At 37.2% G+C, this 143,516-nt stretch overlaps 7 protein-coding genes across 14 annotated transcripts in view; all 7 read left to right on the top strand.

Moving 5' to 3' along the window:
* Positions 1-9,509, top strand: part of maml1 (mastermind-like transcriptional coactivator 1) — a 34,512-nt gene extending 25,003 nt beyond the window's left edge. The window contains 2 exon segments of the mRNA XM_088080739.1: positions 1,730-1,859; positions 3,948-9,509. Of these exon segments, the coding sequence (XP_087936865.1) occupies positions 1,730-1,859; positions 3,948-5,002 (1,185 nt within the window). The 3' untranslated portion in view covers positions 5,003-9,509.
* Positions 9,510-9,910: 401 nt separating this feature from the next.
* On the top strand, positions 9,911-15,492 carry ltc4s (leukotriene C4 synthase). Its single transcript, XM_088080740.1, has 5 exons — positions 9,911-10,981; positions 12,219-12,318; positions 13,485-13,555; positions 13,729-13,810; positions 14,579-15,492. The coding sequence occupies exons 1-5, from the start codon at positions 10,924-10,926 to the stop codon at positions 14,718-14,720; spliced, it is 453 nt and encodes a 150-aa protein (XP_087936866.1). The 5' UTR covers positions 9,911-10,923; the 3' UTR covers positions 14,721-15,492.
* A 669-nt stretch (positions 15,493-16,161) lies between these two features.
* LOC121964800 (dynein regulatory complex protein 1-like) lies at positions 16,162-23,002 on the top strand. 4 transcript variants are annotated; one of them, XM_088080737.1, is made up of 13 exons: positions 16,162-16,422; positions 17,162-17,224; positions 17,273-17,323; positions 17,461-17,573; positions 17,929-18,100; positions 18,194-18,331; positions 19,199-19,282; positions 19,366-19,491; positions 19,721-19,794; positions 20,543-20,662; positions 20,785-21,147; positions 21,303-21,403; positions 22,619-23,002. In XM_088080737.1, exons 2-13 carry the CDS (start codon positions 17,195-17,197, stop codon positions 22,627-22,629), a joined length of 1,383 nt encoding a protein of 460 aa, XP_087936863.1. In that variant the 5' UTR covers positions 16,162-16,422; positions 17,162-17,194; the 3' UTR covers positions 22,630-23,002. The 4 variants fall into 4 exon arrangements, with proteins under 4 accessions (XP_087936863.1, XP_087936864.1, XP_087936861.1 ...); XM_088080738.1 differs by having other exon boundaries at positions 17,162-17,248; positions 17,297-17,323; XM_088080735.1 differs by having other exon boundaries at positions 16,163-16,422; positions 17,162-17,323.
* Positions 23,003-25,855: 2,853 nt separating this feature from the next.
* Positions 25,856-39,513, top strand: stard15 (StAR-related lipid transfer (START) domain containing 15). The gene is made up of 6 exons (XM_088080734.1): positions 25,856-26,266; positions 35,434-35,581; positions 35,799-35,902; positions 37,656-37,773; positions 38,723-38,775; positions 38,885-39,513. Exons 1-6 carry the CDS (start codon positions 26,120-26,122, stop codon positions 39,098-39,100), a joined length of 786 nt encoding a protein of 261 aa, XP_087936860.1. The 5' UTR covers positions 25,856-26,119; the 3' UTR covers positions 39,101-39,513.
* A 4,766-nt stretch (positions 39,514-44,279) lies between these two features.
* arap3 (ArfGAP with RhoGAP domain, ankyrin repeat and PH domain 3) lies at positions 44,280-93,204 on the top strand. 3 transcript variants are annotated; one of them, XM_088080730.1, is made up of 36 exons: positions 44,280-44,477; positions 61,674-61,836; positions 64,004-64,963; positions 65,271-65,311; positions 65,579-65,661; positions 65,891-65,958; positions 66,615-66,854; positions 67,924-68,082; positions 68,750-68,819; positions 69,181-69,301; positions 70,499-70,683; positions 71,629-71,735; positions 72,514-72,713; positions 74,647-74,732; positions 75,200-75,382; positions 76,207-76,348; positions 77,640-77,744; positions 78,623-78,782; positions 78,878-78,980; positions 79,063-79,261; positions 79,822-79,885; positions 79,978-80,141; positions 80,736-80,948; positions 81,681-81,786; positions 81,878-82,025; positions 82,108-82,176; positions 82,329-82,403; positions 82,891-83,008; positions 83,347-83,475; positions 84,664-84,800; positions 84,886-84,968; positions 85,321-85,356; positions 86,087-86,150; positions 86,710-86,847; positions 87,675-87,713; positions 88,374-93,204. In XM_088080730.1, exons 2-36 carry the CDS (start codon positions 61,763-61,765, stop codon positions 88,848-88,850), a joined length of 5,346 nt encoding a protein of 1,781 aa, XP_087936856.1. In that variant the 5' UTR covers positions 44,280-44,477; positions 61,674-61,762; the 3' UTR covers positions 88,851-93,204. The 3 variants fall into 3 exon arrangements, with proteins under 3 accessions (XP_087936856.1, XP_087936855.1, XP_087936854.1); XM_088080729.1 differs by lacking the exon at positions 67,924-68,082 and having other exon boundaries at positions 44,281-44,477; XM_088080728.1 differs by lacking the exon at positions 67,924-68,082 and having other exon boundaries at positions 44,281-44,477; positions 65,576-65,661.
* Positions 93,205-93,768: 564 nt separating this feature from the next.
* LOC121947742 (protein NLRC3-like) lies at positions 93,769-99,254 on the top strand. Of its 2 annotated transcripts, XM_088080733.1 has the most exons (10): positions 93,769-93,943; positions 94,046-94,165; positions 94,525-94,638; positions 94,735-94,842; positions 94,966-95,073; positions 95,206-95,310; positions 95,918-95,981; positions 96,623-96,845; positions 97,163-98,966; positions 99,077-99,254. In XM_088080733.1, the coding sequence occupies exons 2-10, from the start codon at positions 94,080-94,082 to the stop codon at positions 99,252-99,254; spliced, it is 2,790 nt and encodes a 929-aa protein (XP_087936859.1). In that variant the 5' UTR covers positions 93,769-93,943; positions 94,046-94,079. The 2 variants fall into 2 exon arrangements, with proteins under 2 accessions (XP_087936859.1, XP_042348779.2); XM_042492845.2 differs by lacking the exon at positions 99,077-99,254 and having other exon boundaries at positions 97,163-98,970.
* On the top strand, positions 99,117-103,674 carry LOC148188816 (stonustoxin subunit beta-like). Of its 2 annotated transcripts, XM_088080731.1 has the most exons (4): positions 99,117-99,250; positions 101,003-101,176; positions 101,776-101,822; positions 101,915-103,674. In XM_088080731.1, the coding sequence occupies exon 4, from the start codon at positions 101,980-101,982 to the stop codon at positions 102,559-102,561; it is 582 nt and encodes a 193-aa protein (XP_087936857.1). In that variant the 5' UTR covers positions 99,117-99,250; positions 101,003-101,176; positions 101,776-101,822; positions 101,915-101,979; the 3' UTR covers positions 102,562-103,674. The 2 variants fall into 2 exon arrangements, with proteins under 2 accessions (XP_087936857.1, XP_087936858.1); XM_088080732.1 differs by lacking the exon at positions 99,117-99,250 and having other exon boundaries at positions 99,269-101,176.
* The last annotated feature ends 39,842 nt before the right edge of the window (positions 103,675-143,516 follow it).

Below are 143,516 nucleotides of genomic sequence, written 5' to 3'. Positions count from 1 at the left end.
CATAATGAAATTAATTGTTTAAATTCCATGGATAAGATAAGATCAAACTTTATAATCCAGAAGGAAATTATTGTGCTCGATTGCTCCAGAAATACAGAAGCAAATAAGAATGAAACAACAGAGCATCAAATAAGTAAAGATAAAATACAAAATGTCAAAGGAGTGAATGCAGAGAAACGCTGCCTAATAGATAACCCTCTCGTCAATGTAACATAACAGCGTGTCCTTAAAAAGTCATGGAGAAGTTTTGATCTTTTATCCCTGAAAATGTGTGTAAACCCTGTTTACTGCTCATTTGAGGAATGTTTGGTCATCTAACCATGAGTTAATAATGCAGCTGATGAAACAGTCTTTGATTTTTTTGTTGGTTTCCTGCAAGCTGAGCGTTAGCACTTGCATGCCTCTGAAAACCGTTTGCGTCAGACTTCAATTTTCTTTAATTTCCTTGTTTTTGATCAAGTGAGGTCAGATGTGGTGAAGAGGAAGACAGAATTTAAAATATTTTCTGCTAAAATAGTGAATCAGTTTGTGAATCTAATCGGTATTAAATGATTAGAGGTCATTACTTTCTGTTTCTTGTGGGATCTGTGGCTGCACAGCTCAGTGGTAATATGACCAATAATATGAGGCCTAAATTAGATTTCAAAACTGCACGATCGAAGTCTGACGCCATCGTTTTTAGCTTGTTTGTGTGTTTCTTGTTTATATCACCATATCAATGAAAGGCACTAAATTAATATAATCTAAAGGTTACGTATTGGAGACATTCGGTCAGTCTCTTGGCTTGACATCTTTCAAAAAATGCAAATATAAACGACATAAACAGGAGAAGTGGGATTCTGCTGTTCCACTCAAAAGAGCGGTATTGACACTTAGATTCATTTGTTTAATAGAAAAGTAAAATGTTGATGATGAATAACGTGGGTTAGGGATGCAGTCTGAGCCTGATTTTATTCACATATCACTGCTTTATGTTTAAACCTGATGATGAAGATAAACATTGTGCTACCTGTGAGCATATTTTAAACACCTGAGGGAGCTGTTTGATTTTAAAATCATCTCTCAGCTTCGAGCCTCCTGATGCAGCCGAAGAGCTCAGTGTTGGTTTATACTCACATCATTTGTCTCGTGCTGCTTTCAGATGCCTCGCACAAGTATTTAAAACCTTTGAGTAAATTGGTGCGATTTCCTTCAAAAACATGACAAAAAGGCATTCAGTAACTTGGTATTAAATGCTCTACAAATTGCCAAAATAAATAAATAAATAAATAAAAATTTAAAATTATTTTAAAAAGGCTATGGAAAAATGTCTGGGGAAAAAAAAGAAAAAAAAATGGAAAAAATATATTTTATCATATTACGTATTAAATATTTTGTTACAGATTTTTTTGCGTGTGTTTTTTTCCAAGTCTTGTTTGCTTTTTTTTTTTTTTAGTGTTTGCTTTTTGTTTCACTTTCTTCCTTTATGTTTATTTATTTATTTTTATATATATACTGATTTTCCCGATAAGTTTTTTGTGCCTTTTTGCTAATTTTGGGGTCATTTTGGCGTTAATTTCTCATTGTCTTGGCTCATTTGCCATGAATGCTACTTTTATGTATTAAAATGTAGTGATTTCTTCCAGCCCTCTCTTAAAAAATGCTTAAACTGTCCAGCTGTAGTGTTGAAGTATTGTCTTATAATTTGACCCTGAGTTTCTGATGAGTTGTCTTGTGTGTGTGTGTGCAGGAGAAGCAGCGGTAGCAGGACCAGCAGCTGCAGAGACACCTGACCCGACCTCCCCCACAGTACCAGGACCAGCCGGGACAGCCGGCCAATCAGAACCCTTTCCCACAGCCACCAGTCAACCAGTTTACAGGTAGGAACACCATGTCCAACATCGCACTCCAGCGCGCGAACATGTCCGACAGTGTGCTCCAGTGTACGGACATGTCCGACATGTCCGCTCCAACGAACAGACGTGTCAGACAGTCCCCAACCCCGACATATCCGACATCCCGCTCCAGCAAGCGGACATGTCAGACTGTCTCCAGAGCGAACATGTCCAACATCTCGCTCAGTTTGGACATGTCCCACAGTCCCCAGTGTGGACATATCCAACATCCCGCTCCAGCGCACGGACATGTCCAGCAGTACGCTACCGCATACGGACATGTCCGACATCTCGATCAGCGCGGACATGTCATATCTATACATTTCAGTAACAACTATAATAAATGAATAATTATAAAATAATATAATATAATAATAGAAATATTTAAATATAAAATATATAAATAAATATAAAGAATTCAGTAAACTGTAGCAGGTGGAGACCTGTGCGGACATTCGTCTGCTCTAAAGCAGGAAAACAGTTGTATTACAAATAAATAAAATCTGAAACAACAAATTGATTCTCTCCTAGAAATAAAACTAAACAGATACGATTGATTGTTTTACGTTCAGGTTTTAAAATTCTCACATTTTATTTATTTGTGTTTAAGCGAGTGAAACTATTTTCTTTGCTTCGCTCACAGAAGAAAAAAATGTGAGCGCAACCTTTTTTTTTTTTCTGGTTGCATTGTAGCTGGGTACATTTTTATTAACCCTTAGGGCCCACTTTAATGTTACACATGTATCACTGCCCACAAAACGCACTTTTCAAAATTGAGCTTTAAAGAAGTATTATTTATTATTTTCTTCTTTCATTGAGTCATTTTTTAAACCAACATCATTCTTAATCACAAATATCAAATATTCATTAATTTTCAGAATTTTAACCTTTTAAATGCCAGGTTTTTGTCATGATGCCACTATGTTTTTAGATGGACAAAAACAAAGTATTTTCATTATACTACAGACAAAGTATTTTTGACCTTAACAGTCTGAATGTAACTATTTAGTTTCCACAGTGTGTTTTAGACTTATTGTAGAAGCTGAGCTGGAAATTCACTGATTAAACAAAAATATACAATCTTGCAAAAAGTAATGCCATATGCACAGCCAAAATAATCAAAAAATGAAGAATGAAATGCACCAGTCCTTAAAGGTTAGAGGAGTGTGAAGCGACAGTCAGTCGGTCACAAAAAGTGCTGTTGTTCATTAAAATAAAGTTTATTTAAGCTCAGAATGAGCCTGTGCTGTTTATGTAGACTCAGTTTTATCAGGTCACATCGGTTTCATACACGCTGCTGGAGCAGGAGGTTGTTTTTGTGACGTTTAGGACAAACATTTCTCTGTCTGTGTTTGTAAATGATGCTCGCCGCTGATTTGAATGGAAAATAACGGCAGCTGTACAGTTTGGACAAACTGTTCAGTCTGTTTGTGCTCGAACGTCCCGACGCTGCAGCATTAAGCCTTAAAGTGCCGTTTGTGTTTAATGATGATGTGGTGGTAAAATAATTGTTTACAGCTCTGACTGCTGCTGGATAATTAATAACTTTATGGCTTTTGTTTGAAAGCTGTGTTTACAAAGCTCTTAATGTGGCACTGAGAAATTTGATTTCCGTTCATGTTTCTTTTCAGAGCTTAAACGATTTATTGAATTGTTGATCAACAGAAAATTCATCCACAGCTGTTTTGATGTTTCATTCATTCATTCATTCATTTATTCATTATTTTCTTTCTTTTTTTCTCTCTTTCTTTATATTTTCTATTTATTTGTGACTTTTACACAAATAGATTTATTTATTTTTCTCAATTTTCTTGAGGTCATTTCTTTTTTTCTTTTCTTTTTTGTGCTTATTTTCTTGTAATCTTTTTACTAATTTCTTGCTATTTTTTGGGTCATTTCTTGTTAAGTTTATTTTCATTTTTGAAAGTAATCAAGCCGATTTGCTCAAGTGTCAAAGGGTTAAGAAGAGAATAAAGTGCCAGACTTATAGCTAATGAAAATATTAAAGCGGCATAATAAATGTCATATTTTGTGATACTTTTTACAAATATTTGTCCTTTTTTTCCTCCACAGCTTCCTCTCAGTCGATGGGCGGCGTCGGTTCCATGGGAGGCCCCTCCCCCGGCGCCCAGCGTATGTTCTCTCAGAACCAAGGCATGATGGGTATGAGCATGGGTCCTGGCGGCGGGCCGGCAGGTGGCGTAGCTCCGCCCTCAGCGGGGAGTCAGAGTGACATCAGCCTGTCGTCCTGCGGGGGCGGAGGAGGCGGGGCCGGCGTGGACGTGCAGCAGGTGCTCTACAACAACATGAACCTTCACCCCAACCACCCGGCTCACCCGTCCCACCCGCCACAGCAGCCCGGCCTGCAGCGCCAGGCGCTGGGCCCCATGAGCGCCTCCTACAGGCAGAACCTGCTGGCTCAGCAGCAGCATCTGAAGGCGCAGCCCAACGCCGCCATGTTGAAGCAGCAGCAGCAGCTGGCCGCCGCCCGCATGCCGGGCTCCATGCAGAACAGTATGGGCGCCAACCTGCCTGGTAACATGCCCGGCGGCATGCAGGGCACCCAGAGCGCCGCCTGGCAGCAGCAGCTAGCCAACCAGCCGCCCTCCAACAACGCCGGCCTCCCGCCCAACGCCTTCAACAACCCCCCCAACACCTTCCACATCCAGCAGCAGTCTCGCATTCCCAAGATGCCGCCTGGCGCTGCACCCTTTGGTGCAAACCCCGGCGGGCGTCCGATGGGAGGCCTGAATCCCGGGCAGCAGATGATGCAGACAAACATGGCGGCCGCCCAACAGAGGGCGCCGCCAAACCCTCAAAGCCTCGGCCAGCCGATGGCCAATCAGCAGCAGACTCAACAGCAACAGGCCAATCAGAACCAGGCTGTCCTCTCAGACCTGGCGGCGTTCGGACAGCCGCAGGGCAACAGCCGCCAGGGACTACAGTGTAACCAAGGTTACCAGGTGAGCAGGACTGCCAATCAGCAGCAGCAGCAGGTGTCGTTTGGATACAACGTGGCGTCGGGGAGTTTCGCCGGGGAGAGCGAGCTGGTGGACTCGCTGCTGAAGGGTCAGAGCACCCAGGAATGGATGGCCGACCTGGACGAACTTCTCGCCAACCACCGCTAGTCAGAAACACCTGTGTGCACCTGGAGCACCTGCTGAGCTGCGACGCTGCACCGGAGTCACCAAGACTTCCTGTTGTGACGTGTCGAAAAAGATCCAGACAGGAGGTCGGCGTGTTAGCATTAGCCACGCAGCTAACGATGAGACCACCCCACTCTGCGTTTGAGCTGAAACATCCGGTGAAGTCATGAAGGTCGCTGGTAAAGTTTTTCCAGACGCCGATCTGAGCTGTCTGCTGTCCTGATCCGATGAGACGGCGTCTCACCGCATCAGGATAAAATAAATCCCTGATACATGAGCCAGCTGCCAAATCCATTGCAATGCAATGACGAAAAACGTGGAAGTTTGGTAGTTTAATTCCCACAGCAGTCAGTGTGCAAAGTCCTGGTCCTGAATCTCAGAGACACTTTGGTTCAGCAGACAGTCAGCAGGTTTAAAATCCAACAACTGACTCACTGGTAACCAGTAAAACCAGTCCAGTCACCGCTGGAGCCCTGATGAACACCAGGTCTCATTCAAAAATCTGTCAATGTAACGGTGAAATGCTCTCTGCAGAGTTACACACCCGGTAGAACAGTACGTCTAAAGCCTTTTTCAATTTTCCACGCTTTTCTGGAAAATTCGTCTCACAGGAAATCCAGGAAACAGGAAGTTCATTGATGAAACATCAGGGTCTAGAAGTGAATTTAACCCTTTGATTGACCCTGCTGCAACAAAATTGTAACAATTACTAAGATGGTTATATCGGTATAAACATTACAGTAACATTTATGATGAATTGTTGTATCACTGAACCAAATCGCAACTTCAGAATTTATTCACCAGCAAAAAGTGTTAAAAACATTTCATTTTATTTTCTGACTGATATCCTGTTTCTACCTCGTGTGTAAATCTGCAAACGAGCCGCAGACCGATGTCGAGTGTGCCGATGACGAGTGTGTGTAAATATAACCGTGTTGCACACTGCAGTGTGTATTGATGACTGGAGACTGAAGGGAGGAGGAGTCGCCTTAAGACTACTGAAGCTTTGGCTCAGTGCTAAACCACTGTACCCGCCCCACAGCGCCACCTACAGACCAGCAGCGTCACTCGGTCACAGTCTCAAAAACCTCGACGGATTGACTCGCTCACAGTTCAGCGGAGATGAAGTTAAATCACTCTTAAAGTGGAATTAGACACTTTTTTCTTTGACTCGTCATTGTGAAGCAAAATCGGTAATGATCCGCGTTTAGACTGCTTTCCCGAAAAGCTTCGCTCTCACTGTGCAACTCTGTCTGCCACCGCGTACGATCTCCCGGGAAAGCGGGGGCAATATTTTACAGCACAAAGGAAGTGCGTCAACCGTTGCACGACCAAAACACAAAGACGGTAAAGCTTTTGTTTTCTCCGGTAGCTTTCATCAGTTACCAAAGAGAATCTCAGTAACGAAATGCCGTGCGTCCTGTTTTTGGCTTGAAGGGAAAACGATCCGACTGTTTTTGCAGCAGCGGCTCCAACAATACCGCCACCTTCTAAAACAAGGGGGGGAAATTTGCAGCTTTCCACTTTAAAAGAAAAATAATTCTACAAAAAAATTAACACGCATTAGCATTACGTGATCGAGTCATTTTAAAGGACCATGCTGCTGTTTTTTCATGTTTATTTATGTTTACTGCACATCACAGATACTTCATTACTGTGGCCGTCTTCCAAAACACACTTGTGTTTTTAAAGGTGTATTTTCCAACATGGATCCTCTTTTCCCATGTTTTTTTTTTTTTTTTGTATTACGAAAATTTTATTGCCCACAAATATGGAAATCTGTCTTTAATTTCACCATAAGATACATACAAGACACAAAATACAGATCAGACACGCCCTAAAAACATAAAAATATATGGTAAAAAAATACAGCAAAGCATATCATGTGAAAAGTTTAAAATGGTCTCAGTGATACACATACAAGCAGATAAAATTTAAAATAAATAGGTATTTATGTCGATTTTTCATGCCATGCAAAAACGAACATTATGGCAACATCAACTTTTGAAATTTGTTCGGTATTTAGAGAGAGATCTGCTGCTGGCAGCTGCAAAACGGGCTGCAACGTAACCACTCTGTCAATTTATGCATCCTCAATAACCCCCAAAACCACAAGATATTGTCAATATATACGGTCATGCAAATTAGGTAAATTATGCAAATTGCCAAACATATGCAAGTCGGCATCCAGAAGTTGCTTAATTCTGGGGACCCGTACTGGACATTAATAACATCAAACTTTAGGCTACTCAACATTTCTGGGTGATTTTGCTGGTAAACTATGACAAAAACATGGAAAAACAGGGTCCGTGCTGAAAAATACAGGACTTTGCCTTTAAGATTTGAGTGTTTTTAGTTCACTTCAGTATGAAAATCAACTTGCACGGAGAGAATCCATCACGTCATGTTTCCTCTTTAGTTTTATATTACTGTGGTATTTGTTTACCACAACATGTTACTGTGATGAAATTAAAAGCGGACGTGATGTCTGAGCCAAAATTCAAACAAGTAGATTTTCATACCGTAGGGAAATATCTGGAAACAATGCGTTACTATTTAAACATCAAACACAACACGGCACGTTTTGTTTGACACGCAGTCATGTAAAGTGGACGTCCCTGAATGGATCGGCTGAATTTTCTGAGTTTAAGTCGCTTTTTTTTTCGTTTGCATCAAAAAAAAATCCAAATTTCAACAGTGAGCCCGGTGAGTCACACAGTGTGTGTTGCTCATTTTTATATATCCAGAAAATCCTTATTTAAATAATTTCAAAATCACCAGACTGAATAACACTCAACAGGTCAGATTAATTCATCCTCATAGTGGAAGTAAAATTTGCAAAAACAGTCAAATGTTCATCTTTAAAAGCTCTGATGTTTAAGAGCTCGGGTGAAGAAAATAAAGATATTTAAGGAGAACGCCGACCAGCAGAGACACAAAGACGCTGTAGATCCCATTCAGACTTTTTGTTTAACATGTAAATGTCGTCGGAGCTGCACTTCCTCCTGCTGCACTGAGTCCACAGACCAGAGTCCACCTGTCTCCAGGTGTCCACGCTCTGACTCCGAGTCTGTGGGACGACTCCGCTCAACGTCATTTCAATTCAATTCATCGAACACGTTAAAGTTTAGTTTTGTGAAACTTATCCAGCTTTAAATTTCAGTTTTCCGACCTGAAAATCACAAAAATGAGCTGATCGGGAAGTTTTCCTCATTAAACAAAGACTTTTGAAACCTTTTTTCTGCAGCTAACGATGACGTTCCTTACCGAATCATTCATAGATCATTTTCTCGATCGATTGTTTGGTTTATAAAACGTTAGAAAACGGTGAGAAAAGCCTGATAGAATATCCTGGAGCCTAAAGTGACTTTTTTGTTTTCTCCAAACATTTAAAAAAAAAAAAATTAATGAACTCCTAAATGTGCCATTTGGAAATCAGCAAAATCAAAACATTTGAGAACTAAAATATTAAATTTTTGGCATTTTAGTTTGAGAAAATAAATGATCAAAATAGCTTTTCAAATTAGTTTTCAGTCGATAAATTGAATAATTGTTGCAGCTCTAGCCTAAAAAAATAAGCATTTAACTCCTCTGAGCTGCAGGCAGAACCGTCTCCTGATTTCCTTCGAGCATTAATATCAATTATTGGCATTAATTTTCAGTGTGCAGCCGTTTTATTAAAAATTCTCCATATTAAAATTGTGTGTCTTACAGAATATGAAAATTTTTCTCACAGCGTTTCAGTGATTTAAAAAAAATCCTACGTTAAGTTCTGACTTTTTTTAAGTGGTTTTTTTTGTTTGTTTGTTTTTGTTTTTTTTAAACGCAGCATTTTAGCTCCTGATGTTTCCCAAATTCAAAATGTGGCCTTGTTGGTTAAAAAGCCTCAAACATTAAAGTTTTAAAGCTAAACCTGATCGGACGATGAATTTAACGTTGAATACGTACGTGACGTTTAGAGTTGTGTCCTTATGGTTCTCATTATATAAATATGTTGGATGTTCGATTCGCGTTCGATTCGCGTCCGAATTCGCCGTTCGATTCGTCGTCTGATGTCTCCAGCCTGTTTAAGGCGGACTGTGACCCGGTCGTCCTGTTTTCTTGTTTTTAAGGTGGAACTGTGACCCGCTCGTTCGATCTACTGTACTGTTCTTTTCTTCAAAGAAACGTTTTTTGTGTATTTTATTTGTAATGTTATTATTGCTAAACGATCGCTTGGGGCTGGTTTCACGTCTTCATCCAAATCGCTGCCGATCGATCTCCTGCCGAATCTTCAGCTTCCAGCGTCGCACGGCCTCCCGCGGTTTTTCGGGGTTTAACTGTGTAAATGTCTATAAATATATTTTTTGTATGTATGCCTTTCCTAATGATCTGGAGAAGATAGATGTTATTTTTATATATTGCAGCGGATTTTTTGTAAGTATTTTATACTTTTGATATGGTTCTCTGTAAAACAAGAGTATTATGTAAATATAGTTCTTTAGAAACACCTTTGTTTTACGTCTTTTTCTGTGTGTGTGTGTGTGTGTGTGTGTGTGTGTGTGTGTGTGTTGACAGGGCAGTAGTTAATGAAAGAAATTACAGTTATTGCTGAATTGGGCTACCTTTATAAAATAATGACAGTCTCTAATATTGTCAACTTCATATTAAAATTAAACATTAAATTCAGTTTTTTAAAAGAGACTGTTGCAGGATTTTACACACGAAATGCAGTTTATTTAATTATTGTGTTTTTTTAGTCACTAAGTTGATTGTGAGAAAATATTGTTTATTTTCTAAAAAATGTCTATTTTCCTTGAGAAAGTTTTGGTTATTTTTTATAATTAATATTTCTTTTTACATATTAAAAAATGTGTTCATTTTGCAGTTTTTTAGTTTCTACATAATCTGTAAATACTGTAATCTGTTACTAATTATAGATTTATATAGAAGACGGTAATTTCCTTTTCTCGGTTTGTATATATTTATACATCATTGGTTATTGGAAACTTTATTTTTCTGTTGCTCACTGGCATTTAATAGCATTTAGAGTTAATTAATTGGACAGTTAAACACTGTCTTTATTTTCCTTTTTAACTTGTAACAAGTTTTATTTTATTCTGAGAAGCTTCCAAGCAAATTAAAAGTTAACTACAGTTTCAGGGCTATAACTATTAAACTTAACTATTAAAATAAAATAAGAGTAATACAACCTGTCACCACTGAGATGGTACTTTGGTTGTATAAAAGTGACAAGTTACAAATGTTTGGCAAAAGAAAAAAATCAGCAAAATCATGATTTTTTTTAATGGTTCTGCCTCTTTGATTAAAGAAAGTCAATTAAAAGTTAAAATCAGTTTTCTTGTGCTGCGTTCAGAAAGTGGAGCAAATTTGATTTCTTTCAAAATCATTTGGAAAAGAAACCTGAATGAGCAACAAATGTCCCACAAAACACCAAAAATAAGGTGACCAAAAAATAACCTGAAAATATTATGTGATATTTAAAAAAAAGAAACATTTTCTTGTAACTTTAATAGTTTCTTTGTTGATGATCTTGAATATTTTCACTTAATTTTCTTGTAACGTTTCTGTATTGATTTCTTGTTGATGTTTTTGCTTTTTTTCAGGTAATTTTCTTGAATTTCATGTCGATGATTTTGAATATTTTCAGTTAATTCTCTTGTAAATTGACTAATTTCTTGTTAATTTTTTTTATTAATGTGTTGTTGATGTTTTGGCTTATTTTCGGGTAATTATCTGGTAAGTTTTCACTTATTTCTTGTTGATGTTTTTGCTTGTGGTTGAGTTTTTCTCACCTGGTTACCTGTCAGTGTTAGCCCCGCCCCCTGCAGGTGTGTCTCCGTCAGTGTTACCTGTCTGCGTCCTCGGTGAGTGTTTCAGTGCTCAGGTGTCTCGCTGCAGAGATGTCGGCGGACGCGGTCGGCCTCGGCGCCGTCACCGTGCTGGGTGTCCTGGAGCAAGGTAAGAGAGCATGCTGGGAAATATGAGAGGAGAGTGAACTGGTTAAATTGGGAGAAAATGACTGGAGTCTGGAAACTGTCCTTTCTGTGTGATAATACACAACATAATGTTGCAAATGTGTTCATATGGTGCCTAAAGTGTTACAATTATTTGCAGTATTTCATAGATTTACTTAACTTATTTATATTTAATAGTTATTTTACGTTTGTAGTTATTTTGGTATTTTTTGGTCTTATCGTAATCAGCCCGTCCGCCGTCTCATTTTCTTTGCATCTATTTTTTGTTAATGGCAGTGAGGTTTTTTTTTTTACGACTCAGCTTTGCATTTACTACAAACACAGAGGGAACTTTGATCCATGCAGACAGCTGCTGCATGAATGAAACTGTGGTGTTTGTAGTTTAAAGTTAACCCTTTGAAACCTGACAAAAATAATTTAATTTCTTTCAACGCAATAAGTGACGACACTTATTTTGCAGAATAAAATCCTGTAAGGGGATCTCCCCGGTGTACGCATCTCTATCTTTTCACGTTTTGGTTTGTCTTGGGTCCAGCACCCACTACAGGATGTACATGTCTTATTTTTTAATTTAATTTCTTTCAACAGTATGGGAAGAGGGCAAAGATATGGCCCCCAAAATAGCATGAAATAACAAAAAAATTACCTGAAAATAAGCAAAAAGGGGAAGAAAATACTTAAGAAAATAAAGGAAATTACTTCAAAAAAGTGCTAAAAACAATCAATTTTTCCCCTTTTTCTTTAAGATAATTAAAAATGTATCTAATTAAGAAAAAATATAAATACAGTTTTCTTGCTATTTTTTCCCTTTTTTGATAATATATAATAATCTTTCCACAGATAATTTTTTTGTTTCCTTTTATGTTTTTTTTGCAGTTTGCAGGAGATTTCTTTCTAGGTTGGTCATTATGTTTTTTCCCATTTTTTGAAAGAAATTCAACCAATTTTCTTCAGGTTTCAGTGGTTTAAAAGGCGTCTAAATGCAGCATGAAAAAGGTGACAATCCAGGTGTTAAAGGGTTAATCAGCAACGTCTGACGCACAAGAACTCAAAATATGATTTATAATCCATTTATTACACACAGTGACAACCTGATGTTTGTTAATGGACTAATGCTGTTTCTGTGTGTGTGTGTGTGTGTGTGTGTGTGTGTGTGTGTGTGTGTGTGTGTGTGTGTGTGTGTGTGTGTGTGTGTGTGTGCGTAACGTGCGTGCGTGTAGCTTATTTCTCTCTGCAGGTGATCTACGCCCGGAGGAAGTACTCGGTGTCTCCTCCAGCCATCGCCGGGCCGCCGGAGTTTGAGAGGATCTTCAGAGCTCAGTTAGTCTTTTTTGGGAATTATATTTTCCACATTTCATTAAAATCTGCAGCAGATTTTAAAAAACAAAAACTTAAACTAATTATTGTTTTTTTCTGTTAAACTCTTAGTTCCAGTTAGTCTCTAATCCCTAAAGTGTGTTATGATGCTCAAATATTTGACCTACTTTGAGCCAGACTTTTTGTTTTTTGGGGGAGGGGGGCTGAAAAGGTTGGAGACTCCCGGTGTAAAAAAAACAAAGACAAAGACAGTATGTCCATAGATCTCACAGGTTTCATCTTTCAGTCTTTATTTTCTCCCTCGTTCCTTTTCTCTGTTCATGTTTGTGTTGAAATAAAGTTTGAATAGTTTGAATCTGATATGTTGGAAAAATGCCACCGAGTGGGCTTCTGTTTTTAATATTTAAAAGTCATAGAAACTCAATTTAATCAATTTCATTTTTTTCTTAAACTGATCATATTTGTTATAATTATTTAAAAATGTAATTTTTAATATCTCTTTTTAAAATTCTTTTATAATGATAATAATTATTATTATTTTAATTATTATTAGAAAGTGGAAAAACTACTCAACTGCAAATAGAAGTCAGACATATTATGTTACTTCAGTAAAAGTACGTAAGGATTATCAGCTAAATGTACTACTAAAAGTAAAAGTATTCGTGACGCAGAATGTCTCCTTTCACAGTGTTTTAATTTATAGAATATCATATTATTCTGTTTTAATAACTAACAAATACATAAAAGTATTTTAATACGTGGTATACTACTGGGTAGATTAGAGGTATAAGAGCTGCATCAATTTTAATTTAATTTAAATGTATTTATTTTAAAGGGACGCAGTATATTAATAAACAACAGTATAAGATACAAATGTGATGCTAATTTACATCCATAGTCTTTTGTCAGGTAACAGACAACAGAAATAAAGAACAAAACAAAAATGAGAAACAAAGTTTTTTAATGTGAAAAGACTGAGTATCATGAATTTGCACTTTGGTTAGGGTTTGTTCGTGTTTATATATTCATTCATTCTTTTTTATGATGGAAATAAATATAATTTCAATTGAAAAAATAACTATAAGTGTGAATTTATAGCATAAAATTAAAATACATAAATATTAAAATACCTGAAAACTGTGAGACGTTAACTCTTTCTGTCCGCTCAGAGCCAACTCTTCAGAGTACTTCCCCATCTTCATCACCGTCCTCTGGACGTCCGGAGTCTTCTTCAGCCAAGGTCATCATCACACACACGCACGCACGCACGCACGCACGCACACACACTCACACACACACACACACACACACACACTCACACACACACACACACACACACACACACACACACACACACACACACACACACACTCTCCTGACTCAGTTTCAGCTCTCGTGTTGTTTGTGTTGCAGGCGTGTCTTCGGTCTGCGGGCTGCTGTATTTATACGCACGTCTCCGTTACTTTCATGGATACTCGCGGTCTGCTCAGGGACGGTACGAGACAACAGCTCCTTCTGTTATTACAATTTTTATTTTTTATTTTTATTTTTTTATTGCATCCTGCAGAACACAAGCACAGGGACACAGGTTTGATTTCAGTTTTATTTTCAGATACTTTTAAGTAAAATATTGAAATTAACGGTGTAGTTTTTTTTGTGTGTTCGTATAATCTGAATACTTTATTTTGTTGGTTTTTTTTGTGCCGACACATTTTTATCTCTCTGTGAAGCGCTTTGAGCTGAACTCCATATATGAAAGTTGCTTTATGAATAAAACTGTATTATTTTGATTATTATTATAATAAAAAAAATTGTAGTTTTCCTACAAAATGACCTGCTTTTATTATATCAGGTTAAATATTCTTGCGTCTATCTTTTAGGGATTTATAATTAACCAAATGTTACTTAACCCTTTCAAACCGAGAAAGACATCAGTTTTCTGGCACTGCTTTCACCTTTCAGGAGTATTTTGAAAAAAATTGCTTTATTTTGAAAACAGGGGTGAAAGGCAGTTAGCAAATGCCAAGAAATGTCGCACAAATTGAAAGTAATTAATAGATTTAGACAATTATATTATTTTAAAAAAAAATTGAAAAATAAAAAAAATATTATTAGAAAAACATGAGAAAAACGTGTAAAAAAAAAAAAAAACAAAAGTAACCCTCAAATACATAAATAATTATGTTGTATTTATATTGCAGCCTTAAGTATATTTGAATGATTGATTGATTGATTGACTGATTGATTGTCTGTCTCTCTGCAGGCTGGCTCCTCTGTATTTCAGCGCTAACGTTCTCTGGGTTCTGATCGGGTTCTCGTGTCTCGGGTTGTTCCTCACGTTCTGCAGAGTTTACCTGAACGTGGACCTGCTGCACGTGCTCGGCTCTGCCCTGCTTCTTGTCTGAAAGGAGCCGAAGAAATGGCTGAAACTGGTGACTGTCAGGGGTCAAAGGTCAGACGTCAAGGGAAATGGGACTTTTTTAAAATATATTCGTGATTATAAAATATTATTAAGTGGATTTTTTTGTCCTTAGTAAATAATAATGACTATAAATGTCTGTTTTTCTGCAGGAAGTTTCTTTTGTTTATTTATTTAATTCCTCAAATAAAGTCACTCATTTAACTGTCACTTTATGTGATTGATATACATACATATATATATATATATATATATATATATATATGTATATATGTATGTATAAAGTAACTAAAGTTCTCAAATATGTAAAATATTTAATAGTTAAAATATACAAAATAAACATGTGTATGATAAACTGATAAATATCTATATATATAAATATTCTCACTTATTACAGAAAAACCTTTTAATCAGTATCTAAATAATGTTTTTTTTCAATGTCAATACAAAAAAGGTGATTTTACATTTTTCATTTGAAATGAAATAACTTTTTGTTTGTTATACAATCTGCTCAAACTGCCACCAGACTGCATTAAAGAAAGTGCAATAAGCATCTTATCTAGTTTAAAGATGCAACAATAATAAAATTATATACCAGGCTTGGATAAATAACCTGGTCAGATTTTAAGAAGATATTGTGATGCAGAAACATAAAACCACACTGAGATAAAACACATAATAAAGTCACAGTTTCGTGTTTCGCCACAAGGTGGCAGCAAAATGCAGAAATAAACACTGAGTCTGATCTTCAGAGGAAATATTCTTTTTACTGCATTTGTTTGATAACTGAAGTGAGCGCTGCTGCATGAATTTTTTGTCTTTTAACATGAACTTTTTTTAATGTATTGTTGAGTATTTACTGTTTGTTTTTTGTTTGCAAATCTGATTTATGGTTTTTATTTTTGTACATAGACTATCGTCTGTTTCCCTGTAGCTATGGACCTTTTTCTGTGTCCTTAATACATCCATTATTATTATATTATTAAGTTACTCTGGAGAATATTATTACAAAATATAATCTTTATAAATCGACCTTTTTTTAAAAAAAAAAAGTTGTTTGTAATAACGTCCACATTATAATGAAATTATAGAATTTAAAATGTAGATATTAATTGTCATTAACTTTAATATGTTTAAAAAAAGACCCAAAAACATGCTTTGGACCTTTTTCTGTGTCCTTAATAAAATTATTATTTATTACTATTGTTATTAAGTTACTCTATAGAATATTAATACAAAATATATTCTTTAATAAATCGAAATATTAAAAAAGTTGCGTTCAATGACATTCAGATTTTAATAAAATACCATACTTTTTAAAAAATCAATAGTTTTATTGACTGTTTTGGAAAAACAAAAGCAGAAAATTTTAATAATAATTTGGCACACTCTGTTAAGAAGACAACAGCCTATAATTGTCCTTGCTGTAGTTTATAAAAACTTTTTTTAGCACGTGATTTTTATGTTTATAAATTACGAGGTGCACGTGAAGGCAGCGCTCAGCCCTCCGTCGCCATGGCAACGTTCACCAAACACTCCGCCGCAGAGACATGCTGCTAAAAACGACATTTAACCTTTTCTATCCAAACATTTACACAACAGCATCTCTTAATTTTGAATAATTAGATTCCGAAAAGCGTCTGAATCTTCAGTTTTCCTAAAATCAAGAGGAGAAGAACAAAAAGAGGGTAAGTCGGCATGTTTGCTCAAATTTAGCTTAAATCCATTTTTTATTTTCGCATGTTTAAGCTTCTTTTAAACAGAAACAAAGATGTTTCCTTCAATCTAAACCAGACCCGAAGGTTTAGTTTTTTATGCTTTTACACTTGTGGTTTTTATTAAAAATCAAAGTGTGTTTTAATGATTTTAGCACTCATCTTTACTCGAAGAACTCATCATTCTACTCCAAATTATTTACATCTTGTATATATTATTATTATTATTATTATTATTATTATTATTTCCTCTACCCCCCCCCCACTCCTCCTCTTTTTATATAACAATATAATATAACATATTTTATATCATATGCTATATTTTAGTCTATATCATTTTCTGTAGTCATTGCAGCACTACAACTTCCCCTGCACCTCCTGAGCATGTGCGAACCAAAAATTTGTATTTTATTTTATGACATTTATTTATTCATTTTTAATAAGCTTACGTGTTTTAACGTAAGCGTGTTTGTAACTTTAACATTTCTCAGCTAAATGAATTGAGTCATTTCTATATTTATGGGGGATTTCTGTCTCCAGTCCAATATTTCGGCTTAAATCTGCTGAGTCGTGTGTGAGGTTTAGGGACTGTTCATTATTTATGAGAAGTAGAAAAGATGAGTTAATAAGTTACAGATGTCACAGTTTTTGTGTTTTATCCTGCTTGATTTTAGTTTTTGTTTTAATACAACTGCAAATTTTACACCTCCAGGTTTTCATCACAGGAAGTGGAACTAAAGGCAGTATGGAGGTCAGTGAGGGGTTAAATGAGGAGGTCAGTGAGGGGTTAAATGAGGAGGTCAGTGAGGGGTTAAATGAGGAGGTCACTGAGGGGTTAAATGAGGAGGTCAGTGAGGAGCGTCACGAGGAGCAGGTGAGTTAAAGGTTTCCTTGTTTCCATACGTTTGTGTCCTGCAGTGATTTCATGAATCAGTGTATAAATGAGAAGTTTGAAAATGTTGGCGAAGAAACTTTTATTTATTGATTAATTTTTTAATTTGAACGCATCAGAGGATGATCAACCTGCAGCGAGACTTGATGACATCACTGACCGACATCCAAACTGCAGCTGACGCCAAAGAGGCGCTGCGGAGGACGGAGCTGGAGGACGCCCGAAGAATTAGGTGATTTTTTATTTTTTTCAGTGTATCACATAAATTCATGACATTGCCCTTTTTTCGTGTAAAAAGTTACACGCCCGTTTGTTTTGTTTGTTTCTTTTCTCCTGTTTGTTTTTCTTGTTTTTTCTCTCCTGTTTGTTTTTCTTGTTCTTTCTCTCCTGATTGTTTTGTTTGTTTTTTCCTCCTGTTTGTTTTGTTTGTTTGTTTCTTCTCTCCTGTTTGTTTTGTTTGTTTTTTCTCTCCTGTTTGTTTTGTTTGTTTTTTCTCTCCTGTTTGTTTTGCTTGTTTTTTTTTCTCCTGATTGTTTTGCTCGTTTTTTCTCTCCTGTTTGTCTCGGTGTCGGTGGTTTCGGGTCCAGACTGGAGCGGCAGGAGAAAAGTGCAGATTTCTGTCAGCAGCTCCTGGAGGAGTTCGACTCGTTGTGGTCGACGACTCGGCTTCAGGAGGCGACTCCGGACGAGCAGGAGGTCCTGAAGCACCACGCCGCCGTCATGGAGGAGAAGAAGAAACTCGTACGTGACCTGCAGCAGGTAAATCTGTCCGTCCATCAATGACCCGTCTGTCCTGTTGTCTCCTGAAGGTCGTGTCCACTGATTAGATGTCGTCCTGTGCTGTGTGATCAGAAGTATAAGGAGACGGAGGATCGTTTCGTGAAGGAGTTGAGGGAGCAGAAGGAGGAGCGAGAGCTGATGGAGAAGATGATAAAGGAGCAGAGGAGGATCCTGGAGGAGACCTACAGGGAGGAGCTGGACAAGATGGAGGTACGGAAAACTTCCGGAAAAGTCGGAAAATTTGAAAAGTACAACAAGAATTTCTGTTTTCGTAGTTATTTCTGTTTTTATAGATTCTGGCTGTGATAAATGGTGTAATCTAAAAAAGAGAAAAAAAAGCCAAATCTTTTTCTTCAAAATCGTAAAAAAAAAAAAAAAGAAAAAAAGAAAAATTGTTTTCATTAAAAATTGCCAAAAATTCTTAAAGAAAGAAGAATTGTCAATATAAAAAAAGGCAGAATATTTTCTTAAAAGTCATGTCAACTGTTTAAAGAAAAGAAAACAGTTCTTTAAAATGTACAAAAAAGTAAGAATATTTTTTTAAAAAAGGCAAAAAACTTTAAAGGGAAAAATTGCCAAATTATTTTCTTCAAAAATCACTAATAAAAGTAAGAACCCCCCCAAAAAATGTTTTCATTAAAATTGCCAAAAATTCTTAAAGAAAGAAAAATTGCCACATTACAAAAAATAGAATATAAAATAAAGTTGCTCCTCCCCTAAACCCAGAATAGAAAACATAAGTCCCCGGTGCTTAAGAAATTGTGAGACATGCCTCCCCGTTTTGTACATAAATATAAATAATCATAAATCATAAATAACAGTCAGTCCCTAAGTTATATTCAACATTCAGTTTTAATTCTGCTCTGAATTCATTTTTTTCATCATGTAGAAAAAATCTTTGATATGGTGATGGAAAATTACTGATAAGGAGTATTTATGATTGTTTTAAAGAATGTATGGCCTTGAAAAATTGCCTCAAAGTCCTGGAAAAGTCCTGGAAACGTATGATTAAATATGTGTGTAAACGCTGTCCTTTGTTGTCTTTCTTACTAAAGTCTGCTCTCCTGTTGTTGACAGAAAATGTTTGAGGAGGAATTCAAAGTCACACTTTCAAAAGACAAGACGGAGTGGGATCAAGACGTGAAAGTTGTGGACAAACGGGTCAGAATAACACACACACACACACACACACACACACACACACACACACACACACACGTGTTACTGATATCTGCTGTTTCCAGCTGGAGATGCTGACGGAGAGGAGGGAGAAGGCGTTGGAGGCGTCCACAGCCAAAATTAACAGCCTGATTCTGGAGAGTTACACCAACTACAGAAACTACGATGCGACTCGCGGCGTAAAGACTGAGGTTTGTACGAATATCGAGATTCACCCCAAAATCTGCTCTGACTGAAGCCTCGGGGCTGCGGTCTGTTTGATGAAGAGGGCTCCGGTGCGACGTTAAAGTGGACTCGGCCTCAGACATCAGGGGACAGACGCAGTGATCGTGTTTACGCTGTGAAGAGAAAAAACGTTTGTTGTTTGATCTTCTGACAGAGAAAAGTTGTGATGTGACGCCCTGAATGTTTTTACCTCAGCAGGTTCTGACGCTGCTGAAGTCAGAAGAAGACGTGACAGAGCGCAAATTCAGCATCGCAAAGAAGAAAAGGAGGTAGTGCAGATTTTAACTCTCTCTGACACACACACACACACGCGCGCGCGCGCGCGCACACGCACGCACACACACAAACACATGCACGCACACACACACATGCACACACACGCACACACACACGTGCTTTTCACGTGTTTTTTCAGATACTTCATACATGACTGCAGCATTTTTAGAAATTCAACCACGACACGACATGAGAAAAGCAAAAAAGACAAAACAAAGACCAAAAACACGCAGGACGAACTAAATAAACGCATAAAAGATTTCAAACCAAAGTATTAAATATATATATATATATATATATATATATGACAAATATATATATATATATATATATATATATATATATATATATATATATAAAAAATATTTTTTATATTATATAATTTTATATAATTTTTATAATTATATATTTATATATATATATATTTTTTCACACACACATATATGTTTGTATGTATAGATAGATAGATAGATATAGATAATTTATAGAAGTTGTCAGTAAATACACGCTCTGCTCCTGAAAGCTGACACATAGTTTTTAAGTTTTAACCCCTTGAAATCTGGGGTGACGTCACCTTTCACAAGTATTTAAACCTCTGAGACTTGAACTAATTAGCATGATTACTGTCAGAAACATGGAAAAAGTGAATGGGTTACAAGAAAATTACCTGAAATAAAGACAAAAAATAAGGGAAAAGATGTTAAAAATAAATAAATAAATAAAAACGTTTAAAAAAAACAGCGTGCAGAAAAAGGTGACGGATCGAGCTGCTGACGCTTCCGGTCAGAGGAAGCTGAAGCAGATGTCTGAGGAATACAAACGCGCCGTCCAGAAAAATGAACTCCTCGAGAAGCAAATTAAGTGAGTCAGTTTTTTAAATATCAGACATAATAAAGTTTTGCATAAATCTGTGACGGAAACCTGTCTGCAGACCGACTGCACAGTCAAACCCTGTCTTTCTTTCCGTCCTCCGCGTCCTGAAGACACTTTGCCGTCGCTGATGCTAAAAGGTTAAAGGACGTGTGGCTGGTGTCTGAAAAAGAGGTGAAGGAGCAGGTGGAGAGGGTTTTGGACCTGGACTCGCTGATCTGCAGGCGGGTCCTCGGTTTGTCCTGGGAGCGTCCTCGTACGGAGTTCACGGAGCGCTCTGGTCCCGTCCGGCCTCAGGGACAGAGCGTGTCCCGGCTGTCTCACAGCGAGCCGGAGTCTGAGTGCAGCCAGAGGACGATGGACATCTGTGTCCGAGCTTCAGAGGACAGAGACTTCTGGGAGAGAATGTCCAACATCATCTCTGAGGACAAACTGAAGCTCTGGGACGACACCGAGGACGCACTGAAGCAGTACCAGTGAGTAACACACACACACACACACACACACACGCACACACACACACACACACACACACACACACACACACACACACACACACACACTCTCTCTCTCTGTTTGTTTCGGTTGTTTGTTGTTTCGGTTTGTTAAAGTTGTTTGGGCTCGTTGTCAGTTGTGTCCTGACGGACGTGTCCGCGCTCGCCGCTCTCACGGAGACTCTGCAGCGCGAGAACGCGGAGCTGCGGAGGCAGCTGGAGGCTTTGCAGGACAAACGTGAGTTTCTTCTGTTTTCTTAAATGTGTCTCACTGGTTTCCAAAAATTTCACCAACTGTTGAAGACAAAAGTCCACTGGTTCCCAATATGAAAGTTCCCGACTCCCACGAGGGGTCACCAAAGGTTCAGGGGAAAGTTAAGACCTTCTTAAATTAAGAAATCTGAGCTAATTCAGAAACATGGAAACCACTGAGCTGCTTAAGAAGAAATGAAAAAAGATATTAGCAAAAAATATTCAAAATGTAAAAGAAAAGTACCTGACAATAAGAAAAAAAGAAAAAAGAAAAGAAGATGACCTCAAAATCAATAAATAAAATTTTATATATATATATATATATGTATCCTTGTTTCTGTAACAAAATTGTAAATACATAATTAACATTAATATAAATATAGTTTTCTGGACATTTTTTCCCCGTTTTTTATCATATTTAGCAGGGTCACAAATCATAAGCACTTTCCTTAATTGATTAGTTATTTGAATAAACATAAAAAGAATATGTATATATATATATATACACACACACACACACATATACACATACATATACATACATACATACATACATATATATGTTACAAAAGGCATAATACAGAAAATCCCATCAATACAAAAATACAGTTAAAGCAATTAAAAAATCTGTTTGATTGTTTAAAAAAATAATAATAATAATAACAGTTAATAAAAGACATAATTCAGAAAAGCCCATTAAAAGCTCCTATAAATTAGAAAAACTCATCTGTCTGATTACAATGTAAACAAAACAATAATCTGCTAAAATTCATCATAATCGCTCTTTGACACAAACTTCCTGCATCACACGTGTGGGTTCATTAGCTGGGTTAAAAAATTTGGGAACCACTGGATTAAATTTGTCAATCAACATAAAAATTCAAGTGAAAATGCCACAAATTTGCTCAAAATTTCTTAATGTGACAAATTACTGCTTTTCTTTGTCACATTTTAGCATTAATTTGAATTGATTTGGGTTTGGGCTGTCGGTCAGGACATCAGCTGGGGGCGTAGGAACATTTTTTTATATTTTCTGACCGTTTGTGGACTGAAAGATGAACCAAATAATCCAGAAAATACTAGAAATAATAGATAATTGTGAATGGCTGCAGTGTGTTTAGAAATTTGCTGTATAAATCTGACAGAGCGAAAACGAATGTGCTTCTTTTCTAAAATCCTCCCTCTGACGTCTCTGCGACAGGTCCGCTCTGAGCAGGAGACGCTTTCAGCCGAAATCTGCAGAAGTGGGAGCGTGGACTCATCTGGAGTCAGTATGTGTAAAATCATAAATAACATCTGCATATGAACATTTTTCGATATTACATCACAGTAAGACAGAAATGTGCCGCACTTTTTAACCAAATCCTGAGTTTTGTGAGTCGTTGAGCAGTTAGACTGAGAGTTTCAGCTGTGAATATAAACCAGTTTACTTTGGTGCTCATGGTTTCAGTAAATTAATAATAAAGATGCAACAGTTTCAACTGTTATGTATTAAACTTTATCCTCTTTTTGTAGTTTTAATATAATTTACTAAAATAATAAAATAATAAAAGCAACACAGTTTAATGAAATAAAATAAGAAAGTTTATTATTGTTGTTGTTGTTGCTGCTGTTTTCGTATTATTATTTTTTTATTTTTATTTGTTGCAGTAATTAGTACTAGTAGTTGTAGTACTAGTTGTAGTAGTAGCAGTATTTATCCATTTGTTTCACAGTAATATTACAATACAAAACAATTATTTTATTATTATTATTGTTGTTGTTGTTATTATTTTTAAATGACATTATTATTATTATTATTATTATTAATAATAATATTTGTAGTAGTGGTAGTAGTGTTTATCTATTTATAAAAATAAAATGGTACAATATAAAAAGAAAAAGAGAAATATAAATGACCAGTAAGAGGGAGGAAAACAGACAGATACGACTTGTTTTTTAAAGCGATTAAGCAGTAAACCATCTTAAATCACCGGGCACTGCTGCACGTTTTTCTCAAGAGACGGGACCTCTTTAAAGCTTTTATGTTTTTGTTTTTAATACTCAACAGAAAAATCATAAAATATCTAAAGTTCAGTATAAAATCAGCGTCTGTTAGGAAGAAACTAGAACTATTGCCTCGTGAATATGACGTTCGCCTGAAAAAACAGCTTCTTTTTTTTTTTTTTTTTTATCAAGTTATCAGTTTAATTGTAGTCAGACTCTACAAACCAAAAAATAACAGCAAACTGTGTGAAATGGACCAAAACTTCACGAGTCCAACAGATTAATAAAAAACGCAAAAGTTATTTGATGGAATAAAGACATAAAATAAGTGAGAAAAGGACTCGACCTTCTTCTTCTTCCTCATTCATGACAGAAACAAAAAGCTACTGATACCTGATCTGTTGACCATCAGTCTGACTCACCTGAGCAGCAGGTATCAGTTCCTGCTCATGGTGCGTTCAGGGGCTGTCAGAACAAAATACAGCTTTTAATCACAACTGTTGTTCTCTTTCAGATATAATTCGTACATTTTCCCTCATTGTAAAATAAAAACTGAATCAGTTAAATCTTTGTTTAAATCAACTGATTAAAAAAAAGGAAATTATTAAAACAGCCGGGATGGTGATATTTACAGGAGCACCTGAAGGCAGCACTCTCCACCAGCAGCCTGTTAGCAGAGATCATCTATTGAGAAGATGAGTCACTCTGTTAACATCTCCAGTTACACACAGCAGATGTTACCATGGTGACACAATAATTAGAAAAAATAAAATAATGTATATTTTGGGTAATACTCAGATCATTTCTTAATCACTGATAAACCTTATTATCATCCTCATTTGACTCCAACAGATGCAGCAGGATTTAAGGACAAATTTTAATTTCATTTTTTAAACTTTTTTTCTTTCAATATTGCTAGGAAAGGTGCTTTTTTATTCTTTAAAGAAAATTAACAAGAATTTTAAAAATAATAATACAAAAAAAATATACTTTAAAAAATCACCAAAAATGTTTAAAGAGAGAAAAAAAAATCGTAAAATGTTTTTCTTCAAAAAGTTGCTGAAAAAATGTAGCAGTTAATCACTGTTAACGTCATCTTCCTTTGACTCCAAAAGATGCATCAGGATTTAAGAACACATTATAATTTCATTTTTTTAAGCGACATTTAAAAAATGACTAATAAAATCTACCTTGTATTTAATGGGCTCCAATCAGCTTAATGACAATTTAACATGTTTTTGGTGATGTATGTGATTATCAAATGAGCTGATGTGCATGATGCAACACTGAAAAATATGTTTAAATGACTGATGAATTCCTGAATTGTTTCTCGCAGTTTGAATGATGCAACACATTTATATAAAGATTATGAGGTCGGTATAATGTATTATATTATCGTAACGTTTCTCATAAAACTCATTCAGATCCTCTAAGGAGTCAGATTTGAAGTTTTTTAAGGTAAGTACATTTTGTTTGAATGATTTTTAATGTGTTTATTGTAGTAAAAATTAGAAACCAGTGGTTACATCCGTTATTTTTTATTTCTATGCATTTTTAGAGTTTGAAAATATGAACATTAATGAATGAATGATTTCGCTTTTCCTAGTTTTTATTATTTCCTCAGTCAGACATTAAGTTTTTATTGTGTTTTATCATCTGTTTCTAACTGAGGCTACCATATCCTGTATTTCATGATGTATTAGAAGTTGTCAGTAAATATATTCCCCGCCCCTGAGAGCTAACAAACAGTTTAACCCCTTGAAACCTGGAGCGACGTCACTTTCCTTGTGTTGCTTTCGGATGTCAGAAGTATTTAAACCTTTGAAACTTGAGCACATTAGCTTCATTTCTTAACATGGGAAGAGGTTGTTATGGGTTACAAGAAAATTACCTGAAATATAGAAGAAAAAAAGCAGAAGAGAAAGGAAAAAAACCCCCAAAAGCTAAACTAAAAGAAAAATAATTAATATATAGATAAAAGATTTATTTCTCAACTTATTAGCAAATTATTTAAAAACTATGTAGGGTAATATATATATATATATATATATATATATATATAATTATCATAATTAGATATTTAAAATTGTTAGACATTGTTAGACATTTTAAGCACCTTTTGGACTTGTTTGCCTTAGTTTTTCACTTTCACTTTCATTTTTTTTTTTTTTTTACTAATTTTTTGGTAATCTTATACATTTACTTCTTTTTTAAATTTTTATTTTAACTAATTTTTACAGTTTATTTTTCTATTTTTTTGGGGGTCTCTCTTTTTCTTTTTCTCAGCTTTGAAAGGGTTAAACGTGTAGCCACAGAGGTTTTTGTGTGTGTGTGTGTGTGTGTGTGTGTGTGTGTGTGTGTGTGTGTGTGTGTGTGTGTGTGTGTGTGTGTGTGTGTGTGTGTGTGTGTGTGTGTTTTTCTCTCCTCTCCTGCAGGTGGAGGCGGAGTGAGAGCTCCGTGTTTTCTGTCCCATCTGTGCAGAGCTCAGAGAGGAAGCAGAGATCCGCAGCCGACGGTCAGAAAACCAGCTGCTGCTGCTGCAAACATCTCTGTCCCACTTTACTCTCCGTCCTCCAGTTACTGCACCATCAAACCCAGTTTAACCAGCAGCTGAGAGCACGCAGACTCACCGATGTCACGCTGAACTCCAGCTCTGCTCTTTTCTATCATTTACATCCATTTTCTTTTATTTTTGGAGTGTTTGCGGGTCGCGGAGATGCCGGTGCAGATCCCGGACGACTCGGACTTCTCGTCGTTCAAAGAGCAGTGTCTGAGCGGGGACGGATGGATCAGCCGCTACAACAAGGCGGGAGTGACGGTGTGGTGCCGCGAGGAGGAGAGCAGGACGGTGCAGAAACTCAAGGTGAGCAGGCGCACCTGCACAAAAGCCCCGCGTCGCCCCGCATCGCCCTGCAGCCCGCCCGGTCAGACCGGGTTACGACCGCAGTGTTTCCGGGTTAAATTAACTGTCTTTAAAGCTTAAAAGTGTTTTTGTTAACCCTTTGAAACCCGACATCACTTTAGTTGTGCTGCTTTCAGACACCTCTCACATGCATTTAAATCTTTGAGCGGAAGCGAATTAGCTTAATTTCTGCTTTCTCATAGGTTACAAGAAAATAACCGGAAATATTGCAAAAAAAAAAAGTGAGAAAATGCCAAAAAAGAAGAAGCTTAAAACAAAACTAATAAATAGATAAAATATTAAATAATTATTATTATAGAAATTATTCTAAATATTGTTTTTTGGACATTTCCCCTGGTTTATGGTGTTAGCTTCTAATTTTCTGGTGTGATTTCTTTTGAAAACGTGGGACAAGGCAATGACCAACTTGGCAAGAAATGTCCCGCAATTGCAAGAAATTAGTAAAATTATTAATTTAGAAAAGTATTTTTTCATTTTTTTAAAACATTTTTTTAAAATCTTCAGAGAATATGGAACTATGGTATCATAATTATATATTTAAACTTATTATTTAGACTTTCATTTTTTTAAAACAGTTGTTTGAGTCAACAGTTCCTGGATCAGTTATTCAGAGTCAATATTTAGTGTCAGCAGGGGTCCGTGTGGTTGGAGCAGTTTGAATGAAGTGATGTTTAAATGAGCAAACAGCAGCTGCAGGATCAGTAACTGACCAGATCAATCAATCGATCAGTCGAAGACCCCGGAGCTCATCAGCTATCGGTCTGACAGCTCACTGTGGTGCAGGGGACACTGTTACGGATATTATGCAATAAAACAACATTTCCACCCAAAAACCAACGAACGAGACGATCCGAGGTCCCAGTGTGACGGAGGAGAAGACTACTAATGTCTGATTTTAGCCTATTTATTCAGCCGCGATGTTTTTAAAAAAACGCAACAGGAGAAACATTTAGCAACTTATTTAGATCATCAGTGAACAAGGAGGACATATACAGTCCAGGGCCCTTATAGGAGATTATTTTTGTACAATTCAAGTAGACATAAGTAGAGAATAGGGGGGAAAAAAACCCAATATATAAAAATGAAATCGATTTTTGCCTTGAAAATGACTTTCTTTTGCAAAAGTACGATTTTCCAGCTTTTTGTCTGAAATGTCTAAATGTTTTTTAATGAAAATGCACAAATTAAATTCGTCTGTACTTACCACATCTCAGCCTTTCATACCCAAGTCAAAGAAATGTCCTAAAACCCTGGAAATGTGCTAAAGTCGTACAAATGTCCAAAAGTCATAAAAATATCCTAAAATCCTAAAAATGTCTTCTAATCAGAAAATTATCCTAAAATACTGAAAAAAAGGGTGATGCTAACTTTTAAATTAGCTTTCAAAAGAATAAGGTGCTGCTCTTCCTGGTCGCTTATCATAGTAAACTGAATATTTTTGCATTTTTGACTGTTGGTGGGACAAAACAAGACGTGAAGACAATGCTTTAGCCCTGCAGCCGCTTTGTAGCTTGTAGCTTTGTAGCTTTGTAGCTTGTAGCTTTGTAGCTTTGTAGCTTGTAGCTTGAAGCCTGCAGCCCTGTAGCCTGGTGACCTCCTGCAGAGGAAAAGCAAACCGGCGCTCAGCGTCAGCGTGCTGAAAAATTCAAAGCGGAAAGGAAAACGTAACGGCTGGAAACTTGAGGACGGAGGCGGAGAGGCGTTGGACCGTCAGCAGAGCTGAGACGCTCCAGCAGAGACAAGACTGAGACAGAAACCAGTTCAAGTTCACTTTACGGGTTTTATTTCTTCGCTGGAGCATTTCCAGTTTGGGGACACTCTTTCCCTCCAAATATATAATATATAAGATGGGAGTACTGTAGCTGTGTGGATCATTTCCACGGGGACGCGGGAAGACGTGTCCTCACTGAGATTGTTTCAGGTTTATATATATATATATTTCCTGAAGTGTCTTGGCTGTTGTCCTCTGGCTGCAGAGACTCCACAGTGCAGAGCAGATCTGCAGTCGCAGCACAGACTGTTTCTGATAGCGGCTGTTGTTTCTGGATGCAGATGAAAGCCTCTGCAGAGACGCCTCACTTTTGTTGCAGTGCAGAAATTGTTGAATTTATACTTTTACTCCTGAAACAAAAGTCTGATTGAACATAAAAAAAGATAGCAGCAGTAACAGTGCAGTGAACAGAAAGTTTTTGTTTTTGTTTTTTCTGTCCTCTGTAATAGAGTCGCAGTTTGATCACAGCGTCCTCTAGAGGACGTTAGAGGAACTGCAGCTGCAGACGCCGGCTGGTTGGTCAGCGTCCTGCTCTAACAGGCAGCTGGCCGGTCAAACCGACAGTTGGTCGAGGCTAACTGATGTGACTCAGAGTGTTTTGGAAAGACGAGACGTCGTCCGTGTCACACTGACCTCCGTCTGGAAACAAATCAGTCAGACACACGACAGCAACCAGCTGCTCTGTTTACACGCCGTCCAGGAAATCACTGCCCTCAGCGAGTTCCTGAGACGGCACGCTTCTGGACCGACACCTCAGACGGTGTTCCTCGAATCTGCTGGAGCCACTGTCTCACTTTGTCCCACTTTGTCCCACTTTGTCCCACTTGGTCTCAGTTTTGGGGTTACAGCCCCGAGTGCCCCAATCACCACTGGTACCACCGCGGCCTTCACCTTCCACACCTCCTCTGGCTCCTCTTTATTTCCTGCTGAGCCATGATCAGTGCCTCTGTGCTCTCTCTATGTGTGTATATAAACATATATATAATATATATATACACACATATATATATATATGTATATGGGTGTGTATTTGGGTGCGGGTCTTCACCTGCTTGTTTTTTTATAAACAAGCTCTGTTTTGATGCTGTTTTATGCACTCTGGTATTTTATGTCTCTAAAATCACACAAAGAATTCCCAATGAGAATAACTTTTTATTTTTATTGAGAAAAATAATAATAATAAAATAATAATAATACATTTTACCTGTAGAGCACTTTTCACAATACTCAAAGACGCTTAACAGAAACAAAAACAAAGCCAATAAAAGTGAGTAAAAAACAAATGATACGATGTTATAGATTATAAATCGGTCACCCGGCATCCTGGGCGAGATTTGGTCCACAAACCGAGTATCACTGTTATCAACAAACCAAACTACGGTCGCTTGACTTAACGTCGCCACCACAGCGCGGCTGTAAAGTCGTGTTCGGCGTGATGACGTTCTCTAGTCTCATTTAGCCACTTGTTAACAAGCTCGTTTTTAATAAACATTAACCCTTCAAAGTTCACAGGGAGGTTTTTACTGACGTATTTCATGTTGTAGAACAAAACTAAAAAGACATTTGACCAAAACTCATTGACTTTGAGACGCGGGAACCGGAGGTGCTGAAATGCAGATGCAATGCAAAAACAGATTTCTGTGTTTTGGACTCATTGCTGCTCTTTAAGCAGCACCTGTCTGCAGGTGAAACGGTCTTTTATGTGCGTCCCTGCTGTTCAGCGCGGTGTCGTCAGCTCCGGAGGAGTCTTTAATGATTCATGAGTGAGGAGAAGCGCCTCGCTGCTCCAGAAAGACTCCCTGAATTATTAACACGGGAGCCATCATCCTCGTCGTCATCAGCTCTGCTTTGTATCAGTGTGTGCGTGTGTGTGTGTGTGTGGTTCAGTAACACACACCCTCCCCATGTGTCCACAGTGACTTCCTGTGGTCCTGTGGTTAACTTCCTGTGGTCAGCGTCAGGTCAGAAGCTCTCTGAGCACCTGAAGGCACCACAGGTCACAGTCATGAGTTATTAATGAGCTTCTCTTTCTGCATTAATTATACCTCCGTCCACACGGGACGTAACACCGGACGCTTCTTAAGCTGCGTGTCTCCTGTTCAGTTATAACAGTGATACTCAAATCTGGCCCCTGACATGATGCCGTGTGGCCCCCCAAACATTTCCTGATTCACAATAAAAATAAAGTGACTCTCACTGGGGATTGTTTTTGTACTTTTAGTGTCCATAAGGTGTCAGAGTTTATAAAACAGCATCAAAATAGAGCCTGTTTATTAAAAAAAAAAGAGTGCCAGTTGAGGATCCCCCACACCCCCGACAGAGGTCCAAACTAAGACCCTGATGTCCTAAAATCCTCAAAATATCTTAAAATCATAGAAACATCCTAAAGTCCTAGAAACGTCCAGGAATCCAAGAAACGTCTGAGAAGTCTAGAAATGTACGAAAATCCTAGAAATGTCCTTAAATCTTGGAAACTTCCTAAAATCCAAGAAATGTCCAGAAATCTGAGAAATGTCCTAAAAACCTAGAAAGGTCTTAAAATCTTAGAAACATCCTAAAGTCTGAGAAATGTCCAAATTTATAATAAACGTCCAAACATCCAAGAAACATCCTAAAACCTGAGAAATGGCCAAAAATGTATCCCAAAGGTCAAAGGTCAACTTCACAATTATATAATAATATTTTTTAAAATCTCTTTTCTGTCTGTTACTCAGCGTCATATCTCAGGAACATGAGAGGAGACATTTGATCAGATACAGAAGTGGTGACATTAATCTGTAAACTGCTGATTGTAGAGATCTCTGTGCTGCCGTGTGTGTGTGTGTGTGTGTGTGTGTGTGACATCTATTGTGATGTTAATATACCAGCTGTTTAACGAACGTCAGGTTCTTCCACTTTCCCTTTTTTAATGGCGACATGCTGGTTGGCTGTTCGCTGTGTTTTTTGCAGTTTGTTTATGTGCAACTTCTTTTTGGCCACGATCCAGGCGACGCTTCGTCAGCTTCATTACCGCTGCATCTGTTATGTCAGTTTGGTGCGTTCGAGCCTTTAAGGTGAAACAGTCTTATTTTTCTCACTGAGTCGGTGTGCAGCTCCAGATCAGGCTCTCAGCGACGTGGACACCGAGGTTTCTAAAGCTGTCCACCGTCTCCATCGAGGACCTGTTGACATTAACGGAGCGTTAATGTCGCTGCTTCTTCCCAAAGTGCACTATCATCTCCTTAGACCACGTTTAGACGAGAACGGCTCTATTCAAAATAGAAAACTCTTTCTTTTGCATTTAAAAAAAATCCTCGTTCCTATGATAACGTTGTGAAAACAATCCTTGTGTACACAGATCCACAAAAACAACAAAAACGCTGTAGTATGCATGTCAGGCCAGTCGCTGGTGGAGTAACTTTGTAATGACACACCACAGAAGAAGACCACATGCGTGCACATGAAGGCGTTCTTCTGCAGGCCACAATCTGGCCATAATTCAGCATCGTGTCTCAGTGAACAGAAGAGGAGACATTTGGTCAGATACTGAATTTGTGACGTTAATCTGTAAACTTCTGAGCTGGGAAGACGCGTGAGAGACATCCGTGTTTTCACAAAAATGAATGTAAACTGTGAGAGAAACTGCTCTGGTGCCCGGAGGCAATAATTCTGGTTTTAATGATCTTTTTATATTTTTTCACCTCATGTTTTGATCATATACTATATAAAGTAAGATAAAGTAGTGACTTGAACAGTTTAAACCTAGTTCTTACTGCAGGTTACAGCATCAGCGTTTGTTGCTGAAGCACTTGACAGAAACGACGCAGACTGAGGAAGGAGTGGATGTAAAGACTGCCGCTGAGTGACAGACAGACAAAGACGTGAAGCTCAGGACTTTATGAATGATTAACGCTGCAGCAGAGCCGTGCTGATTGAGTTACACGGAGCGTTTTACAGCGCTGACCCTCACAATATCTGATGACTGCAGCTCAGCCGAGCCCAGCGCTCCTGTAAGACTACAGCAGTGGAAAAAAGTGACGTCTACTACAGTGAGCAGCCGTCTCACATGACGTCCGTCCCTCTGAGGGCAGATCTGTTTTCAACCTGTCTCTAAAAAAGATCTCTCTCTAAAAAATAAATAAATAAACAAGCAAAATTTGGCTGAAATCTGGAGGACAAGAAAAATTATAGATCTTAAAAAAAGGCCAACTTTTTAAAAAGTTTAAAACAAATTTATTTTGTCACTTTTTATGCCTGATGATAGGAAATTTGCACACAAAACCTTGAATGATATTTCTAAAGTTTGTTGTTATTCCAGAGTTGCTTATTTGGTTGCTTATTTTCTGCATGGTACTCAGAAAATGAAATGAAATCAGATACAGCTTCAAAAAGAAGATGCTTTCCGAAACATATGATGTCCAAATTTAAAAAAAAATCTGGCAGAAATATGAGAAATACAGTGAAAAAGTAGTAAAGCAGAAATTGAGCTAATTATGACATTATTAGTTTATGATGGGTTTCATCAACACAAAATTAAAAATTAATATGATGCTTCACAAATAATCCCCCCCCCCAAAAAAAGCAAGCATGTTAGGAGAAAACTATAGAGGACCTAAACTGGAGCCCTGTGGAACACCGCGAGTCAGATCGGCAGCACAGGATGAAACATGGCCAACAGAAACTGAGACGTTTTTGTTTTGGGTTTTCGGTCAGATCTGAATCAGAATCAGAGATACTGAACCACACCTCCAGATATGAACAAGGATTTGTAGTTCCCATAGTGTTTGGTTCGCTAAGACTCATGGGATATGTTGTCAGATCAGCTGAAATGAACATTGAAATCCCAGACTTGATACGACCTGAGCAGAGAAAGTGAAGCTGCTTCTGAGCAAGGCATCATATGATCTGGTGTCTTTAATCCAGTTCAAAACAAGTGCCAGAGGAACAGCTGAGATAAAATCAAACCTCAAACAGAGCAGGTTAAATTATGCAGACTGTTCTCATGCACCGTTTGTATGTATACCTATGAAAAGTAATGCGTCACAATTATATATAACTTAAATAATATGTAAATTAAATTCCAACGAAAAGAATAGGTGCCATGCGATCTTGTGTCCAGGATCTTGTTATGATTATTCATATATGGATGAAAGCTCCACCAAACAGGTCATGGTAACGGTTAAACAGAGAGAGAAAATAAAAATTATAAATCAATTACTATCATAATGCTGGTAATATGTCAGTATACCAACATTTAACAGTTTGTTACCGTGGAATTAGCAGGATTACCTGTACTAGTGTTTTTTATTTTTTCTTAATCTCGTGTTTTAGTATTTAGTATTTATGGGCAATGTGCATTTATTCTTGTATTCGTTGTTTATAACTGGAAGACCAAAAGAAATATGCCAAGTCAGGAGAGGGAGAGGGGGTTTTTGAGGCTGAAACATTTAACAAGTGTCTCAGAATTTAGTTAATTTTCCAGAACAAGAAGTAAAAAGAAGAGTGAAAAATAACCTGAGCTGTGAACCAGCAGCATCTCTGCACGTCTCAGACAGAGGACGAAGGACCTTGAGCTTCAGATGTTACACAACACATCCTACACTGCTGCATTTATAACTCTGAATGCTCTCTGTGTTTCTCTGCAGTTTGTTTCACGTATCTCTCTGCAGAAAAACCATCCAGCTGATTGAACGCTTAATAAAAACCTGCAGCTCTGACAGTAAATCCTTTTTACCTTCACACACCGACACGGTCGTTATCTCAGTGTGTCTCTGCTGCCGATGTGCAGTCAACATTATTAAACCCTTTAGAAAACGAGTTTGTAATAATATTTGATATCATATATTCTCCTGCTCAGGAGAAAAAACACATCTGTGCATTAATGAATTCACGCAGCTGTGTAACTCTACTCTCTGATCCGACCATGATGTGGTTCAAATATCTGAAGAATGTCAGAAAATATTAGAGAGGATGAGATTACCACGTACTTTACATCGTGTTGTGATGCAGAAGATCCTTGTTAGCCGCTTTGTCGAAGGCGTTATGTAACGCTCTCCGCCCAACGCTTCACCTCGAACCGTGTTCAGACTACACAATATCAGCCTGAGAAAGCCGACGCACAGACGCAGACCGCTGGAGTGGAAATGTTTGAAGAAGCAGCTCATGACTTTTAATTAATTCCACCTTCTAGTTATTTTCATCGCATATTATTTTAGTTATTTCTTATAAACGTGTTTTTGCTTTTTATGCACTTTGACTGTTTTTACTTTTGTTGTTTAATATTTCTTCTTTATTTATATTTCTTTTATTTGCTCTACACCTCTGGTCTGTCTGCAACTTATTTCCAGAGTTATGGTATCGACGAGCTGCATTTTATTTAATTTTGTTTATTATTTTTTATTTATAAACATTCATATTTTATACATTTTTAGGTTTAATTTTTAGCATTTTTATATAAAAAGCACGTGCTATACAAAAAAAAATTATTATTATTATTATTATTATTATCATCATTAATAATAAGAATATTATTATTTATTTAATGTGGTGTACATGTGTACATGGTTACATAGTTTACATGGACATGGATCATTTGGTTATGATCAGATTGTGAGTGTCCCTTCTGTGTCGGTGTTTTTTGGGACTGTACTTCATTTATCAGAGGAGGGGAGCGTCCGAGTGTGACTTTTTTAAAATTTAAAATAAATATAAAATACTACCTTTTTAAGTTGTATGTCCCTCACCTAAGCCAAAATTAAAAGCACAAGTCCCTCCTCAGTGCTTAATTTAATGTTTGACGCGTTTTCCTCCTCATTAGTGATGAACAGTCCCTATTTCTAACCACTGAATCAGTCAGGAGCGAAAACGCCTAATCTCATCAGAGTCCGACTGAGGTGTTTACATGATGGAAGAAATCGACTTCAAATCGAATTATTTGGTGTGTTAGTCTGACTTTGAGAAATTTGATTCAGTCAGATTTCATTCATTAAGTCAATTTTAGTCATAATAACACAAAAATTCGACTCTTTCTACCGTCATGTAAACGCTGACAGTGAAGGAACCGGAGCATCGTCACAATGATGATGTTCAGGTTTCTGACTCCTCAGCTGCTCTGATGTTCCTCTGCTGACTGACAGCAACAACATAAAACACGTCTGTTATCATTACTGCTGCTTTCAGTCATGTGATGCGATTTAAAGCTCCAGACACATAAATCTGTTACCTGCTCTCTTAACTTAGATAATGAAATTATTTTAAAGCTAAACCAAAGTGCTGAGAATCACTGGGAAACTTCAACATTTTATGTCAATTGTGTCGAGTTTCTGGAAGATTTCATTTTATTGTCTTTGTGTCTCAGATGAGGATAGTGTGTAAAGACGTGACGGCGGAGACGCTGTACGACGTCCTCCATGACACCAGCTACCGCAGGAAGTGGGACACCAACATGATCGACACGTACGACATCGGCAGACTGACGGTCAACGCCGACGTCGGGTATTACTCCTGTGAGCTCAGCATCATCACATCACCTCTCACCTCTGTGTGTGTGTGTGTGTGTGTGTGCGTGTGCGTGTGTGTGTGTGTGTGTGTGTGAGTGAGTGTGAGTGAGTGAGTGTGAGTGAGTGAGTGAGTGTGAGTGAGTGTGTGTGTGTGTGAGTGTGTGTGTGTGTGTGTCTGTGAGTGTGTGAGTGTGTTTTAATGTTTGTGTGTGTGTGTTTGAAGGGAAATGTCCGAGCCCTCTGAAGAACAGAGACTTTGTGACGATGAGATCTTGGCTTCCTCTCGGCAACGATTACCTGATCATCAATTACTCCGTCAAACACCCGGTGAGCATTTAACCCCTAAGGGCCCGCTTTAATATCACACACACACTCGTATCGCTCTGCGCACAAAAAGTGATTTCAGAATCAGGCTATAAAAAATATTATATATCAATTATGCATAAATCCTAATCAGAATTATCAAATATTTGTTAATTTTCAGAATTTTAACCCTTTAAATTCCAGGTTTTGTCATGATGCCACTTTGTTTTTAGATGGAAAAAAAACCACTAAATATTATTTATTTTCAATATACTACATGCTAAGTAATTTTTTTATGAATACAGCGCAGGATATGGCAATGATCAGCAGCAACATTGATTTTAATACATTATTTAATTTATTTTTTTTTGCAGTGACAAATACTCACACTCATACTGCTCTGCACACAAAAAGGGCTTTTCAAAATCAGGCTATAAAAATATTATACAATAATACGATTTTCTACTTTAATTGAGTTTTTTTCACCAGCATCAGTCCTAATCATAAATATCGAATATTCGTTTTCAGAATTTTAACCCTTTAAATGTCAGGTTTTTGTCATGATGCCACTATGTTTTTAGGTGAAAAAAAATCATAAATACACGACACTGTTATCACAGCCTGGGATATACCAATGATTTGCAGCAATACTGAAGTGTTCTACATTTTTTTTGTGCAGGGTCAAATACTCACACTCATACTGCTCTGAACTCAAAATGTGCTTTTTAAAAAATCATGCTATAAAAAATATTATACATTTATATGTATTCTTCTTTCTTTTATTTATTTTTTAACCAACATAAGTCCTAATCAGAAATATCAAATATTCTTTTTTTTCTTTTCAAATAAAACTGAAATCACTTTGACAGGATGCAGTGGGTTGAAAAAGTTTGACTCACCTTAAGCATCTTTTTTTGGAGTCGAGACTCCACATTTGATTACAAGAAAGTTGCATGACAGGCATCTGCACGTGTGAGCTTCAGTTTGGAGTAAGAGGAAATCACGCAGAGTATTTTTAAACTGATGGTTCCCTTTTAAAGCTGAGCTCAGCGTTCTCATTTGCATGAAATCAAAACACTAATCCAGATGAGACATTAAAAATTCAGGTCATGAAATATTTTAGATGTAAAATTTGGTCCAGAGACAAAGAGAGAAATGTTCAGGATTTGTTTCCTTTGTTTTAACATCTAAGGTCACTTTTTTGGTCTGTTTTTATGCCGAAATGATATGAAACAGCTCCCTAATACAGTGTGAACTAACCCTTTAACCCCCTGAAACCTGGATTGACATCACTTTTGCTGGTGCAGTATTCAGACGCCTTTCACAAGTATTTAAACTTGTATTTAAACCCTGTGCATATTGCTTTCTTTTGAAAGCACAGGAAAAAGGAATGAGAAACTTAGCGAGAAATGTTCAGAAATTGCAATAAAAATCTAGATTTTGAAAATTATCAAACAAAAAAAAGCTAAAAAAAATCCCTCAAAAAAAATAAAAATAAATATAAAAAATAGTTATTAGAATTGTATATTTTTAAAATTATTTTACAGAATTTGTATTATTATTTAAGTGTTTTCCTTGTTTTATTGTAATTATTATTATTATTTGTATAATTTTTTAAATTCTATTCTATTTTATTTTATTTTATTTTTTTGGCCTTTTTATTGTTCCAATTTTCAGGAATTTTTCTCACTTTTTTTAGTAGTGTTTTTTGTTTTTAGAAGTTTTCCCAGATTTCAAAGGGTTAAAGTAAACAGTTCCTCTCCATGCGTCTCCTCAGCAACATCCTCCCAAAAAGGACTACGTCCGAGCCGTGTCGCTGCTGACCGGATACCTGATCCAGTCCAACGGAGCCAACTGCTCCACCCTCTACTACCTGACCCAGATGGACCCCCGAGGTGGGCCGCCCCCCTCAGACACAAACACACCGTAAACACAAAGTGCTTCCGCTGATTTTCAGTTTGAATGTGGAATAAATGAGAAGTCAGGTTTTTGATGAATAACCAGTTAAACCAGTAAGATGTATGTGTGTGTGTTAGAGCGGAAACAGGAAGTGTGTGTGTCGCCTCCAGCCAGTGAAAATGCTGAGAAGCAACTTTCACCAGTTTGCTGATTTCAGCTTTTTGTAAACGTCCTGAGGTGTGTGTGTGTGTGTGTGTCTGTGTGTGTGTCTGTGTGTGTGTGTGTGTGTGTTTGTGTGTGTGTGTGTGTTCACTGTAAAATTCGCTGCTGACACATATTAGTACCTTAACTCTGGTCAGGTCAGTATATTATATCATTTTTCAGGTGATTCTGACGGCTACATTTTTTAATTTAACCTCCACGTCTTAATTTTAAAACTGATCCCTTAAAGAAGCTCGGACCAGACAATTTCTCCACTTTCTAAAAATGTCCAGAAAAATGATGACAATGTCCATAATATTAAAAAAAATCATCACTTTCTAAAAATGTCCATGATTTCTAAAAGTGTCCACAATTTTCAATAATCTCATCACTTGCAGTAAAAATTCTGAAACTGTAATTACTTTTTAAGTGTCCTTAATTTTTAAAAAAGGCATCACTTAAAAGTGTCATTGCTTTTTGAAAGGTGTCATCACTTTAACAAAATGTCAGCTCTATCTAAAAATGTCATCACTCTCTAAAAAATAGTCAATAATTAAAAAAATGTCATCACTTTAAAAAATGTCCATAAATTCTAAAATTATTTTTGTTTTTGTTTTTGTTTTAATTTAATTGCTTTCTAAAAATGTCCATTATCTCAATTTCTTCTGATAAGTTTTCAAATAAATGTCCATACTTTGTGAACATGTAAAAATGGACATGTTGTGTCGTCCTCTGTGTCCGCAGGTTCGTTACCAAAGTGGGTGGTGAACAGAGTCTCTCAGTTTGTGGCTCCGAAGGTAAAATTATTTAAATTTGACAACAATATTTTTCCTCTCAAACCTCCAGAGAAACAACCTGTCCCTTCATATCATGCGTCCTCCTCACTGCGTCTCTTTGTCCTCTCAGGCGATGAGGAAGATCTACAAGGCGTCTCTGAAGTATCCGGAGTGGAAGAGGAAGCACAACCCGAACCTGAAGCCGTGGATGTTCCCGGAGCAGAACGCGCTGCCGTGCATCAGCGTGGCGGAGCTGACGGTGCAGCGAGCCGACTCTCTGGAGAACATCGACGAGAGCGGACTGAGCGAGGAGAAGACGCACCACAGCGACGACGAAGAGACTTAAAGAGACTGAAGACAGCCCGTCTCACTTCCTGTTTGTTGGTGTGTTAGTTTGTCACACAGACCAGAGCCGGACCAGAACTTCAGCGGGACTCTGACTTAATCTGCACGTGCGTTTGTTCTTTCGTTATTATTTCAGCTTCAGATCTGCTTCAGTGACATCTGAAGATGTTCAGTGTTCAACAGATTATTAATAATAAAGACTCCCGGATCAGGTGAGGTGAAGGTGGTGGTCATGGTTACGGTCTGCACGTCCTCACAGGTGTTCACAGGTGTTCTGCTCACATTAAAGGTTGGCGGGTCACAAAACTGCATAACAGGGTGATTTTTTAAATACTTTATTTTCGTTACCTGTTGTAATTTTTTAATTGCACAAGAAGAAAATAGAATATATGAGGATACTAAAATATAATGGAATAGGGCTGCAAATAAAAAAACTGTATATTATAGATAAATTGATTAATAGTCTATAAAATGATAGAAAACTGCAGTTTTTTGGAGCCCACAGTGACGCCTTCAGTTTACTTGTTTTGTTTGGCGAACTATTAAAAATCCAGATATATTCAGTTGATAGTTATGTATAATAATGAAAAAAGAGAAATCCTCACATTAGAAGCAGGAACTGAAATGAACTATTTAAAACCCAAATATATATTACATTTTTTATATATATATGATAAATATTACAGAAAATCCTCACATTTTAGAGTCGTGAGAGACAAATTGGCTAATTAAGGCCCGAGCACCGACCGCAGGTCGGCGAGGACCCTCTTCAATTCAAGAAATTATTATTTTTCTCCCCAATAAATCGCATTTTTGGAGGTCTAAACATGCCCAAAGTTTCAGAAATGGACCCCCTAACGTGTAGCCCAGTGCCCAGTTTAACCTACATTTACGAAAATGGGTACAGTTACGTATCATTCCCAGACACAAAAAAAAGCCTCTTGGACCCATCACTGGTCTTTGGATGTTCCCCTGCACCCCCCAACAGAGGTCCTAGCTAATACCCTAATGTCCTAAAATCCTAGAAATGTTCTAGCATTATCCGATTTCAGGATAATGCCTGAAATGTCTCAAAAACATAGAAATGTCATAAATTCCTAGAAATGTTATAAAATCCTAGAAATGTACTAAAAACCTAGAAATTTCCTAAAATCCTAAACATCTAAAAATCCTCATAATGTCCTAAAATCCCCAAAAAATCTTTAAACCTGAGAAATATCATAAAATCCTTTAACTCTTTAATGCACATTTATCCCACATTGTTACAAAGACATACACAGTAAAATACAGTAAATTCGGCTGCGGCTCTACCAGGACGTTTGCGGTGAAAAACGATGCTTCTTTTGTTGAACTGTTTTTAAGACGTAGCTGTAACTCGAGTCGTTCCTCTTTAAAACCCTCCAACTCTTAATGTTACACACTGTAAACACATGTGATTGTAACTGTTATGAGCAGCAGTTTCAGGTGTACCTCTGTAAGTATTATTATTCTGGTCTTTACACTGAACAGGTGCAGCTCTGACAGACACCCTGCAGGACATAATTATAATTAGATTTTTAAAATCTTAAACAGTTTCAGTAAAAACCTGATCCGACCTCCTGAACTCTGATTTTTATTAGAATAAGAGAAAATTTAAAATATAGTTTGTTCTTGTTGAATGTTGAATTGAAACGAGTGTGAATGTTTGTAAAGATCCTCCAGGTTTGAGATTTTATATCAGAAAATTATATTTCCTCATTTCAGATCTCATGTTTAGCTCTAAAGTTTATTTATTAGATTATTGATTCATTTTGACTGTTGGTTTACTGTATTTAGTGAGTCTGCGGCGCCCTCCAGAGGACAGATAATGTCACTACAGTCTGACAACATGATCAAATCTCCTTAATTCTACTTTAAAATAATACTAATATATCTTACTTTAGTTTAATAGATCAGCTGATTTAAATGTGCAGAAGTTTGAACCTCAGAGGAAACGACACAGTGGAGCATCTCACCCCACAAACAATCTTTGTTTTGTCCGACAGATTCTGCTTTTACCAATAAAGTTGATATTTTCTGTCAGTGAAATTCTTTATTTGTTCAATAACAACTAATAATAAAAATAACAACAACAATAATAATGATGATGATGATGATGATGAAGGTGATGAAGGTGATAATAATAATAATAATAATAATGTTACTAATGATGTTAATAATAATAAAATAATAATGATGAATGATAATATGAGACTTCAAAGATTATTTCTTGCTTTTTATTTTTCACTGTAAATTAGCTTTAGCTACATTTTTATTAACGTTTGATCAGTTAAAAGTTGTGGATACATTTACTAAAGTACAATATTTAACACATAGAAACTTAAAGTTCCCTGAATTTGTCAAATTAAGAGTACAGCTCACTTAGTCTTTCGGTTAATTTAAAGCTCCTCAACATGAATCAAATTCAGCTGTTTAAAAGTTACTGATTCCACGATCATTTCTCCTAATTTGTGTATTTAAAGCAGCTTTAGAAGCTTTTACAGAATAAAAGTCTGAAATAAAAAACAGCGAGTAAACGAAACGTCCTCTGAGCTTTGTGCTGATGACAGAAGCTGCAGCAGTTTGTGAGTGATTAACTTTATCAGACCACATGATGGCGCTAAAGCTGTTTGAACATGTTGACCAGCAGGTGAGAGGACGCCTGCGCACCCAGAGGAACATCTGCAGCACAGTTTAAGATGTTCGACAAACTCTTCTCTAAAGCAGAGACACTCAAGCTGCTTTGTTTAGGGGCCACTTTTGTGAAACGGCAGGAGGCCAGGGGCCACTCACAGAGTCCCGCACGTGTTTCTAGGATATTTGGACATTTGTAGGATTTTAGGATGATTCTGGGTTATTAAAACATATCTAAGATGTTAGGACATGTCTAAAATTTTAGGACTTTTCTAGGATTTGAGGACATTTTTAGGATTTTAGGACATTTGCAGGATTGTAGAATATTTCTCGGATATTGGGATGTTTCTTGGATTGAAGGACATTTCTCAGATTTTAGGATTTCTTAAAGATTTAAGGACATTTCTCAGATTTTAGGACCTTTCTAGGATTTTAGGACATCAGGGTCTTATGTAGGACCTCTGTCGGGGGTGTGGGGGATCCTCCACAGGCACTTTTTTGATCAACAGGCTCTATTTTGATGCTGTTTTATTCACTCTGACACCGTATGGAGACTAAAACTACAAACACAATTCCCAGTGAGAATCACTTTATTTTTATTGTGAACTAGAAAAGGGTTGAGGGGCCATCAGGCGCCCTGTGGGGGGCCAGATTTGGAAGTTAAGTATCACTGCTCTACAGTCGTTTTCATGCTTTGTGTGAAAATTGTATGTTAAATTGCTCCTAAAAGTCACAGAAGGCCTGACAGATTTGATTTTCTGCTGTGTGACGGTGAATTCGTGTCAGAGAGCCTCCAGTCTGCGCGGAGTTAAAAATAAACGTCCAGGATGAAATGAGAAGTAAAACTGAGGTTGCTGAAAACGTCTGCAGGTCGCCGGGCTCTCTCAGTGCCGCAGTGAGTTCCTGCAGGCGGCTGCTGAGGGTGTTTTTCCTGCAGTGATGAGGAAACTTTATGTGCGACTGCTTCCTTCTTCTTTGGTGCCTGAAAAATGCAGCTGGACTCCGGATCCTCTCCGCACTGTATTGTCTCAGGCGCTTCCTGTTTCCTGTCTGCAGGGCTCTGATTGTTGTTTGGGCAGCGAAGAGGAAACTGTCCAGCTTCTTACTGCTCACAGAGGACAGGACGCAGTGTCCACTCACGGCTCAGAGTTCTCAGTATTAGTATCAGGACGACATGGGCGTCCTGAGTCTCAGCGCACCCATAAGGTCCCTGCGCCTGGATCAGACCCCGGCGCTCGGTCTTGCGCTAACTGAAGATCCAGTTGTGCGAAGTTTGACAGCGACAGTAAAACTACAGAAAACAGCAATATTAGGCCCTAAATCTGGCCCAGGTTTCAAAGGGTTAAAATCAATCAGCTAACCGCTAATTGGGGTTCTTCTGCACTCAGTCTCACTGCGTCTGATCTGCCAGATGAGGAAGAAAAATCACTTCAGATTTATCCCAGAATCCAAGAAATGTTAAGAAATTCTAGAAACGTCCTAAATTCCTAAAAATTATTAAAAATTTAGAGATTTCCTAAAAACCTACACATGTCCTAAAAATCCCAGAAATTCTAGAAACGTCCTCAAATTTTAGAAACATGTATGGGACACGTTGGGTAAGTCTCTGCCAGATCAGCAGACTTTCAGTTGCTGCTGTTACACAGATTAAACCTCGTGCTACGGCGTCCACAGTCCGCTGTGAGGACACGTTTTCGTCACGTTGCCACTTTTTCGTAGCAGCAAATAATTTCAGCAAGATTTTTATCTGTGACTGCAACCTTTCATGCAAACCTTTGGCGTGAAACTGCAAACCTATTTTTGGCTGCAAACCTTTTATTTGTAACTTCAAACCTTTAGCACAAATTAGAAATTAGTTTTTTGTTACTGCAAACTTTTGATGTGTAACAACAAACCTTTTATCTGCTATTGCAAACCTTTAATGCATAACGTCAAACTTTTTTTGTAACTTCTAACTTTTTTCCTTGCAGCAAACTATTTTTGTAACATCAAACCTTTTATCTGTGAATGCAAAATATATGCACAGCTTTGGTGTGTAACTTTAAAACTTTTTTTTAATTTTTATTTTTTTTAAATTTTTTTTTAGCTTTAAACCATTTATTTGAAACTGCATTTTTTTGTTACTGCAACCCTTTGATGTGTAGCTACAAACCATTTTTGTAACTTCACACCTTTTTTGTAAAATCAAATTTCTGTCATTCTTCTTTATGAACTCAAACATTAGATTTTTTTGTGCAAATCTTTTTAATTTTCATGCACAGCTTTAGAAATCCTTTCAGATTCAAAAATTAAATCTCTTCCTTTAGATATTAAACATGTTTAGACATTTAAATTCAATTTTTTTTAATGCATTTGAATGTACTCATACAAAATGTCTTTTGGACACACCTACAACACTTCTGACCCCATTTTCTTTCCACACACTCCTTGAAGTGGATTTTATTTTGGTGAAGAAGCGGAAACAGTTTACGCCGGTTTGGCTTTTATTTTGAAATGCGTAACCGGAAGCCGCGGCAGCGTTATTTTGTATAACTTGACGTCATTCACAGCAGATCAGTTTCTCCTCCCAGAGTTCCCAGTGCGACTTGAGAGCGGCTCCGGACTTTACTGGTTTGCTAACTGGAACAGAAACCTGCAGAATCCAGAGACCAGAACCAGGGGACCAGGAACCAGAACCAGCAGACCAGGAACCAGGACCGGGAACTAGAACTCGGATCGGATCAGAGGTGAGTCTGTGTGAATGTTTCGGGTTGATGAGGGTCTGTGAGTGAATCAGTGAGTCCTGCAGGAAGCGGCTCGTCCTGCTGTCTCTGCTCTGCTTCTGTGGATTTGAATTTTGGGTTTTTTGGGGATTATTGTGTGAGACTGAGGTGACAGAGTGACGCACAGAGGAAGTTTTGGCGCAAACTGGCGCACAGACGCGTCTTTGAGGTGAAACATGAATAATTCAGTCTGAGAGCGGCGGACTCTTTCTGATGATATCTGTAATAATGTCTTTATATGGACTCTGTGTGTGTGTGTGTGTGTGTGTGTGTGTGTGCTGCAGTTTGGATTCTGGTCTGTGTGTGTGACACCAGTTGCAGACTGGTTGTGGTGGTCTGCTCCCAGCAGGGTGGAGCTGGAGGATCTCTGCAGGTCTTTTATCAGGGACTTTATATATATATATATGTATATATATGTATATATGTATATATTCTCCATGTATAAACCTTTAGTGCTCGGTTTAATATTACAGTTCACTGAGGTTTAAGTCTGTAATTTGGGGCCTATGATGTCTCCATATTCACTGTGTTAATGTTTTTTGTTTAAAAACAAATCTTTATTAATATTTTTTTTACTTTTCATTTTACCTCTTACCTATGGACCCCTCTATGAGCTGTCCTTAATAAAGTTTTGAATTGAATTGGTTTACACACACTCGTATCGCTCTGCACACAAAATGCGTTTTCAAAATCAAGCCTTAAAAAAATGTCATAATTAATATTATTTTCTTCTTTCGTTGAGTTAATGTTTTACTGAACATCAGTTCTAATCATAAATAACAAATATTCATTAACTTTAAGAAATAAATGCCAGTTTTTGTCATGATGCCACTATGTTTTTAAATGAAGAAAAACAACACAAAAAACAACACATATAACAATATACTTACCACATACTATACTAATTACCACAGCCTGAGATATGTCAGTGGTTAATAGCAACATTGATTTTTATACATTATTACTGCTTTTTGTGCAGTGTCAAATACTCACACTCATGCTCTGCACACTAAATGCTCTTTTCAAAATCAGGCTATAAAAACTAAACCAGCATCATTCCTCATAAATATAAAATACTCATTCATTTTCAGTATCTTACTCCTTTAAATGCCAGGTTTTTGTCATGATGCCACTTTGTTTTTAGATGAAAAAACACAGAAAAATAAATTATTCTCCATATGCCAAATATGGAAAAACCATGACGTCATCAGATGGAAAAAAGTCAAAATGATAAATTGAGACAAAAGAATGACACACAGAAATAATAAAATGAATGTTTTAATGCTTTGATGGCTGTGGTTTCAAATAATAAAAAATAAAACTAATAATAATGAATCCAGATGATATTTGTTGCATATTTCTCACATCCAAAAAATATTTTATTTTACTTTTTAGATTATTTGATACCTGCTCGTCTCTATATTGTCTCCTTTGTTAAAACGGACAAACTTGCATCATATCATCCACCAGCGGGAGCGTTTATTGGTCTGTAGCGGAGCAGTGCATTCTGGTAGTTGTAGGTTTTTTACTCGTTGAGCAAAAGTGAATCACAGTCCAGTTCAGTTCTTGCGATGATGAAGAAGAGTTTGTTTGAGTTTCAGAGCAGCGCGAGGTTCGCCGAGGCGTTCACACGCAACACAAACATCCTGTAAAAAGGAAACTCAGCTTCCTGTTTGAGCTGAAACTTCACAATAAATCTGAAGTGAGGTTTTTTTCGTCTGGCAGATGAGACACAGTGAGATGGAGTGCAGAAGAAGAACCAGAGTTAGCGCTTAGCTCACTGATTGATTTTAACCCTTTGAAACCTGGATCTGTTTTCTTGTGCAGCATCCAGATGACTTTCACAAGAATTTAAACCTTTTAAAACCCGAAAATGTAGAGAGTACTGGATATATTTGTAATTATTCTATGTTTAAAAGTATGTTACAGTAATATATGTATATATTTGTAGCACTTTTAGAGGTAATTTCTTTTTCTTATTTTTTAACTTTTCCTTTTTTGATGATCCTCAGGACATTTTCCTGTAACTTTTACTTTTTCAATTTCTGGATCATTTTTTACATAATTTCTTGTTAAGTTGCTCATTGTCTTCTTTTGTGTTTTTTAGGAGGTTTGTCTGTAAATTTGGAGTTTTTTTTGAGCTCTTTCTGTGCTCTCTGTCGCAGTGAGTCACTGTGGTGATGTCACTCGGACTGATGTTTGATTTGGACCAAAAATCGTTGATGAACAAAATTGAGTTTGAATCTACAGACACGTTATCAGAAACAAGCTAAATTCTGATTTTGGTGCAGATATTGTCTAAGTATCGTGGCGTAAACCATATTTAACACCTGTTCACACTCCTTTTTTAAACTAACTTCCCATTAATTTTCTTTCTATCTCCACCAGTTCGATCTGTTTCAAGTTTGGCATTTTTTGGACTCTATTTTCTCACGTTTTTGTGTTTAAGTGACAAACAAGAACGACTTTTTTAAACTGGTCCAATATTGAATGAGATCGCTGCAGCCTGCAGCGAAAAAACCGGCTGCAGTGTAACGCCTGTGGGCAACTGAGCAACGGCAATTTCTGTCCACTGAAAGTGTTTCTGGCACCGAGAGACTCAGATTATTCTTCTGAGTTTCTGACGACATTAAAGCATCCCTGCAGAGATTTTAAATAACTTCTTAAACCCACTGTTACAGACGCGCTTTTATGTGACGTCTATTTTAATTTGTCTTTTAATTTATTCTTTTTATTTTATTTTTATTTTTATTCTGTCTTGATCGTGTTTGACTCGATTATTGGAACTATTATTATTATTATTATTTCTGTGTTTGCTGCTAATATCCTTTGAATCGTTGTTACTCTTATTGCTGTGTGTTATTATTAATGTTAGTTTTGTTTTGTAACAGTTTCTTTTATGATTAATTCTACTTTAATTTTGTCTCAATCTCAGTTCGGCATTGTTGTTTTTTCTGCAAGAAACTCTTATTTTTGTTTAAAATTAACTCTTTGAAACCTTTTAACCCTTTAACATCACCTTTCTTGTGCTACATTCAGGTGACTTTCACAAGTATTTAAACCTGTGAACTCGTGCGCTTTCTTTCAAAAACATTTGAAAAAAAGCCAAAAAGCAATTTGGGAAGGAATTGTAGATTTAGAAAAAAAAAATTAAAGCAAGGGGAAAAAATAAAGCAAGGGAAAAACTATAATTATAGCTAATTATCACAATGAGATATTTAAATTTATGTTACATAATTATTCTAATTTTGCGCACTCTTTAAAGGTTTTTTCCTTTGCCTTTTTTTCTTATTTAAATATATTTTTATTAAAAAAAGATTTTCAGGTAATTTTCTTTATCCTTAACTTTTAACTATTTTTTGCTAATATTTGGGTCTTTTCTGCCTTTGTTGCTCATTGCCTTCCTCCCATGTTTTTGAAAGAATTCAGTCCATTGTTCTCATGTTTTAAAGGGTTAATTTAAGGGTTATTTTTCTAAATGGCCCCAAAATTACTTTTGCCAAACCCACCAAAACCATTTCACAGTAATTCTAGCGCGTATAGAGGCAGCATATTTTCACATCAAACTGGTTAAATTAAGGGTTTATTTCGACCAAACCAGAGCTGGTGATTTTTGGAACAACAGAAAGACGACCCAAGAAGGTTTTTAGATAAAAAATAAGATAAAACCTTTATTAATTAATGGAGAAATTCAGATGTCGCAGCAGCTTACAGCACCAACAGTAAAGACAGATAAGAGCGATTAAAAACATCCTTATATGCTAAAAAACCCCAAAACAGTCTATACAAGAGAGATGCACAATGATGACAACAAGCGCTGCAGTCGATTAATAAAAAGAAGAGATAGATAGATAAATAAATAGATACATAAATATGGATAAATGTACAGGCCCTCAAAGTGACTCATGCAGTTCTCAAGTCTCTGATCTTTACTGCTGGTTAGGTTTCCGTTTTATTTTGTTTCTGTTGACTTTAAATAAAATGAATTTAATGATGATAAAATGACTATTTATTAAAGAGTCTGGTGGTTTGATGACGGTTATTTCGGGGCTGTTTCTGCTTAAACAAATAAAAATATTACTCTGAAACAAAAAGTAATTTCTTTGTAGGATCTTTTAACGGCAATCTGAGCCCGTCAGTGACAGAAACAAACACTTCTGCTGCTGCTGGTTTCGTGGCTGCAGCGGTTTTTCTCAGCGCCAGACGAATTTCAAAAGTTGTTGTTTGTGTGTGTGTGTGTGTGTGTGTGTGTGTGTGAGTGTGAGTGTGTGTGTGTGTGTGTGTGTGATCCTTCAGTCAGCAGGCCGACTGTCAAACAGAAACAGGGTTCCCATCATTTACAGTGTATCGACATCAGCTGATTACGACAGCAGTTACATCACACACACACACACACACACACACACACACACACACACACACGCTCCATCCTGTGCATGTGTGTGTATGTGTGTATTCTCCTGAACAGTAACAGGAAGCTGGACCAACATTTCTTCCTCTTGAGAAACTCCCAGAAACAAAGTGTGGTGATGTAATCGCCAGCTCTGCTTCGGTTAAAGGAGCAGTCCGCAGGTTTGTGTCTGTCCTCATGACGCCTCAGGACACCTGTCCTCAGGTGTGTCCATGTTTAAGTCTTCGTGTCAAATGCAGCTAAAACTTGTTTTTTTTGTAAGGAAGCTGACGGGAAAAAAACCTCACACGACGTCAGATGCAGCTGACATCAGATCATGTCACTGATGATGCTTTAAAGCGACATTTCGAAATTTCATATTATTACTCATCTCACCCACACACACACACACACACACACACACACACACACACACACACACACACACACACACACACACACACACACACACACAGACACACAGACACAGTGATGCACCAGACAGTGTCAGTGTCAGCTTTATTGATGTAGCACAACCAAAGCGCTTCACAGTAAAATAAGCAGAAATAATAGAAACAATAAAAACAAAACAATAAAACAGAGAAATACAGCAAATGAAGACAGAATTAAAGCAACTATACTCAGTGTGTGTCTTAAGAAGTGATTTAAAATTGTGCAGCTCAGTCGTCTGTTTTTACAGATTTTGAAATACAAATACATTTTTACATTAGTATCAGGCTGAACATCGTCCTTGTGAGGTTACCAGAGACGTATCAAACTGTCTGTAGGGCTGTGAAATATTAATCCCAATAAGGATTTTGGCTTTCCACAGTTGAATCAAAATCGTGGGCTTCATAAACTAACAGCCGCTCCCCAAAAGCTGTAATGCTTCGAAACGTGCAGCCTGCAAAAAAACTTCCCTGAATGTTGCGACTGCAGCAAAACAAAACTCTTCTGTGTGTTTGGTCATACAGGAGAGAACAAATCATGCAAAGAGTGCACGAGACGCGTCTGTGCCGCAGAGCAACGAAGTTGTTGAACTACCCAAAACACAGAAATGTGCAGAACGATGATTGCATGAAGGCTGCTCACCGTCAAACCCTGTCCTCATCCAACATCAAATGAGCCAGAAATTAGCAAGAAATTTGTAAAAAGTACAATTAAATTTCCAGAAAAATATTTTAATACCCCCCAAAAAAGTGAAATAAAACAAAGAAATAACCTGAAAAAAAGCTTAAAAATGGTAATAAATCTTTGAAAATTGTTTCAATATAAAATCTGATTTATTTTAATTATTTTGATTTTATTTATTTATTTAATTTTAGAGATACTTTTCTAAATCTGCTCATTTCTTGCATTTTCTTGTCAAGTTGCTCAATGCCTTTTTCCCAGGGCTGAAAAGTTTAAATACTTCATAATTAGATACAAGAAAAGTGATGCTGACAGTAAAATACTAATAATATAATATAACATAACATATTTAATGTTGTTTTGTGACAGAAAGTAAAAACTGCAGCAGCTGATTTCTGTTGATGGCTGATGTGTTTTTTGTCTTTAATAAGTAATTGTTAATTTGGAGATGAGACGTTTGCTTCAGCTTGTGTGTGTGTGTGTGTGTATGTGTGTGTGTGTGTGTGTGTGTGTGTGTGTGTGTGTGTGTGTGTGTGTGTGTGTGCGATGTAAAGTTCTGGAAACCTTAAACTTTCTGTTTCTTGTCATAAATAAAATAAATATAAACCCAGAAAACAAAGAGATCTGAGGATCGTGCAGCGCCTGAACGCACCGCAGGAGCAGCGCTGGTTTTGGACTCAGAGACTCTGTCTGTCCTCACACCGTCAGCGTGTACGCGTCCCAGAGTTCCCAGTGTTCCCAGTGTGTCTCAGTGTGTCTCAGCGTGTCTCAGTGTGTGGTTCCAGTCACAGCTCTGGAACAATCGTCCCTCTGTCCGAGACAAAAGAGACTCACTGTTATTACACTGCCTCTCTCGCCCACCCTCTCTCCCTCCCTCCCTCTCTCCCTCCCTCCCTTTCTTTCTCTCCCTCTCTTTCTCTCCCTCTCTTTCTCTCCCTCTCCTTTATTTGTCCTTCCTTTACTCTCGCTCCACTTTCTGTCTTTTACTTCGTCTCTTTCTGCCGTCTCTCCCTCTCTCTCTCTCTCTCTCTTGCTGTTGTTGGTGGAGGTGAAGACTGAAGGTCACTTTTTTCCTCTCTTCCTTCCTCCTCCTCCTCTCCCTCTCTCTCTCTTTCTCTCCCTCCCTCTCCTTTATTTGTCCTTCCTTTACTTTCGCTCCACTTTCTGTCTTTTACTTCGTCTCTTTCTGTCTTTTGTCTTCTTCAGTCTTCTCTCTCTCTCTCTCTCTCTTTCTGTTGTTGGTGGAGGTGAAGACTGAAGGTCACTTTTTTCCTCTCTTCCTTCCTCCTCCTCCTCTCCCTCTCCCTCTCTCTCCGTTTTTCGGCGCCTCACAGAGAGCTTTGTTTGGGAGCTCGTTCACTTTGATTGACAGGTCTGTCGTCCAGTCACGTTTATGCGTGTTTGAACTTCCTGTTTGTGCAGCTGATGATGAAGAGGAGCAGCTGAAGTAAACAGAAATGAAGATGATGAAGATGTTGATCTGAGTGTCACACACACACAGATCACAGTGTGTGTTTGGAGGCTTTGAGGCCCAAATACTTCATGTGCTTTTAGGGACCACTTTAAATGACAGGGGCCAGGGGCCAGTCGCTCCATACACGTTTCTAGGATTTTAGGACATTTCTCAGATTTTAGGATGTTTCCAGGATTTTGGAATATGTCTAGGATTTCAGGATATTTCTGGCATTTTAGGACATTTCTGGGATTGTAGGACGTCTCTCAGATTCTCGGAAGTTTCTCAGATTTTAGGACATTTTTAGGACACTTTTAAGATGTTTCATGAATTTCAGGATGTTTCTAGGGTCTTAATCCGGACCTCTGTCGGGGGTGTGGGGGATCCTCCACTGGCTCTTTTTTGTCGCTGGTTTATGTACTCTGGTACTTTATGTATACTAAAAGTACAAAGACAAATCCCAGAGGGAATCACTTTATTTTTATTATGAGTTCGGAAACGTTTGGCTCCGTATCTGTAAGCGGAGCATCGCTGTTTTTTCGTCGGAGAGCTCAGAGATGAAACATGTTCAGTTTCGATTGAACATTTCTTGCTGATGTGAAAGTTTTTGAGATTCTCAGAGTGAGACACTCTGCTGCAGGTGATGATGAGGATGATGACGATGATGATGATGAGGATGAAGATGAGGATGAGGATGAGGATGAGGGAGTGGAGGGAGGAAGGACGGCCGGAGGGATGGGTGAGAAGAGGAAAGGGTGTGTTTGGTGTTTTGGGAGAAGTGGGCGGGCCAGAGGAAAAAACCTGGGTGTGTTCAGCTTTAAAATCTTTGTTCTTCATAACATCTGTTTCATCTTCAAACGATGCAGAAATTTATTAAATACATCTACAATAATACATTAACCCTTTAAAACCCGAGCACATTGATTTAATTCTTTTCAGAAACACGAGGAGAAGGCAACGAGCCGGTGAACGACACATGAACGAAACAAAGCAAAAACTACAAATAAGCCAAAAAACCCCAAAAGGACAAAACAAAACTACCCCCCCCCAAAAAAAACTAAAAAACACTCCTCTTAACCCTTTGAAACCTGAACCGACATCATTTTTAAAGTGCTGTTAAAACGCCTTTCACAAGCATTTAAACCTTCAAAAACGTGAGAAAATTAATTAATGAGTTTGATTTTTTTTCAAAAGCAAAGAAATAAATGCAAATTAGCAACTTGGCATAAATCAGCCCACAAATTGCAGAAAATTAGGCAAGATGATCAGCTTTAAAAAAAGGAGAGAGAGAAATAGAGTAAATCATTAGAAAACTATCAAATAACTAGGGTAAAATATCAAGAAAATAAAATATAATCACTATGTTGTAGGCTATATTTGGATTTGGTTGAAAAAAATATTATTTATATTTATTAATTTATTTTATTCCTGTTTTTATTCTTTTACTTTTCCTTTTTGCTAACTACAAAACTAATTTTGCAAAAAAATAGTCAAAGGTGACAAACTTAAAAAAATGAAGTGAGAATCATCAGAAAACAATCAAATTACTCAAATAAATATCAAGAAGAATATATTTAAAATTAGTAGGACTGTATATTTAAATTATTTATTGTTATTTATATTTATTATTTTATTTTGTTCCTGTTTTTATTCTTTAACTTTTCTTTTTTGCTAATTACAGGAATTTAATTGTTTTTTGTTTTATGTCATTTTTTGGTAATTTTTGGCTAAATTTTTGTTGCTCATTGCCTTTTTTTCATGTTTTTTTTTTTTAAAGAAATCCAGCCAATTTGCTCAGGTTTCAAAGGGTTAACTGGCTGTAAGAGGCTGCCAGTGATCAACAGCTGCTCCAGTTTGGAGTCATATTTCCGTTTGTGGAGGTCACATTAGTTTTGAGTCTTTTGTTGGCTTTTTTTTCACATTAAAATCTCCATTTTACACGGCTGGTGTTTAGGAATTTTCTGCGGTTTGTTTCCGTGTTTTCTCCTCTCTGGTCGCACCGTCATAGTTCAACCTGCATATTTTCTCCCCTTCGTTTCACGACTGTCATGCAGACACACAGGATACGCCGCATGCTCCCCACCCACCTGCCCCCACACACACCTGGCAGAGATCTGCGCTCCACAGAGTCACTTTTCCAGTTATTTCTCAGTCGACATTAATTTCAACGTGTGCAAACAGATAAACTGCAGATCTGAGCTGAATCAGACTGATGTGAAAATATCAGTTACATCATCTGATTGATGCCGGAAAACAGAAAAACAGATTTAAGTCGAGCTGCAGCGAGTGTGTGTGTGTGTGTGTATGTGTGTGTGTGTGTGTGTGTGTGTGTGTGTGTGTGTGTGTGTGTGTGTTTCCTCTGCAGCAGTTTGATGGACAGCTGTATCCTGTGTTTTGTTCTGCTGCAGATCTGCAGAGCTGATTACAACAACAGGACAGAGATAAGGAGGGAGGAGGAGGAGAGGAGGAGAGGGGAGAGGGAGGAGAGGAGGAGAGGGGGAGGGGGAGAGGAGGAGGAGAGGGGAGAGGGGAGAGGAGAGGAGGAGAGGGGAGAGGGGAGAGGAGGAGAGGGGAGAGGGGAGAGGAGGAGAGGGGAGAGGGGAGAGGAGGAGAGGGGAGAGGGGAGGGAGGGGTGAGAAATGTGTCTGGAGGAGGAACTTCAGTTTGTCGAGTGTCCTGAAAGTGACGGGAGGTCGGGGTGGACGGTGGACTGACGGCAGGTCAGAGTTCCTCCTGTTTTAAAGTTACATTCATAACTCGGGATGATTTTTATAAAAACGATCATGTGAAGTATTTCTTTAAACTTCAGCTGTATTTGTTCACTGAGCTGATTTTGGGACATTTTTTGGATTTAATGACATTTCTCAGTTTTTGGGACATTTCTTATATTTTAGGACGTTTATTGGATTTTAGAATGTTTCTTGACTGGGCCGTTTGCAGCAGCAACATACATAGGACTTTAGGATGCTTGTAAGTTTTTAGGACATTTCTTAGATTTTAGGATATTTCTTAGATTTTAGGATGTTTCTCGGATTTTAGGACACTAAGGTCTTAGCTAGGACCCCTGTAGTTCTCAGTGTGAGTACCTTTTTTAGTTTTATTGTGAACATGAAAATGGCTGGGGGGCCACTCTGCATCCTTTTGGGGGCCAGATTTGGCCGGCGGGCTGTAAGTTGGGAATCACTGCTGCAGCGCCATCATCAGGTCACCATCTATTGTGTCCAGAGCGTTCGTTTATGAGCAGATGGACCTGTCTCGTAGAGAAACTTCAGCTCTGTTTGCTGTGCAGAGTTTTAAGAGTGGAAGTGTCTGTATCCTCTGCTCTTTATCTGCAGCCTTCACCTTCTTCCTGCTTCGCTCACAACCTGCAGCTCTCGCTCTTCCTCCGCTTTTTCCTCCCAGATTAGATTTTCTCTGTCGGACTCCTCCCGGTTTCTGTCTGGACTCACTTTTACGCTGCGAGAGTTTTTGTGCTGCATTTGGATTCGTCAGACAGTCAGACATGAAACTGAGGATCAAAGTGTTTTTCTTTGCCGATCAGATGATTTGAAGTGATTTATTGACTCATCGTCGCCCTGTGAGTCGACTCTGACTAACAACAGACTCAACAAACTCAGATTCGGTCTGCGCTGATCCTCTGAGCTGCAGCCGACTTCCTCTGAATGATGAGGAAAGAGTCTGTTAAACAACGTGTCCTCACGTCCGTCCTCTCAGCCACTTCATCACGTCCTCAGGGTGTTTGTCTTCAGAAACTTTGGTGCGACCAACGTCTGAATGAATTAATATAAATATTCAAAACTGAAGGTCGTCATTGTAAAAATCCAAAGTAATAATCCTGCATAATTATTACTTTTGATTTTGTCTCAAACTTCACAAACTCAATTTGCAGTCCGAAGTCTGAGCCAATCAGAGAGCGCCGATGAGGACGTGATGATGTAGCACGCTGCTTTTTTTCAAAACTAGATGATGTGAAAAGTTTTTAAGATTGGCCACCATCTTTTAAAAATCAGAAATCTTGAGGTCTGAGACACAGCACCAGGTGTGCTCAGTGTCCCCACTCTGATTTTGAATCTTTGGTACATGTTGTCCCCTCCCTCCATGTCTCCTGTCTGTCTAAACGTGATAATTCATTCTCTGTAAGCTGGAAACAAACAGCTCTCCAGTTCAGATATTAATAGTATTTGCAAATTGCAGTAGTGCTCCAAGTTTGCAAAATGTGTCCAAATAGTCACAAGCTGGAGCTCTGCAAAAGCCCTGCTCTGTGTGTGTGTCTGTTAGAGGCGGAGAGTCGTATGAAAGTGCGAGAAAACCAAAAGACCAGTGGCTTATTAAAAAGACGTAACAACTTATACTTATCGTTTCATATATTGCACATGGAACAAGCAGCAATACCTCGAGTATATTCAAAACACACCCACCCGACTTTTTTAAGAACGTAGAACAAAAATCCTCAACAATTTTTGTTTGATAAAAATGAGCAGTTGGGCTAAGTGGTAAAAGTATGGGTTAGTTTTATATTTAAAACTCATAAAACTAGACACACAATGAGAATGAGATCATTTTCTTGTGCATGTTAAGTATAAAGGCATACATAATATGCAATTCATGTTTTTTTTGTAGCTGCATTTCTGGTCGTACACCTTTATACACATCCTGCTTTCTAATCCTCATTGATGCCAAACTCTGTGATGCAGCACGTAAGGCACCTCCCCCGGAGGAAATACCAAGAATTTCGGGGAGTCCCGATGTGTCAGTGACAGATGTTTAATCCTTTCTGCATTCAGTCGGATGTAGATGTGGTGTTTCTGCCCTGAAATTTACAGTTAGAAGTATTAATAATAGATTTATAAGAGGGTCAGTCCAGACATCCGTCTTCTGATGACTCAAACACTTGAGTCACGTTACTACATAACCTAATTTTGTATTTGACGGGCATGAAGGGGATTTGTAAAAGGGGTTTTGAGGAAGAAGAATGCTTCATTTTGTCCATGTATGTTGTGTTTCTGTCGTCAAAAATATTGATTTTTTAGCGACACATATCACTTCTGAATATTTGAAGCAGTCTCAGTACTTATTTTCTGCAGTTCTGATTTCTCGCTCTCATTTCTTGTGAATATTTACTGCAGTCATTCTTCTCTTGTCTGCAACTAACCAAGAAAAGAAAAGTCATTGTCTTCAGCGTATTAAAAATTGTATTGTGGTCATTTTCACGTTTTTGTTTCAATGTTAGAAACACTAGTTAGTACGCTGAGTGAATGAATGCTGATCCAGAGGCTCCGGAGGGTTTCGGCTGATCTGAGAACAGAAGCTGGTTTCATGTGAAGCAGCTGAAGTCTGGAGGAGGAAAGAGGTCGACAGGAGGAAGCTGCTGTGACTCACTTCCTCCTCCTCCTTTGTCTTCAAGCTGGTCGCTGCTGACCTTTGTGTGTGTGTGTGTGTGTGTGTTTGTGTGTGTGTGTGTGTGTGTGTCCAGCAGTTATTTTTACTCTGCGGTTACATTTGGTGTCAGTTTGGTGTCAGTCGTGTTCTTTCTTCTCTCTCGTCTTCGTAACACGTTTTCTTTGCCCAGAAAATGATGTTTTCTACTCATCTCTCAGTCATTGTTAGGGGTCGACCGATATTTGTTTTTCAGGGTCGATGCCGATTTTAGTAGTTGAGACCGATAAGTGATATGAAAAAAAAACGAATATAACAAACTCCAAACACTTTGTTTAAATGTCTTCAGCAAATGTTTAATCAAAACAGAAACTTTCAACATCATATACAGGAAGTTACGTGCAACTTTTTTAAATTCAAATAAAAATGAATAAATAAGATAAAAGTTCTTTTTTTTTATTTATGAATTTTATCAGTGATCATTAAAATAAAACGCTGATACAGATAATCGGCAAAAAGCCAAATTTTGGCCCCATTAATCAACAAACACATACACACACACACACACACACACACACACACACGACAACATGACAGCAAGCTTTTAGGACAATAAAGAGTTTGTTCCCAAAACAGGCCCAGTCTCGTCAGCCGTTTGGAACTGGTTTGGTTTTGTGGCGTAAGATGTCAAAAAAAGTTTGTGTAAAATCTGCTGCAGCACGACGATTTATCTCAACGTCTCAAACAGAAACACGCAGCCGAGTCACAGAAATGTGTCTCACTGTGAGACGCACAAGTCTGCGTCAGCCCAGAAACAGCCGGTGAAAAGCAGCTGAAATTAGTGGAATCTTTTTCCCATCGTGTCCCGTAATTCCTGAAACCTCTGGGAGCTATTTTTATTTATGCATCTTTATTTAAATTTTCACTTGACTTCATTTAAAAAAAAAAAGTTGCTGAGAACTTTGTTTGACTTTGATTTAGCATCTGCTGAAGGCGTCTAAACAACGTTTTTGTGTTGGAGTTTATTTTCTAAATTCTTCATATTGACAGAAACATTTTCATCTTCATTGAAAATGCATATCATTTTCAAATATCAGTTATCGGTCCCATGTTGTTTTTTTTGTTTTTTTTCAATCTGTAAAACACTTTGAATTGCATTCAGTTTGTTTTGAAAGGTGCTATATAAATAAAATGTCATTGATTGATTTGATTGATTAACTGCTAATAATCTGTATTGGACCTAAAAAAACAATATCGGTCGACCCCCAGTAAGGGTGAGGGGAGGATGCAGCCCACTTTGAACTATGGAAGCCCAAAGAGAGCGGCAGAGGAAGTTAAAGAGAAAATCTCGATTTTCATTTTACAAATCGTCCTATACCACAAATTTGCATTAATCGATAAAATGTATCTAATCGCCCAGCTCTGCTCCAAACTGTTTCAAGTTCGATGCATGAACCAGAATGGAAGTATGTTGAAGTAAAAGATATTTATCATTAAGAAATTCTCGACCTGTGAGGCGCTCATTTATGGTTTAAAGTGGGAACAGATTCAGAGCAGATGTTTTGATGATGCAGCATGAATCAGAATCTCTCCGTCTCCGTGTGAGCAGGTTTGACTCATCACGTTTAGGAGGGCGGCCCCGCTTTTTATCACTCTGCCTCATTCAGAGGAGCACGAAGACTGAACTGTTGGACACAAAGTCAAACACAGAGTAGAGACAGACGTCAGGACGTCACAGAAACGTGTGATCAGTCTCTTCACTGCTGTCTTTATGTCTCCGTATGTGGAGTCCAACAGCTGCACGGTGTCTTCATGTTGACTTTATATCGTTCTGTCATCGCGCTGAAACAAAGCCAACGGCCGACGGGCTTCATATAAATCTTTCTTACAATCTATGTTTTTCGCACACACACACACACATACACGCACACACACACAAACACACACTCTGACACATACAAATCAGAGCGAGGTGAAACGTAACACATTCCAACGTTTTCAGGAAATCCAGAGACACACAATCACTGCTGCACAAGGTCACACACACACACACACACACACACACACACACACACACACACACACACACACACACACACACACACACACACACACACACGGTTTTTCCCTTTGAAAGCTCTCCACCCTTCAGCTTCAGGCAGCCTGTGCTGCTGCAGGCACTCCCTGTATCCTGTGTGTGTGTGTGTGTGTGTGTGTGTGTGTGTTGGTGTGTGTGTGTGTGTCCTGTGAAGGAGGACATTCAGTTTTGATGTCCTCCCCAACATCAGTGTCCTCTGATCACCACGTGAGTGGTCCTCACACTGTGAGGTCTCTGTAAATGATCTGAATGAGCAGAGTCATGTTTAATCCTCTGCTGCTTTCAGTGTTAAACCAAAATTAGTGTTTTTATTTACGATAAATATTGTCTTCAAAGGCTCGAGTTACAGATAAAGCAGTGAAACGCAGCTTTCACTAATGTAACATGATCATGAACCAAATATTAGCTTTCTATTAAATGGTATGTTTGGTTTTTCTTAACCCAAACACTGTTTTCTCAGTTTATTTGTGTCTAAGTTCCTAATGGATAAGGATAAGGATGGCAAAAAGGGTACGACGTAACCACACCGTCAACGTCCAGTGTCCAAACCCACCAGACTCCATTTAAATAAACAGCACTTTTAGCGTGTATTGAGCATTCATTTTATTACATCAGACTGGGTGAATTAAGTGTTTATTTCATCCAAACCAGAGCTGGTGATTGTTTAAAAGTGGAAAGACAAACGAAAATGGTTTTTGTGAGGTTTTTTTTGTTTCTGTTGATTTTGAACAAAGCGTGTTTTATGTTGATAAAATGACTGATATTTTAAATGGAGTCTGGCGTGTTTGGTGATGGTGATTTTCATTGCTAGTTCTGATGGAGGATCTTTAACAAAAAAGTGTGTTTCTATAGGGATCCTTCCCATAATGTCAGACTCAATCTGAGCCCGTCAGTGACAAATCACATATTTTTATAGGAAGCAAACTGCAAACATGCTCTGCAGCTGGCAGCAGCCAGACAGGCTCAGATTGTTATTCTGTGTCTGACGGCATCATTGAAATGATCCCTACAGAGTTAGACGGTTTTATTAACGAGTAAGATCCTTTTTATTAACCAGAAACAGCCCTGAAATTGCTACAACTATTATAATATACTAAAACTATAGACTTTTATACATGGAAAAGACAAATTTAGAGTTTTTGGTCTTTGACTTAAAGCATTAATCTTCCTGTGTTTTCTATAGAAAGTTATAGTTAGTTTGTTAGATGTTAAATTGATAAAAATGTACATTAATGCATCGAATACGAGGCCTGTGGGTTATTTTTCTTCAACAAAACTATAACTTAACATGTAAAACCTTTAATTAAGGAGAACAAAGTATCTACATTCAATAATGAATAATCAACCAGTTATTTTCTTCCATGAAGACATGTTGACATTTCAGTGTCCAGTGCTGCACATACACTTATTGTTCAGAGTTTTCTAAAAATAATCTCGACTTCGACACCCGACACTGTCACATGTCACATGTCCGTGTGTGTGTGTGTGTGTGTGTGTGTGTGTGTGTGTGTGTGTGTGTGTGTGTGTGTGCGCCACATTAAACTGAGCCCGTCTGTCTCTGAGTCTGCTGATCTCTGCTGGTGTTCTGCAGCAGACTGTCCCCCGTTCGTGTCTGTACAGAGGTCAGAGGTCATTCCCGCTGCAGACGCTGAGAGACAATCCCGCGGCTGTGTCCGTCCGCTGACATCATGTTTTGTTCTGCCTCTGTGGTTTTAGTTGGCCGGGAGGCGGGTCGTGACCTCTGGGGGTCAAAGGTCAGAGTGATGCCGTCTCAGATGTGAGTGCAGTAAAAACAGAGCTGAGTTTCTGCGTTGAGCTTTTATTCTGTTCCATTATCTGCAGTGTGAAGTGTGTTTGTAGTCGCCCTTCAGGGCTAATAACCACCAACAGGGCCTGAAGCATTCGTCATCCATGCTGTTGCTATGGTTACAGGGTACAAAATTAACTTTGTGGTTCATGTGCCGATGGCTAAAAAAAAAATTACCAGCCAAAAAAGTTTTCAAACGGTCAAACTACTGCTGCTACACGCACACAGCCTGTTTGTCAGATATCGTTTTGGTGTTATTGTCATAAAAAAGAGGGTTTCTGCTCACACACTTGTGAAGTGCCACCTTTCTGTAAATTTAATTATAACAGTATTTCCACCTATGGCTGTGGGCTATGATGAAACATTGTCTACGATTAAAAAAAAAATTCTATTGTTCTATATTACGCTATAAGGCTGGGCGATATGGCTTTAAAACGTGAAATTTGGTCTGCAGATTGGCGCTACAAACAACAATAAAAGTCCATGTAAAAGTGTCAGTAAAAATAAATAAATAAATAAAAATAATAATAAAAATAAATATATATATAATTATCATGATGTTTTTGTATTTTTAGACTATATTGTGAAACAAATATAAAACTACTACTAAACACAAAATTATCAAATGAAAAACTTTTTCAGATTTTTTTAAACTTTACTTTCCTTTTTTTTAAATTTTTTTTTTTAAGTTCATTTCTTCTCATTTTTCTCAGTGCCAAGCCATTTTTTCCCCAGGTTTCGAAGGGTTAATAACTTTAATGGCCACATTCCATGTAGTGTTTTCAGCTCCAGGGTCCTGATGATGGTCTGTGACAAACGTCAGGCTGAAGAGACGCTGTGTTTGGTTACAGTCGGACTTCCGTGTTTATGGTTTAACTGGTGTTTTTGTCTTTTGTGTCCTCCAGATGGACAGCCGCTGTCTGTCCCTGCTGTAAGTCAGTGATGGCCGTGGTGTTTCCTGGACGTGGAGGAGACCAAGTGAGACCCGGGCTCCATGTTGGTCGTCATGGCCTCGCTGGATGGAAGCACGCCGGCTGAGACGCTTCTGACAGCGATCCATCTAGAGAGGTCTGAGCGTCACTTATCCAACATTTAATCAAGTAATCAATCAATCAATCAATCAGACTTTATTTATATAGCAATTTTCATACAAGCAAAACTGTAACACAAAGTGCTTCATACAATAAAACCAAAAATTAAATAAATAAAATAATAATAATAAAAATAAATAAATAGAATATTAATCATGAGTAAAGTAAATAAATAAAAACATATGCAAATATCAAATAAATGAAATACTGATGATAAAATGCAAATAAAAAATAAAAACAAAAGGATAATGTAACAAATAATAGATAAAAATGTTTAAAAAAGTAGCATCTAGTCAAACAGACTAAAATGTATAAAAATAGTCAATAAATAAGTAGGTAAGAAAATCAATTAAAAGGCAGACTAAAAAGGTAGGCCTTGAGTTTGCTTCTTTGGATTTTTTTATTTTGACTATTTTTTCCACCTGGTTGCGTCATTTTTGTTTTGTGTAATGTCGTTTTTAGAGTAGATGGATAACCTTCAGTGTAACATGACATAAGGACAAATGTATTTTTTCTTTTGACCAATTGTTTTTATTTATTTTCCACACAGCTGGTAAGTAAACATCAACCAATAACTGCTTTCAGTATCACAAATATCAGGGAAATTAAATACAGGTGACATAAAATACATATTCGTCATTTGTCAGTTATTATTTTTTATATAAGCTGTGGATGTCGCTCTAATCTGTGTGGATGTGTGACGTCTGTGTAGCATCACGTACGTTTTTTTTTGTTTTCTCCCTGCATGTGTTCTAGCTAGCTGAAATTACAACTATGGACAAGTAGGACAAGAAAAAAATCATATTGATCCTTGAAAAGTCATGGAAAAGTTTTGAAATTTTGTCCATGAAAAGGACAGAAGTCCTTATGGAGGGATCGTTGTTGGCGAGGTCAGCTGCAGATGGGAAGGAACTGTTTTTATGACGTGCGTTTTGGATGGACCGCAGCCTCCTGCCAGAGGGGACGGTTTCAAAGAGTTTGTAACAATGGCGGGAGGGGTCGGACACATCTGTCCTGCCCGCCTCAGGGTCCTGGAGGTCCTGGAGGAATGGCGGATCGCACATTTGCAGTGATTTGCTGCAGGCCGCCGCTGCCTTTGGCGTTGGCAGCAGAGTAGAAGAAGGTGATGGAGAAGCTGAGGACGAACTCACTGACGGCAGCGCTGATCATCAATAATTAACCCTTTCTACGCTAACTTCCATCTTATTTCTTACAGAAAACTTCTGACCTCTCTAAGCACTTCTACTGAATAACTTTAGTTTTTTGTTTTAAGAGGATAAACTCCCCCAATTTTGGATGTTATCAAGCTCTTGCTCCTTCAAAACTCTACTTAGCATATAGTATACTGAAAATAATTCATCGAAAAACAGTGGCAACATGAAAAAAAAATCTGAAAATGAGTGAATATTTGATACTTATGATCAGGACTGACGATTAGAAAATTAACTCAGTGAAAGTAGAAAATCATATTAATGTATAATTTTCTTTAGAGCTTGATTTTGAAAAATGCATTTTGTGTGCAGAGCAGTATACCTGTGAGTATTTGACACAACACAAATATAAAAATCAGTGTTGCTGCTAATTATTGACATATCCCAGGCTGTGATGATAAAAAAAATGATCTCCTTACCATTTAGTATATTGAAAATATTTTTTAAACTAATAACAGTGGCATCATGAAAAAAAAATTCTAAAAATGAATGAATATTTAATATTCATGATTAGGAGTGATGTTGGTTAAAAAAATAAACTCAACGAAAGAAGGAAATCATTTTAATGTGTAATATTTTTTATAGCCTGATTTTTGTGCATTTTGTGTGCAGAGATGATTTTTTAAAACTTCATTATTATTTTATTTTTATTTTTATTTTTATTTTTATTTTTATTTTTTTTTTTTTGCTTTCCAACATTTTTTTTATTGAATTTTCCTTGGATGCACATCAACATCAATTAATATAGCAGAACTGTGAATTTCATCCAATGCGTTTGTAGTATAGACAAATAGAAAATAATAATAATAATTATAAAATAAGATGTTCCATAAATGATATAAATTGAAATATAACGAAACATGACATGTCAATTGGTGAAAAAGAGAATCAAGAAGTAAACCTATTATTTTTATTATTATTTTTTCCCTGCAGGTACCAGGACACCTTCCGTCGAGCCGGTCTGCTGTTGGCTAGAGACTTCACACACCTGGATAATGACGCCTTGGTCAGTCTGGGAATAACCGCCACAGGACACAGGAAGAGAATCCTTCGATTGGTCAGTCACATTCAGAGGGCGGAGAGTCAAAGAGCCAATCAGAAACCGGATCTCCCTCGTGACCGCTGTCAGTCGGTGACGGAGGTTATCTTATCAGAGCGAGGTCACAGCGCCGCGCCGCGCCGTCAGTCATCGGGACCCGTTAACTTTGAGGCGCTCAGAAACAGCTCGGCTCCGAACCTCGGCGCCATGCTGGCCAGCTCTGACGGCGGCCGTCCTGCGGTGAAGCCGGTTCCCAAACCCAGAACCGTCTTTAACCGCCGGAGGACGGCGCCCATCCAGTTCTGTCCGACCCCAGACCCTGCCCCGCCCTCGACCAGGAGGCTTTCCCAGGAGTCCATCTGTTTCACCGTGTTGGAGGGTTTCACCTCAGGGGACACGCCCACACCTGATAGCAGGTTGACCTCTGACCTCAACGACAAATCTGCCACGCCTAACCGAAGAGCGAGCCAGGCGGAGCGGAGGAAGCCGAGTCGGAGCTTGTCTCTTTCAGACGCTGGAGGGTTGTTACCTCCCGTTCCCCCACGGCTGAACCGAGGGATCCCCCCCGCCACGTTCCAGGGGTCCCCGCCCTCGTCTTCACCTGTACGGACACAGCAGAACCAGACGCCTCCTGGGACTTCCTGTTTCGGTAGTCTTGACAACAGCAGGCTGTCTGGATCCTCGCCGACTGGTTCGCCCAGAGGTGGCGGGATGGAGATGGTCTCTAATGAGATCTACTGGGGGACTTTACCTGGTTCTACTGCCCCCGGTGGAGGGAGGAGTCACTGCAGCCAGCAGTCGGCTCCTCCGACGCCACCGAGACAAACACCTGACAGGAACCCAGAGCGGAACAGGTACGCCGCCGATGGGCTGGTTTCCACAGGGAGGTTTCTTCACTTTGATTATTGTTAATTCGGTCAGTACGTTTACATGACGTTAGCAAAAGTCAAATTAAAGTGTTAGTCCGACTAAAACATGTAAACATGTTAAGCCGACTGAAATCGGACTAAATTGAATTTCGTGAAATCAGACTTACGCACCCAATACACACAATAATTCGACTTTTTCTAACATAATGTAAACACACTGACTGAATCACTGGAATGTGTCTTAAAATCCATTTTCAAACGCGTTTTTAATTTGTTGACTGTGTGTTTTCAGTGGCAGCACTTTAAGTAACAACTCTTCAGGATCAGCTCGAGGTGAGTACAGACGAGACTCGAGACTCTGGCACGACTTGTGTTTAATCACCAGACCTTTAGCACGAACGGTAAAAGTTATCAGATAAAGGATTGGTCAGTCCTCTCACCAGCCATTTGGGATGTTGAGGTTTTTCTTTTTGGGGCTTTAAATAATTGTGGTTTACTTACGGAAAGTTTAAGTTGTATTTATGGAGTTTAATGGGCTTGCTTGATTTGGGGCGACGTTACTATTTTTGCTGCCAGTTAAGTGAGTTTTCTGTTCAGCAGCTTCAACAGACGACCCTGAGGAGGAGATCAGCCCGTACTGTGAAACTGTTTTCCAAACCAGAAGAAATCCGCACATCTGTGAGGTGAGACAGCAGCACAAAGGCAAAACTAGTAAAGATATTTGGCTCCTTTTTTTGCTCTTTCTTTCTTCTTTTCCTCGTTACAAAGATATTATTAAAAAGACACTGCCCGAAAAACCTATAGAGAGAGATCAGCTCCCAAATAGCAAATCAAGCGATTGTTGGGAATAAACGTGTAATATCGTTGGTCTGTGATGTGTGAAATATGCTGATTTAATATTTTGTCCTGCAGATGGGGAGGAGCAGACTGGAGGAAAAAGAGACGAGGAAGGGTGAGGACAAACATGCAGAGGATCATGGGTAAGACACCAGCAACAGAGTTTTTATGTTGTTTTTTTTTTATCAAATATTTAATGTTGTATAACAACAGATTCACTTGATATTATAATAAATAAGATGCAGCCAAACAGACAACACAAGAGAAAATCTAGTGAAAAACACAAAGTCAAACAATTCATTTATATAAAGAAATGTAATTTAATAATTATTTTTGTCTATACAAGCTTCAGTTAAATGATTGAAAACTGCAAAATAGGAGACAAACTAAACTTTATGAGACAAATATATAAAACAGTATCATCTGCATATTGTCAGCACTCTGGCGTACCCCAAGGTTTAGTACTCGGTCCCCTTTTATTTTGTAGATCTTCTCTTTTGATGGATTTTATAAGCTACAGTCTGTGTTTAATATTTCGCAGTCCCACCTCTTTTACTTCAGTTTGTGTTGAAGTCAAAACTAAGTTAATGTTTAGGTACAAGGTTTGTTTGTAAACAACATAACATTAGTGGAGTTGTGATGTATTTATTTAAGAAGGGTACATTAATCCACATTTAACCCTTTAACACCTGAATCAACATCAGTTTTTTTCATTAAAAAATTACTAAAATTAAGTTGTCAGGATGAGTGTATGAAGAGGATTCGTCTCTTCCAAACTAAGGTTGTGTTTGTCCTTCAGGTTTGGGAAGCTCTCGTGGACGAAGCGTTTGTCTCAGGCTCTTCACTCCGGAGACTCTCAGGGTTACAGCACCGTCGGAGAGCCTCCGCCCCCCGGCCGCTACCTCTCCCTGCCCAACCACACCTTCCCCTCAGAGGGCGACGAGGACCTGACCATCTCCCCGTACGCCAGCTACACCTCGCTCACCGAGAGAGCCCCGCCCATCATCAGCGGCTGGCTGGACAAGCTGTCTCCACAGGGGTATGTTTGGTTTACACACCTGGTTAAACCAGTTTGATCTGCAGAGATGGTTGGATGAGCGGCACCTTCAATCTCAAAACGGTGTGCACTGTTGTGCTACGGTTTCCAGATTGAATGACATATTTCTGTATATATATAATATAATGTATATGTATATATATAATAGAGAGAGAGAGTATAAATTCTCACTTTGTTTATATAAGCCACCGGTATTTCGTTTTTCCCTCCCTCTGTTGCAGCTCTCTGCCTCTCTCACCGACACACACACAGAGCAGGGCTTTTGCAGAGCTCCAGACTGCGTCTATTTAGTCACATTTGCGACCATGGAGTACTACTATGACTTGGAAATACTATTAATATCTGAACTGGAGGGCTGTTTGTTTGTTTGCAGCTTAAAGAGAGTAAATCATCACGTTTAATGGAGCTGCAGAAACAGTCTCACTTAATAAGTGGTAGTGGATGTAGTATGAGCAGGTGAGGCTGTGTGTTTGTATTTGTAGATCTCCAATGTGACTTGGAAATATTAATAATCTATGAACTGGAGAGCTGTTAGTTTGTTGTTATCTGTTAAACTGTCTGCTAACATCCAAGTGTTGACCAGAAGCTTCAAATCCAAAAACATCAACACTTTCTGCCTAAGACAAGCCAGGTCCTTTAAAATATAAAAAATATGGGTGCTGCTTTTATTTATTCAGTACAAACAATATTTTATTTAACTTTACTATTAAGGCAGTTTATTTAACTTCTTTTATTAAATGTTATTATAACAGTTGTGTATTTAACTTTATTATATGACAGTTGCAACTTTATGTAACTTGATTGTAACTGCAGTTCATTCAATAATTTTGTATTTTAGTAGTTAACATTAGTTTAAAGGACAAATAACATAAATATAGTTTAAAGAACATATAACATATATCCTTCCATGATCTCACCTGACCAATCACAGCGCTCAAATCTGAAAGCATCAGTTACACACACCTTCCTGTTCTGTGTGTATTTCTCTTTCTCTCTCTCTGTGTGTGTGTGTGTGTGTGTGTGTGTGTGTGTGTGTGTGTGTGTGTGTCAGGAGTCAGAGGTCAGCGCTGGCTATTGTGCTGCATCTCCTCCTCTCTACTCCTCCCTGTGTCTCCTCCCTGCTGAGGAACTGCCTCTGCCTCGTCACCTTCTTCTCCTCCTCCTCCTCCTCCTCCTCCTCTTCTTCTTCTTCTTCTTCATCCTCCACTCGGTGTGTGTCTGTCTTTTCTTCCTTTCTTGGTAATGCTTCTTTAAAAAAAGAAAAAAAAAGTTCTTCTGTGGATCTTTTGTGAGAGTTTGATGTTTCGCCGTATATAAACCAGTTTAAAATAATGTATGAAAACACGATTTTCACAAGGCGGGCTGACAGTTACCAGCTGTTTACAGGGGGCACTCTTTATTTATTTGGTCACTTAATATTTATTTTTTCCTAGTTTATCTTCCTTTTTTTCTGTAAACAATATTAAATAATTGTAGAATTATGTGTAATTATAGTATAGATTGAAATTAATAAGGAAGCTGGTTAATTAAAATTCGATGACTTGTGAAGAAGATATGAAATTAAATAAATTTATTTTAAATTTTAAATATAGAAACCAAGTCATCATGGGTTAAATAATTTTTTTGCTCATTTTTTCATTGTCTGTAAAGATTTTCTGATGATGCTTTATATTTACAAAACTAGAATATTTTCATCCTAAAAATGTAGGTGTCAGACTGTTATCAACACTGGTCTGATTTCACCGTAACACATAAACTTCTGGTTTTGTGTAGATTTTTTTTTAAACCGCAGTTATGAAATGTCTCTGTATCTTCTTTTTTAACAAATATGATCATGTGACCATCTGTGGATCTTATGTGTGTTTTTTGTTTTTCAGGAACTACGTTTTCCAGAAGCGCTACGTGAAGTTTGATGGCAAAAACCTGATGTATTTTGGCAGTGAGAAGGTAAAAAGAAAATTCAGAGATTTCTAATAAGAGAAATTTATCTGAGTTTCTTAATTTTTATCACTTTATATTTATTTATTTACATACTGCTGGTAGTTTTTGAATATCCCCCAATGCATTAAAAAAATCACACCAATTTTCTGAGGTTTCAGAGGTTCAGACGTTTGTGAAAGGCGTCTGAACACAGCACACGTAGCACAATAAAACTGATAATAATCCAGGTGTTAAAGGGTTAAATACTGTTCAAAGGCGTCTAAAAGCAGCACAGGAAAAGTGAGGTCGCTCCAGGTTTCAAAGGGTTAGAGAGCTTCTCCGACCTCCGAACTGCAGATTCGGCTCATTTGATTGGTTTCTGTTTCAGGACGTCTACCCTAAAGGAGTGATCCCATTGGCTGCCATCCAGATGGCCCGCCCAGCCAAAGACAACAAATTTGAAATTGTGACGAGTCACCGGATCTTTGTGTTCAGGGCCGATAATGAAGGTAAGAAAACAAAACGACACACGACGCAGCAACAAACTGATGCAAAGAGTCACTGGGCAGCACAGATGCATTCATGTTTTATGAACTCTTTGAACTCTGGTCAAATTGGCTTGATTTCTTTCAAAAAGATCGGACGAAGGCAATAAACAATGTTTAAAATATAGCAACAACAATCAAAGGAAAATAAATAAAACTGAAAGTAAAAATACAAAGAAATGACCCAGACACGGTGCTTAAAGATTATAATGATTTTATGACACAATTTTAAATATAGAATTATAATGATTATAAATGTGGTTTTTCTTGAGCTTTTAGAAATACTTTTCTAAATCTACTAAATTCTTGTAGTTTGTAGAACATTTTTTGCCACGCCACTCATTGCCTTTTAAAGAAAAATGTTTTTGAAAGAAATCAAAATAATAAACTCAAAGATTTAAATGCATATGAAAGATGGCAACGAAAGAAAAGTGATGTTGCTTCAGGTTTCAAAGGGTTAAATTCTAATCCATTATTTGTTTTATTTTCATTGATCTAATCTGACTTCAGACAGATAAACACGTGAAGCTGCTGCGCATGTGTTTTCTGTTAATCTGTGATAATACAAAGGATTAACCCTTTGCAACCTGAGCAAATTGGCTTGATTTTCTTTAAAAACATGGGAAGAGGGCGACGAGACGCGGCAAGAAATGGCATAAAAAAGCAAGAAATGAGCAAAAAGTTACACTAAAAAAATACCTAAAAATAAGCAAAAAACAAAAACAAAAAAGAAAAAGGAAAATGACCTCAAGGTCTTGCTGTTTTTTTTCTCTTTTTCTTTGACATGATTTTAAGTATATAATTCAAAGAATTATTTTAAAACATTTCAGGGTCTTTATCCCCTGTATTTTAATCATGTCCCACCCTCCCAGCCAATTTTCAGATAATTTCCTTGTTACCTTTTACTAAGTTTTTGCAGTTTGCAGGACATTTCTTGCCATGTTGCTCATTGTGTTTTTGTTTGTTTTTTTTTTTTATGTTTTTTTTTTAAATGTTTTTTTTAATGTTTTTGAAAGAGATCAAACAAATTTTGTCGCGTGAAAGGTGTCTGAATGCAGCAAAACAAAACTGATGTCAATCCAGGTGTTAAAGGGTGAAGGAGAGAAAAAGTGTTGCATGATGATGATGATGATGATGATGATGATGGCGTCTGTATCTCAGTGCTGAGGCGGCGGTGGGTCGGCACGCTGCAGGAACACGTCAGAGATCAGCTGGTGTTCGGTCGGCGGCGCTTCGGTCCAGGATCTCACTGTCAGAAACACGGAGTCCTCGAGCTGAAGGGAACCAAGTCCAAAGTGTACGCCGCCATCAACACGGAGCAGATCTGGATCTACAAGAGCGAACAGGTGAGGCATTTTAGATTAACCCTTAGGGACTGTTTGACGCATTGCACATGCTTTTCATTCCTCATTTTTTTGATAATTGTGTGTGTGATAAATGTAGTCCAGATTGTGTATTTGAGTGTAATCAGTGAATTTGCAGCTCAGCTCCTACAATAAGTCTAAAATACACTGTGGAAACTAAATAGTTACATTCAGACTGTTCAGGTCCAAAAATGCTCCATTGAAACCCATTCAAACTGACATTTTTGATCCCACAGCCATCAGAGCATTTTCCACGACATTTCATTTTTTTCACCTGATGAGGTCATTTTGACCATATTTGGCATATGGAGAAAATACATGCTATTTCCACTAGGTGACCTGTCACAATCAAAAAAATATAATTAGCATGTAGTATATTGAGAATAATTCATTTTTTTCATTGAAAACATAGTGGCATCATGACAGAACCCTGACATTTAAAAGGTTAAACTTCTGAAAATTAATGAATATTTGATATTTATGATTAAGACCAATGTTTTGGAAAAGCGTTTTTTGTGCACAGAGCGGCACGAGTGTGTGCAATATTAAAGCGGGCCCTAAAGGTTAAAAATCGTTATAATCTCCTAAAGTACTTTTTATGTTTTCATACGTAGTTAAAACTGTTTCTAATGAACATTCAATTGTTCCACATTTTTCTAGAATGATGCTTAATTTTTGTGATATGTCCTGAATCTGTCGTCTCGTAAGACTCTGACACTCACTGAAGTTGTTTTGCTGCTCTCGTTGTCTGTCAGTCTGTCAGCTCGGATGCACTCAGAGGAAATTCAGCTACAGACAAGTTTTATGAGACGTCTGAGTTTGTCCCAACATGTTTATTGTTTCTGCAACACCCCAAATAGCAGCAACACAACAGCAGCTCAGCGTGCACGCCGCTGAACTTTGTGTCTCTCACTTTTGTGTCTGCAGTGTTTTCGTAACGGCATCGGCATCACGGTGATCGAAGCTCGAGGAGCGACAATCAGAGACGGGAAACACAAGAGCTTCGACCTCATCACTCCGTACAAAACCTTCAGGTATCACATCACCGCACAAAAAATGTGATGGCAATTCAGGTCAAAGATTAAAACAAGCAAATAATAAAAAATAAATAAGCTCACTTACTGTAAGTCAAAACCCAGCAAGAAAATGATTTTAACAGGTACTAAAAATAAAAAAACTTGTCTCATATATTTTACTGTATTTTTTGTGTACCATGATTTTAAATATAAAATTATTATTATTATGAATTATTTATTAGACATTTTTTCTCTAATATCCTCTCCTCTTTTTTAAAACTCATTTTAACTAATTTTCTTGCAATTTGTGGGACATTTTTTGCCAAGTAAGATAAAAATAAGAAAAAAAAAAGATAATTTAAGATAATAAAAGAACAATATAAACAGTGTAAACATTCACAAAACTCAACTGTTAAAAAATATTTACATCATTTGCGGTGGATAATTGCACATTGTGATAAAATGCACATTATGATAAAAAAATCCAGATCTTTTGCTTCCTGCCCTGTAGATCAAACTGGGAACAAAATGTTTGTTCCCTCTGCCAGGCCGTGCCATTTGGTCCCAAAAAACCAGGTCACTGACTGAGAAAAAGCTCCTTACAGTTAATTCCCTGCAGCTCTGCAGCGCTGCTTCGACTCACAGCAGAACAAAAGAAAGTCCTTTCAGTCTGCTGATGCTCAGATCAAACACTGAAAACTGAAATCAGCAGACTTTACAAAAAAAAACAACTTAGTGTCTTTACAATGCCGTTGCCATGGCGACCTGCCAACAAGCCTGTGCTCCGCCTCCTCAGCTTCACGGCAGAGTCGGAGCGGGAGAAGCGGGACTGGATGGAGGCGCTGCAGGAGGCCATCGCAGAGACTCTGTCGGACTACGAGGTGGCCGAGAAGATCTGGTCCAACCGATCCAACAGGATGTGCGCCGACTGCAAGGCCCTGAACCCCGACTGGGCCTCCATCAACCTGTGCGTGGTCATCTGCAAGAACTGCGCAGGTACCTGGAAATTCAGATCGTTGGGTTACATCAGATTATCTCCAAACAGGGATTATTAGAATAATCCATCCAGATAGGTTCTGATCAAAACAATTTGGATTTTAATTAATGAATGAGATTGGTGGAAAAAACAAAACATCCAACTGTCTTAAAAACTCAACTCAACTTTAATTATGTAGCTCCGTTCATAGCAAAATTAATACAGCACGCAAAAAAAACATTTAAAAAACAAAAATAAATAAACATGACAGAAATAAACATAAACAGAATTTTGCAAGTCTTAAAATAAATAAACTAGATAGAATATGTAAACACAAAAGATAAAAAGTTGTATGAAAAGCTGTGATTAATCCCTGAATAATAATAATAACAATAATAATAATAATAATAATAATAATAATAATAATAATAATGATAATATTTTTTATATAGCACTTTTACAATTTAGATATCACTCTAATCATAATATAAACACAGTGTGTTCATGCTGCTAACACACTTATTATTAAATAGAATTTTGCATGACTAAAACTTGCAACAATAAAATATTGAACATAAATAAATGTCAATAAAATATAGATAATTATCATTATATTGCAGCTTCCATACAACATGCAGCCCAGTGTATCACAGAGAAAAATTAAAACAGCACAGACAAAAAATACATAAGAAAATAATTAACAATAAATATAATTTTAAATTTCAAAAATGTAATAAATAAAATGAATTAATATACAAATAATGGATTAATGTAAAAAAAGAATAGAATATATAAACAGAATACATAGACACACACACACACATATAAATATATATATATATATACATATATATATAGCACCTTTCATACAATTAAGATACCACTCTGATCATAATATTTACGCAGTGTGTTAATGCTGTTCACACACTTTCACAACTTCCAGTGTGTGTTAACTCACCTGTGCAGACATGAATCTCTGCAGGTGAAACTGTCGCTGTGCAGGTTCAACTGCATTGTGAGGAGTGTGTGTGTGTGTGTAATTGTGAGTGTGAATATGTGTGTGTGTGTGTAATTGTGAGTGTGAATATGTGTGTGTGTGTGTGTGTGTGTAATTGTGAGTGTGAATACGTGTGTGTGTCACCATGCTGTCATCGTCCAGGTGTTTTTTGTGTCTCTTCTGTCACCTGCAGCCTGTCATCAGTCTCACCTGAAACTGAACTCTGCTTCATGTTCACGTTCGGTGTCAAATTCATGGAAAGTTTTCAGACACAGAAAGCTGCAGAGAGAAACGGAGAGCGTGTTCTGACATGTGACTCACTCATTGGACAGTTTGGGGTGATGTCGTCCTCTAGTGACTGATGGCACTTTAGTGTCGTAGACATGAATAGTCGCAAACAGGTGAACACAAAAAAAGGCGTCTTCTCAAAATCAGAATCTGATTTATTGCCGAAAAGCAGAGAACAGCCCGCTGTAGAGCTGAGGGTGTTTCTTTGCACTCTGTGTTTCCTTTTTTTTCCTATATTTTTGCAAATATTGTTGTGTTTTTCAGGGATTTTTTTGCAAACACCTGCAAACAGCTTTAAATAAATACATCTGGAAGTCATGACCAGGCCGACCACTCAGCCAACATTACTCTTATTTTTATTTTATTTCAGTTTATTTTATGTCAGTTGATTTGATTTAATTTGAGTTTATTTAAGTGCAACCTCAAATCAAATCCTAGTATATCCACACCTAAAGAGCAACTTGAACAGACTGACTTTTGAGTCGCTCCTTATTTTGCATTTTGGATTTGATGTTAGTTCAGCTGACTGAGATAGATGAAGTGAAACTGTGAAACTCGAGTTCAGTCTGTCTGTGTGTGTGTGTGTGTGTGTGTGTGTGTGTGTGTGTGTGTGTGTGTGTGTGTGTGTGTGTGTGTGTGTGTGTGTGTGTGTGTGTGTGTGTCTTTAGGGCAGCACAGAGGTCTGGGGACGATGGTCTCTAAAGTTCAGAGTCTGAAACTGGACACCAGCGTGTGGAGCAACGAGATCGTCCAGGTGAGACCACAGTCGCTCCGAGCAAATGTTGTAGTAGCTTAAATTTAGGCTTTTCAATTTTAAGCATTGATTGTTCAATTTCAATGTTTTTAATAAACATTTTTATTGGAATTAAAATTGATGTAAACTATACAGAACAGCATACTTTATTTACTTTCATTTTTGTTTTTAGCATTTAAGTGGGAGGAGATAAAATAAAATATAATTTTAAAAATTAGAAGTTTAAGTTGAAAAATTATTCCGCCGGTGTCTCAGCCGGTGTTTCCGCCGGTGTCCGCTCCACTCTCATTGTCTTCTAGGACACCAAAATGTCTCGATCCGGTCCTGATACTGTCATTTATTAGCATGCTCGCTGCTCACAGTAACAGCTTTACCGCAGTAACAGCTTTTTGTCTGAAATGTGTTTTTTTTGATGAAAATGCACAAATTAAATTCATCTGTACTCAGCACGTCTCTGTGTGTATCAGCTGTTCATCATGCTGGGGAACGACCGGGCCAATGATTTCTGGGCGAGCCGGCTGTCGGTGTCAGAGGATCTGGACTGTGACGCCTCCCCCGAGCAGAGAAGAGAGTTCATCACCCAGAAATACAGAGAGGGACGATACCGCCTCCCCCACCCTGCATTCAGCAGCCAGGAGGAGCTGCTCAAGGTCTGACTGACACGTTCTGCCTCACACAGCGACACCGGGTCTGACTGAGGCTTTTTTACCTTTTTTTTTGCAATCAGCGTGACATTTCTTGACAGGGTGTTTATTTGTCCTAAGTTTTTTATTTATTTTTATATTTAAAGAAATCATTTTTCTCAGGTTTCAGAAGTTTAAATTCTTGTAAAAGCGTCTTGACGAAGCACAAGACAACCGGTGTCGATCCAGGTGTTAAAGGGTTAAATACGGACTTTACTGTTCACAAACGGGGGAACTTTAGGTGAACAAAATCTAACACCGACGATAATAATATCTGAGGTTTTTTCTTCAGCAGCAGCAGCTCTGACTGCAGAATAAAAGCTTTTTTGTGGAACAAACAGAACGAGTCTCTAAGAGCTTCGGCTGCTTCGGGGGTTTCAGTAAAAACATAAAAGCTGACCTGAGGTCAGTGAGGATCAGAGAGGTTTTCATGTTTCATGACTTTCTACTTTTAATAAACACTTTTTGGACTTTACATCTTTTTTCTTTCGCTCCTCTTGAAATTTAAAGAAAGAACTGCTTTAAGTTTTCAATCATCGGCTGATAAACCCTGATGAGGTTTTGATTTTTTGCTGATTTTTTGCTCAAAACTGACAGAATTTGTCTGGAAGCTTTTCTGGAGTGAAACGTGTCATCAGCTGCAACCGAGAAAAGATAAAAGCAGCTGGAGGCTGAAAAAAGGGACAGAGTGTTTTAACATGTTAGACCTCTGTTTGTCTTTCACGTGTCCTGAGCTCAGAGTGGGTGTGTCCCCGCCTGTCTCTCAGTCAGCGTCTCCTTCTCGTCCCCAGGTCTTGTGCACGGCGGTCTCTGAACAGACTCTTCTGAAAACTGTCACTCACATCTTCTCGGAGGCGGAGTCAGCTCGCCTCGCCGACGACTCCGGCGACTGCCAACGACATCATCCCCCGCTGGACCGCAGCTGCGCCTCAGGTCTGCTCTCTGCCGAAACCACTTTGCTGTAATCCGCTGTTAGAGCTTTAAACTGAACGTGCCAAAAAATTTCAAAAAGGGAAGTAACAAACAAACAAAGTAAAATATAAGCAAGAAAAACACCAGAATGCACATCAGACATTTTCAGTTTTTCATGTCCAAAAAGGACTAACAGGGAATTAATACTTATAAAATCATAGCACCCTTTTTTCAGGTTTTTAAAAAAAATAGATTTTGATTTATGAATATTTATAATTCCTGCACCAATATTCACCATAAACACCTTGAACTAAACAAACAAGAATTAAGACAAAAACAAGAACACATTGAGCTGAATGAACACACACACACACACACACACACACACACACACACACACACACACACACACACACACACACACACAGAGGTTTCTTTTTTTCTTTCTTTTTTTGGGTTTTATTTGATTTTACAGAAATAGACAGATGATATTTCATTATACAATTATACATTATACCACTTTCCTCTATTCACTCAAGTCTGCCGTCCACCCAAAGGCACGAGCAATTAAAGATAATAATAATAATTACAACAGCAATAATGATGATGATGATGATGATGATGATGGTACACACATCTACAATTAAAATTCCATAAATTATTTATTGTATTTCATATGTGCAACAGGGTTTTTAATGTGCAATAATTCTTTACAACACTGTCTCATACTATACATACTTTATTTTTAAATATTTACATACTGTGTTAATTGTTTACTATTTCTGTATTCTTTATTTATTTATTTTTTTATTTTTAAATATTTTTGCTTGTATTTATTTCTACTCTCGATAATTCTCTCTGCTGTAACGAACTACAGTTTCCTCCCGCGGATCATAAAAGTATTTCTGATTTGGATTCTGATAGAAGTTCCCTTTTTGTTTTTTGCATCGGCAGCACATAAAAGACATTTAATTATTACTTTTCTAAAGTTGCACGGGTGTGTGAAGCGCTCAGCTGGCAGGTTTGTGAAGGTCAGCGGTGTGTGTGGAGGAGGACTGCAGGTCAGCGGACGTGTTATCAGCTGCAGGGAGGCTTTTATCTGCTTACAGTTTGCTTCAGTTAGCAGAGAGACCGAAACAGACTCTTATTCTACTGACTGACTGAGACGGCGGAGGAATCAGGACCAGGACGCCGCCGCAGTCTGATGATTTCGTCTGAGGCTTTAGTCCTGAAGGTTTTCTTGACATCTGAACTGTGTGTGTTTGTGTTGCTGATTCGATGCTGCGGCTGAAATATTCTGATCTCTCCTCAGACCCCAGTGTGTACGATGAGATCATGCAGCCCGTCCTGCACTCTGGGTACCTCTACAAGTCCGGCTCCGTCCACAGAGGGACGCTGTCCAGGAAAACCCGAGACGGTAGGAGGAGGAGGAGGAGTGAGGAGGCGTCAGCTGGGTCCCGTTTAACCCTTTGGGCCCGTTTTAATATTACGCACACTCGTATTGCTCTGTGGATAAAATGCGCTTTTCAAAATCAAGCTTCAGAAAGTATTATTACGTATTATTATTATCATTACTATGATTTTCTACTTTCATTGAGTTTATTTGTTTAACCAACATCAGTCCTAATCATAAATATCAAATAATCATTCATTTTCAGAAATGCAACTCTAATTGCCAGGTTTCTGTCATGATGCCACTGTGTTTTTAGGTAAAAAGTAATACAAAAAATTATTTTTTTCAATATACTAAACGGTAAGTAGATTTTTTAAAAATTATCGCAGCCTAAGATATGTCAATGATTGGCAGCAACATTGATTTTTATGCATTATTAGCTTTTTGTGCAGTGTCAAATACTCGCACTCATACTGCTCTGCACACAAAATGTGCTTTTCAAAATTAAGCTTTAAAGAATATAACACATAAATATTATTTTCCACTTTCATTGAGCTTGTTTTTTTAAAAACATCAGCCCAAATCACAAATATCAAATATTCCTTCATTTTCAGAATTACAATCCTTTAACTGTCAGGTTTTTGTCATGATGTCGTTTGATGAAAACAAACACAAAAAATTAATTATTTATAATATACTACACGCAAAGTAGATTTTTTAAAGTTATCACAACCAAGGATATGTTAGCGTTTAGCAGCAGCGTTGATTTTTATGCATTATTATGTTTTGCTCAGTGTCAAATACTCACACTCATACTGCCGAAACCAGTTTAATAAAACCAGCAGTTTATTCAGATCCTGCATTATGAACCGTGTCCAAACGTCTCCTGATCTTGTCCTCAGACTTCCAGAAGTTCTGGTGTTCGGTGGATCAGTCTCTGGTCTTCTACGAGTCGGACCGATCAGCTGATCCCTGCATGCAGATCAGCGTCAAAGACATCGTGTGTTTGGGCGTCACTCGACCCGACACCTCCAACAACAACAACAACGGCTTCATCGACAGGTGCGCACTTTATCTTCTGCATGTCATTCAGATGTCTTCAGCTTTACGTCCACATGGAGACACGGCCTCTGTCTCTCTGTCTGTCCTCCTCTCAGGTTTCGTTACACCTTCGAGTTGTATCTGACTTCAGAGAAACTTTATCAGTTTGGTTTGGAGACGGCCGACGCTCTGCACAGCTGGACCAAATCCATCGGGAAGGTCTGAAACTCGTCGTCCCCAGCTTGAGCTTTTTGTCCCACTTTGTGTCCAGTTTTGTTTAACTGCCCTGTGTCCCCACCAGGCGACGACCCCCCTCAGCTGTCACTGCCTGCTGACCCGGGAGTTTGAGCGTGTGGGCCTGCTGCGGTACAGAGCCATGCTGGACCCGCAGCAGTGGAAGGAGGCCTACTTCGTCCTGCAGAAGTCCAACCTCTTCATCTGTCCCCGAAACGACGGAGCAGCGGAGGACATCATCAACCTGAACCGCCTGCAGGAGCTCAGTCAGTCCTCGTCTACAAACACACTTTTCTGACTGATCCTTTCCGTCTGATTTAGAGCAAAAAATGGTTGAATGAGAAATGGACCAAAAAATGAGCAAGAAATTAGTAAAAAGTTACGAGACGCACACACACACACACACCAAAAACCAAAAATAAAAATAAAAACAACAAACAAAACAAAAAACAAACAGGAAAATAACTTAAAGTGCTAATAAATTCCAATAATAATAATAATAATAATGACAAATATATATGTTTTTTTCTGTAGCATGATTTTATGTATATAATGATAAGAAATTATATATATAATATAATAAAATATAAAATTATATATAATAAATATATAATATATAATAATATATAATAAAATAATATATAATTATAAATAAAGTGTTCTGGACATTTTCTCTATTTTTTGATCATATTAATAATTCTCTTTGGCTAATTTTCAGGTCATATTCTTGCTCTCAAAATTTTCAAATTTTCAAACCAGTTATCTCAGATTTTGGATGTTTAAATACTTGTGAGGGTTAATAAAACTGTCTCTGTTTGTGTCGAAGGTATCGCCTCAGAGACCGAGAACCACGAGAAGAAAGACATCCTGGTTTTAGTGGAAAAAGGACGGTGAGATGAAGCGTTTCTCTGCTCGACATCAGATTATTTGAGCCTGATTTTATTTCTGTTTTTTTCATCCTTTTGTTTCTTTTCTCCGTCAGGACTCTCCACCTGCAGGGCGTCGGCCGGACAGATTTCTCTCTGTGGTACTCGGACATCCAGCGGGCGGCCGGCGGCAAAGGAAACACTCTGAGGGAACAGCAGCTGAGCAGAAACGACATCCCCATCATCGTGGACAGCTGCATCGCCTTCATCACTCAGTACGGTGAGGACGAGAGGACACACGACGAAAAGAGACAACAGTTCTTATATGAACATTAAACCAAAGTGAATCATTTTTGTAGCTCTGGAGCTTTTCAGCCTCTTTTAGCTCTCAGATTAGTTCTTTTCAGTCCAGATTCAGGTATGGTCATGAAAAACCTGGAAAAGTCATGGAAAAGGCCTGGAAAAGGTTTAGAAAAGTAATTATAGTAATGGCATTCGGTGTCACAGAGCTGTATGATATCACATAATGTGTTTAATGACCCTCTGAAATTTGAAAATACAACAATAACTTCTGTTTTTACAGTTTTTACTGTGATAAAGCAGCATTCTGCATTTTCTGTGTTTTTTTAATGACAACAGTTTAGAAGGCATGCGTTCTCTAAAAATCACCCAAAACTTTTTTTGCTTTAGAAATAATCAATTATTATTATTTTTGTTTTTTACAAAGGCCACTTCTTTCTTTAAAAAACACCAAAAATTTTAAAAGGAAAAAAAAAATTACAAAACAAATTCTTAAAAAAGTCAGCAAAAAAATCCGTGTTTAGTGCAGGCTGTCCTGTGTGCGGCTGAGTGACGCTCTGAGCATGCTCTGCAGGTCTGGGCCACGAGGGGATCTACAGGAAGAACGGCGCCAAATCCAGAATCAAACTCCTGATGGAGGAGTTTCGTAAAGACGCTCGAAACGTCAAACTGCGCATCGGAGACCACTTCATCGAGGACGTGACGGACGTCCTGAAGAGGTTCTTCAGGGAGATCGACGACCCCATCTTCATGGCCGAACTCCACCCGCTGTGGCAGGGGGCCGCCAGTGAGTCCAGTTCACCTTAAACCAGAGTCCAGACAGTTCAGTCTGAGGCCTGGACTCTTCTTCAGGTGTTTTTGATCAGTTTAAAGCTTTCAGATCAGCTGATTTGACAGACATTAGATGATTATATATCTTATCTAAACTAGAATTATCTTAAACTAATACTCTGATGATTTACTTTGACTTTTCCAATAAGTTCTTGGACTGATAAAAGACAATTAAAATAAGAAGTTGAAGCGTGAAGAGTGAAATCGGAGTTGAATCTGAACTAACCCTTTAAAACACTGAAGTCACACAATAACACGAACAAACTAAAAGATGCAAACTGGCAGCGGTAGACCAGCAGCTCCTGTGTTCAGTGATGTAAAATTAATGCTTTTCTCAATGGAGTGTTGTTATGAAGAGAGCAAGGATTTATTTTATTTTAAATTTTATTTCTTTTTATTCAATTTAATTTAATTTCTTTTTATTTTATTTTATTTCTTTTAATTTATTTTAATTTAATTTATTTTAATTTAATTTATTTTAATTTTATTTAATTTTATTTAATTTAATTTTATTTTATTTTATTTTATGTCTTTATTTTTTAAAGATTATATCAATGGCTTTTTGCCTATATTTGATAGATAATGGTCATGTAGCTCAAACAACCCCATCAAAAAACAAAAAAAAGACTGATGTTCGGCATGTTTTTATATCTTGAGGTGTAAAAGTCTGTCCTGTTTTCATCCTCAGAAATCCCTCAGAAGAGTCAGAGGTTGGACCGCTACAAAGAGATCATCCGGAGTCTTCCTCGAGTCAACAGGACCACGCTGGCTGCGCTCATCAGTCACCTGTACAGGTGAGCTCACACCGACTCACCTGCAGATCTGCAGTCGTGCTGTTATCAGCAGAAGTTATGATAATGATCGTGGTTCCCTCCTCTGTCTCAGAGTCCAGAAGTGTGCCGGTCTGAACCAGATGTGCACCAAGAACCTGTCGCTGCTGTTCGCTCCCAGCCTGTTCCAGACTGACGGGAAAGGAGAGCACGAGGTGAAGATCGTGGAGGATCTGATAGACAACTACCTGTACGTCTTCGATGTGAGTACACCTGTGAGAGCGGAGACTCGTTGTCCTTTGTGTCGTAAAAACGGAGCTCAGGGAACTTTTGATCCTGTTTCAGATCGACGAGGAGCATCAGACTCAGATCGAGCTGGAAATCAGCCTCATCACCACCTGGAAGGACACGCAGGTACGCACAAACAGTGGCTGCATAAATAACATCTTAATTAACTTAATAAATTGAGAACTGAGGATCCTATAGGTTGTATTGATGAGGTGTGTGTGTGTGTGTGTGTGTGTGTGTGTGTGTGTGTGTGTGTGTGTGTGCGCGTGTGCGTGCAGCTGTCTCAGGCCGGAGATCTGATCATTGAAGTCTATCTGGAGATGAAGATACCAGACTGCTGCATCACCCTCAAAGTAAGCCTGAATATTGATTAACAATGAATTACATATATATATATATATATATATATATATATATATATATATATATATATATATATATATATATATAAAAACATTTTTAAGTAAAATATGTATTTAATTATTCATATTTTTTAAATGATTTTTAATTTTTTTCCTAAAAATTTAAGATCAAAGCTTGAACTTCTCGTTTAAAATTTTATTTATTTATTTATTTTTTTCCTTTTTTTCAAATTTACAAACCTTTTGGCCTTGATGTGGCTCCATATACATCACACATGAACATAGTGACGCTGCAGGACGTCTTCAGGCTGTTGTCATGACGTCTTCAGGCTGTTGTCATGACGTCTTCAGGCTGTTGTCATGACGTCTTCAGGCTGTTGTCATGACGTCTTCAGGCTGTTGTCATGACGTCTTCAGGCTGTTGTCATGACGTCTTCAGGCTGTTGTCATGACGCCGTGTCTCTGATGTGACCTGCAGGTGTCTCCCACCATGTGTGCCGAGGAGCTGACCAACCAGGTTCTGTTCATGAGGAACGTCCCCGCCGGAGACAAAGACGTCTGGATGACGTTTGAGGCCATCGAGGACGGACAGCTGGGTGAGACAGCAAGACGACACCTGTGCACCTGTCTGCCTCTTTCTCTCACATAGACACACACACACACACACACACACACACACACACACACACACACACACACACACACACAATGCCAGACAATAAAAGCATCTGAATCCAGATCAATAAAACTGATGTCAGTCCGGGTCCAAAGGGTTAGATGTAAGTTGTTGTTGTTGTTGATGTTGATGTTGATGTTGATGTTGTTGATGTTGTTGTTGTTGTTGTTGTTGTTGTTGTTGTTGTTGTTGTTGATGTTGTTGTTGTTGTTGTTGTTGTTGATGTTGTTGTTGTTGTTGTTGTTGTTGTTATGTCAGAGCGTCCGTTACACCCCAAAGAGAAAGTCCTGGAGCAGGCTCTGCAGTGGTGCAAGATGGCCGACCCGAGCTCCGCCTACCTGGTAGTGAAGAGAGTCCCGAAAGGCGACGGCATCAACATCCTCACCTGTACGCACAACACACAACACACAACTCACAACATACTACACACTACACACGACACGCAACTCACAACATACTACATACTACATACTACACACAACACACTACACACAACTCACAACACACAACACGCAACTCACAACATCCTACATACTACACACTACACACTACACACAATGCACTACACACTATACACACTATACACACTATACACAACACCCAACACACTATACACTATACACACATTACACACGACACACGACACACAGCACTGATCACATGACGTCACAGTTTTGGAGCTGAGGCTGAATTAAAATCGTTGATACTTAAAATCAGAACAAATCATCAATAATCAATAATTAGAAGGTTCAGACGTTTGATCAAACAGCTGTCAGACTGAACTCAACCACATCTGTCTCTGTGTCTCTGTCTCTGTGTCTGTCTCTGTCTCTGTGTCTCTGTCTCTGTCTCTGTCTCTGTGTCTCTGTCTCTGTGTCTCTGTCTCTGTGTCTCTGTCTCTGTCTCTGTGTCTGTCTCTGTGTCTCTGTCTCTGTCTCTGTCTCTGTGTCTCTGTCTCTGTCTCTGTCTCTGTCTCTGTCTCTGTCTCTGTGTCTCTGTCTCTGTGTCTCTGTCTCTGTCTCTGTCTCTGTCTCTGTCTCTGTGTCTCTGTCTCTGTGTCTCTGTGTCTCTGTCTCTGTGTCTCTGTGTCTCTGTCTCTGTGTCTCTGTGTCTCTGTCTCTGTCTCTGTGTCTCTGTCTCTGTGTCTCTGTGTCTCTGTGTCTCTGTCTCTGTCTCTGTCTCTGTGTCTCTGTCTCTGTGTCTCTGTGTCTCTGTCTCTGTCTCTGTGTCTCTGTCTCTGTCTCTGTCTCTGTGTCTCTGTCTCTGTGTCTGTGTCTCTGTCTCTGTGTCTCTGTCTCTGTGTCTCTGTCTCTGTCTCTGTGTCTCTGTCTCTGTGTCTCTGTCTCTGTGTCTCTGTCTCTGTCTCTGTGTCTCTGTGTCTCTGTCTCTGTCTCTGTCTCTGTGTCTCTGTCTCTGTCTCTGTGTCTCTGTCTCTGTCTCTGTGTCTCTTTTTATGTCCTTCTCTCTGTCTGTCCCTCTCTCTCTCCCTCTCCCTCTCTCTCTCTCCCTCTCCCTCTGTCTCTCTGTCTGTCTGTCTCTCTCCCTCTGTCTCTGTCCCCCCGTCTGTCCCTCCAGCCTATAAGAGTGAGATCATGAAGATCGGGTTGCTCAGGTGTCGTGAGGAACCTCCGAAGCTCCTTCAGGGGAACAAGTTTCAGGAGAGAACGTTTCAGATCATCAACCACAAACTGCTGCTGCTCAAAGACAAGAAGGTACGCTCAGCGAGGACGGGGCGTCTCCGTCCACCAGTAAACTCTGCGTCGTGTCTCACCGGTCTGCGCTGTTTTCTTTGTTCAGAGCATCAAACCGGAGAAGGAGTGGTCTCTGAAGTCCATGAAGATCTACATCGGCATCCGCAGGAAGCTGAAAGCTCCGAGCCGGTAAAATAATTTTAATATTTAAATCTATTTAAATCTGTGAGATCAGATTTTAGACTTCATTTATGTATTTATTTCATTTTAATTTGTTGTCTTGTGTGAAGTGCTCTGGTATGCAGGTTGAAGTTATTTTAGCTATTATCATATATTTAAAAAATGATCGAGATTTATTTTGTTTTGCTTATTTTATTTATTTTTTGTTTCATTTTAATTTGTTGCCTTGTGTGAAGTGCTCTGATTTGTCGACTCAAGTTAGTTTAATAAAAAAAAGTGAAAGAAAATTACTTGAACTTGAGTAAAAAACGGCTATAAACAAGGAAATGACTTGAATTGTTTTCTTTTCTGTCGCCTGCAGGTGGGGATTCACGGTGATGTCCGACAAACACCAGCTGTAAGTATCAGTATTCTCACTTAGACGTTTTACTTCAGTAAAAGAAGTAATACCACAGTGGAGAAATACTCGCTCACAATTAAAAGTCCTGCAATCAAATCAAATGTTTTCTTTTGCATCATAATATATTAAAAGTACATTGTACCATGAGGAGAGTATTTCAGTTTGTGCGCACGGACTTTACAGATGTGTTTCTGTGTGTGTGGTTTTTGTGGTATGAAAATGATTTTATAACATGTTGGGGTTATTCTTGGAAAACTCATTGAATTTCAAATTTTGGGTTTTTTTTGCTGTTAAACATAGTGCAAGCAAAGCAAAGCAAAGCAAAAGTGTAAGTGCTCATTATGCAAAATCATATATTTTCTATGATTAAATGATAATTATTGATGTATTCATGTGTTCATCACTTTATTGTCGAGATTAAAAAACATTTCCTGATATATGATAGCATATTATATAATAAAAAATACCCAAAAGAAAAAGCCAAAATATTCATAGACAACATAAATATATTCACTGGTCATATTTTAATTTTATTACAGCTGAATTTATCCTCGTATTGTAAACAGGCTTGGGCTGCCACATTTGCCACTTATCGCAAATATTTTTCTAACTTAAAAAAAGTTTTTAGTCACTGTTTCTGCTGGTTTTGCCGTATACAGTACGAAGTATTATTTAGGCGCAGTGTTTTAGTGCTGCAGCAGACTGAAGGTGTTTCTGTCTCTGTCAGGTATCTGTGCTGCAGCAGTGAGGCTGAACTGTGGGACTGGATCACCAGCTTCCTCAAAGCTCAGGTCAGATCAACATCAAAAAAATTAAAATCTGAGAATAACTCGAATTTGCAAAGACTCATCAGACCTCATTGATTCGTCTGTTATGCATTTCACTTTGTAAACGCAAAGTTTTTGCCATTTGTACATTTTTATCAACTTTGTATTATTGCTTAGTCTTGAAATTGTAATTAATTATGAAGTCTTTGTTTTAATTTTTTAAAATTATTTTGTTGTATTTAAAATTTATTTTATTTTATTTTACTTAAGTTTAGTTTTATTTTATTTTATTTTATTCTGTTGGGGATGTATCTCCATAAGCCATTTATGGCTTTGAACCGCTCCTGCACGGTGTTTAAATCTTTTTAATTTTCTTTTTCTGTCTTTTAATACGTACGTATCTGCAAATAAAACTAAACTCTCATCCTGTTTTTTCCACAAAGCTGAGATGTTTCTTTTTGCTCACCAGCTTCAAGGAGAAATTAAACAAAAACTCAAATGTTTAAACTCCCAGCGTCCTCTGCTCTCTGCGGGACGTCTCTCCCTGCTGACTCTCGTCTTTTTGTTTTGGATTATTTTCCAGAACGATGACCCGGGTCCTCCGGTGCTCAGGCGTCACTCCTCCTCGGATATCTCCAAGCAGAAGTTCGGCACGATGCCGCTCGTCCCCATCAGAGGAGACGAGAGCAACAGCAGCATGCTGTCGGCCAATCAGACGCTGGTCAGACCACCTTCTCAAAGTCTCAATCTGCAGTTTAATGAAACTACTTTAGAGAACATTTTAACCCTTTGAAACCTTCTTGAGCTGCATTCAGACACCTTTCACAAGTATTTAACCTTTGAAACGTGAACAAATGTTTAATTCTCTTCTCTCTTCAAAAACACTGTTTTTTATGCTAATTTTTAGGTAATTTTCTTTAAACTTTTTGCTATTTTCTCGCTGATTTTGTGGGTCATTTCATGTTAAGCTGCCTTCCTTCCATGTTTTTGGGAGAAATCATCTGATTTTTTTAGGTTTCAAAGTCGTCGGGGCACGAGTGCTGCAACCGGCAGACGTGGTCATTTAAAAAAAGTGTTGAACTGATGTGTGAAAACTGTTTTCCTCCTGGGGACATTCAGGTTTTTTCAATCTTCAATTGAAACAAGAAAACAAAAACAACAAAAACTTTTTTTTTAAATGTAACTTGAATATTTAGTGTCTGATCATTTTACAAAGTTGTTTTAATAACCTGGGAGTTTTGTTTCCTTTATGTGGTGTCATGATGCTGATGCTGCTTTTATTTCTAGATTTTTAATTTTTAAACGAAAGTGATTTTAGACTGAGAGATGGAGTTTGTTTGCAGTGTTTGTTGTTGGTTTTATCCTGATAATGAATGAATGTGTTACTTTATTTGACTCTGAACCGAGCGATCTGATAACAACTTTAGATATTTAAAACACGCTCCACTGAGAGTTAAGAATCAGCTCTTTTTCTCTTCAGGGTGAAATAAAAAAAAGATTCATTATTCAATCATTTGTGAAACTTTTTATATTTTCTTTTCTCTGCAGAGAAAGTTACACGACAGAAGGACTCTCTCCATGTACTTTGTGAGTATATTCTACCTTTAATTTGTACTTTGAGTATTAAATATTTTTCTTTCCTAATTTGTGAGTATTTTAATTATTGTTTTATACTTTTAATTTGTACTTTGTAAGTATTTTAAACTTTTATTTTTTAATTCTAACAGTGCTTATTTTAAATTTGTGAGTATTTTATTTAGTATTTTATGCTTTTAGTTTGTACTTTATAAGCACTGTATTAAGTAGTTTAGCTTTTTATGCCTGTGATTACTTTCTTTCTTTTTGTTTGTACTTTGTGAGTATTTTATTCAATTAATTTCTACTAGTATTTAATATTTTTTTGTTTTATTTCCTACTATGACTTTTTCATTCTTTTAGACTTTTTAGGTATTTTATATTTTAATTCTGTACTTGTGATTCCTTTATTTTTTTAATTTGTACTTTGTGAGATTTCATTTTTTTAATACTTTAGGAGCATTTCATGTTTTTAATTTGCAATATATATTTTATAATTTTAATTGTGCTTATGTTATGCTTTTGTATTTTATACCTTTATGTGTGTCTTTGGGGGTATTTTATATTTTTATTTTGTACTTTGTGACCATTTTCTTTTGGAGGAAAATGATTGAATGCATTATTAATAATTATATATACACTATATATGTTTATATATCTGTTCACCTTTAGCCCATGAAGGTGCAGCAGGACTCGTTCGAGGAGCGTTCGGAGTCTCCTGACCTCCCCGAGCCGCTCTACGAGGAGGTCGGGGACTTCGGTCTGCAGGTCCTAAAATCTCTGGAGACCAGCTTCCTGTCCAGCAGCGCCGCAGAGACCCAGGAGGTCCCGGACCACCCTCCGCTCAGACTGGTTCCCGTGGAAGCCAGACACGTGGAGCACATAATCGTCCCCGACCCGGTCTCTTCCAGCGACGGCTCCGTGGACACTCTGGATCAGAGCGGAGGCAGCAGCAGCGGAGGAGGTGATGGGGAAGACTTGAACGCCCCCCAACCGCCTGCAGTGAGGAGGAGACAGCAGCTGCAGGGAGTCTGTACGCCGTCACAGGAGCTGCTCCTGCAGGAGCTGTCGTCTGCTTTCACCAAGAAGAACGAGGAGGAGGAGGAGCAGCAGGAGCAGGAGGAGGAGGAGAGGCCGTATGATGTCTGAGAGAAAAGGAGGTTTTATTGCAGCTCAAAATCTATGTAATTTTCTACAGAGTCTGGCGGAGTCGGGAGGGAATCAGTTTTATTGCGACGACAGCAGCATGTGATCCATGATTAGACCCTTTACAGAAACTTTCAATAAGGAGCCAGGAGGACATTTACAACACGGAGAAACACCGTGAAAAAGGATTTATTTTTACCCTCTAATGTGTAATCAACTCCCTCAGACTATGAAAGACGCCTTCGAATAACTAAAGATTCTGCTCTCAGATCTCATCCTGATCTCTCGAACTGGAAAAAACCCTGAAGATTTAGGAGAAACTGATGAAGACATTTACAAACAGTCCAACCCTGGAAGTGTTGGTGCCTTGCTTTACCTCCGGTGAGCGGGAATCAAACCATCAACTCTAAGGAAAAGACAGAATTAAACACTTTAAGACTCTGATTGTTTCCGTTGGAACGCAGAAAGTGAAAACGGAGAGATGGAGCAGAGGACTCTGTCGGTGCTTCTCAGAGTCGAGGACGGATCCTAAAACGGTTGAATTTCAAGAAGACTGCGTCATCAAACCCTGCTGAGGGACTGTTCCGATGTCAAGGATCCTTCGAATTTTCCAGAGGACCAAGACTTTTCCAGGACGCATTTGTCTTTAGGCATGAAATGAGCAATTCTTTGCACACAAGTTTCTGGAAATGAAGGTGCGGCCTGTAGCACCCAATAATGTAAAAACTGCCTGAAAATATAATAATATTTGCACTCAACTTGATTGAAAATGTAATAAAACCCAATAATATAATAAACTGACCAATAATGTAATAAAATGCCCCAAATGATATTGTAATAACATTTTTAAACAATATTTTATGATAATTTTAAGTGTATATCAAAACATGTACATCAGTGTGCAAATATATATCCCCTCATACAGTCACACTTTCCCACAGACAAAGACAATAAACAATGAACAGTAACAGCAATGATAATTTATATAATAATGACAGATTATAAATTAACTGAAATACTTCAATAAAAAAGTATTTCAACAAACATCAATAAAATAATATAATAAAATAAAATAAAGTGATAAACTACCAGTCCTGCAGCTGTTAGAAATTTTGCATATTTGCACAATTCACATTTTAGAGAATAAAAGCATACTTTTTAAAAAAAAAAAAAATCTTAAATTACATTGTATTACATCAGTTATTTAAAAACAACACCTTAAAGCTATGCCATTATTATGATTTAAGTCAGACTTTTTATTTTTAAAAAAAATGGTCAAGTTATTAAATTATTAGCTGTTATTAAAATTTCGATCAGATTAAGAACAATGTTTTATTAAATTTTCTGCAGATTATTACATTATTGAGAGCTACATCATTGCGGGCACTCCAATATTTGTTCACAAACTTCAAGGAAGGAGTCGTGCCCAGCCTCCATCCAACCAAGGACGCATCCTTGACTCTGAGCGGCACCGTGTGATTGGCTGAGAGGTCACCTGACTCACCGTCAGAGTGACATCACTGTTGGTTTGTTGCTGAGCGACTGAGTGAAGCAGAGTGAAGGAGCAGGTCGTAGATTTGGGTGAAAACAGGAGAATTCAAAAGATACTGTAAGAACAGACTGAAGCTATTATGTTATTATACATTGTATATTATTATGTGACATATCTTTGTATTCTTTTAATGCCAAATAACAAGCTCACTGTCGTCTGTCGTCAGAATTTAATGCATGCTGTGTACAGTCAGTGTCTTCAGCTCTTTTTGCACACTTTCTGTAACACAGCGGATGTTTGGAAACCGAGGGCTGCATCACTTTTCTCAATTTCCTTTCATAATTCTTTCACAAGTATTTGACCATAAGCACATTGGTGCAATTTTCTGTGAAAACATGGAAAAAAGGCAATGAACAACTCTGCAAGAAATGTTCTACAAACTGCAAGAAATCAGTATATTTAGAAAAAAAAATTAAAAGAAAAAAGATACGTTTATAATGATCATAATTACATATTAAAAATTATGTTATGAAATTATGATAATTTTTAAAGCACTTTATCTGGGTTATTTCCTTGTTTGTTTATTTTTTTATAACCTTTTTTTTTTTTAAATTTATTTTCAAGTAGGTTTTTCTCACTTTTCACTAATTTCTTGCTTATTTTTTGTTTATTCCTTCTTTCATTGCTCATTGCCTTCTTCCCATGTTAAGACATCAAGCCAATTTTTTTCAGATTTATTGTCACACATCTGCAGCTGATAAATGGATCTAAGTTAATGCAGCCAAATTTTTTAATTTTTTTTTTGGTATTTTTTAAAAAAAAAATAAATTAAAAGCCTGGTGCCTGCATTACCCACAGTGCACCTCTCCCTCTGACATTTGTGTGACAGATTGTGGTGTCTAATGTAGCCTGGAGCCTCTAACGTGCAGCAGAGATGAGCAGCGGGCTACAGACGATGGGTAAGCTCTTTTTTTTCCCACACTTTACAAGCGTGTCGTCTTCAGCCGACGCTGACTCAGGTGACATCACCTGAGGACGTTTGTCAGACTTCACGCAGCACCCTGTGGGGACACTGTGGGGACACTGTGGGGACACTGAAGGCTTTTATTTTTTAACACCTGGAGAGAGAAGTGGGATATCACCTTAAAGTCATTTGTTTTTTGTATTATCCAGCACTGTCTGTGTGTGTGTGTGTGTGTGTGTGTCTGTGTGTGTGTGTGTGTGTGTGTACTTATAGTTGCTTCCAATATGTTGATTTGGTGCTTTAAAATGCAAAACAAACACCTGAGTTCATTGAAGGAATACTTCACAAGCAAAATGACGATTTGTATATCTACTGCTTACCGCTTTATGTTGAATTTGTGAAGAAAACGTTTTCCGTTTGCCTCCACACTGAATGGACGAGCCGAATCATAAGGCTCCACATTTAACATCTGCACAAAGGTTTCAAAACATTTGTTTACAAACTCTCGCACAACTCGTGCATTTTATTTCATGAAACATGATCACCTTTTATGAATTCTCCGTTCACCGTGGAGGCATCTGAGTAAAACAGTTACGAATTTAATAATTCTAATAATAATAAGCTTTAAAAAATGCAGCCCAATATGCTTTATGTTGAAAAAAAAATGACATGCACCAAGTGCTTCACATGAAAAGACATAGAAGACATAAAGACATAATAAAACCAGTATGCAAAAATCAAATAAGATCAAAATAGAAAGCATAGAATGCATCTTAAAATGTATAAAACCCACTTGACAATACTAGTAAAATTAAGATAAAATAAGGATAAAAATTAAATGCACAGCCTGCTGACATTATAAATAAAAATTATGTAACAAGTGGCGAGCAATTGATATACAAATGGTTATTTTGTAGGTAAATCCTTCACTTTTGATCGTGTTTATTTCAAAAACAAAAATGACCAATCATCTAAATATTAATATTCTGTAGTCAAACTGTACTGTAAAGCTGCAAAGTGTAAAAATACACGTGATAATATCTTAAGATACTTTAATCTGTATATCAACAACTTGTACATTTCATGAGCTCGACGTTCTCGTGCAGTAAAACTGCTGATGTGAGTGTGGATGAACGAACTGGTTCCACTGGTTTAAATGGTGACACACTGTAAAGACTTCAGTTGTACATATAAATGTAATAAGTAATATTAGTGGTCGGCTGGTGGAGTTTATTTAACCAAACAGTGTAGATTTGTTCATGAAAAGCTGCATGGCTCTGTGACATCACTGGATTTTATTATCTGAATTATTTTACAGCCTCTTTATGTTAACTTATTTTATATAACCATTATGTTTTCATGTTTTTATACTGTGACAGAAGCAAACTCCCCTCCCCCTCCCCCGCTGACAGGATGTAATGCTCTGAGTGAACTGTAGGTGGCAGCAGGCGCTCATGTGGCAGCAGGTGAGGTGTCACTGCAGAGGGTCCCCGTAAGTCTGTTTCTCCAACACATCTGAGAGGGTGTAAATGTTCGGAGGTGGAAGAATAAAACTATCTTGTCACTGAAGTAAAAGTACTTCCATTAAATGCTCCGTTACAAGTAAGAGTAGTCATTAAAAATTAAACTTCATAGAAAATTAGCAGAGAAATTAAGTGTAATTAAGAAAAAGAATTGAAGAAGAAAGTTTGAGGCAGAATAGAAAATCTCCTCTCTGTCCACCAGTCCTCCCATAACACAGTCTAACTGGTCTTACTGGTCAGACTGGTTTGATGTGTGTATATATTCAATATCTATCTGTTGTACATTATTCTACGCATCACGCTGTTTCTCTCCTGATTGTTCCGTAAAGTTTCATGTACATGAAGGATGACATTAAAATATATTTTTTGTTTTCATAATCTGCTGTTTCAGTCACTTCTTTACCTTTCGTTCGGCCCAGTTTTCAGCCCAAATCCCCGATACTACCGACTTACTTACAATTTCTCACAAACTCGATTGTCAGGTTCTTCCTGCGAGCCTTAATGTCTTAATGTTGACTCCCCCTGCTGGGATGCACTTCAGTGTTTTCATATGCGTGGGCTCTATCTGTGATACTGCAGAATATACACAAACATGTTGAAACAAAATTTCATTATATCTGAAACCTCAAAATGGTAATTATAAAAAACTCTACAGTGGTTCAAATGTTATCTTTGCAACAGACTATTTAACAGTGTTCCTGAACTGACTTCCATGTGGTTTTTGAGGTCCCCTGTGTGATCCTGGTATATGCGTCTGATAAATCTGTCACTTTGCATTCACTTCTGTTCGGACTTTGTGCCCGTGCCAGTAATCTCATGTTATCAAATGTAAATTCCTAAAACGTGCCTCCAGCTGGCTGCATTCAGGTCGTATTCCTTATCACTCTCCCACGTGACAACAGTCCAGGTTCCTCTTTACGAGGGGAAAGCAAATGAGGAACAGGATCGTCATATGATCAGAAATTACATGTGATACAGAGAGATCCCCTCAGTAGGACAGACTTTGTCCTTTCTGTTTTAGATTTTTGTTTTTGAGAAAGGACAGATAACGACTGAGGCCTCTGATTTGTGCACTTTCCTTTTTGTGTGAAAACCGGAGGAAGAAAGCATCGTCCAAGTGAGTTTATAGCAATTAACTGTTGAAATTCAGTTATTTTTCGCAATTTTTTAAAAAAATAATTTGACAGCCCTATAAATGATGTGTGATCTCTTCTGGCAGGGTGCTGAGTTTGTGTGAAGACGTGGGCTCTGATATGGATCAGTGTGAGGAACCAGGGGAGGCCTTTCCCTCTCAAACCAGTCTGTGTGGGGACCATGAAACCAGCACTGGAGCTCAGAGGTGAGATAAAGATCTCCAACTGTCCATGACTCTTCTCCAAGTCAGAGCTCACCTCAGACCACCCTTCTTTTATTTTTTTTAAGTAATTAATACATTTTTCTCATTATTTCTGCTTATTCTTAATGCTAGGCACTACCTGTATTAATGTTCTCTCTGGGATTATTACGTTTTATTTAATTTTCTGTTATTTTTACTTTACATTTCTACTGCTTCATAATAACAATTCTTTGATAAAAACAAGACACAAAACGAAATATAGGTATATATATGGTTTGTGTTTTTTTCATTATTTTATTTGCTCTATGCACTATCTGCTTGTTTTAATAAAAAACAGGAAATGTTCTTTGTTTGTGTCGAAGCCCTGAGAAGCAACACAGACTGGATTATCCTGGACCTGAACCCAGCTGTGCGTTCTTCAAGTGTGACCGGTCAGTGGAGCCCCCTCTTGTTTTTCGACAGTCTGCTGCTGAAAGGTAAAAACTTTTGTCTGTTTTGCCTTCTGTCTGTTTGTTTGTTGTTTAGCTGTCTGTCTTTCTCACACACACTTTACATTTCTGACTATGTCTTAGGACCCCTCAGAGACCAGAATCTCCTGGACCAGAACCCAGCTGCATTTCTGTTAAGAGTGACACGTCCATGGAGCCTCCGCTTGTTTTTAGACAATCTGTTAAGAAAAGGTAAGAATTTAAAACTGACATAAATGCTTTTGTGACAAAAACGGCTGTCTGTGTTAAATAAAGAACATATTTTTCTTTTTTTTTCTCCCACATGTATTTTAAACATTGCTGACTATGTGTCAGGACCCATCAGAGACCAGAATCTCCTGGACCAGAACCCAGCTGCGTTTCTGTCAGGAGCGACGTGTCCATGGAGCCTCCGCTTGTTTTTAATCAATCTGCTGATGTGAAGTAAGAATTTAAGCTAACAGAAAGACATTTCAGATGAAAGTTAGCGGTCTGTGATAAAAGGCTGAACATGAATTTTTAATCAGTTTTTCTCCAACGTTCAAATGTACACTGCATGTGCTGGTTTTGTTTCAGGCTCCATCAGAGACCAGGATCTGCTGGATCTGAACCCAGCTGCGTTTCCATGAAGAGTGATCACTCAATGAAGCTTCCTCTTGTTTTTAGACAAGACGATGGAAGGTAACAATTTAAAACTGATTAAAGGCATTTGGGAGAAATGCTAGTTGTCTGTCTCGAGATTTAACATTTTTTCTCATTTGTTTTTCTTCAACATGCACACTGAGCCTCGGCACAGAGGCGTAAAAACTGAATTCCTCCTGGGGATAACTTTATTGTTGTTCATTTAAAAAAAGATCTGATTTTTCCATCAGAATCTCTACAACATGCACATTTACTCGAGCTGAACTACTCAGATGTTGAGACTAATGTAACATTTTTTTATCAACATCTCCGTTATGATTGATAGATTTGTACTTTTGCTTATTGCTGCTCTGCATGTCTGCATGCATTAACTATTCCTTTAGTTTCCCGATGCTCTAAATTTCAAGACTTTTCATGAAAGAATTGCAGCTTAAAAATAATCAGCTAATGAAAACAGTGAGCTGAAAGCTACAAACTGCCGACTGAGCTGTTGATTCTCAGTGGGATCAGCAGGATTAGTGAACCTTAACCAATACAGGGAGTCATCTGATTCACTTTTCACATCCAAATATCACTTCATGGACCCTTTGTTTGGCTGTGTATGGACAGACATAATGTGAGCTAATTCTTCATGATTCCTCCACAGAGTGGACCAGGAGAGCAGTCAGTCTCCCCCGCAGCATCAAAAACAGCTGGACTCCATATTTACGGTCTGTACATGTAGAGCAATGACTTTTACATCAATTCTGTTCACAGTCATCTCCATGCTGCACTGTTTAGACCACTGAATTATCAGTCTTTCCACCATGGATCTAATGCATGGTTCCATCATTTTAATTTGATTATTTATTTCACAGTGAACTCCAACTCAATCTCCAGACATTATTTGACATTATACATTTCTGCAAACTTCAAAAATGTTAGATTTGCACATTCTTATATAGTGATTACTTGGTTACGGTCGACTTGATAGGTCATTATTAAGTCGACCTCAAATAGGTCACTTCGAACATCTGTGTTTGATGCCTACAAAACCACTGGAAATTCAGTGATAAGTCACTACAAAACATCCATGTTTGATTTCTGAAAACTTGCTGGAAACACAGTAATGACTCGCTAATTCGCAACCAATTAGTTTTTGTTGTTGTCTGCAGTTCGGCAGGCATCTTGGTGTCATGCTATCAAGCCTCCCCCTCCAAATCCTAATGAAAAAAGTTGGCTGATATTCTACATCACTTTATAAATGTTGATTTAATACGTATGAAACATGCAAATGTAACACATTTGTGATTTGCGTGATCTTAATATGTCATCTTTTTTTCTGGCCACTTGGCTGAATATTCTGTTGCAGCTGTTGGAGGAGAACATTTTCACTTTTGTGAAGAACGAGCTGCAGAAAATCCAGAAGGCTTTGAGTTCAGAAGAATGCTTAGAGAGTCAGAGGGAGGATGAGGAGGTGTCCGACCGCAAGGCAGAAGAGCAGTGGAGGAGCAGCAGAGAGGCATTTCTGAAGATCACACTGCACTTCCTCAGAAGAATGAAACAGGAGGAGCTGGCTGACTGTCTGCAAAGCAGTAAGAGGATTTCTTCAAAGATTTAACATGCTGGATTCATGGGTTATTTGCTAATATCTCAAAGAGATGGACTGACATAGAGATGTTAACAAATACAAGAAAAACCAAAGTGAAGTCAGGCTACCACAAGCCTTAAGAACAGCCTCAGTTCTCCTTGCATAGTATGATGATGGCTCTTCCTCCACATATACACCAATCAGCCACAACATTAAAACAGACAGTGGCTGCCTGTTAAGATAGATGTTTCTTTTTTTTGTGGCCGTTTGCTGGCAAACTACCATTTAGTCGTCTAACTCATTTGTTCTATGTTTTTACAGGATATCCTGTTACAGTTTGTCAGCATAAACTCAAGTCTAACTTGAAGAAAAAGTTCCAGTGTGTGTTCGAGGGGATCGCAAAAGCTGGAAACCCAACTCTTCTGAATCAGATCTACACAGAGCTCTACATCACAGAGGGAGGGACCGCCGAGGTCAATGATGAACATGAGGTCAGAAAAATTGAAACAGCATCCAAGAAACCAGACAGACCAGAAACAACAATCAGACAAGAAGACATCTTTAAAGGCTCATCTGGACGAGACGAACTGATCAGAACAGTGATGACGAAGGGAGTGGCTGGCATCGGGAAAACGGTCCTAACACAGAAGTTCACTCTGGACTGGGCTGAAGACAAAGCCAACCAGGACATCCAGTTCACGTTTCCATTCACGTTCAGAGAGCTGAATGTGCTGAAAGAGAAAAAGTACAGCTTGGTGGAGCTTGTTCATCACTTCTTTACTGAAACCAAAGAAGCAGGAATCTGCAGGTTTGAAGACTTCCAGGTCGTCTTCATCTTTGACGGTCTGGATGAGTGTCGACTTCCTCTGGACTTCCGCAACAACGAGATCCTGACTGACGTCACAGAGTCCACCTCAGTGGATGTGCTGCTGACAAACCTCATCAGGGGGAAACTGCTTCCCTCCGCTCGCCTCTGGATAACCACACGACCTGCAGCAGCCAATCAGATCCCTCCTGAGTGTGTTGACATGGTGACAGAGGTCAGAGGGTTCACCGACCCACAGAAGGAGGAGTACTTCAGGAAGAGGTTCAGAGATGAGGAGCGGGCTGGAAAAATAATCTCCCACATCAAGACATCCCGAAGCCTCCACATCATGTGCCACATCCCAGTCTTCTGCTGGATCACCGCTACAGTCCTGGAGGACGTGTTGAAGACCAGAAAGACAGAAGAGCTGCCCAAGACCCTGACTGAGCTGTACATCTACTTCTTGGTGGTTCAGACCAAACAGAAAACCATCAAATATGATAAAAGAGCTGACACAGAGCCACAGTTGAGTAAAAAAAGCAGGAAAATGATAATGTCTTTGGGAAAACTGGCATTTGAGCAGCTGCAGAAAGGCAACCTGATCTTCTACGAATCAGATCTGACAGAGTGTGGCATCGATACCAGAGCAGCCTCAGTGTACTCAGGAGTGTTCACACAGGTCTTTAAAGAGGAGAGAGGACTGTACCAGTACAAGGTCTTCTGCTTCATCCATCTGAGTGTTCAGGAGTTTCTGGCTGCTCTTCATGTCCATCTGACCTTCATCAACTCTGGAGTCAATCTGATGGCAGAGGAACAAACAACCTCCCAACAGTCCGAAACAAGAAAAGATGAATCTGCAGAGACACAGTTCCACCAGAGTGCTGTGGACCAGGCCTTAAAGAGTCCAAATGGACACCTGGACTTGTTCCTTCGCTTCCTCCTGGGACTTTCATTGCAGACCAATCAGACTTTACTACGAGGCCTGTTGAGACAGAAAAGCAGTGGCTCAAAGGCCAATCAAGAAACAGTCCAGTACATCAAGATGAAGTTTGAGGAAAATATCTCTGCAGAGAAAAGCATCAATCTGTTCCACTGTCTGAATGAACTGAATGATCGCTCTCTGGTGGAGAAGATCCAACACCATCTGAGATCAGGAAGTCTCTCTACAGATGAACTGTCTCCAGCTCAGTGGTCAGCGCTGGTCTTCATCTTACTGTCATCAGAGGAAGATCTGGACGTGTTTGACCTGAAGAAATACTCTGCTTCAGAGGAGGCTCTTCTGAGGCTGCTGCCAGTGGTCAAAGCCTCCAACAAAGCTCTGTAAGTACAGAGACCAAAAACCAGTGAATTTATGCATATTACACTGTCTTTTCAAGAGGACGGGAGGAGTGGGTAACTTCTTACATTCTCCATTCATTGTCTCTCTCAAGATTGAGTGGCTGTAGCCTTTCAGAGAAAAGCTGTGAAGCTCTGTCGTCGGTCCTCAGCTCCCCGGCCTCTAGTCTAAGAAAGCTGGACCTGAGTGACAACAACCTGCAGGACTCAGGAGTGAAGCTGCTGGCTACTGGACTGAAGAATCCAAACTGTACACTGGAAACTCTCAGGTGACACCTTTAAATAACTTTCCATGATGACATGTTTTCTTCTGCTGCTGCTTTTAAACTCGAAACACAACAGAGAAATTTTACAACTCAAACCTGAGTCAAGAACTTTGTAACTGACCCAAAGTAAAACACATACAGCCAGTTATAAAATAGACATTTTTCTTTTAAACTCATTTAGTTTCTTCTAATTTCAGAGCAGTGTCACTGGTGGTGTGAAAGTAATTTCAGTAAATTTTCGGGTGTGTCCACTCCAGCTGTTATGTGGTTAACCACCATTTACTTATTTTTCAAACAATCCCTTACTCTAAAGTGGTTTGAAGCCCAGTGAGGGAGTAAGAATGGTTGTTTTGGAGCTGAAAAATACTTTTCATTTTTATGTCCACATGAACAGCCCCTATGTGCCACAATGGTTTGGATTTCTGCACTGTAGCCAAGTGTGAGCATCTGAAGGAGTGTCTTATACAGAGTTTAATGTTTGTACAAACTTTATTAGGAGTCTATGACATGCAGCTTTTTATCTAATCAGTTTCTAATCAACTCTGAGGTTACCAACAGGACACTACTCTGCCTGGCTTCGCCTTGAGATCCTGTCCATTAGTATCACAAACATAACTGGCAACAACGGACAACCAACACTGAGAATATGTTTGAGTTTGTGCCGAATATACAGACAAAGGTCTCACTTTGGTCATATAAGGACCAGACGGCTCATAGTAATGGCACCTTATTACTTTAATCAACAGTGACGATACTCCCACAGTACCCCCATAGGACTTCCCAAGGGGAAACACTTTTAAGCCTGATCAAAATCCACAAAGCACATACTAACTGGATGGGCAAACTACTGTGACCATGATCAGTCCTGCAAAGGTGATGAGCTGGTCCACTGTTTCATGGCCAGGACAGACTCTGCGTTGCTCCTCCTGAATCTGAAGTTTGACGGTCCGTTGGAGCCTCCTTTCTTTTCTGTATCCTCCTTTTTTAACATCGGGAACCTTCACCCCAGTCTGCTATTCCACAGGCAGTGTCTCTCACACTGAAGCAGCGTGCAGCCAAGACAATGAACAATGTCCAGAGCCTTCAGCATCTCAGGGCGGATCTCATTCACACCTGCTGACTTCCTACTAAGGAACTTCAAGACGACCACAGAGACCTCCGCCATGAACATGGGAGAGGCTCCCCTCAAGTTGTTCTCACAGAGGATGTGTTGGTTAGATTCAGGAGTTCTTCAAAGGGCTCTTTCCATAAATTGATAGCACAATATCCCCAGTCTGGGTCAGCACTTCTGCCTGATGAAAACAATCTGAGCAAAGTCTTGGTTTGCCAGAACTTCCTTTGGGTCAACCAAAAGTCCTTCTTCATAACCTCCCTAAAATCCTTCCTTTCTGTGATGCTTCAGCAGACCCCTGGACCATTCAAGAAGTGCAAAAGGCCTCCTTCTTTAGCTTGACTGTCCGCTGCAGCACTGGCGTCCTCCAGCAGGTTCTTAAGTTACGGCACAACAAAGACTAGCAACCATACCACCGCAACTTTTAGCAGCAGGCTCCACAATGGAGATGTTGAACATTGCCAACTCTGATGTCATGTGCCTAACCATAATAAAAGTCTTACAGAGGATGGTCGTTTTAATTGTTAAGTAATGGCTAAAAGTATTAGGTTTAGATGACTTAACAGGGACAACTGTAATAAACGCGCTAACTTCCACATCACATTGTACCCTTAGATGATGTGTATTGTTTTGTGTGTTTGCAGGCTGTCAGGCTGTCTGATCACAGAGGAAGGCTGTGCTGCTCTGGCTTCAGCTCTGAGATCCAACCCCTCCCATCTGAAAGAGCTGGACCTGAGCTACAACCATCCAGGAGACTCGGGAGTGAAACTTCTGACTGCTGGACTGGAGGATCAACAGTGGAGACTGGACGCTCTCAGGTATGAAGAGGCCTGTTGTAACCAAAAACAATCAGTCTGATAGAGGAGGTAGTAACGTCTTTTCTGTAACAGTGTCAGTTTGGTTTCTATACCATGACACATCAACCTGACCTCAAAAAAACGGGGGCTGTATTCATGAACATTATGAGAATAGGCTCAGAGAGCGCCCAACTTAGCTTAAAAACTTCTAGCAAGTATTTCTACCTTAGGAGTGATTTAAAAAAAATCTTAGAGCAAGTCTGAGTAAGGAAGGGACAGAAACCTTTACCTTAATGAGGAGGTGTGTTTGACCTGTTGCTAGGTGTGATGCACTGTTTTAAAAGGTGTGATTGGTTGTCACAGACAGGCCTTTTTGTGAGCCTGGGCATGAACACCCAGTGGAAATTAAATAAACTGCTTCACATTATTGAATTGTTAAAACACTTTTTATGTAATCACAGTACTGCACTGTCACATGTTTGCAGTATGCATGTAAAACCCCAAATTACATATTGACACATTTTTTGGTGATTTGGGTTCCCAGAGGCTGTAATGGTTGATATTGTGCCTGTTTCAATGCTGAAAGACAATGTTGTGGTCTGGCCCTTTCCTCCTTTCAGGGTGGAGCCTGGTGGAGTCCAGTGGCTGAGACCAGGTCTGAAAAAGTGTAAGTGTTTATTTTTTCTAAATGACCTCACTCATTTAAATCTGTGGTACCATAGATTATTAACTGCAGCTGCTTATGTCTTATTCTATCAGATTCTTGTGAGCTCACACTCGACAAAAACACAATACACAGAAACCTCAAACTGTCTGATGACGACATGAAGGTGACTCATGTGGCAGAGGATCAGTGCTATCCTGATCATCCCGACAGATTCAACTACTGGCCTCAGGTGCTGTGTACAAATGGTCTGACTGGTTGCTGTTACTGGGAGGTGGAGTGGAGCGGAGAGGTCGATATATCAGTGAGTTACAGAGGAATCAGAAGGAGAGGGGACAGAGAAGACTGTGTGTTTGGATGGAATAATCAGTCATGGAGTCTGTTCTGCTCTGACGTCGGTTACTCCGTCTGGCACAATAACAGCAGAACACCCATCACCACCTCCTTCACCACCTCCTCCTCCTCCTCCTCCTCCTCCTCCTCTGGTAGAGTAGCAGTGTATGTGGACTATCCTGCCGGCACTCTGTCCTTCTACAGAGTTTCATCTGACACTCTGATCCACCTCCACACCTTCAACACCACATTCACCGAACCTCTTTATCCTGGGTTTAGGTTCTGGTTTGGTTGGTCTGGTTCCTCAGTGTCTCTGTTTTCTCTGTGGGAGGGAGGATCTCCTCCTGTTAGAGCCTCCTTTTCACTGATCCGCTTTCTCAGATCTTTACTCGAAAATGTATTTACTTGAATATAGAATAAATCTCAGATGTAAGCATCAGTATAGAAGCCACTAGGTCTCAAAAAATGAGCGTTTTTGTCCTCGCCTGAAAACAATGTACAGTTTTAAAGTGAATTTCCTTTGAAAACCTCCAAGTTAACTGACTACTAAAGATCGGAGGAAGCAGTGGCACTCAGGATTACGCCAATCTAGCAGTTTTATGTGACCAGACACAAGTCCTCACCAAAAGAACAGCAAAGCTTAAACACAATCTTTAGTTGTAAATGCACAAAGGGGAGTTTGTCTGTGGTTTTGATGATCTGCTTTGTGTGTGCAGACGACCGGCCGGTGCTGTGTGATACTTTTAGGGATTCTTTTGAAGAGTCGTTTGTGTGGATGGTGTGAAGTAAAAGCTATTTTGAGGGTTGTCATGCGATCCTGCGCAGTGTACTGTATGTATAGAGACAGTGTGTGTTGTTGGAACATTTACATGGTTTTTGTGTAAATGTAGAGGGGTTTAGGTGGAAGCGGCTAAGTTGGCTAGCATGTTGAGCACCCAAGGATTGATGCAGCATGAACATGTCTTTGCATGTTTAAATACGTTGTGACGTATATAAATTACAAAGTCGTGCTGTCCTCGATGACAGGGGCTGTCGGGAAGAACAGAAGATTTCTCGTTGCTGATCAGATAGTAAGGTATCAACTAATCTGATTCAGATTTCTCCAACAACCAATAGCTGACGTCAAAGTAGCTACGCCCGTTAGTATTGGTATTGTTATATTCTAAAAGTTACTCAACTCTATCTTTCAGTTGCTGTAAATGCAATGTGAAAAGCCAACATGGTTTCTACATGATTTGCAGTTTGTTTGTAGAGTTAATGAAATGACATATTCCACTTGTTGTTTCCTTTGACCATCTGTTGTCAGTGATTGACAGGCAGTGTTTAAAGATTTCAGCCGATTTTCTGGATCTCAAAAAGATGCCAATCATTTTACCATAGTATTTGCACATTTGAGTACTCTGATAAAGCTTCACAATGGTTGAAATAATTAAACTGATAGTTTTTTTTACATTTTAAGTAATTTTATACAAATTGATTTTTCTGTCTTTTTTCATTGAAAGTCTGTAAATTACTGAAAATGTTAGTCACAAACATTGTTACATAAACATAAGTGAAATGTGTGACTTGTATCTACATGATTTATAAGTAAAGTTCTGTTATTAGAGTAAAACATGCTCAGTGTTTTTAGTGCTAAGAAGACGGACTATTGTTACTAGTTTCAGTGTAGGTTTGCTAAAACAAAGAATCTAATAAGTAATGTTAAATCAGATATTTCTTAGTGAGCTCTGTGACTTTCTAACGATATATGTTGACAGCTATAGACTGATAGTGTTGATTGTTTATGGACAAGTGATTTAATACCTGTGGAGAGCTGTGGACACAAACTCCGGTGCTGTTCATCCAACAGGAGCAACTCAAACTGCACATCATGTCTCAGAATCCAAAATAAAATTTAGTTTGAAATGAGTCTAAGCTACCAAGAAGAGCTGAAATTATGTAACATTTAAAAAGTACACAAAAATGTGCCTCTAACACTTGACAGGATGCACTTTATATTTTGGACACCAGAGGACGCCAGCTTCTCCTCCATGAAGAGTAGCGCTCCTTAGCTCCAGTATTCACTCATCCTTCTCCATAACATCATCAGAACATTCAGCGGTCGTTTTCACCTCCAAATGTCCCACATAAACCCTAATCTTTTTTTGCCTTTCATTTTATTTTTCATTTCATACATGATTCAAGCATATTAGGGATTCAATTAAGTACCAAACAACAAAAAATGAAAAGAAAACAAACAGAACATAGCAAGCAAAATGTGACAAAAACAAAAAAAGACAAAACAAACAAAAACCATGCAGGACAAACTATATACTACTATATACATAAATACATTAGGGATATGAAGCCAAAGTATCAAACAAAAAGTTTCACAAATGTCAAGTGTTTTCTCAGCTTTGCCATCTTTTAGTCTGTGTATTTTTTTGATATTAAGTCCTGTTTCTATTTTGAATCATTGTATTTTGGTTTCTCTTGAGTCCATTTACATTTATTAATGTAATATTTCCATAAACAAATAACCTAAACCTAAACCCTAATCCTGAACTCTCTAGGCTTAACTGACATCACCTGGGGAGTGTTTGAGTACCAGAGGCTTTTTGTTTGGTATGCATTTCATGTTATCCTAGCTAAAAAAGGATGTCCTCATTTGGGGACATTGATGTTCTGACTGCTGGGCAACTGTGGCTCAGAGGTAGAGTGGGTTGTCCTTTAATCAGAAGGTCAGAGGTTCAATCCCCAACTCTACTAAGTAACATGTTGGAGTATCTTCAGGATACTGAATGTCAAATTGCTCCTGATGCTTTGTGAGGGTTGTGAGTGCATGATAATGTTTACTGAGTAGCAGGCAGAACCTTATATGATAGCCTCGGCCACCAGTGTGTGAATGTGACAGTGTAGTGGGAAAGTCCTTTGAGTGTAAGGCAAAAAATGTCAAATTTTGACCCGTCCCAAAAATGGATGAAAACTGCTTGTTATAACTCATAGATACACGCCATAGCGTAGTATGTCGAAAAAAAGAGTTAAAAAAGGCTAAAAAGTCAAAATATAGCATGGTGCCAAAATGACCAAAAATCGCATAGTATAGTAAGGCAAAAAATGTCAAATTTTGACCCGTCCCAAAAATGGCTGCAAACCGCTTGTTTTGGCTCATAGATACGCGCCATAGCGTAGCATGCCAAAAAAAAAAAAAGGCTAAAAAACCCCAAAAAGTCAAAATATAGCATGGTGCCAAAATGACCAAAAATCGCATAGTATAGTAAGGCAAAAAATGTCAAATTTTGACCCGTCCCAAAAATGGATGAAAACTGCTTGTTATAACTCATAGATACGCACCATAGCATAGCATGTCGAAAGAAAGGATTAAAAAAGGCTAAAAAAGCTAAAATATAGCATGGTGCCAAAATGACCAAAAATCGCATAGTATAGTAAGGCAAAAAATGTCAAATTTTGACCAGTCCCAAAAATGGATGAAAACTGCTTGTTATAGCTCATAGATACGTGCCATAGCATAGCATGTCGAAAAAAAGAGTTAAAAAAGGCTAAAAAAGCTAAAATATAGCATGGTGCCAAAATGACCAAAAATCGCATAGTATAGTAAGGCAAAAAATGTCAAATTTTGACCCGTCCCAAAAATGGATGAAAATCGCTTGTTATAGCTCACAGATACGCGCCATAGCATAGCATGTCGAAAAAAAGAGTTAAAAAAGCCCAAAAAGTCAAAATATAGCATGGTGCCAAAATGACCAAAAATCGCATAGTATAGTAAGGCAAAAAATGTCAAATTTTGACCCGTCCCAAAAATGGATGAAAACTGCTTGTTATAGCTCATAGATACGTGCCATAGCATAGCGTGTCGAATAAAAGGGTTAAAAAAGCCCAAAAAGTCAAAATATAGCATGGTGCCAAAATGACCAAAAATCGCATAGTATAGTAAGGCAAAAAATGTCAAATTTTGACCCCTCCCAAAAATGGATGAAAACTGCTTGTTATAGCTCAGAGATACGCGCCATAGCATAGCATGTCGAAAAAAAAGGGTTAAAAAGCCCAAAAGTCAAAATATAGCATGGTGCCAAAATGACCAAAATCGCATAGTATAGTAAGGCAAAAATGTCAAATTTTGACCCGTCCCAAAAATGGATGAAAACTGCTTGTTATAACTCAGAGATACGCCATAGCATAGCATGTCGAAAAAAAGGATTAAAAAGGCTAAAAAGCTAAAATATAGCATGGTGCCAAAATGACCAAAATCGCATAGTATAGTAAGGCAAAAAATGTCAAATTTTGACCCGTCCCAAAAATGGATGAAAACTGCTTGTTATAACTCATAGATACGCGCCATAGCATAGCATGTCGAAAAAAAGAGTTAAAAAAGGCTAAAAAAGCTAAAATATAGCATGGTGCCAAAATGACCAAAAATCGCATAGTATAGTAAGGCAAAAAATGTCAAATTTTGACCCGTCCCAAAAATGGATGAAAACTGCTTGTTATAGCTCAAAGATACGCGCCATAACATAGCATGTCGAAAAAAAAGAGTTAAAAAAGGCAAAAAAGTCAAAATATAGCATGGTGCCAAAATGACCAAAAATCGCATAGTATAGTAAGGCAAAAATGTCAAATTTTGACCCGTCCCAAAATGGATGAAAACTGCTTGTTATAGCTCATAGATATGCGCCATAGCATAGCATGTCGAATAAAAAAAGAGTTAAAAAGGCTAAAAAGTCATAAATATAGCATGGTGCCAAAATGACCAAAAATCGCATAGTATAGTAAGGCAAAAATGTCAAATTTTGACCCGTCCCAAAAATGGATGAAAACTGCTTGTTATAGCTCATAGATAAGCGCCATAGCATAGCGTGTCGAAAAAAAGAGTTAAAAAGGCTAAAAAAGCTAAAATATAGCATGGTGCCAAAATGACCAAAAATCGCATAGTATAGTAAGGCAAAAAATGTCAAATTTTGACCCGTCCCAAAAATGGATGAAAACTGCTTGTTATAACTCATAGATACGTGCCATAGCATAGCGTGTCGAATAAAAGGGTTAAAAAAGGCTAAAAAAGTCAAAATATAGCATGGTGCCAAAATGACCAAAAATCGCATAGTATAGTAAGGCAAAAATGTCAAATTTTGACCCGTCCCAAAAATGGATGAAAACTGCTTGTTATAACTCATAGATATGCGCCATAGCATAGCATGTCGAAAAAAAAGGATTAAAAAAGGCTAAAAAGCTAAAATATAGCATGGTGCCAAAATGACCAAAAATCGCATAGTATAGTAAGGCAAAAAATGTCAAATTTTGACCCGTCCCAAAAATGGATGAAAACTGCTTGTTATAGCTCATAGATACGTGCCATAGCATAGCATGTCGAATAAAAGGGTTAAAAAAGGCCAAATAGGCAAAATATAGCATGGTGCCAAAATGACCAAAAATCGCATAGTATAGTAAGGCAAAATGTCAAATTTTGACCCGTCCCAAAAATGGATGAAAACTGCTTGTTATAGCTCATAGATACGCGCCATAGCGTAGCATGTCGAAAAAAAGAGTTAAAAAAGGCCAAAAAGTCATAAATATAGCATGGTGCCAAAATGACCAAAAAATCGCATAGTATAGTAAGGCAAAAATGTCAAATTTTGACCCGTCCCAAAAATGGATGAAAACTGCTTGTTATAGCTCATAGATACGCGCCATAGCATAGCATGTCGAAAAAAAAGGGTTAAAAAGGCTAAAAAGTCAAAATATAGCATGGTGCCAAAATGACCAAAATCGCATAGTATAGTAAGGCAAAAATGTCAAATTTTGACCCGTCCCAAAAATGGATGAAAACTGCTTGTTATAGCTCATAGATATGCGCCATAGCATAGCATGTCGAATAAAGAGTTAAAAAAGGCCAAAAGTCAAAATATAGCATGGTGCCAAAATGACCAAAAATCGCATAGTATAGTAAGGCAAAAAATGTCAAATTTTGACCCGTCCCAAAAATGGATGAAAACTGCTTGTTATAGCTCATAGATACGTGCCATAGCGTAGCATGTCGAAAAAAGAGTTAAAAAGGCTAAAAAGCTAAAATATAGCATGGTGCCAAAATGACCAAAAATCGCATAGTATAGTAAGGCAAAAAATGTCAAATTTTGACCCGTCCCAAAAATGGATGAAAACTGCTTGTTATAGCTCATAGATACGCGCCATAGCATAGCATGTCGAAAAAAAGGATTAAAAAAGGCTAAAAAAGTCAAAATATAGCATGGTGCCAAAATGACCAAAAATCGCATAGTATAGTAAGGCAAAAAATGTCAAATTTTGACCCGTCCCAAAAATGGATGAAAACTGCTTGTTATAGCTCATAGATACGCGCCATAGCGTAGCATGTCGAAAAAAAGGATTAAAAAAGGCCAAAAAGTCAAAATATAGCATGGTGCCAAAATGACCAAAAATCGCATAGTATAGTAAGGCAAAAATGTCAAATTTTGACCCGTCCAAAAATGGATGAAAACTGCTTGTTATAGCTCATAGATATGCGCCATAGCATAGCGTGTCGAATAAAAGGGTTAAAAAAGGCTAAAAAAGCAAAAATATAGCATGGTGCCAAAATGACCAAAAATCGCATAGTATAGTAAGGCAAAAAATGTCAAATTTTGACCCGTCCAAAAATGGATGAAAACTGCTTGTTATAGCTCATAGATACGCCATAGCATAGCATGTCGAAAAAAAGAGTTAAAAAGGCTAAAAAAGCTAAAATATAGCATGGTGCCAAAATGACCAAAAATCGCATAGTATAGTAAGGCAAAAAATGTCAAATTTTGACCCGTCCCAAAAATGGATGAAAACTGCTTGTTATAGCTCAGAGATAGGTGCCATAGCATAGCGTGTCGAATAAAAGGGTTAAAAAGGCCAAAAAGTCAAAATATAGCATGGTGCCAAAATGACCAAAAATCGCATAGTATAGTAAGGCAAAAAATGTCAAATTTTGACCCGTCCCAAAAATGGATGAAAACTGCTTGTTATAGCTCATAGATATGCGCCATAGCATAGCGTGTCGAATAAAAGGGTTAAAAAAGGCTAAAAAAGCTAAAATATAGCATGGTGCCAAAATGACCAAAAATCGCATAGTATAGTAAGGCAAAAATGTCAAATTTTGACCCGTCCCAAAAATGGATGAAAACTGCTTGTTATAGCTCATAGATACGCCATAGCATAGCATGTCGAAAAAAAGGGTTAAAAAAGGCTAAAACAGTCAAAAATATAGCATGGTGCCAAAATGACCAAAAATCGCATAGTATAGTAAGGCAAAAATGTCAAATTTTGACCCGTCCCAAAAATGGATGAAAACTGCTTGTTATAACTCATAGATACGCGCCATAGCATAGCATGTCGAAAAAAGAGTTAAAAGGCTAAAAAAGTTAAAATATAGCATGGTGCCAAAATGACCAAAAATCGCATAGTATAGTAAGGCAAAAATGTCAAATTTTGACCCGTTCCCAAAAATGGATGAAAACTGCTTGTTATAGCTCATAGATACGTGCCATAGCATAGCATGTCGAAAAAAAGAGTTAAAAAGGCTAAAAAAGCTAAAATATAGCATGGTGCCAAAATGACCAAAAATCGCATAGTATAGTAAGGCAAAAATGTCAAATTTTGACCTCCCCAAAATGGATGAAAACTGCTTGTTATAGCTCATAGATACGCCATAGCATAGCATGTCGAATAAAAGGGTTAAAAAGGCTAAAAAGTCAAAATATAGCATGGTGCCAAAATGACCAAAAATCGCATAGTATAGTAAGGCAAAAAATGTCAAATTTTGACCCGTCCAAAAATGGATGAAAACTGCTTGTTATAGCTCATAGATACGCGCCATAGCATAGCATGTCGAAAAAAAGAGTTAAAAAGGCTAAAAAAGTCAAAATATAGCATGGTGCCAAAATGACCAAAATCGCATAGTATAGTAAGGCAAAATGTCAAATTTTGACCCGTCCCAAAAATGGATGAAAACTGCTTGTTATAGCTCATAGATACGCATAGCATAGCGTAGCATGTCAAATAAAAGAGTTAAAAAGGCTAAAAAGTCAAAATATAGCATGGTGCCAAAATGACCAAAAATCGCATAGTATAGTAAGGCAAAATGTCAAATTTTGACCCGTCCCAAAATGGATGAAAACTGCTTGTTATAGCTCAGAGATACGCGCCATAGCATAGCATGTCGAAAAAAAAAGAGTTAAAAAGGCTAAAAAGCTAAAATTTAGCATGGTGCCAAAATGACCAAAAATCGCATAGTATAGTAAGGCAAAAAATGTCAAATTTTGACCCGTCCCAAAAATGGATGAAAACCGCTTGTTATAGCTCATAGATACGTGCCATAGCATAGCATGTCGAAAAAAAGGATAAAAAAAGGCTAAAAAGTCAAAATATAGCATGGTGCCAAAATGACCAAAAATCGCATAGTATAGTAAGGCAAAAATGTCAAATTTTGACCCGTCCCAAAAATGGATGAAAACTGCTTGTTATAGCTCATAGATACGCCATAGCATAGCATGTGTCGAAAAAAGAGTTAAAAAAGGCTAAAAAGCTAAAATATAGCATGGTGCCAAAATGACCAAAAATCGCATAGTATAGTAAGGCAAAAATGTCAAATTTTGACCCTTCCCAAAATGGATGAAAACTGCTTGTTATAGCTCATAGATACGCGCCATAGCATAGCGTGTCGAATAAAAGGGTTAAAAAGGCTAAAAAGTCAAAAATATAGCATGGTGCCAAAATGACCAAAATCGCATAGTATAGTAAGGCAAAATGTCAAATTTTGACCCGTCCCAAAAATGGATGAAAACTGCTTGTTATAGCTCATAGATACGCGCCATAGCATAGCATGTCGAAAAAAAGGGTTAAAAAGGCTAAAAAGCTAAAATATAGCATGGTGCCAAAATGACCAAAAATCGCATAGTATAGTAAGGCAAAAATGTCAAATTTTGACCCGTCCCAAAATGGATGAAAACTGCTTGTTATAGCTCATAGATACGCGCCATAGCATAGCATGTCGAAAAAAAGAGTTAAAAAAGGCCAAAAAGTCATGAATATAGCATGGTGCCAAAATGACCAAAATCGCATAGTATAGTAAGGCAAAAAATGTCAAATTTTGACCCGTCCCAAAAATGGATGAAAACTGCTTGTTATAGCTCATAGATATGCGCCATAGCATAGCGTGTCGAATAAAAGGGTTAAAAAAGGCTAAAAGTCAAAATATAGCATGGTGCCAAAATGACCAAAAATCGCATAGTATAGTAAGGCAAAAATGTCAAATTTTGACCCGTCCCAAAAATGGATGAAAACTGCTTGTTATAGCTCATAGATACGTGCCATAGCATAGCATGTCGAAAAAAAGAGTTAAAAAGGCTAAATAGTCAAAATATAGCATGGTGCCAAAATGACCAAAAATCGCATAGTATAGTAAGGCAAAAAATGTCAAATTTTGACCCGTCCCAAAAATGGATGAAAACTGCTTGTTATAGCTCATAGATATGCGCCATAGCATAGCGTGTCGAATAAAAAGGGTTAAAAAGGCCAAAAAGTCATAAATATAGCATGGTGCCAAAATGACCAAAAATCGCATAGTATAGTAAAAATTTTGACCCGTCCCAAAAATGGATGAAAACTGCTTGTTATAGCTCATAGATATGCGCCATAGCGTAGCGTGTCGAAACAAAGAGTTAAAAAAGGCTAAAAAGCTAAAATATAGCATGGTGCCAAAATGACCAAAAATCGCATAGTATAGTAAGGCAAAAAATGTCAAATTTTGACCCGTCCCAAAAATGGATGAAAACTGCTTGTTATAGCTCATAGATACGCCATAGCATAGCGTGTCGAATAAAAGGGTTAAAAAGGCTAAATAGTCAAAATATAGCATGGTGCCAAAATGACCAAAAATCGCATAGTATAGTAAGGCAAAAATGTCAAATTTTGACCCGTCCCAAAAATGGATGAAAACTGCTTGTTATAGCTCATAGATATGCGCCATATAGCATAGCATGTCGAAAAAAAGGTTAAAAAGGCTAAAAAGCTAAAATATAGCATGGTGCCAAAATGACCAAAAATCGCATAGTATAGTAAGGCAAAAAATGTCAAATTTTGACCCGTCCCAAAATGGATGAAAACTGCTTGTTATAGCTCATAGATACGTGCCATAGCATAGCATGTCGAATAAAAGGGTTAAAAAAGCTCAAAAAGTCAAAATATAGCATGGTGCCAAAATGACCAAAAATCGCATAGTATAGTAAGGCAAAAAATGTCAAATTTTGACCCGTCCCAAAAATGGATGAAAACTGCTTGTTATAGCTCATAGATACGTGCCATAGCATAGCATGTCGAAAAAAAAGGGTTAAAAAAGGCTAAAAAGCTAAAATATAGCATGGTGCCAAAATGACCAAAAATCGCATAGTATAGTAAGGCAAAAATGTCAAATTTTGACCCGTCCCAAAATGGATGAAAACTGCTTGTTATAGCTCATAGATACGCGCCATAGCATAGCATGTCGAAAAAAGGGTTAAAAAGGCTAAAAAGTCAAAATATAGCATGGTGCCAAAATGACCAAAATCGCATAGTATAGTAAGGCAAAAATGGTAAATTTTGACCCGTCCCAAAAATGGATGAAAACTGCTTGTTATAGCTCATAGATATGCGCCATAGCATAGCGTGTCGAATAAAAGGGTTAAAAAAGGCTAAAAAAGCTAAAATATAGCATGGTGCCAAAATGACCAAAAATCGCATAGTATAGTAAGGCAAAAAATGTCAAATTTTGACCCGTCCCAAAAATGGATGAAAACTGCTTGTTATAGCTCATAGATACGTGCCATAGCATAGCATGTCGAAAAAAAGGATTAAAAACGGCTAAAAAAGTTAAAATATAGCATGGTGCCAAAATGACCAAAATCGCATAGTATAGTAAGGCAAAAATGTCAAATTTTGACCTGTCCAAAAATGGATGAAAACTGCTTGTTATAGCTCATGAATACGCGCCATAGCATAGCATGTCGAAAAAAGGGTTAAAAAGGCTAAAAAAGTCAAAATATAGCATGGTGCCAAAATGACCAAAAATCGCATAGTATAGTAAGGCAAAAATGTCAAATTTTGACCCGCCCAAAAATGGATGAAAACTGCTTGTTATAGCTCATAGATACGCGCCATAGCATAGCATGTCGAAAAAAAGGATTAAAAACGGCTAAAAAAGCTAAAATATAGCATGGTGCCAAAATGACCAAAAATCGCATAGTATAGTAAGGCAAAAAATGTCAAATTTTGACCCGTCCCAAAAATGGATGAAAACTGCTTGTTATAGCTCATAGATACGCGCCATAGCATAGCATGTCGAAAAAAAGGATTAAAAACGGCTAAAAAAGCTAAAATATAGCATGGTGCCAAAATGACCAAAAATCGCATAGTATAGTAAGGCAAAAAATGTCAAATTTTGACCCGTCCCAAAATGGATGAAAACTGCTTGTTATAGCTCATGAATACGCCATAGCATAGCATGTCGAATAAAAAGAGTTAAAAAGGCTAAAAAAGCTAAAATATAGCATGGTGCCAAAATGACCAAAAATCGCATAGTATAGTAAGGCAAAAAATGTCAAATTTTGACCCGTCCCAAAAATGGATGAAAACTGCTTGTTATAGCTCATAGATACGCGCCATAGCATAGCATGTCGAAAAAAGAGTTAAAAAGGCTAAAAAGTCAAAATATAGCATGGTGCCAAAATGACCAAAAATCGCATAGTATAGTAAGGCAAAAAATGTCAAATTTTGACCCGTCCCAAAAATGGATGAAAACTGCTTGTTATAGCTCATAGATATGCGCCATAGCATAGCATGTCGAAAAAAAGAGTTAAAAAAGGCCAAAAAGTCATAAATATAGCATGGTGCCAAAATGACCAAAAATCGCATAGTATAGTAAAAATTTTGACCCGTCCCAAAAATGGATGAAAACTGCTTGTTATAGCTCATAGATATGCGCCATAGCGTAGCATGTCGAAAAAAGAGTTAAAAAGGCTAAAAGTCAAAATATAGCATGGTGCCAAAATGACCAAAAATCGCATAGTATAGTAAGGCAAAAATGTCAAATTTTGACCCGTCCCAAAATGGATGAAAACTGCTTGTTATAGCTCATAGATACGCCATAGCATAGCATGTCGAATAAAAAGGGTTAAAAAGGCTAAAAGTCAAAATATAGCATGGTGCCAAAATGACCAAAAATCGCATAGTATAGTAAGGCAAAAATGTCAAATTTTGACCGTCCAAAAATGGATGAAAACTGCTTGTTATAGCTCATAGATACGCGCCATAGCATAGCATGTCGAAAAAAAGAGTTAAAAAGGCTAAAAAGCTAAAATATAGCATGTTGCCAAAATGACCAAAATCGCATAGTATAGTAAGGCAAAAAATGTCAAATTTTGACCCGTCCCAAAAATGGATGAAAACTGCTTGTTATAGCTCATAGATACGCGCCATAGCGTAGCGTGTCGAAACAAAGAGTTAAAAAAGGCTAAAAAAGCTAAAATATAGCATGGTGCCAAAATGACCAAAAATCGCATAGTATAGTAAGGCAAAAAATGTCAAATTTTGACCCGTCCAAAAATGGATGAAAACTGCTTGTTATAGCTCATAGATATGCCATAGCATAGCATGTCGAATAAAAAGAGTTAAAAAGGCTAAAAAGCTAAAATATAGCATGGTGCAAAAATGACCAAAAATCGCATAGTATAGTAAGGCAAAAAATGTCAAATTTTGACCCGTCCCAAAAATGGATGAAAACTGCTTGTTATAGCTCATAGATACGCGCCATAGCATAGCATGTCGAAAAAAAGAGTTAAAAAAGGCTAAAAAGTCAAAATATAGCATGGTGCCAAAATGACCAAAAATCGCATAGTATAGTAAGGCAAAAAATGTCAAATTTTGACCCGTCCAAAAATGGATGAAAACTGCTTGTTATAGCTCATAGATCTGCGCCATAGCATAGCATGTCGAAAAAAAAGGAGTTAAAAAGGCTAAAAAAGCTAAAATATAGCATGGTGCCAAAATGACCAAAAATCGCATAGTATAGTAAGGCAAAAATGTCAAATTTTGACCCGTCCCAAAATGGATGAAAACTGCTTGTTATAGCTCATAGATACGCGCCATAGCATAGCATGTCGAAAAAAAGAGTTAAAAAGGCTAAAAAGCTAAAATATAGCATGGTGCCAAAATGACCAAAAATCGCATAGTATAGTAAGGCAAAAATGTCAAATTTTGACCCGTCCAAAAATGGATGAAAACTGCTTGTTATAGCTCAGAGATGCCGCCATAGCATAGCATGTCGAAAAAAAAGAGTTAAAAAGGCCAAAAAGTCAAAAATATAGCATGGTGCCAAAATGACCAAAAATCGCATAGTATAGTAAGGCAAAAAATGTCAAATTTTGACCCGTCCCAAAAATGGATGAAAACTGCTTGTTATAGCTCATAGATATGCGCCATAGCATAGCATGTCGAAAGAAAGGGTTAAAAAAGGCTAAAAAGTCAAAATATAGCATGGTGCCAAAATGACCAAAATCGCATAGTATAGTAAGGCAAAAATGTCAAATTTTGACCCGTCCCAAAATGGATGAAAACTGCTTGTTATAACTCATAGATACGAGCCATAGCATAGCGTGTCGAATAAAAGGGTTAAAAAAGGCTAAAAAAGTCAAAATATAGCATGGTGCCAAAATGACCAAAAATCGCATAGTATAGTAAGGCAAAAAATGTCAAATTTTGACCCATCCAAAATGGATGAAAACTGCTTGTTATAACTCATAGATACTGAGCCATAGCATAGCATGTCGAAAAAAAAGAGTTAAAAAAAGGCTAAAAAGCTAAAAATATAGCATGGTGCCAAAATGACCAAAAATCGCATAGTATAGTAAGGCAAAAATGTCAAATTTTGACCCGTCCCAAAATGGATGAAAACTGCTTGTTATAGCTCATAGATACGTGCCATAGCATAGCGTAGCATGTCGAAACAAAAAGGGTTAAAAAGGCTAAAAAGACAAAATATAGCATGGTGCCAAAATGACCAAAAATCGCATAGTATAGTAAGGCAAAAAATGTCAAATTTTGACCCGTCCCAAAAATGGATGAAAACTGCTTGTTATAGCTCATAGATACGCATATAGCATAGCATGTCGAAAAAAAGAGTTAAAAAGGCTAAAAAAGCTCAAAATATAGCATGGTGCCAAAATGACCAAAAATCGCATAGTATAGTAAGGCAAAAATGTCAAATTTTGACCCGTCCCAAAAATGGATGAAAACTGCTTGTTATAGCTCATAGATACGTGCCATAGCGTAGCATGTCGAAACAAAGAGTTAAAAAAGGCCAAAAAGTCATAAATATAGCATGGTGCCAAAATGACCAAAATCGCATAGTATAGTAAGGCAAAAAATGTCAAATTTTGACCCGTCCCAAAATGGATGAAAACTGCTTGTTATAGCTCATAGATATGCGCCATAAGCGTAGCATGTCGAAACAAAAGAGTTAAAAAGGCTAAAAAAGCTAAAATATAGCATGGTGCCAAAATGACCAAAAATCGCATAGTATAGTAAGGCAAAAATGTCAAATTTTGACCCGTCCCAAAAATGGATGAAAACTGCTTGTTATAGCTCAGAATCAGCGCCATAGCGTAGCATGTCGAAAAAAAGAGTTAAAAAAGGATAGAAAGTCAAAATATAGCATGGTGCCAAAATGACCAAAAATCGCATAGTATAGTAAGGCAAAAAATGTCAAATTTTGACCCGTCCCAAAAATGGATGAAAACTGCTTGTTATAGCTCATAGATACGCGCCATAGCGTAGCATGTCGAAAAAAAGAGTTAAAAAGGCTAAAAAGCTAAAATATAGCATGGTGCCAAAATGACCAAAAATCGCATAGTATAGTAAGGCAAAAATGTCAAATTTTGACCCGTCCCAAAATGGATGAAAACTGCTTGTTATAGCTCATAGATATCGCCATAGCATAGCATGTCGAATAAAAGGGTTAAAAAAGGCTAAAAAGTCAAAATATAGCATGGTGCCAAAATGACCAAAAATCGCATAGTATAGTAAGGCAAAAAATGTCAAATTTTGACCCATCCCAAAAATGGATGAAAACTGCTTGTTATAGCTCATGGATACGCGCCATAGCATAGCATGTCGAAAAAAAGGGTTAAAAAAGGCTAAAAAAGCTAAAATATAGCATGGTGCCAAAATGACCAAAATCGCATAGTATAGTAAGGCAAAAATGTCAAATTTTGACCCGTCCCAAAATGGATGAAAACTGCTTGTTATAGCTCATAGATACGCGCCATAGCATGTCTCAAAAAAAAAGAGTTAAAAAGGCTAAAAAAGCTAAAATATAGCATGGTGCCAAAATGACCAAAAATCGCATAGTATAGTAAGGCAAAAATGTCAAATTTTGACCCGTCCCAAAATGGATGAAAACTGCTTGTTATAGCTCATAGATACGCCATAGCATAGCATGTCGAATAAAAAAGGATTAAAAAGGCCAAAAAGCTAAAATATAGCATGGTGCCAAAATGACCAAAAATCGCATAGTATAGTAAGGCAAAAATGTCAAATTTTGACCCGTCCCAAAATGGATGAAAACTGCTTGTTATAGCTCATAGAGATGGCGCCATAGCATAGCATGTCGAAAAAAAAGAGTTAAAAAAGGCTAAAAAGCTAAAATATAGCATGGTGCCAAAATGACCAAAATCGCATAGTATAGTAAGGCAAAAAATGTCAAATTTTGACCCTTCCCAAAAATGGATGAAAACTGCTTGTTATAGCTCATAGATACGTGCCATAGCGTAGCATGTCGAAAAAAAAGGGTTAAAAAGGCTAAAAAGTCAAAATATAGCATGGTGCCAAAATGACCAAAAATCGCATAGTATAGTAAGGCAAAAATGTCAAATTTTGACCCGTCCCAAAATGGATGAAAACTGCTTGTTATAGCTCATAGATACGCCATATAGCATAGCATGTCGAAACAAAGAGTTAAAAAGGCTAAAAAGCTAAAAATATAGCATGGTGCCAAAATGACCAAAAATCGCATAGTATAGTAAGGCAAAAAATGTCAAATTTTGACCCGTCCCAAAAATGGATGAAAACTGCTTGTTATAGCTCATAGATATCGCGCCATAGCATAGCATGTCGAAAAAAGAGTTAAAAAAGGCTAAAAAAGCTAAAATATAGCATGGTGCCAAAATGACCAAAATCGCATAGTATAGTAAGGCAAAAAATGTCAAATTGTGACCCGTCCCAAAAAAGGATGAAAACTGCTTGTTATAGCTCATAGAACGCCATAGCATAGCATGTCGAAAAAAAGGTTAAAAAAGGCTAAAAACGCTAAAATACAGCACGGTGCCAAAATGACCAAAAATCGCATAGTATAGTAAGGCAAAAAATGTCAAATTTTGACCCGTCCCAAAAATGGATGAAAACTGCTTGTTATAGCTCATAGATACGCCGCCATAGCATAGCATGTCGAAAAAAAGAGTTAAAAAGGCTAAAAAAGCTAAAAATATAGCATGGTGCCAAAATGACCAAAATCGCATAGTATAGTAAGGCAAAAATGTCAAATTTTGACCTTCCAAAAATGGATGAAAACTGCTTGTTATAGCTCATAGATCTGGCGCCATAGCATAGCATGTCGAATAAAAGGGTTAAAAAGGCTAAAAAGTCAAAATATAGCATGGTGCCAAAATGACCAAAAATCGCATAGTATAGTAAGGCAAAAATGTCAAATTTTGACCCGTCCCAAAAATGGATGAAAACTGCTTGTTATAGCTCATGAATGCGCCATAGCATAGCATGTCGAAACAAAGAGTTAAAAAAGGCTAAAAAAGCTAAAATATAGCATGGTGCCAAAATGACCAAAAATCGCATAGTATAGTAAGGCAAAAAATGTCAAATTTTGACCCGTCCCAAAAATGGATGAAAACTGCTTGTTATAGCTCATAGATATGCGCCATAGCATAGCATGTCGAAAAAAGGGTTAAAAAGGCTAAAAAAGCTAAAATATAGCATGGTGCCAAAATGACCAAAAATCGCATAGTATAGTAAGGCAAAAATGTCAAATTTTGACCCGTCCCAAAAATGGATGAAAACTGCTTGTTATAGCTCATAGATACGCGCCATAGCATAGCATGTCGAAAAAAAGAGTTAAAAAAGGCTAAAAAAGCTAAAATATAGCATGGTGCCAAAATGACCAAAAATCGCATAGTATAGTAAGGCAAAAAATGTCAAATTTTGACCCGTCCCAAAATGGATGAAAACTGCTTGTTATAGCTCATAGATACGCCGCCATAGCATAGCATGTCGAAAAAAAAGGTTAAAAAGGCTAAAAAGTCAAAATATAGCATGGTGCCAAAATGACCAAAAATCGCATAGTATAGTAAGGCAAAAATGTCAAATTTTGACCCCTCCCAAAAATGGATGAAAACTGCTTGTTATAACTCATAGATACGCGCAATAGCATAGCATGTCGAAAAAAAGGATTAAAAACGGCTAAAAAAGCTAAAATATAGCATGGTGCCAAAATGACCAAAAATCGCATAGTATAGTAAGGCAAAAATGTCAAATTTTGACCCGTCCCAAAATGGATGAAAACTGCTTGTTATAGCTCATAGATACGCCATAGCATAGCATGTCGAATAAAAGGGTTAAAAAGGCTAAAAAAGCTAAAATATAGCATGGTGCCAAAATGACCAAAAATCGCATAGTATAGTAAGGCAAAAAATGTCAAATTTTGACCCATCCCAAAAATGGATGAAAACTGCTTGTTATAGCTCATAGATATGCGCCATAGCATAGCATGTCGAAACAAAAGAGTTAAAAAGGCTAAAAAGCTAAAATATAGCATGGTGCCAAAATGACCAAAAATCGCATAGTATAGTAAGGCAAAAAATGTCAAATTTTGACCCGTCCCAAAAATGGATGAAAACTGCTTGTTATAGCTCAGAGATCTGCGCCATAGCATAGCATGTCGAAAAAAAAGGGTTAAAAAGGCTAAAAAGCTAAAATATAGCATGGTGCCAAAATGACCAAAAAATCGCATAGTATAGTAAGGCAAAAATGTCAAATTTTGACCCGTCCCAAAAATGGATGAAAACTGCTTGTTATAGCTCAGAGATACGCCATAGCATAGCATGTCGAAAAAAAGAGTTAAAAAGGCTAAAAAGTCAAAATATAGCATGGTGCCAAAATGACCAAAAATCGCATAGTATAGTAAGGCAAAAATGTCAAATTTTGACCCGTCCCAAAATGGATGAAAACTGCTTGTTATAGCTCATAGATACGCCATAGCATAGCATGTCGAAAAAAAGAGTTAAAAAGGCTAAAAAAGCTAAAATATAGCATGGTGCCAAAATGACCAAAAATCGCATAGTATAGTAAGGCAAAAATGTCAAATTTTGACCCGTCCCAAAAATGGATGAAAACTGCTTGTTATAGCTCATAGATACGCCCATAACATAGCATGTCGAAAAAAAAGGGTTAAAAAAGGCTAAAAAAGTCAAAATATAGCATGGTGCCAAAATGACCAAAAATCGCATAGTATAGTAAGGCAAAAAATGTCAAATTTTGACCCGTCCCAAAAATGGATGAAAACTGCTTGTTATAACTCATAGATACGCGCAATAGCATAGCATGTCGAAACAAAGAGTTAAAAAAGGCTAAAAAAGCTAAAATATAGCATGGTGCCAAAATGACCAAAAATCGCATAGTATAGTAAGGCAAAATGTCAAATTTTGACCCGTCCCAAAAATGGATGAAAACTGCTTGTTATAGCTCATAGATATGCGCCATAGCATAGCATGTCGAAAAAAAGAGTTAAAAAGGCTAAAAAGCTAAAATATAGCATGGTGCCAAAATGACCAAAAATCGCATAGTATAGTAAGGCAAAAATGTCAAATTTTGACCCGTCCCAAAAATGGATGAAAACTGCTTGTTATAGCTCAGAGATACGCCATAGCATAGCATGTCGAAAAAAAAGGGTTAAAAAGGCTAGAAAGTCAAAATATAGCATGGTGCCAAAATGATCAAAAATCGCATAGTATAGTAAGGCAAAAAATGTCAAATTTTGACCCGTCCCAAAAATGGATGAAAACTGCTTGTTATAGCTCAGAGATACGTGCCATAACATAGCATGTCGAAAAAAAAGAGTTAAAAAAGGCGAAAAAGTCAAAATATAGCATGGTGCCAAAATGACCAAAAATCGCATAGTATAGTAAGGCAAAAAATGTCAAATTTTGACCCGTCCCAAAAATGGATGAAAACTGCTTGTTATAACTCATAGATACGCGCAATAGCATAGCATGTCGAAAAAAAGGATTAAAAACGGCTAAAAAGCTCAAAATATAGCATGGTGCCAAAATGACCAAAAATCGCATAGTATAGTAAGGCAAAATGTCAAATTTTGACCCGTCCCAAAATGGATGAAAACTGCTTGTTATAGCTCATAGATACGCCGCCATAGCATAGCATGTCGAAAAAAAAGGGTTAAAAAAGGCCAAATAGTCAAAATATAGCATGGTGCCAAAATGACCAAAAATCGCATAGTATAGTAAGGCAAAAAATGTCAAATTTTGACCCCTCCCAAAAATGGATGAAAACTGCTTGTTATAACTCATAGATACGCGCAATAGCATAGCATGTCGAAAAAAAGGATTAAAAACGGCTAAAAAAGCTAAAATATAGCATGGTGCCAAAATGACCAAAAATCGCATAGTATAGTAAGGCAAAAAATGTCAAATTTTGACCCGTCCCAAAATGGATGAAAACTGCTTGTTATAGCTCATAGATACGCCATAGCATAGCATGACGAAAAAAAAGATTAAAAACGGCTAAAAAAGTCAAAATATAGCATGGTGCCAAAATGACCAAAAATCGCATAGTATAGTAAGGCAAAAAATGTCAAATTTTGACCCGTCCCAAAAATGGATGAAAACTGCTTGTTATAGCTCATAGATACGCGCCATAGCGTAGCATGTCGAAAAAAAGAGTTAAAAAAGGCTAAAAAAGCTAAAATATAGCATGGTGCCAAAATGACCAAAAATCGCATAGTATAGTAAGGCAAAAATGTCAAATTTTGACCCGTTCCCAAAAATGGATGAAAACTGCTTGTTATAGCTCAGAGATACGCCATAACATAGCGTGTCGAAAAAAAGAGTTAAAAAAGGCAAAAAAGTCAAAATATAGCATGGTGCCAAAATGACCAAAAATCGCATAGTATAGTAAGGCAAAAAATGTCAAATTTTGACCCGTCCCAAAAATGGATGAAAACTGCTTGTTATAGCTCAGAGATACGCGCCATAGCGTAGCATGTTGAAAAAAAGGGTTAAAAAAGGCTAAAAAAGCTAAAATATAGCATGGTGCCAAAATGACCAAAAATCGCATAGTATAGTAAGGCAAAAAATGTCAAATTTTGACCCGTCCCAAAAATGGATGAAAACTGCTTGTTATAGCTCAGAGATACGCGCCATAGCATAGCATGTCGAAAAAAAGAGTTAAAAAAGGCCAAAAAGTCATAAATATAGCATGGTGCCAAAATGACCAAAATCGCATAGTATAGTAAGGCAAAAAATGTCAAATTTTGACCCGTCCCAAAATGGATGAAAACTGCTTGTTATAGCTCAGAATACGCCCATACATAGCATGTCGAAAAAAAAAGAGTTAAAAAAGGCTAAAAAAGCTAAAATATAGCATGGTGCCAAAATGACCAAAAATCGCATAGTATAGTAAGGCAAAAATGTCAAATTTTGACCCGTCCCAAAAATGGATGAAAACTGCTTGTTATAGCTCATAGATACGCGCCATAGCATAGCGTGTCGAAAAAAGAGTTAAAAAAAGGCTAAAAAGCTAAAATATAGCATGGTGCCAAAATGACCAAAATCGCATAGTATAGTAAGGCAAAAAATGTCAAATTTTGACCCGTCCCAAAAATGGATGAAAACTGCTTGTTATAACTCATAGATACGCGCCATAGCATAGCATGTCGAATAAAAGGGTTAAAAAAGCCCAAAAAGTCAAAATATAGCATGGTGCCAAAATGACCAAAAATCGCATAGTATAGTAAGGCAAAAAATGTCAAATTTTGACCCGTCCCAAAAATGGATGAAAACTGCTTGTTATAGCTCATAGATACGCGCCATAGCATAGCATGTCGAAACAAAGAGTTAAAAAAGGCTAAAAAAGCTAAAATATAGCATGGTGCCAAAATGACCAAAAATCGCATAGTATAGTAAGGCAAAAAATGTCAAATTTTGACCCGTCTCCAAAAATGGATGAAAACTGCTTGTTATAGCTCATAGATACGCGCCATAGCATAGCATGTCGAAAAAAAGAGTTAAAAAGGCTAAAAAGCTAAAATATAGCATGGTGCCAAAATGACCAAAAATCGCATAGTATAGTAAGGCAAAAATGTCAAATTTTGACCCGTCCCAAAAATGGATGAAAACTGCTTGTTATAGCTCATAGATACGCCATAGCATAGCATGTCGAAAAAAAGAGTTAAAAAAGGCTAAAAAGCTAAAATATAGCATGGTGCCAAAATGACCAAAAATCGCATAGTATAGTAAGGCAAAAAATGTCAAATTTTGACCTGTCCCAAAAATGGATGAAAACTGCTTGTTATAGCTCATAGATACGCCATAGCATAGCATGTCAAAAAAAACAGTTAAAAAAGGCTAAAAAAGCTAAAATATAGCATGGTGCCAAAATGACCAAAAATCGCATAGTATAGTAAGGCAAAAAATGTCAAATTTTGACCCGTCCCAAAAATGGATGAAAACTGCTTGTTATAGCTCATAGATCACGCCATAAGCGTAGCATGTCGAATAAAAAAGGGTTAAAAAAGGCTAAAAAGTCAAAATATAGCATGGTGCCAAAATGACCAAAAATCGCATAGTATAGTAAGGCAAAAATGTCAAATTTTGACCCGTCCCAAAAATGGATGAAAACTGCTTGTTATAGCTCATGATATACGCCATAGCATAGCATGTCGAATAAAAGAGTTAAAAAGGCTAAAAAGTCAAAATATAGCATGGTGCCAAAATGACCAAAAATCGCATAGTATAGTAAGGCAAAAATGTCAAATTTTGACCCGTCCAAAATGGATGAAAACTGCTTGTTATAGCTCATAGATACGCCATAGCATAGCATGTCGAAAAAAAGAGTTAAAAAGGCTAAAAAAGCTAAAATATAGCATGGTGCCAAAATGACCAAAAATCGCATAGTATAGTAAGGCAAAAATGTCAAATTTTGACCCGTCCAAAAATGGATGAAAACTGCTTGTTATAGCTCAGAGATCTGGCGCCATAGCATATAGCGTAGCATGTCGAAAGAAAGGTTTAAAAAAGGCTAAAAAAGCAAAAATATAGCATGGTGCCAAAATGACCAAAAATCGCATAGTATAGTAAGGCAAAAAATGTCAAATTTTGACCCGTCCAAAAATGGATGAAAACTGCTTGTTATAGCTCATAGAATCACGCATACCATAAGCGTAGCATGTCGAAAAAAAGAGTTAAAAAGGCCAAAAGTCATAAATATAGCATGGTGCCAAAATGACCAAAAATCGCATAGTATAGTAAGGCAAAAAATGTCAAATTTTGACCCTTCCCAAAAATGGATGAAAACTGCTTGTTATAACTCATAGATACGCGCCATAGCATAGCGTGTCGAATAAAAGGGTTAAAAAAGCCCAAAAAGCTAAAATATAGCATGGTGCCAAAATGACCAAAAATCGCATAGTATAGTAAGGCAAAAATGTCAAATTTTGACCCGTCCCAAAAATGGATGAAAACTGCTTGTTATAGCTCATAGATACGCCGCCATAGCATAGCATGTCGAAAAAAAAGAGTTAAAAAAGGCTAAAAAAGCTAAAATATAGCATGGTGCCAAAATGACCAAAAATCGCATAGTATAGTAAGGCAAAAAATGTCAAATTTTGACCCGTCCCAAAAATGGATGAAAACTGCTTGTTATAGCTCATAGATACGCGCCATAGCGTAGCATGTCGAATAAAAAGGGTTAAAAAGGCTAAAAAAGTCAAAATATAGCATGGTGCCAAAATGACCAAAAAATCGCATAGTATAGTAAGGCAAAAATGTCAAATTTTGACCCGTCCCAAAAATGGATGAAAACTGCTTGTTATAGCTCAGAGATACGCCATATAGCATAGCATGTCGAAAAAAGAGTTAAAAAGGCTAAACAGCTAAAATATAGCATGGTGCCAAAATGACCAAAAATCGCATAGTATAGTAAGGCAAAAAATGTCAAATTTTGACCCGTCCCAAAAATGGATGAAAACTGCTTGTTATAGCTCAGAGATACAGCCATAGCATAACATGTCGAAAGAAAGGATTAAAAAAGGCTAAAAAAGCTAAAATATAGCATGGTGCCAAAATGACCAAAAATCGCATAGTATAGTAAGGCAAAAATGTCAAATTTTGACCCGTCCCAAAAATGGATGAAAACTGCTTGTTATAGCTCATAGATACGCGCCATAGCGTAGCATGTCGAAAAAAAGAGTTAAAAAAGGCCAAAAAGTCATAAATATAGCATGGTGCCAAAATGACCAAAAATCGCATAGTATAGTAAGGCAAAAAATGTCAAATTTTGACCCTTCCCAAAAATGGATGAAAACTGCTTGTTATAACTCATAGAATACGCCATAGCATAGCGTGTCGAATAAAAAAGGGTTAAAAAGCTAAAAAGTCAAAATATAGCATGGTGCCAAAATGACCAAAAATCGCATAGTATAGTAAGGCAAAAATGTCAAATTTTGACCCGTCCCAAAATGGATGAAAACTGCTTGTTATAGCTCATAGATACGCGCCATAGCGTAGCATGTCGAAAAAAAGAGTTAAAAGGCTAAAAAGTCAAAATATAGCATGGTGCCAAAATGACCAAAAAATCGCATAGTATAGTAAGGCAAAAATGTCAAATTTTGACCCGTCCCAAAAATGGATGAAAACTGCTTGTTATAGCTCAGAGATACAGCGCCATAGCATAGCATGTCGAAAAAAAGAGTTAAAAAGGCTAAAAAGTCAAAATATAGCATGGTGCCAAAATGACCAAAATCGCATAGTATAGTAAGGCAAAAATGTCAAATTTTGACCCGTCCCAAAATGGATGAAAACTGCTTGTTATAACTCATAGAATACGCCATAGCATAGCATGTCGAAAAAAAGAGTTAAAAAGGCTAAAAAGTCAAAATATAGCATGGTGCCAAAATGACCAAAATCGCATAGTATAGTAAGGCAAAAAATGTCAAATTTTGACCCGTCCAAAATGGATGAAAACTGCTTGTTATAGCTCATAGAATCGCCATAGCATAAGCGTACATGTCGAAAAAAAAAAGGATTAAAAAAGGCCAAAAAGTCAAAATATAGCATGGTGCCAAAATGACCAAAAATCGCATAGTATAGTAAGGCAAAAATGTCAAATTTTGACCCGTCCAAAAATGGATGAAAACTGCTTGTTATAACTCATAGATATGCCGCCATAGCATAGCATGTCGAATAAAAGGTTAAAAAGCTAAAAAGTCAAAATATAGCATGGTGCCAAAATGACCAAAAATCGCATAGTATAGTAAGGCAAAAATGTCAAATTTTGACCCGTCCCAAAATGGATGAAAACTGCTTGTTATAACTCATAGATACGCATACATAGCATAGCATGTCGAAAAAAAGGGTTAAAAAGGCTAAAAAGCTAAAATATAGCATGGTGCCAAAATGACCAAAAATCGCATAGTATAGTAAGGCAAAAAATGTCAAATTTTGACCCGTCCCAAAAATGGATGAAAACTGCTTGTTATAGCTCATAGATACGCGCCATAGTATAGCATGTCGAAAAAAAAGGTTAAAAAGGCTAAAAAGTCAAAATATAGCATGGTGCCAAAATGACCAAAAATCGCATAGTATAGTAAGGCAAAAATGTCAAATTTTGACCCGTCCCAAAAATGGATGAAAACTGCTTGTTATAGCTCATGAATAATGGCGCCATAGCATAGCATGTCGAAAAAAAGGGTTAAAAAGGCTAAAAAAGCTAAAATATAGCATGGTGCCAAAATGACCAAAAATCGCATAGATAGTATAGTAAGGCAAAATGTCAAATTTTGACCCGTCCCAAAATGGATGAAAACTGCTTGTTATAGCTCAGAGATACGCGCCATAGCATAGCATGTCGAAAAAAAGAGTTAAAAAGGCTAAAAAGCTAAAATATAGCATGGTGCCAAAATGACCAAAAATCGCATAGTATAGTAAAGGCAAAAATGTCAAATTTTGACCCGTCCCAAAAATGGATGAAAACTGCTTGTTATAGCTCAGAGATACGCGCCATAGTATAGCATGTCGAATAAAAGGTTAAAAAAAGGCCAAAAAGTCAAAATATAGCATGGTGCCAAAATGACCAAAAATCGCATAGTATAGTAAGGCAAAAAATGTCAAATTTTGACCCGTCCCAAAATGGATGAAAACTGCTTGTTATAACTCATAGATACGCGCCATAGCATAGCATGTCGAAAAAAGGGTTAAAAAGGCTAAAAAGTCAAAATATAGCATGGTGCCAAAATGACCAAAAATCGCATAGTATAGTAAGGCAAAAAATGTCAAATTTTGACCCGTCCCAAAATGGATGAAAACTGCTTGTTATAACTCATAGATACAGCGCCATAGCATAGCATGTCGAATAAAAAGAGTTAAAAAGGCCAAAAAGTCAAAATATAGCATGGTGCCAAAATGACCAAAAATCGCATAGTATAGTAAGGCAAAAAATGTCAAATTTTGACCCGTCCAAAAATGGATGAAAACTGCTTGTTATAACTCATAGATACGCCATAGCATAGCATGTCGAAACAAAAGTTAAAAAAGGCTAAAAAGCTAAAATATAGCATGGTGCCAAAATGACCAAAAATCGCATAGTATAGTAAGGCAAAAATGTCAAATTTTGACCCGTCCCAAAATGGATGAAAACTGCTTGTTATAACTCATAGATACGCCATAGCATAGCATGTCGAATAAAAGAGTTAAAAAGCTAAAAAGTCAAAATATAGCATGGTGCCAAAATGACCAAAAATCGCATAGTATAGTAAGGCAAAAATGTCAAATTTTGACCCGTCCAAAAATGGATGAAAATTGCTTGTTATAGCTCATAGAATACAGCGCCATAGTATAGCATGTCGAAAAAAAGGGTTAAAAAGGCTAAAACAGCAAAAATATAGCATGGTGCCAAAATGACCAAAAATCGCATAGTATAGTAAGGCAAAAAATGTCAAATTTTGACCCGTCCCAAAAATGGATGAAAACTGCTTGTTATAGCTCATAGATACGCCGCCATAGCATAGCATGTCGAAAAAAAGGGTTAAAAGGCTAAAAAAGCAAAATATAGCATGGTGCCAAAATGACCAAAATCGCATAGTATAGTAAGGCAAAAATGTCAAATTTGACCCGTCCCAAAAATGGATGAAAACTGCTTGTTATAACTCATAGAATCTTGCCATAGCATAGCATGTCGAAAAAAAAGATTAAAAAGGCTAAAAAGCTAAAATATAGCATGGTGCCAAAATGACCAAAAATCGCATAGTATAGTAAGGCAAAAAATGTCAAATTTTGACCCTTCCCAAAAATGGATGAAAACTGCTTGTTATAACTCATAGATACGCGCCATAGCATAGCGTGTCGAATAAAAGGGTTAAAAAAGCCCAAAAAGTCAAAATATAGCATGGTGCCAAAATAACCAAAAAACGCATAGTATAGTAAGGCAAAAAATGTCAAATTTTGACCCCTCCCAAAAATGGATGAAAACTGCTTGTTATAGCTCATGAATCAGCGCCATAGCATAGCATGTCGAAAAACAAAAGAGTTAAAAAAGGCTAAAAAGCTAAAATATAGCATGGTGCCAAAATGACCAAAAAATCGCATAGTATAGTAAGGCAAAAATGTCAAATTTTGAAATGTCAAAAACACGGCTCAAGATGATACATTTTAGTTTGTAGAGACAAGTGATAGAATACAATTTAATAAAAAGTCCATACACATCATAATTTGGTATGTGAAATAATACTAATTATTATAATAATAATAAATTTTAGTAAAAAGTGACTTTGTTTACACTCAAGGTCACCCTCAATGCTCAATGGTCGAAAAAACAACATAGGAAAGAATAGCAAAAAGAGTCAAAATGGAAAATATTGTCCAAAAAAAATGCTGAAAATGACAAATTGTAACTTGTGGTGAGACGTCAGAGTTTACTCCTTTAAAAAAAAAAGGCCAAAAGCATCATAATTGTATATGTTAAAAAATGGCCCAAAATGCCATAGTACAGTATGTTGAAAACATCAGATTTTGACATGTCAAAATAATGGTTGTAAATAGATTAATTTAAAACAAATTATGAAATGCTATTCTGGATTTTTTGCAGACTGTCTTGGATATTTAATTCTAGAGAGAAAAATCATTTGGATTGCGGAGAAACAGAACTGACGTCACGTGATGTTTTGCTGTTTGACTTTGTGGTGTTAACTGCTGCCACCTAGTGGTCACTGAGTAACCTCACAGGCAGGTCTGTGGTCACAAACAGGGCGTGCACAGTTAACCGTAGTTAAGACACTGATCTGGAATCAGCGGTCTGCAGGCACACGGCCAACCAGGCTTACTTCCAACACAACATCAGCTCCTGCCTCTGACATGAGTCATCATCATCTAGTGTTTATCCGGAAACTACTCGTTATCTCGTGCTGCATGTGGGCTGTCACCTGAGTTGCACGTTATTCGGAATAGAGCGGATTCAGAGAAGCTGTGGGTACATGTGTTTGAAAGCTTTATTTATTTACAATAATACACCATCTGGAATGTTTTTTCATATTTACAAGTATTTACATGACAGGAAAACTATTTAAAATATATCTTTGAAGGCATTCACTCCAAAATGAGAAATTTCCATTTTGTAAAGAGACTATTGGTGTTATGACAAATGTCAAATAATGATTATGTATTTGATGTCATGATTTTGTAGAAAAGGAAAGCCTTCTAGACGTCTAGTCTCGATGTGTTTTGAATCAGTAACGTGATGTATTCATCAGTCTCAGCTGGAACTCATTTTGGAATGAAACTTCGTGCATCATTTTCTGTAAATGCTGTGTAACTGTTGTGATTATTCTACATTCATGCTGCAGACGTTAAAGCAATAATGTGACTGTGCAGCAAGAGCCGATATATGTCTAAATAATGCATTTGACTGTATTATAGGAATACGTTTATGATGATGTAAAGTTATAATTAACTTGTAAAACTTGCTTTTCTTAATATAAGAAAGACACAAACATAATATGTGCAGGTGGGCGGTACTATGGGATGCACATACAGTCCATGTGTTTTAGAAGGCAACTGTTTGTTTTAAAAGGATGTGACATTTTAAATACAGAAAGAGCAGTTAGTTAACTGCAACACAGCTAGTTTTGAATTTAATTATAAATTTACAAAAATATATTTAAAAAGTGAAATTAAATGAACTCTATACAAATGTGAAATTGTAAAATTAGTACATTAAAACAATGTGACTGAACAAACATGCTACATTTAGACTCTGTTGTTATTTTAAAAACGTCCACATCCAGCTCTATTTTTATATGAATTCATTATTTTCAACATGCACAGCTCCTTCTCACTGATAAATGCTACCACAAACACTTGATGACCAAAAAGCATTTGATTTGGTGATTTGCAGGTCAAAAAACATCTAGGTTAAAGTGGGCAAATTTGCTTAAAAAGTTACATATAGTTGTTATTTAACTGAATAAATAAAGAAGTACTGAACTGACGTGTTAAATGTTGAAATATAGTTACTGATATGGTGTTATATAATCATTATATTGACTCTAAATAATGCAACAAATTCACCTGATTTTAACCTAAATGTCTGTAGGGCTTTCAACCTAAAAATCACAAATCAATGCCCTCCGTTTGATGTTGCGTAATAACGTGATATTACTGTGTGTTTTGTCTCAGGGTCACATGGATGAACAACGGTCTGCAGGTGTGCCAGAAAGTTTAACTGTAAGTATTACAAAAAAACAAAAAAAAGGTGGATTGATCCCAGACAGACATCACCTCATTTCCCTTTACAGGAACACACGGAGTTCTTTGGTAAATTTGCATTCAAATATTCAACTCATCTGTTAATAATGAGGCGTTGACACCAAAATCATCTAGGTGCTCTATTTTAGTGTTTACTGTGGCAGCGTTAATTTAATTACCGTAACAACACCTCAACTTAAGCGTACAGGTCACGCCGTCAGCACCTCCAGGATTTTGCAGCAGTTAATGCGATGTGTGAACTTGCAAATTTCTCCAACTTTTCCCCAATGTTTCTGCAGTAACTGTAGTTTGACCCGACCGGCGTTACTTTCGACGTCTCTACCCGCCCAGCTAACGTGCAAGTTTTCAAAAAGGTGGAAACTGGAGCAGCTATGTAAACTGTAAAAAAGCAAACAGCGGCGGCATTCTCTTTCAAATTAATACAGAAATACAAAAATGATTTGAAATCCTGGATCAACGAGGAGCGGCGCAGCACTAACGGGAGGGTGAGAGGCCGGTTTTCACGTTTCTGCTGTCTAATATCAGCTGGTTGGGGTGCTGCAGGATCTAAACAAAGATGTTTTTGGTGCGTTTTATGTGCTTTTACATGGCCGGTTTGGGCGATGCTCAGTTTAATTTAGCTACTTAATGCAGCGCTACTGCTCATGTTGTTTTGCTTATTTATGCATTTTTCACGCAGCAGCGTCTTTACTCAATATTGTTGATTGCTGGTAATATTCAGACAGTTTGGTTTTTTTAGCGGTATTTGCACCAAACAACTACTACGCAGTCTAGTAACAAATGCACCTGTTGAGTTAAAATGTTGAGTTTAAAATGCATTTGTCTTTTTTTGCAATTTTAAATTATTCCTGCAATTTTAATAAAAATGTAACTTCTTTTAGGCAATTTTCACTTGTTTTTAATGACTTAAAAAACATTTTTTTGCAATTTTAACTTGTCATAATTTTATTGAGTTTGATAAAAATATAATTTTTTGCAATTTTAGATGGGGCCTGCAATGTTAAGGACTTAAAAAACATTTTTTTGGCAATTGAAAACTGCTTCATTTGCCAAAAAACTGAGTGTGATTCCTTTTACCCAAAACATGTTTTCCTTTCGTCCTAGAGGCCCCTGAAGAAGCTAAGCGATGTCAGATCAAAGGTTCAAAAAGGCTAAAAAGTCAAGAAATATAGCATGAATTTAAAATGATAAAAATAAGCATAGTATAGTAAGGTAAAAAATGTCAATTGACCAAATCCCAAATGGATAAAACTAACATTAGCTCCACGGAAGATAATCTGCATCATAGCATAGACGGTTTTAGTCGACATAAACTTTTTACTTTTGTCTTTGAGATTAAGTAAAAAATACGTAGTTGTGATTATGGTCGGGGTGTGACAGCACGGTACTGTGAAAAAGTCAAAATAGCATGGTGCCATAAAGCAATAAAAATACATAGTATGGCAAGGCAAAAAATGACCAAATTTTGACCCGTCCTAAAAATGGATAAAAACTTCTTATTATAAACTCATGGATATGCATCCATAACATAAATGATGTATTGGGACAGAGGGTTTGAAAAGCCTAAAGGAAGCTAAAATATAGCATAATTTTCTAAAATGGCCAATAATACGCATAAACATAGTAGCAAGTAAGGCAAAAAAATGTCAAATTTTGACCTGTCTAAAAATGGATGAAAACTACTTGTTATAGCTCATGAATGCAGCATACATAACATAGCATATCGAAAAAAAGGGTTAAAAAGGCTAAAAAAGCAAAAAAATATATATGCCAATTAGTGATTAAAATATATAATATAAATAGGCAACAAAAATCTCAAATTTTGACCCGATCCCAAAAATGGATGAAAACTGCTTATTATAACTCTTGAATCAGCGCCATAGCATAGCATGGCGATTAATAGAATAAAGTTACAAAAAAGGCTAAAAAAGCGATCAAAATATAGCATGGTGCCAAAATGACCAAAAATCGTATGGTATAGTAAGGCAAAAAAATGTCAAATTTTGACCAAATCCAAAATAACTGAAAACATGTTATATGTAAGCTCATGAATCCCCAGCGCCATAGCATAGCGTATGTCTCCCAAGGGTCCGCTTATTCAAAAGCGACTAAAATATAGCATGAGTATAACTGGTGCCAAAATGATAAAAATCATATACTATAGTCATGGAATAAAATGTCAATTTATTACATCCCAAAATGGATGAAGCTTCTTGTTAGGCCTCGGAGATCTGGCATACGCCATAGCGTCTTATCTCCAGCAAAAAAAAGAGGATTCAAAAATGAAGAATAGTCAAAATATAACGTAGTTGTAAAATGATTAAAAATACGCATGAATATAATCAAGGCAAAAAATGTCAGAGTCTGACCCGATCCAAAAATAAGCTGAAAAAATTGCTTGTTATAAGCCTCATGAATCACAGCGCCATAGCATGTAACATGTCGAAAAAAAAGGGTTAAAAAAAAGGCTAAAAAATAGTGAACAAAAAATAGCATGAATTAGTGCCAATATTCCAAAAAAATCGCATAGTATAGTAGTAAGGCAAAAATATCAGGTTTTGGCCAAATCCCAAAATGGATGAAAACTGCTTATTATAGCTCAGAATCGATGCCATGGCATAGCGTGTCGAGATCAAAAAGGGTTAAAAAAATAAGGCCAAATGAGATCAAGAGTAACAACATGGTGCCAAAATGACCAAAAAATGCATAGTATAGTAAAACTAAAAAATGTCAAATTTTGACCAAATCCCAAAAATGGATGAAAACTGCCAGCTCATAGATCTTGCTCGCCATAAGCGTAGTATGTCGAAACAAGGAGTTAAAGAAGGCTAAAAAAGCTAAAATATAGCATGGTGCCAAAATGATTAAAAATCGCACTTAGTATAGTAAGGCAAATAATGTCAGAATTATTGACCCGATCCCAAAATGGATGAAAACTATGGTATAAACTCAGAGATACGATGCCCATAAGCATAGCATATCGAAGAACAAAGAGTTAAAAAGGCTAGAAAGGTCAAAATATAGCATGGTACCAAAATGATCAAAAAATAACATAGTATATTAAAGGCAAAAAAATGTCAAATTTTGACCCGTCTCAAAAATGGATGAAAACTGCTTTAATATTTATAGGCACTCCTTAGATAGGGCGCCATGTAGCGTGCTCATGTCGTAAAAAAAAAAAAGGATTAAAAAAGGCTAAAACTGCTAAAACCTAGCATAATTGGTGCCAAAATGACCAAAAATCGCATAGTATGATGGAGCAAAAATGTCCAAATTTTGACCCGTCTAAAAATGGATGAAAATTGCTTATTATAGCATCATAGATAATCGTATACATAACATAGCATCATCCGAAAAAAGGGTTAAAAAAAGGCTAAAAAAGCAAAAAATATAACATGAATGTAAATGATTAAAATCGTGATAGTATAGTAAATGGAAACAAAAAATGGCATCAAATTTATTGACCCGTCCCAAAAATGGATGAAAAACTTCTTGTTATAGCTCAGAGATCATACCATAGCATAAATGTTAGGAATAAAAAAAGAGGTTAAAAGAGGCCAAAAAGTGTAAATATAGCATGGTTACTTAAAATGACCAAATATCGCATAGTATAATAAGGCAAAAATCTCAAATTTTGTCCGATCCAAAAATGGATGAAAAACTACTTATTATAAGCTCATGAATCTGCGCCATAACATGAGCGATGTCGAATAAAAGGAGTTAAAAAAGGCTAAAAAGGTCAAAAATATAATGAATTGTGCCAAAATGACCAAAAATAACATAGTATAGTAGAATAAGGGCAAAAAATATCAAATTTTGACCGTCTGTGGATGAAAACACAACATTATAAGCTCATAGATCTAACATGCCATAACATGGCCATTAAGCCAAGATAAAAGGGTTAAAAAGCAGGGCTAAAAAACAAAAATATAACATGGTGCCAAAATGATAAAAATAAACGCATAGTATAGTAAGGCAAAAAATCTCAAATTTGAAGCCGTCCCAAAATATGGATGAAACATGACCCATAGCTCAGAGATGGTGCACCATAGCATAACATGTCGAAAAAAGGGTTAAAAATAGCTAAAATAAGTCTAAAATATAGCATGAATGGTACCAAATATTACCAAAAAATACGCATAGTATAGTAAGGCAAAAAAATTTCAGAATTTGACCGATCTAAAATGGATAAAAACTTCTTGTTATAGCTCATGAATCTGTGCTCATAAGCATAAAGCGTGGCCGAATAAAAGGGTTAAAAAAGGCTAAAAATATACAAATATAGCATGGTGCCAAAATAATAAAATCATATATTATAATAAGGCAAAAATGTCAATAATTTGACCCGTCTAAAAATGGATGAAAACTGCTTATTATAAACTCAGAGATACGATGCCATAACATAGCATATCTCGAAAAAAAGGGTAAGGGATAAAAAGAACAAAAGCTAAAATATAACCAATTGAGTGTAAAATGACCAAAAATCGCATAAAATGTAGTAAGGCAAAAATGTCAAATTTTGACCAGTCCCAAAAATGGATGAAAGCTTCTTGTTATAGCTCAGAGATACAGCGCCATAAGCGTAGCATGTCGAAAAAAGGAAGTTCTAAAAAAAGCCAGAAAGTCAAAATATAGCATGGTGCCAAAATGATTAAAAATCGCATAGTATAGTAAAACAAAAAAATGTCAGGTACTGACCAAGTCCCAAAAAATGGATGAAAACTGCTTGTTATAAAGCTCATAGATACAGCGCCATAGCATAGCATGTAGCCGAATAAAAAAAGGGTTAAAAAAGCTATAAAAAGCAAAAATATAACATAGTGCCAAAAAGTATTAAAAATGCATAAGTATAGTAAAATAAAAAAAATATGAAATTTGGGCCCGTCCAAAAATGGACATGAAAACTACTTATTATAGCTCAGAGATGCGTACCATAACATAATAATAAAATAAAAAGGGATTAAAAAATGCCAAATAGTCAAAATATACTGCTGTGGTACCAAAATGATTAAAAATAAAACATAGTGTCTAGTAAGGCAAAAAAAATGTCAAATTTTGACCCGTCCCAAAATGGATAAAAACTACTTGGTATGGCTCTCATAGAATCTGGCACATGCCATAACATAGCATGTTGAAAAAAAAAGGATTAAAAAAGGCCCAAAAAGTCAAAATATAGCATGAATTTAAAATAAATAAAAAAATCGCATAGTGTAGTATAGACAAAAATGTCAAATTTGACCCGTCCCAAAAATGCTGATAGAAACTGCTTGTTATGAAAACAACTAGAATCTGTAGCATATAAGCGTAACATGTCCAAACAAAAAAGGAGGTTAAAAAAATTTCAAGGCTAAAAAAGCTAAAATATAGCATGGTGCCAAAACGTAAATATGCGCGCATAGTATAAATAAAGACTAAAAAATATGGAATTTATTACCGTCCAAAATGGATGAAAACTAGCAGTTATAGCTCAGAGATCTGTTTATCATAACATAGCATGTCGAAAAAAAAAGATTTAAAAAAGTGAAAGTCAAAATATAGCATGAATTATGCCAAAATGATCCAAAATAGCATAGTATAGTAAGGCAAAAACATGTCAAGTGCATTGACCCGTCCCAAATATGGCTGAAAACTTGCTTGTTATAGCTCATTAGATATCTGCGCCATAGCATAGCATATGTCATGAAAAAAGGGATTCTAAAAAAGGCTAAATAAGTCAAAAAATATAGCATGAACAAAATGATAAAAATCGCATAAAATATAGTAAGGCAAAAAAATATCAAATTTTGACCGATCCCAAAATGGCTGAAAATTGCTTGTTATAAGCTCCTTGAATCGTGCCATAACATTAGCGATGTCCGAGACCAAAAGGGTTAAAAAAGGCCAAGAATCCTTAAATGATAGCATGGCAAAACAGATTGCCAAAATGACCAAAAATCGCATAGTGTAGTAAGGCAAAAAATCTCAAATTTTGACCCGTCCCAAAAATGGATGAAAACTAGCATGTTATAGCTCATGAATGCAGCATACTTAGCCTTGCCGTGTCGAATAAAAAGAGGGTTAAAAAAAATAAAAAAGCTAAGAAAATAGCATAACATAAATTTAGTGACCAAAAAATCGCATAGTAAAATGAGGCAAAAAATGTCAAATTTTGACCAAATCTAAAAATAGCTGAAAATTAGCATTGTAAGCACTCATAGATATCATACTTTCTTATAACATGTCGAAAAAAGGAAGGGTTAAAAAAGGCTAAAAAAGCAAAATATAGCATAATTGCCAAAATGACCAAAAATACATAAATAGTAAATGGTAAAAATGGCTAAATTTTGACCCGTCCCAAAAATGGATGAAAACTGCTTGTTATGGCTCAGAGATCGTGCCATACTCATAGCATGTCGAAAAAAAAGGGTTAAAGGCTAAAGAGGCTAAAAATGTAACATGGTGCCAAAATGACCAAGCCGCATAGTATAGTAGAAACAGGCAAAAATGTCAAATTTTGACCCGTCCCAAAAATGGATGAAAAACTACTTGTTATAAATGCTCATGAATCACAGCGCACTTATAGCATAAATGTCGAATCAAAGGGTTAAAAAAGGCTAAAAAAAAAAGTCAAGAGAAATATAGCATGGTGCCAAAATGATAAAAAATCGCATAATGTAGTAAGACAAAAATGTCAAAATTTTGACCAAATCCAAAAATAGTTAGCTGGCAGACTATAGCTCATGAGATACAGCGCCATGGCAGTGCGTGATCAAAAAAAAGGGATTAAAAATAAAAATAAGTCAAACCAACATAGAATTGTTGCCAAAATGACCAAAAATCACATAGTATAAATAAAATAAAAAATGTCAAGTCTTGACCCAGTCCCAAAAGAATGGACAAAACTGCTTGTTATAGCTCAGAGATACGATGCCATAGCATAGCATGTCGTGAAAAAAGGAGTTAAAAAAGGCTAAAAAAGCTAAAATGGCATAGCAAGTTGCCAAAATGACCAAAAATCGTGCATAAATATAATAAGGCAAAAAATTTCTAGGTTTGACCCGTCCAAAAATGGATGAAAACTGCTATTATAAGCTCTCATGAATCACAGCATACATAACATAAGCGTCTCGAATCAAAGGATTTAAAAAAGGCTAAAGAAGTCAAAAATATAGCATGAGATGGTGCCAAAATGACCAAAAATCGCATGAGTTATGGTAAGGATAAAAATGTCAAATTTTGATACCGTCCAAAATAGATGACTTCTTGTTATAAACTAACATTTATAGCTCATGAATCTGGCATACGCAAAAGCATTATGTCGAAAAAAGGAGTTAAAAGCAGCTAAAAAAGCTAAAATCTAACATAAAGTGCCAAAATGATTAAAAATCGCATAAATATAGTAAAACCCAAAAAAAATGTCAAATTTTGATAAATTAAAAATGGATAGAAAACTTCTTATTATAGCTCAGAGATCACAGCATCATGGCGTAGCATGTCAGAAAAAAAAGAGTTAAAAAAAGATGAAAAGGGTCAAAACTTTATAGCATGAATTACCAAAATGACCAAAAATCGCATAATTATAGTAAGGGCAAAAAATAAAATTTTGTCCGTCCCAAAAAATGGATGAAAACTATGGTATAGCGCATCAGAATACAGCATATAACCTCGCGATGTCGAATAAAAAGGGTTGAAAAAGGCTAAATAAGCAAAAATATAAAGCATAGTGTAAAATGATAAAAAAATCGCATAGTATAGTAAGGCAAAAATCATCAGATTTATTACCGATCCCAAAAATGGATGAAAACTACTTGTTATAGCTCAGAGATAAAATTACTCCCCATAGCATAAGCGTGTAATAGAATAAAAGGGGTTAAAAAAAAAAATTGCCAAATGGTCAAAATAGCTAGCATGGTGCCAAAATGACCAAAAATGGCACTTAATATAGTAAAGGCAAAAATGTCAAATTTGACCACGTCCCAAAAATAGATCAAAACTACTTGTTATGGCTCACAAATCAGGCGCCATAACATATGATGTCGAAAAAAAGGAGTTAAAAAAGGCTAAAAAGCTCAAAATATAACATGGTGCCAAAATGATAAATCATAGTATAATGGAGGCAAAAAATGTCAAATTTTGACAGCCGATCCAAAATGGATGAAAACACCACTTATTATAGCTCATGAATCTGGCATAGCATAAGCGTAGCATGTCGAAACAAAGGACTAAAAAAAATAAAAAAGCTAAAATATAGCATAGTTATAAAAATATTAAAAAATCGCATAGTATAGTAAGGCCGAAAATGTCAAATTTGATACGTCCCAAAATGGCATGAAAACTGCTTGTTATAGGCCTCATGAATCTTGCATACATCATAAGCATTGGCATGTCGAAAAAAAGGGATTAAAAAGGGCCAAAAAGTCAAGCTAAAATATATTATGGTGCCAAAAGCCAGTCAAAAAAATACGCATAAATATAGTAAGACAAAAACATGTCAAATTTTGTCCCGTCCCAAAAATAGTATGAAAAATTACTTGTTATATTAGCTCATGACAGATACAGCATACATAACATAGCATGTAGAAGAAAAAAAGGGATTAAAAAAGGCTAAATAAGCAAAAATATAGTGCCATAATTCACCAAAATGACCAAAATACATAGTATAGTAAGGCAAAAAATGTCAAATTTATTACCCGTCCAAAAATGGCCTGAAAATTGCTTATTATAAGCTCATGAATCGTTACCATAACATAATGTCATAGAATAAAAAGGACAAAAAAGACCCAAAAAGTCCTTAAATATAGCTTGTGGTTCCAGCCGACCAAAATCGTATAGTATGGTAAGGCAAAAAAAATCTCAAATTTTGACCAACTGTCCCAAAAAATGGACAAAAACTGCTTGATTATAACTTAGCTCATGAATCTGTTGCTCTCTTATGGCATAGCGATGTCAGTCAAAAAGGGTTCAAAAAAAGGCTAAAAAAGCTAAAATATAGCATGGTCTCTCAAAATGACCAAAAATACATATTATAGTGGGCAAAAAATATCAAATTTTGACCAAATCCCAAAAATAGCTAAAAATTACTTGTTATAACACTCATAGATATCGCCATAGCATAGCATGTCGAAAAAAGGGTTAAAAAGGCTAAAAAAAGCAAAAAAATATAACATATTCTTAAAATGACCAAAAATACATAGTATAGTAAGGTAAAAATATCAAATTATTATTCCCAAAAATGGATGGAAAACTGCTTATTATAGCTCCAGAGATCGATGCCATAACATAGCATGTCGAGAAAAAAGGGTTAAAAAAGGCTAAAAAAGCTCAAATATAGCATGGTGCAAAGAATGACTAAAAATCGCATAGTATAATAAAATAAAAATGTCAAATTTTGACCGATCCCAAAAATGGATGAAAACTGCTTATTACTTAGCTCCATGAATACAGCGCGCCATAGCATAGCGTGATATCGAATAAAAAAGATCTAAAAAAAGGCTCAAAAAGTCAAAAATATAGTCATGTTGCCAAGGCAATAACCAAAAATCGTATAGTATAAAATAAGGCAAAAAATCAAATTTTCAATAAATCCCAAAAATGGATGAAAACTACTTGTTATAGCTCATAGAATACGCAGCATACATAAGCATAGGCGTGTCCGAATAAAAATTAAAAAAAAGGCTAAAAATGTCAAAAATATAACATAGTGCCAAAATGACCAAAAATACATAGTATAAATGAGAGCAAAAATATGAAATTTTGACCCGTCCCAAAAGTGAATGAAAACTTCACTTATGGCCTCAGAGATACGTGCGATGCCATAACGCATAGCATGTGAGAAAAAAGAGAGTTAAAAAAAGGCTAAAAAAAAGCTGAATATAACATGAACCAAAATGACCAAAAATACATATAGTATAATGAGGCAAAAAATTTCAAATTTATTACCCGTCCAAAAATAGATGAAAAACTACTTCATTATAGCTCATAGATCTGGCATCATAGCATAGCGATGTCGAGTCAAAAAGGGTTAAAAAAGGCTAAAAAGTCAAAATATAGCATGAATTGTAAAATGACCAAAAAAATACATAGTATAGTAAGGCAAAAAATACCAAATTTTGACCCGTCCCAAAAATGGAAATGAAAACAGCAATATAACTCATGAATCACTTTCATAGTACAACATGTCGAAATAAAAAGAGGATTAAAAGCGGCTAAAAAGAAAGCTAAAATATAACATGGTGCCAAAATGACAAAATATCGCATGAGTATAGTAAGACAAAAAAATGTCAAATTTTGACCAAGTCCCAAAAATGGGATAAAAACTTCTTGTTATAAGCTCAGAATCTGGCATATAAGCGGTAGCATGTCGAAAAAAAAGAGTTAAAAATGGCCAGAGAAGTCAAAATATAGCATGAATTATAAAATGACCAGAAAATACATAGTATAGGTAAGGCCGAAAATGTCAGAATTTGACCACGTCCCAAAAATGGATGAAAACTGCATGTTATGGCACTCATAGATACAGCATCATAGCATAGCATTAATCGAATAAAAGGGTTAAAAAAGAATAAAAAGCAAAAATATAGCATGGTGCCACAAAAATGACCAAAAATACATATAGTATAGTAAAGACAAAATGTCAGAATTTGACCCGTCCAAAAATGGATGAAAAACATAGCAATATAGCTCAGAGATCACGATGCCATAGCATAAATGATGTCGAATAAAAAGGGTTAAAAATGGCCAAATAGTCAAAATATAGCATTGGTGCCAAAATAGTAAAAAATACGCGCATAGTATAGTAAAGACTTAAAGTATCAAATTTGACCCGTCCCAAAAAATAGATGAAAACTATATTATGAAATATGAGATACTAGCCGCCATATCATAAGCATAGCGTATTGAAAAAAGAAAAAAGGAGTAAAAAAAAACCAAAAAAGTCAAAAAATATAGCAGATTGCCAAAATGACCAAAAATCGCATACATGGTATGAAATTAAAGGTAAAATGTCAAATTACAGCCGATCCCAAAAATGGATAAAGCTTTAACTGACCCCATAACTCATGAATCTGGCGCCATAAGTAACATCTCAAAATAAAAAAGTTAAAGAGGCTAAAAAAGCTAAAATATAGCTTATAGTGCCATTATAGGCGACCAAAAAATCGCATAGTATAGTAAAGGCAAAAAATGTCAAATTATGACCGTCCCAAAAAATGGATGAAAACTGCTTATTATAGCTCATGAATCTGTGCATATAAGCGTGCTTGTGTCGAAAAAAAAAGAGTTAAAAAAGGCCAAAAGTCATAAATATAACAAACATGAATTGCCAAAATGATTTAAAATCGCATAATGTAAATGGAAGGCAAAAAATATCAAATTTTGATACGATCTAAAAATGGATGAAAACTTCTTGTTATGGCACTCAGAATCACAGCATACCATAGTATAGCATGTCGAAAAAAGAGGAGTTAAAAAAGGCCAGAAAGTCAAAATATAGCATGAGTTATAAAATAGTCAAAAATCGCATAGTATAGTAAAATAAAACATGTCAAATTTTGACCAGTCCCAAAAATGGCTGAAAAAGAATTGCTTGTTGTAGCTCATGAATCGGCGACCATATAGCATAGCATGTAGAAAAAAAGGGTTAAAAAAAGGCTAAATAAGCAAAAAATATAGCATGGTGCCAAATAAACCAAAAATCGCATAGTATAAGTGAGGCAAAAATATCAGAATTTGACCGATCCCCAAAAATAAGCTGAAAAGAACATGTTATAACTCATAGAATCGATGGCATCATGGCATAGCGTGTCGATCGATAAAAAGGGTTAAAAAAAAGGCCAAAAAAGTCATAAATAGCATGGAGTATAAAATAATAAATACATAATATAGTAAGGCCAAAAAATCTCAAATTTTGACCCGATCTGAAAAATGGATGAAAACTGCTTGTTATAGCTCATAGATACGCTATCATAACATAAGCGTGTCGAATAAAAGGATTAAAAAAAGGCTAAAAAAAGTCAAAATATAGCATGGTACCAAAATGATAAAAATCGCATAGTATAGTAAGGCAAAAATGTCAGTACTGACCCGTCCCAAAAATGGATGAAAACTGCTTGACATTATAACAGCTCCTTGATATCTGGCCATAGCATAGCATGATTAATAAGATAAAAGGAATTAAAAAGGCTAAAAAGCTAAGAATATGGCATGGTGCCAAAATGACCAAAATACTTAGTGAAGTAAGGCAAAAATATCAAATTGACCGATCCCAAAA

Source organism: Plectropomus leopardus, chromosome 8, assembly GCF_026936395.1.
Source record: "Plectropomus leopardus strain MGB_pleo_1.0 chromosome 8, ASM2693639v1, whole genome shotgun sequence".
Classification (NCBI taxonomy): domain Eukaryota; kingdom Metazoa; phylum Chordata; class Actinopteri; order Perciformes; family Serranidae; genus Plectropomus; species Plectropomus leopardus.
The sequence above is the reverse complement of the archived record's forward strand: the minus strand, read 5'-3'. Positions and strand labels throughout refer to the sequence as shown.

Bases quoted from the DNA above. Each gene is read 5' to 3' on its own strand.
- arap3 (XM_088080730.1), top strand. From the start codon at position 61,763: ATGTTGGTCGTCATGGCCTCGCTGGATGGAAGCACGCCGGCTGAGACG. The intron at 65,662-65,890 runs GTGAGACAGCAG...TTTGTCCTGCAG, and splicing joins GAAATCCGCACATCTGTGAG to ATGGGGAGGAGCAGACTGGA. The intron at 86,151-86,709 runs GTCAGATCAACA...ATTATTTTCCAG, and splicing joins CCAGCTTCCTCAAAGCTCAG to AACGATGACCCGGGTCCTCC.
- ltc4s (XM_088080740.1), top strand. From the start codon at position 10,924: ATGTCGGCGGACGCGGTCGGCCTCGGCGCCGTCACCGTGCTGGGTGTC. The intron at 10,982-12,218 runs GTAAGAGAGCAT...GCGTGCGTGTAG, and splicing joins GCTGGGTGTCCTGGAGCAAG to CTTATTTCTCTCTGCAGGTG. The intron at 13,556-13,728 runs GTCATCATCACA...TTTGTGTTGCAG, and splicing joins CGGAGTCTTCTTCAGCCAAG to GCGTGTCTTCGGTCTGCGGG.
- stard15 (XM_088080734.1), top strand. From the start codon at position 26,120: ATGCCGGTGCAGATCCCGGACGACTCGGACTTCTCGTCGTTCAAAGAG. The intron at 37,774-38,722 runs GTGGGCCGCCCC...CTGTGTCCGCAG, and splicing joins GACCCAGATGGACCCCCGAG to GTTCGTTACCAAAGTGGGTG. The intron at 38,776-38,884 runs GTAAAATTATTT...TTGTCCTCTCAG, and splicing joins CTCAGTTTGTGGCTCCGAAG to GCGATGAGGAAGATCTACAA.
- LOC121964800 (XM_088080735.1), top strand. From the start codon at position 17,195: ATGGAGGTCAGTGAGGGGTTAAATGAGGAGGTCAGTGAGGGGTTAAAT. The intron at 18,332-19,198 runs GTACGGAAAACT...TGTTGTTGACAG, and splicing joins AGGAGCTGGACAAGATGGAG to AAAATGTTTGAGGAGGAATT. The intron at 19,795-20,542 runs GTAGTGCAGATT...TAAAAAAAACAG, and splicing joins ATCGCAAAGAAGAAAAGGAG to CGTGCAGAAAAAGGTGACGG.
- LOC121947742 (XM_088080733.1), top strand. From the start codon at position 94,080: ATGGATCAGTGTGAGGAACCAGGGGAGGCCTTTCCCTCTCAAACCAGT. The intron at 94,639-94,734 runs GTAAAAACTTTT...ACTATGTCTTAG, and splicing joins CGACAGTCTGCTGCTGAAAG to GACCCCTCAGAGACCAGAAT. The intron at 96,846-97,162 runs GTAAGAGGATTT...ATGTTTTTACAG, and splicing joins GGCTGACTGTCTGCAAAGCA to GATATCCTGTTACAGTTTGT.
- LOC148188816 (XM_088080732.1), top strand. From the start codon at position 100,974: ATGATGTGTATTGTTTTGTGTGTTTGCAGGCTGTCAGGCTGTCTGATC. The intron at 101,177-101,775 runs GTATGAAGAGGC...TCCTCCTTTCAG, and splicing joins TGGAGACTGGACGCTCTCAG to GGTGGAGCCTGGTGGAGTCC. The intron at 101,823-101,914 runs GTAAGTGTTTAT...TTATTCTATCAG, and splicing joins GAGACCAGGTCTGAAAAAGT to ATTCTTGTGAGCTCACACTC.